The sequence below is a fragment of the Balaenoptera borealis genome (assembly GCF_965194805.1).
Source record: "Balaenoptera borealis genome assembly, chromosome: 3".
Lineage (NCBI taxonomy): Eukaryota > Metazoa > Chordata > Mammalia > Artiodactyla > Balaenopteridae > Balaenoptera > Balaenoptera borealis.
Genome location: NC_138866.1, coordinates 150,464,540 through 150,608,718, shown reverse-complemented (window position 1 = coordinate 150,608,718; position 144,179 = coordinate 150,464,540). Strand labels below are relative to the sequence as shown.

Here is a 144,179-nt window from a genome sequence, read left to right as displayed (position 1 = left end):
GATAAACACTTTCAGCCTCATGTGAGCACTGTTATGAAATATACAATTAACTATTTTCAATAACTTAGCTCCTCTACAAAGAATATATCAACATTTCAAATGGGTCATTCAGCAATTTCAACCCAGATAAATGACATTGCACCCTTTAAAAATGGAGACTTTCATTATGGATAATTTATACTCAAGGCAAAAATCTATATGATTAATAGGAGAAAAAGAAGAAGAAAATAAAAATCTACAATAATTACATCACCTTGTAGCAGCAGTTTTCAAACTTGACACTGAATCTGTAGGGCTTGTTAAAACAGAGCGCTAGGCTCCACCCCCAGAGTTTCTGATTCTATAGATCTGGGCAGGGCCCGAGAATCTGCATATTTGACAAGGTTCATGGTGATGCTGAGGCTTCTGGTTCTGGGACCCTATTTTAAGGACCGTGGACTGAGAGTAATGGCTTTTACCCTAATGATGTCGATCTTTTCCATCTTCTCACTAGCAAAACATAACCATTCTTGTCAAAGTCACTGATAACGTGCACACTGCTAAATACCAGGGTCACGTCTTGGCTCTTCTCATTTAAAAAAAATTTTTATTTATTTATTTATCTATTTATTTATTTTTGGCTACGTTGGGTCTTCGTTGCTGCATGCAGGCTTTCTCTAGTTGCGGCAAGTGGGGCCTACTCTTTGTTGCAGTGCGCAGGCTTCTCATTGTGGTGGCTTCTCTTGTTGTGGAGCACGGGCTCTAGGCGCACGGGCTTCAGTAATTGTGGCACGTGGGCTCAGTAGTTGTGGCTCACGGGATCTAGAGCACAGGCTCAGTAGTTGTGGCGCATGGGCTTAGTTGCTCCGCGGCATGTGGGATCTTCCCAGACCAGGGCTCAAACCCGTGTCCCTGCATTGGCAGGTGGATTCTTAACCACTGCGCCACCAGGGAAGCCCTCGGCTCTTCTCATTTTGACTTAGCAGCAGAATTAGCACAAATTAATCATTTCTTCCTCTTGATACACTTGTCCTCACTTGGCTTCTGAGTTCTTCTCCTTCCTTTCTCCTTATTTCCTCATTACTGAGCACAGATAAGGGAGTGCTCCAGCGCTGAGTCCTTCGACCTCTATTTTACTCTAGCCGCACTCACTGCTTTGATGATCTCTTCCAGTCAGATGCATGACTTTCAAATATCACCTCTATGCAGAAAAGTCTCCTGTTTGCATGCCCAGGCTGGTCGTATTCCCTGGAAACATGCATATAGATAGACTCGTAAGCCAACTTCCCATTCAGTGTCTCCTCTCGATATCCAACAGACATCTCAAACTAAATAAGCCCAACGCTGAACACCTGATGGTCCCTCATCTGATTTCTGCAGGCGTCCCCATCACTGTAAATGGCAGCCCCATCCACCAGTGGACCAAACCAAAAATTTGTAGTCATGTTACATCTTCTAATTTTTTTCAGCAAATGACGTCAATTCTTCCTTCAAAATGTATCCAGTATTCCACCACTTTTTTGGCTACTACCCTAGTCCAAGCCACTAATGTCTCTTAACTAGAAACTGCACTAGGCTTCTAAGCAGTCCCCTTGCTTTCACCTTGATCCTTCCTACAGTGGCAAGAGGGATCCTTCAAAAATGTATATCAGATCATGCCACTTCTTTTTTTAAAATTTTAATATAATTTTGTTTAATTGAAGTATAGTTGATTTACAATGTTGTCTTGGTTTCCGGTATACAGCAAAGTTATTCAGTTATATGTATATATGTGGACATATATATATATATTTTTTTTCATATTCTTTTCTATTATAGGTTATTACAAGATATTGACTCTCATTCCCTGTCCTATACAGTAGGACCTTGTTGTTTATCTATTTTATATATAGTAGTTCGTATCTGCTAATCCCAAACTCCTAATTTATCCCTCCCTACACTACCTTTCCTCTTTGGTAAACATAAGTTTGTTTTCTATGTCTGTGAGTCTGTTTCTGTTTAGTAAATAGGTTCATTTGCATCATACTTTAGATTCCACATATAAGTAATATCATGATATTTGTCTTTCTCTGTCTGACTTACTTAGTATGATAATTTCTAGGTCCATCCATGTTGCTGCAAATGGCATTCATTCTTTTTTATGGCTGAGTAATATTCCATTATATATGTGTACCACATCTTCTTCATCCATTCATCTATCGATGGGCATTTAGATTGTTTCCATGTCTTGGTTATTGTAAATAGTGCTACTATGAACATAGGACTACATGTATCTGTTCATATTAGAGTTTTCTCTGGATATATGCCCAGGAGTGGGATTGCTGGATCATATGGTAACTCTATTTTCAGTTTTTTGAGGAACCTCCATACTGTTTTCCATAATGGCTGCACCAATTTACATTCCCACCAACAGTGTAAGAGGGTTTCCTTTTCTCCACACTCTCTCCAGCATTTATTATGTATAGACTATTTAATGATCGCCATTCTATCTTGTCACTTCTTTGCTCAAAATCTTACCATTGCTCTCAGAGAAAAAAACAGACTTTACAATGGCCCACAAAACCCTAGGTGTTTTAAACATCAGCATCTACCTGACACCTCCCTCTCTCTCTCTTGCTTAAAAAATTGTAGTCACAATGACCCCTTGCTGTGTCAAGCACATCAAACACATTCACACTTGTTCTCTCTTCTTTTAATATCTGCATGATCTGCTCATCAATATTTTCAGATTTTTAAACTTTTTCAAGTGTGGGGCCTTTATAAAATAGAAAGGCTTTCCTCCAACCCCCTTACCCCGCTTTATTTTTTGCCATAGTTTGTTTCTGACAAACTAAATCATCTTGTTTAATTGCTTATGATGGAACTCCTTCCACTACATGCAATTTCTCTGAGGACTGGGATTTTGATTTAGTGCTCTATTCTCAGGGTCTGGAAGAGTGCCTGAAATGTAGTAGGCTCTGTGAATACAAGAATGAGCAACTTTTATTAAATACCACCTACAGTTTGGCCCCCTGAAAATGATGATGATAATGAGAATAATAATAATAAAACAAATAATAATGATGCATAAAGTTTCCCGAGCACTTTCGTATGTTTACATATAGTACTCATTTAATCATCACAATCTTTCAACCCAGATACTGTCATTTTGCTCATTTTGCAGATGAATAAAGGGAAATTTAGAGTGATGGAGAAGCACACCTGAGGTTTCTGAAACCAAAGTCTGCATTCTTAACCATGTCAATGTGTGGCCTCAAGGAGAGCTCTTTGTGTACATTTGCAAATATTTTCACAAAATTTAAGATTATAACTAGTGTATCAAAATTTATGCAAACTTTGAAGATTTTCTTATCAAAATTTGTAATAATTGTTTATCTATAAATCAGAATCTTAATAAAAAAATTAATTAACCTAAACCCACACTAGTTGAATAACAGTCAACTTGATTAGTGAAAAATAATGTCTACTTGCTGTATTAATTTGCATATCTTTGCTATTTAGGTTGAATATTTGCCCAGATGTATCTAGATGGTCCCTAACTCAGGATGGTTCGACTTGCAACTTTTCAACTTTACAATGATGCAAAGCAATATGCATTCAGTAGAAACTGTACTTCAAATTGTGATCTTTTCTCAGGCTAGTGATATGTGGTAGATGCTCTCTCATGATGCTGGGCAAGGGCAGTGAGCCATGGGTAAACAACGGATAAACTTACAACCATTCTGTACCCAGACAGCCATTCTGTTTTTCACTTTCAGTACAGTACTCAATAAATTACCGCTGACCCTTGAACAACACAGGTTTGAACTGAAGGTCTGCTTATATTCGGATTCTTTTCAATAGTAAATGCTACAGAATTTTTTTTCTTTTTAACTCTTTTACATTGGAGTATAGTTGATTAACAACGTTGTATTAGTTTCAGGTGTACAGCAAAGTGATTCAGTTCTACATATACATGTATCTATTCGTTTTCAAATTCTTTTCCCATTTATGTTGTTACATAGTTTTCAGCAGAGTTCCCTGTGCTATACAGTAGGTCTTTGTTGGTTATACATTTAAAAGATACCAGTGTGTACATGTCAATCCCACACTCCCTAACTATCCATTCCCCCCACCCTTTCCCCCTGGTAACCATAAGTTCATTCTCTAAGTCACTATAGTACTTCTTGATCCTCCCTGGTTGGCTGAAATCCCAGGTTGCTGAACCACAGATACGGAGGAGCTTACTGTAAAGTTATACCGGAATTTTCACTGCACGGGGGTCGGTACCCCTAACCCCCGCGTGGTTCAAGGGTCCACTTGAGATATTCAACACTTTATTATAAAATAGGCTTTGTGTTAGATGATTCTGCCCAACCATAGGCTAATGCAAGTGTTCTGAGCGTGTTTAAGGTAGACTAGGCTAAGCTCTGATTTCGGTAGGTTAGGTGAATTAAATGCATTTTTGACTTAACGAGATTTTCAGCTTATGATGTTTTATCAGGACGAAACCCCATCGAAAGTCGAGGATGATCTGTATTTGCTATCACTGATTTTCTCCTGGTCCAAATTTCATATTTATGACTCTTCTCAAAAGGATTTTGATGTTTTCAATGATTTTTACATTTTTTCTTACACTTCTAAGAAACCAATCACTTATTGCATACATTTGTAAACTTTGCCTCAATTTTTGTTTGCCTTTTGACTGTGTCTGTCACATTTTTAAATGTATGCAAGTTTGAGGTTTTTATATAATCAAATCAATCAGTTTTTCTGAAATGTTTCCCAACTTTTTGTCAGAAAGTCTTTCACATATAAACATAGGTTTATCATTTCTTCTCATTCGTTTATGGGTCCATTTAAACCTCTAAGCCATTTGAGATTTGTTTTAGTGACTGAGTTGAGGTCCAGATCTAACTTGTAGGAATATGTAGTTACCCAATTGTCTCCAAACTATTTATTTAAAAATCTAAGAGATCAAGTCCATCCCATGCTGAGAGAGAGAAAGAAAGAGAAAGAGAGAGAAAGAGATTCTCACATAAGCATTATACCAGATGAATTTTATTATCTTTTTCTTTCTGAAACTAATTCAATTTGATTTTTTGTACAATCACTTTTTTTAATTGATCATTTTGGTTTTTTCAGGTACATATTCCCATGATCTGTGTTAATAATAACATGTCTTTACTGTATTTATTTTTATTCATTATCTTGGCTGGCACCTTCAGTAAAATGGTAAGTATTTTTAGTCAGAGCAGAAAGTGTATAAAAAGAAGGGTTTATTGCAGAGATGCAACGTTAATTAGATGTCATAAAGTTTGTTAACACATTCAGTCATGTTAGTAGATCATAGAAAAATAGCAATTGGCAAAAAAGTATTTAATAAAATTCCACCTCTTCCTAAATGTAAAACCAAGATTGAAATATATTCCTATTATACTTAATTTGAAAAAATGTCAGCCCAGAGAGTGATATTCTGTTTAAAGCTACAACAGGGTAAGTCCGGAAGAGGATAAGAATGGTTGCTTTCTAATTTATTTGTTTTCATAACATTTTCTTGATCAACTTTTCTCTTTTCTTTCACATTAGAAATTATGCATGTTTTTTCTATTTTAATTTGGATACCAATTAAATTTTAATTAATTAATTAAATTTAGTTAATTTAAAATTTTTAGAAAAACATTTTTTAAATGAAGGTCAGAAATTAATTAGTATGTATTGATCCTCCCTTAAAAGGGAGGTATTAAGCAGAAGTTGAGTCCCTTCATCCTGACCTGCTCTACAGAGCAGTGTTCGTGGCCATGAGCTGTAACACTAAATCTCTATGATGAAGGCCAATTACATTGACTTCTGAACCTCTCGTTTCATGGCCTTCATGACCTGGCACCCGCCTCTACTTCTGCAGTCCCATCTGCTCTGCTCCCCCTCCCCACTTCCTCTCCAGCCACACCAGCAAAAGGTCAGCTCTGGAGAGGCTCCGCCCCCTTCCCCACCTCAGGGTCACTGCGCAAACAACTCCCCCTACTTGGGATATTCTTCCCTTTTATCCCCTTCTCCGAATTCATTCCCACTCGTCCTCTGTATCTCAAATCAAACATCACTCCTGCATACCCTGATAATATTTTGTCCCTTTTCAGGTATGGTATTTACTAGAATTGGTAATTACGTACTTTTGTGTGCGTAATTACATACTCTCTTTTCTCCACTAGTCTATAAATTCCACATGAGCAGAGACTGTGTTTGGATGACCATATTACCCCCAAAACATTTTTTTTAATTGAATAAATGAAGGATTATATCTTAATATTAATTTGTATACTCATACTAACAGTGATTTGAACCTCCATCTGTATCTTACCAATTTCATTGTTTATTAGCTGGGGGAGCTCCTTTGTTTCAATGGGTGATGGTCAGAATGATGAGGCCAGGATAGGGTCACACCTCATTGTATGTCATCTTTCCTCCCAATCATGCAAACCCTCTCCTGGGGATTCAGATACATTCTGTGGAGCACAAAAGTTTTTGTCTCAATATTAGAGGCAAAGTACTGTATAAGACAAGGAGGGTTGGTGAAATCAATTTACAGATTATGGGACAGATCAGAAAATGTGTTTCAGATTTTCTAAGCCCTGGGTCATTTCTCAGTTCCTGTCAGTGACCTTCAAATTAGTTCCCGCGAGACATTGCCATGGGCTTCCAAGGAAAATTATTTTCTGCATTTTCCAACTGTTTTATAATGAGCATGCCATTTCTTTCATGACTAAAAATAAAACATAAACCAAAATAGAATGGCTCTTCACCAACTTTGGACCTTTTGTGGAAACCAGTTCTACAACAGGCTATTTCAGTTTTGGACCTAAACTCCAGCTGTAAGAGGATGTTTATTTCTTGCTGCATTTGGTAAATTTGTCTGCACTTAGAATATACTGCCATTACTTCGGTGATCATTTGGAAACCCGTCTGCAACGGTGTGCTGGGATTGCCTCATGCCAATTTGCAAGAGTTGAATGTCATACTTTCAGGAATTTTGCAAGTCATTTGTGAAACCCTCAGTAGCTTGAAATCAGTCCTGGTGGAAGTTTTACACCATGGAATTTGGCAAATGCTACAAATCAGGGCATTTTCCCCCCTAGAGAGCTGACTGTTAAACATTTACCAGTACGCCACTGAAGCAGGCTTGAACGATGGACTATTCCCCTGGGCAGTTTACAGGCCTAGCCTTTAACTCTGAGCAGCGTAATCCTTCACATGTTTGGTTAACCAAGAGAGAATTTGGAATGTTGCCCTGCTCTATGAATGATTTATTATATTAGGTGCTTGACCAAATCAGAGGGGACTTCATTCTGTGGACTAGACATATTTGAATATTTTAATGAGCAATGAGGCAAAATTGCAAGATGCCAAGAAGCTTAGAGACCAGTCAAATGGTTATACCACTGCTCATTTATTTTCTACGCACACACACACCCCTTATAGTGCATCTAAGAATAGTCAAATACTCCACCTGAGTGTTCAGCCCACTGCTTTTTGAGATTAATTCTTATTTCTTATATCTGAGCAGAGCTAAAGCCTCCTCTTTCTGTGTGTGGGACAGATATGAGGTCTTAGGTCATTTTAATTCAAACAGGAGAGGGGTTCTTTTCCTCCTAATACCTTTCTGAAGGCAAAAATGATGGGCAGTGATACTATCCAATGAGAACTCCATTATCAAGGATGGGTAGTGATAGCTTCAGTCAGAACATTATCCCCCCAGTTCAAGTGAGATTAATGGGCAGGTCCCTTACTATTCTTTAGCAGCTGTAGTAAAGAGTAAGCTGGTACATATTTTGAACAAGAGTTTCCTTCTGAAACTGTGTCAGCTGTTTCATGTCCATTTGTTCCTAAAATGTAACATTGACCTTTCTGAGAACAATGCACGCAGATCATTATGGGTCTCAAGTTGAGAATAATGGTTAAAAGTCACAATAATAATGGTTAAAGTCTTTTGCCCAAGAAGAAAACACACACACACACACACACGCATGCACGTGCACACACACACACACGGAATACACAATGAATGTCAGCGGGGCTCTAAGTCTATACAGAGGGATTTGACTACGGGTCTCCTGGGCTATTTGCACAGTATAAACATTGGTTCAATTTAGCACTAATAATTTTGTATTAGTCATGAGAGAAACTGGGTGCACTACGTAGTCAGGCTGTTAATTCTGCTTTCATCTACATTGCTGTTCAATTCTCATCTGGGATTTCATTGCATATTCCTCAGAGCCTCTTCAACTATTCTAATGTCCCAAATCTCAATCCCTGTCTCCTATTTTTTTCTAAATAGAGAAGCTATCTAAAGTAAAAGGCAGAAAAATAAAAGAGACACAAGGATATAAACAGTAGCTTTCCTTATGAAAGAGAGAGACCTAGCTGATTCTAAAAGTGCCAATATCAAGATTATTATGTTCAGGACTTCCCTGGTGGTGCAGTGGTTAAGAATCTGCCTACCAGTGCAGCGGACACGGGTTCCATCCCTGGCCCAGGAAGATCCCACATGCCGCGGAGCAACTAAGCCCATGCGCCACAGCTACTGAGCCTGCGCTCTAGATCCCACGAGCCACAACTACTGAGCCCGCGTGCCTAGAGCCTGTGCTCCGCAACACGAGAAGCCACTGCAATGAGAAGCCTGCTCACCTCAACAAAGAGAAAGCCTGCGTGCAGCAACGGAGACCAAAATTAATTAATTAATTTAAAAAAAAGGATATTTGTCCATTTAAAAAAAAGATTATTATGTTCATTTCTTTTTGTTTCTCTAACATTGTGTCCGTATTTCACGTTTTTATATTTTGGAAAAATATTTATTTAATTAATTGGTGAATGGTGATATTTGGAGGAATTGCCTGAAAGGTTTAATCACGTAGCTCCCTTTGCTCAATTGAAATTAGGGCCCGGTATGAACCCTGTTTCAAGACTCTGTTTTAGAATCCTCAGTTTTGACATGTTTGCTGTATGGTTTCTATATGTGGAGCTCCCATTCGTTTATAGCAACATATGCAAGTCTCGAGCAATCTGTCCCTGTGCAAAGGTTGTGTCATTGTTCTATCCTGGACTGGCTCCCCGCCAAAGCACAGTATCTCCAAGGAAACCTGGGGCTGGTTGCCATGGACACTCCCTTTGCTGATAAGTCACATCACACCTCTCCACTTCTAAACACACCCACGAAGCAAGTCTTTTGGGTGATCAGGCAATTCTATTCATTGATATTTCCAAACCTCACAAGTTCACATTCATTTCATGTTCAAGGAATAGATGTACAAAGGAACCTCTCAAATATTTGTACCTGTCGAGACTAGCATGTAGTGAAGGCATCTCTCTGTAGTTTGGTTTCATGCCATGGAGAATAAGTAAGCTTCAGCAAATATCAGGCCTGAACTGGAGTGATTCCACTGAAATGATCAGAGCAGCAGGAGTGGCAACTGCTGTGAAATCTGGTCCTTGTAACCAGATTATACTCGATTCACTTCTACTTGATTGAGGCTTACATCCCTTTGTGTTTCCCATGGGGCTTCACAATGAGACTGGGGTGCCCTGCAGGGGTCATTCATGCCAGCAGCGTAAATGTTCAACAAGTGACAATTTTTTAACAGCGAATATTTTGCTTATGATTTCACAGTGATTAGAGAGCAGATATGTGTCGCTTTAGTAGTATCTCCTGAAAAGCTTTTCTCTTAAATCTGGAGAGCTGTTGGTAGTAGAAAAGTGGGTTTTACTCAAAATCTTCTGACTGGATCTGTTTTCTAGTACAAAACGTTTTGAGCCGCCAGTCTAGCTAATTCTGCTCGCTCACTGGAAATTCTATATTAAAACCAAAGAGGGTGATCTCCTTGGGACATGGTCCCATGGTTCAGTTGGTTATTTGGCCACACATTCTTTTGGGTCTTTACTCACTGCTTGACCACTAAAATTAACTGTGAAACAAAGGGATACCAGACAAGAGCTGTGGTTTCCCATCAATCCACAAAGATGAGGTCATAGATATTTAAATGTTTAATATAAACCAACAGTATATGTGAACAGACAGAGAGGAAAATATGAAAACATATACTTCACATTGTTAACGTTTGTTATCTCAGAGGGCAGGGGAGTGGGTGAAATTAGAGAGTAGGTGGAGGAAGATTACTAACTCTTTCCTCTAAATATCTCTGTAGCGTTGGCGTTTTAAAATGAGGATGTGTTATTTTTGCAGTTCAATAGGCAAATTATTTTTTTAAAGAAAACCGATGGCAATTTTTCATTTTGAACATATAGTTATGTGCTGTGAATATAAAAAAGTGGATGCAGATAAACTGCAGGAAGAGGGATGTTTTGTCTTTCGCAAGAGTGCAGGCTAAAGATTTCTTTATGGAAAGTTAGAAGAACTTAAGAATAAGAAGGTGACTCCACCTGAGGGATGTACTTTCCCTTACCCTTCCCAAACATTGATGGCCGTGACCACTGTAGTGCGTACGTGGAGAGAAATCTGCCCTAGCGCTGAAAACTCGGGAAACTGGGTGAAGGATATGACAATACACTTCACAGAAGGAAACCTTAAATGGCTAACTAGAATGTGAAGAAATGTTCAATATAACCAATAATTGTATTAGTTAATTTTATGGGCATCCTTTATTAAGCAGATATCCTTAATTTTGATTTAGTCATGTATAAAATTATGCCTTTTAGAGTTTTGTGCCTTTGGAAGCTTAGAAAGACCTTTGCCATCTAAAGGTTTAAAAAAAAAAAACAAATCTTTATAGATTTTATTAATCCACCTAGAGTTGAAATTTGCATATATTGTGTGATAGAAACCCAAAATGATATTCCTTCATTAAGTGAGCCATTTTTCCCCCAGCAAAAGTTGTTGAATAATGTAGCTTTTTCTAAATGACAAATATCTTCTCCCAGTTTGTAACATCTTTTAATTTTTGTAAGATTAAGATTTCAAGATAGCCAACTTTAGCCATCTTTTCTTTTCTTTTATGTTTAGCCCTTCTTGTTCCTGTTCAAGAAATCTTTCCCAGTCCCAAGGGCAGAAAGATATTCATTTATATTTTCTACTAAAAAGTACTACCTTCTTTTGACATTTAAGCTCTTAATCCTTTTGGAGTTGATTGGGTTTTCAATGTAGAGTAAGGAGACAACCTAATTTTTCCCCTATATGAATAAATATATTTTCCAGCTTAATTTATTGGATAGTCACTTTTTTTCCCCCAGTGATCTGTTATGTTACCTTTATCATTTATAAAAGTTCTATAATGTGAGGGTTAGTTTCTGAGCTCTCAGTTGTATTCCTTTGGGAATGGAATGTTGTTGTGTGTTTTTCTGTTGCTTCTATCTGCTGCATACTTTAATATTTTACATTTTATTTGATTTCATATTAGATCCTCATATGTTCCAACTCCCCACTTGCACAAACAATGCATTGTGATGAACTACTTCATATGAGCCCCTTTCCACACCTATGTAAGCCTTTCTTTAGGGCGTTTCTCAACCTCAGAACCGTTGACATATGGGAGGGATAGTTCTTAGTTGTTGGGAACTGCCCTGTGTGTTACAGGATGTTTAGCGGCATTCCTGGCCTCTATCCACTAGAAGCCGATACCATCCCCCTAATTGTGACAACCAAAAATATCTCCAGACATTGCTAAATGTCTCCTGGGAAACAAAACTGCTCTGGCTGAGGACCCCTGCTCTAGGGTGGACACTCAGGAAAGTGATTGGTGGGTTATTGTGTCTGCGAAATTCCGCTTAGGCCAAATTGCTTGCCCCAGCAGGGAAAGGTTCTTGTTTTCAGCATTCTTGTCAACAAAAAATGCCATTCAATTTTCTTATTTGACTAATCTGGTGGCTATAAAGTGACATCTGATTGATTAATACAGTTCTATTCCATTGGGTAATTTGTTCATCCTTGTGTTTACAACACACTGTTTTAGATAATACAGCTGCACAGTAAGTCCTGATTTCTAGTCAAATACACATCTTCTCCTTATTCTTCTTTTTCAGACATGTCTGGCTTTTTAGTACCGTCTTGTCAAGTGCCATGAAAAACTCTTTTAATTGGAGTTGTGTTAAATCTAGATTAATTTAGGGAAAATTAACATCATTTTGATATAAAATCTTCCTAACCATGAGCATGGGGTGTTTCTCCATTCATATAGGTCTTCTTTATGTCTTTCAGTGAACTTTTATTATTGATATGTGCAAGTCCTTTACATTTGTTAGACTCATTACTAAGAATTTTATTGTTTTGGTTGCTATTGTAAATATGTTCTGTATAAATTACGTTTTCCATTTGTTATTGTCATTGTACTTAATCAACTACGTTAACTTTTCCCTTATTTTCTGCTGCTCTACTTTTCCTAATGCCTTTGAAACAGGGTCATAACCTGTTCTTCTGCTTATTAATTTGTTCTTCAGCCATACCTATTTTGCTATTCAATTCATTCATTGTGTTTGGTTATCCCAATTCTTGTATTTTTCACATCCTGTATCTGTAATTGGTTTTACCATACAATTGCTTGTTTCTATTTTGTGCTACCCAAGTTCCCTGTTAGTTAAAATTAATTTCTATATTTATTTTATATTCCTGCTTTTTTCTTCTCCATAAAACCTCAGCAATTTATGTTCTTTCTTGTATGCAGATTGTCTTAAACATTTTGACACTTTTCTCACGGATTTGCTATTTTATTTTACTAAGGATAGCAGCTATCTTGGCAAGTCACGTGCACCCAGGGCAAAACACTCAGGGAGCAAAGTCTGGGTGATGTGCCTCAGAGAAGAGAGTCTCTGAGCTTGACCATGGCCTCATTCTCTGCCATCCTCCCTGTCAGATACCTTCCCATCTCTGTCTGCCCTTCCCCAGACTTTGAAATGCTCTCAGATTTGTCTCCTCTGGTTGTGATCACATAGTTTTATGGGGTACTGGGCCTGCACTGCTGTTTTTCTGTCTTCCAACGGCAACAGTTTGCTCAAGGTTAAATCTGAAAGAGAAAAGACTCCCCACATTTTCCTGCAATGTAATCCTCTATCCATCAGCCCTATTCTGCATCTCCAAGCTCTCTTTTGTTCCAGGCTGCCTCTTCCATCCACTTGGGTCTTCCCTGGGATTTTTCATAGATTATCAGTACACATCCACTTTCTTCTTCCTCTTATGGAGTAAATCAACTGACATCATCATAAAATGACCATCTTTGTCTTATACAATATTTTTGTTTGAAATTCTACATTGCTATGGTTTCAAGTCTATTCTTCTTATGTTCATTTGTTTTAAATATCCTTACCTATCCTTGTATTTTACTTCCCTTGCCTCTTTGTTTTAGGAGTCTTCTTGTAAAGTGCATAGTTATTAAAATATGTTTCCATCTTCTTCTAAAAGGACTTTTTTCTTTGCCAGTGTCTTAAAGATTAGACATCCTAGTTTTATATTTACCAATGATTTTAAATTATGAAAACATTTTTAGCTGATTTATCAATATTTTGTGTTTCTCTTATTTGAGTGGTAATTGATCATGCTTCTATTTTCCCACTTGCCTATTTCCTATTTCTCCGTCTTTGCTAATATAAGCTGAAGTTTTAAATTCTAATCATTATTAGTAAATTATAGTTCAAATGCAATAGGTTCTCTATTTCAAGAATTATTTTAAAAAATACACGCATTCAACATTACAATCTGCTTTACTACTATTTTGATTTATACTCTGTTGAACAAGCTTAAATCCTCACCATCAGTTCTAGTGTATCATGACTTCCTCATTCTTGAGCTCTTAATTTTGCTTCTTCCCTGTGGATTTTGGTGTCCTATCTAAGGGTTTTTTAAAACAAAAACACATGGATGCTATGTTTCTGAGCTTTTGCATATTTGAGAATGTTTCTCAGTTTCCATCACCCTTGAAAGATGATCTTCATGGGAAATAATATCTGGATTACATCCTTCTTCCTACAGAATTCAGTAACTATTGCTTTATTGACTTTTAGTGTTCTGCTGGGAAATAAATCTGTAACTGTAACATAATCACAATAAAAATTCACACAATTTGTCTTGACAAAAGAACCCTAACGTTTGTGTGGACAAATAAATGTGGAAGAAAGGTCAAGACATTTTTGAATAAACTTTTTGAATCAAATGTATAATAAGGGGAGAGTTGGCAATTCAAATATGAAAATATGTTATGAAGTTCTAGCAATTAAAAGAGCACTGGCTCAAGAAAAAATATACAGACCATTGAAACAGACTTAGTATAAGATTTAGCATTAAGTAAAATTAACATTACAGAAAATGGGGAGAAAAGATAGAATATTTAACTTACGGTATTTTGAGAATGCAGTTATGGTGCAAGGAAAATTCACTGATATCTTCAAATTGAATAATATATTTTATGTTTGAAAAACTAGTTTAATGTAGAATAACTAGATATAAATATAACTGTGTAATAGATAAATTTGCAATGAAGGTGGCCTCACTATGACAACCCTGTTTATCAACCATATGTGCAAAGTAATATTTCAGGAACAAGGAACATAATGATGAACAAGACAGTTACCATGCCTGCCTGGGCAGAGTTTATATTCTGTTACATATCATTAAAATCTCTAAGAATAATCCAACATGGAAAAATCACACAATATATGAAAAGGCTCAATGGTTAAGAAAAGGGAGGTGGTGATGGCCATTGTGAGTAATCATGTAAATTATTCCTATGAAATAGATACACTATAAGAATAAAAAAATGGGAAGCATTATTCTAGTTTCAATGAGATTCAAAAGTATATCAATGGACAGGAAATATCTGAAATCAGGAAAGCTACCTTTCAAATAAATACTAAAATAAGAACATCTAAGACTAAGTAAGGCAGAAAACAGATCAATTAGAACATCATTTTAAGAAATATTTCCAGAAATCAAAAGAGAAAGATAAAAAGATGAATGTGAAGGAAAAGATGTGCAAAAATGTAGAACAAGACCTGGAGACCCAGCGTGACCTTAGCACCTCAGCACCCAGCAACCTCCTTGGCATCCTCTGTGTGTTCTTGTAATGGCCATGTCTGGCTCATGCAGAGAGGGGATGGGAAGGTTTCGGTCCAGTTCCCAGAGCTGACCTGGGTCTCAAGATCATCCCATCCCTTTCACCATCCTCATTTTTCTTTCTTTTTTTTTTTTTTGGTTGGTTTTTTCATTATTTTACGTTTATTTATTTATTCTTTTTGGATTCGGTTGTTTGTTTTATTGATTTTTTTTTAATTTTTAAATTAGATTTAATTTTTTTATACAGCAGGTTCTTATTAGTCATCCATTTTATGCACATCAGTGTATACATGTCAATCCCAATCTCCCAGTTCACCCCCGCCACTTTCCCCTCTTGGTGTCCATACGTTTGTTCTCTACATCTGTGTCTCAATTTCTGCCCTGCAAACCAGTTCCTCTGTACCAGTTTTCTAGGTTCCACATATATGCGTTAATATACAATATTTGTTTTTCTCTTTCTGACTTACTTCACTCTGTATGACAGTCTCTAGATCCATCCACGTCTCAACAAATGACCCAATTTTATTCCTTTTTATGGCTGAGTAATATTCCATTGTATATATGTACCATTTCTTTTTTATCCATCCATCTGTTGATGGGCATTTAGGTTGCTTCCATGACCTGGCTATTGTAAAGAGTGCTGCAATGAACATTGGGGTGCATGTGTCTTTTTGAATTATGGTTTTCTCTGGGTATACGTCCAGTAGTGGGATTGCTGGATCATATGGTAATTCTGTTTTTAGTTTTTCAAGGAACCTCCATACAGTTCTCCATAGTGGCTGTATCAATTTACATTCCCACCAACAGTGCAAGAGGGTTCCCTTTTCTCCACACCCTCTCCAGCATTTCTTCTTCGTAGATTTTTTGATGATGGCCATTCTGAGTGGTGTGAGGTGATACCTCATTGTAATTTTGATTTGCATTTCTCTAATAATTAGTGATGTTGAGCAGCTTTTCATGTGCTTCTTGGCCATCTGTATGTCTTCTTTGGAGAAATGTCTATTTAGGTCTTCTGCCCATTTTTGGATTGGGTTGTTTGTTTTTTTGATATTGAGCTTCATGAGCTGTTTATATATTTTGGAGATTAATCCTTTGTCCATTGATTCATTTGCAAATATTTTCTCCCATTCTGAGGGTTGTCTTTTCATCTTGTTTTTGGTTTCCTTTGCTGTGCAAAAGCTTTGAAGTTTCATTAGGTCCCATTTGTTTATTTTTGTTTTTATTTCCATTACTCTGGAAGGTGGATCAAAAAAGATCTTGTTGTGATTTATGTCAAAGAGTGTTCTTCCTATGTTTTCCTCTAAGAGTTTTATAATGTCCAGTCGTACATTTAGGTCTCTAATCCATTTTGAGTTTATTTTTGTGTTAGGGAGTGTTCTCCTTTCATCCTTTTACATGTAGCTGTCCAGTTTTCCCAGCACCACTTATTGAAGAGACTGTCTTTTCTCCAATGTATATAGATTAGTTGACCATAGGTGCATGGGTTTATCTCTGGGCTTTCTATCTTGTTCCATTGATCTATGTTTCTGTTTTTGTGTCAGTACCATATTGTCTTGATTACTGTAGCTTTATAGTATAGTCTGAAGTCAGGGAGTCTGATTCTCCAGCTCCGTTTTTTTCCCTCAAGACTGCTTTGGCTATTCGGTGTCTTTTGTGCCGTTGGTGATTTGATAGGGATTGCACTGAATCTGTAGATTGTTTTGGGTAGTATAGTCATTTTCACAGAATTGATTCTTCCAATCCAAGAACAGGGTATATCTCTCCATCCGTTGGTATCATCTTTAATTTCTTTTATCAGTGTCTTATAGTTTTCTGCATACAGGTCTTTTGTCTCTCTAGGTAGGTTTATTCCTAGGTATTTTATTCTTTTGTTGCAATGGTAAATGGGAGTGTTTCCTTAATTTCTCTTTCAGATTTTTCATCATTAGTGTATAGGAATGCAAGAGACTTCTGTGCATTAAGGTTGAATTCTGCAACTTTACCAAATTCATTGATTAGCTCTAGTAGTTTTCTGGTGGTATCTTTAGGATTCTCTATGTATAGTATCATGTCATCTGCAAATAGTGACAGTTTTACTTCTTCTTTTCCAATTTGTATTGCTTTTATTTCTTCTTCTTCTCTGATTGCCATGTCTAGGACTTCCAAAACTATGTTGAATAATAGTGGCGAGAGTGGACATCCTTGTCTTGTTCCTGGTCTTAGAGGAAATGCTTTCAGTTTTTCACCATTGAGAATGATGTTTGCTGTGGGTTTGTCATGCATGGCCTTTATTATGTTGAAGTAGGTTCCCTCTATGCCCACTTTCTGGAGAGTTTTTATCATAAATGGGTGTTGAATTTTGTCAAAAGCTTTTTCATCATCTATTGAGATGATCATATGGTTTTTCTTCTTCCATTTGTTAATATGATGTATCACATTGATTGATTTGCATATATTGAAGAATCCTTGCATCCCTGGGATAAATCCCACTTGATCGTGGTGTATGATCCTTTTAATGTGTTGTTGGATTCTGTTTGCTAGTATTTTGTTGAGGATTTTTGCATCTATATTCATCAGTGATATTGGTCTGTAATTTTCTTTTTTTGCAGTGTCCTTGTCTGGTTTTGGTATCAGGGTGATGGTTGTCTCATAGAATGAGTTTGGGAATGTTCCTTCCTCTGCAATTTTTTGGAAGAGTTTGAGAAGGATGGGTGTTAGCTCTTCTCTAAATGTTTGATAGAATTCACCTGTGAAGCCATCTGGTCCTGGACTTTTGTTTGTTGGAAAATTTTTAATCACAGTTTCAATTTCATTACTTGTGATTGGTCTGTTCATATTTTCTATTTTTTCCTGGTTCAGTCTTGGAAGGTTATACTTTTCTAAGAATTTGTCCATTTCTTCCAGGTTGTCCATTTTATTGGCATAGAGTTGCTTGTGGTAGTCTCTTAGGATGCTTTGTATTTCTGCGGTGTCTGTTGTAACTTCTCCTTTTTCATTTCTAATTTTATTGATCTGAGTCCTCTGCCTCTTTTTTTTGATGAGTCTGGCTAATGGTTTATCAATTTTGTTTATCTTCTCAAAGAAGCAGCTTTTAGTTTTATTGATCTTTGCTATTGTTTTCTTTGTTTCTATTTCATTTATTTCTGCTCTGATCTTTATGATTTCTTTCCTTCTGCTAACTTTGGGTTTTGTTTGTTCTTCTTTCTCTAGTTCCTTTAGGTGTAAGGTTAGATTGTTTATTTGAGATTTTCCTTGTTTCTTGAGGTAGGCTTGTATAGCTATAAACTTCCCTCTTAGAACTGCTTTTGCTGCATCCCATAGGTTTTGGATCATCGTGTTTTCATTGTCATTTGTCTCTACGTATTTTTTGATTTCCTCTTTGATTTCTTCAGTGATTTCTTGGTTATTTAGTAACGTATGGTTTAGCCTCCATGTGTTTGTGTTTTTTCGGTTTATTTCCCTGTAATTGATTTCTAATCTCATAGTGTTGTGGTCAGAAAAGATGTTTGATATGATTTCAATTTTCTTAAATTTACTGAGGCTTGATTTGTGACCCAAGATGTGATCTATCCTAGAGAATGTTCCATGTGCATTTGAGAAGAAAGTGTATTCTGCTGTTTTTGGATGGAATGTCCTATAAATATCAATTAAATCTATCAAGTCTGTTGTGTCATTTAAAACTTCTGTTTCCTTATTTATTTTCATTTTGGATGATCTGTCCATTGGTGTAAGTGAGGTGTTAAAGTCCCCCACTATTATTGTGTTACTGTCAATTTCCTCTTTTATAGTTGTTAGCAGTTGCCTTATGTATTGAGGTGCTCCTATGTTGGGTGCATATATATTCATAATTGTTATATCTTCTTCTTGGATTGATTCCCTGATCGTTATGTAGCGTCCTTCCTTGTCTCTTGTAACATTCTTTATTTTAAAGTCTATTTTATCTGATATGAGTATTGCTACTCCAGCTTTCTTTTGATTTCCATTTACATGGAATATCTTTTTCCATCCCCTCACTTTCAGTCTAAATGTGTCCCTAGGTCTGAAGTGGGTCTCTTGTAGACAGCATATATATGGGTCTTGTTTTTGTATCCATTCAACAAGCCTGTGTCTTTTGGTTGGAGCATTTAATCCACTCACATTTAAGGTAATTATCAATATGTATGTTCCTATGACCATTTTCTTAATTGTTTTGGGTTTGTTTTTGTAGGTCCTTTTCTTCTCTTGTGTTTCCCACTAAGAGAAGTTCCTTTAGCATTTGTTGTAGAGCTGGTTTGGTGGTGCTGAATTCTCTTAGCTTTTGTTTGTCTGTAAAGCTTTTGATTTCTCCATTGAATGTGAATGAGATCCTTGCCGGGTAGAGTAATCTTGGTTGTATGTTCTTCCCTTTCATCACTTTAAGTATATCATGCCACTCCCTTCTGGCTTGTAGAGTTTCTGCTGAGAAATCAGCTGTTAACCTTATGGGAGTTCCCTTATATGTTATTTGTCATTTTTCCCTTGCTGCTTTCAATAATTTTTCTTTGTCTTTAATTTTTGCCAATTTGATTACTATGTGTCTCAGCATGTTTCTCCTTGGGTTTACCCTGTATGGGACTCTCTGCACTTCCTGGACTTGGGTGGCTATTTCCTATCCCATGTTATGGAAGTTTTCGACTATAATCTCTTCAAATATTTTCTCAGGTCCTTTCTCTCTCTCTTCTCCTTCTGGGACCCCTAAAATGCGAATGTTGTTGTGTTTAATGTTGTCCCAGAAGTCTCTTAGGCTGTCTTCATTTTTTTCCATTCTTTTTTCTTTTTTCTGTTCCGCAGCAGTGAATTCCACCATTCTGTCTTCCAGGTCACTTATCCGTTCTTCTGCCTCAGTTATTCTGCTATTGATTCCTTCTAGTGTAGTTTTCATTTCAGTTTTTTTTTTAATTAATTTATTTATGGCTGTGTTTGGGTCTTCGTTTCTGTGCGAGCGCTTTCTCTAGTTGTGGCAAGCGGGGGCCACTCTTCATCGCGGTGCATGGGCCTCCCACTATCGCGACCTCTCTTGTTGTGGAGCACAGGCTCCAGATGCGCAGGCTCAGTAATTGTGGCTCACGGGCCCAGTTGCTCCGCGACATGTGGGATCCTCCCAGACCAGGGCTCGAACCCCTGTCCCCTGCATTGGCAGGCAGATTCTCAACACTGCATCACCAGGGAAGCCCTGTATATCTTCTTTCGTGAGGTGCCTGTTCAAGTCTTTTGTCCATTTTTCAGTTGAGTTGTTTCTTGAGTTGAGTTTTAAGAGTTCTTTGCATATTTTGGGTAAGAGTTCTTTTATCAGATATATCTTTTCCAAATATTCTCATCTAGCCTGTGGTTTATCGTCTCATTCTCTTGACAGTGTCTTTTGCAGAGCAGAAGATTTGCATTCTAATGAAGTCCAATTTATCAATTACTTCTTTCATGGACTGAGCTTTTGGTGTTGTATCTAAAAAAAATCATAGCTATAGCCAAGGACATCTAGATTTCAGTTATTGTATTGTTCATCTCTGTTTGTTTGTTCTTTAATTCTTCTAGGTCTTTGTTAAACATTTCTTGCATCTTCTCGATCTTTGCCTCCATTCTTTTTCCAAGGTCCTGGATCATCTTCACTATCATTATTCTGAATTCTTTTTCTGGAAGGTTGCCTATCTCCACTTCATTTAGTTGTTTTTCTGGGGTTTTATCTTGTTCCTTCATGTGGTACATAGCCCTCTGCCTTTTCATCTTGTCTATCTTTCTGTGAATGTGGTTTTTGTTCCACAGGCTTCAGGATTGTAATTCTTCTTGCTTCTTCTCTCTGCCCTCTGGTGGATGAGGCTATCTAAGAGGCTTATGCAAGTTTTCTGATGGGAGGGACTGGTGGTGTGTAGAGCTGACTGTTGCTCTGGTGGGCAGAGCTAAGTAAAACTTTAATCCGCTTGACTGGGTGGGGCTGGGTTCACTCCCTGTTGGTTGTTTGGCCTGAGGCAACCCAACACTGGAGCCTACCTGAGCTCTTTGGTGGGGCTAATGGCAGACTCTGGGAGGGCTCACGCCAAGGAGTACTTCCCAGAACTTCTCCTGCCAGTGTCCTTGTCCCCACAGTGAGCCACAGCCACCCCCCACCTCTGCAGGAGACCCTCCAACACTAGCAGGTAGGTCTGGTTCAGTCTCCCCTGGGATCACTGCTCCTTCCCCTGGGTCCCGATGTGCACACTACTTTGTGTGTGCCCTCCAAGAGTGGAGTCTCTGTTTCCCCCAGTTCTGTTGAAGTCCTGCAATCAAATCCCAGTAGCCTTCAAAATCTGATTCTCTAGGAATTCCTCTTCCCGTTGCCAGACCCCCAGGTTGGGAAGACTGAGGTGGGGCTCAGAACCTTCACTCCAGTGGGTGGACTTCTGTGGTCTAAGTGTTCTCCAGTCTGTGTGTCACCCACCCAGCAGTTATGGGATTTGATTTTACTGTGATTGCGTCCCTCCTACCGTCTCATTGTGGCTTCTCCTTTGTCTTTGGATGTGGGGTATCTTTTTTGGTGAGTTCCAGTGTCTTCGTGTTGATGATTGTCCAGCAGCTAGTTGTGATTCTGGTGTTCTCACAAGAGGGAGTGAGAGCACGTCCTTCTACTCCACCATCTTGGTTCCAATCCATCCTCACTTTTCTTGTCTCCTTTTCCAAGCTTCAAACCACCAAAAGTCTGCAAATCAACTCACTCCACAAGTTTAATCTCATTTGAACTTATCTGGAACCATCCCACTAAAAATATAATAGGAATCCCTAAAGGAGAAAATGGGGCAGATGGAGAAGAAATGATTAAGGAAGTCATAGAAGAACTTTTCCTTAAATTTAGAAAATCTTCTTCTGTAAAGGGCTATTAGCATTGGAGAGTTATTAGGGTGTGTGTGAGGTCAATCTTAAGCCATCATGTAACCTGTGAGGATTCAGGTATTATCCCCTCAGTGTACTTATTCTTCATGAACCCATCACTCAAGGAAGTACCACAACCTACCGAGCAGTAAATAAAAGTTAAGGCCTCAGATATGGGAAGGATGTGATCTGAGAGCAACGGTACTAAACGATAAAACAGAAAAATATATTTATTTAAATATTTATGTATAGCTGATATGGTATGGGATTTAACACAATTATTCAGATGTTAGAAATAATATTATTGGCACATCAGTCAGATTCTCCAGAAGAAACAGAACCAAAAATGTATGCTTGTGTGTGTGTGTATATATGTGTGTGTATATGTTGAGTGTGTGTGTGTATATGTGAGAGTGTGTGCATGTGAGTGTGTATACGTGAGTGTGTGTGTATGTAAGTGTGTGTGTGTAAGTGTGTGTGCATGTGAGTGTGTATACCTGAGTGTGTGTGTGAAGATGTTCAACGGAACATTAATTGTATTGATGCATTATACAGAGACTTCCATCCACAGAAACTAAGTCATGCACCACATTGAAATCATGTTTCTGAAGATTATTTAACAACATAGAAAAATCTTATATAATTGAAAGAAAATACGAAATCCACACAATTGTATTTGTAGTACACATGTATTTTGTGAAAACCATATGATATATATGATATATATATATATATATATCTCATATATATATGCTTTTACAAAGTACACATGTAGATTTCTATTGCCCAGAAAAAAGTACCAAATGGAAATACATCAAACTGTTAACAGTGGTCAACTATGGATGGTAGGGTTAAGGATTCATCTTTTCTTCTTAGTATTTTGTTTTTTCAAATAGCTTCCTGTGGACATATTCTACTCTAATAATTATTACAAAATGTTATTTTTAAAAGAGAATCATCTGGTTTGACAGCATCTCTGACAGATGGCGTGCCAACCTGAACACTTCCAGTGTGTAGGGGTCTCAACATTCCCCAGGTTATCCATTCCATGGTGTGACAATTGTAATTATTAGAAAATGTCTCTTATATTGAGCCAAAATCTGTCTCTCTGTTAAATCTATTCATTGGTCAGAAGTGCATCTTCTCTTCCGCATGGCAATTTCTTGGATATTTGAAGACAGCTGTCATGTCTGTTTCTCCTGGTTAAATCTCCTTAGCTTCTTTAACCATCCCTAGTATGGACAACATCTAGTTCATTGGCTTCTGAGTTGCAGAATTATTATATGTTAGAGAAGAAAAGCTTAATTATCAGAGCCTGTTCTGCTTTGCTGAAAAGGGAAACACCAAGCCTGCCTGTGGCCATTTCTCCAAGCCCCAACTTGGTCTTCATTGTACCCTTACGTGATAAATAACCTTATCTCAGAGCACTTTCAGAGGCAGCAGGTTCTCACCCACCTCTATCCCTTCCTTCTCCCTTACCCAGCCAGGTCTCAGCCTCCTCTTCACTATCAGAATGAAATGCATTGCCTTTGTCTTGCTCGAGGCTGAGTTGCAAGGCATCTACTCTTGCCCTGCTATTCTCTTTATAGCTCTTCTTTAATTTTCTCTCTCAATTCCCTATTTCTTTAAATTGTTAACCCATATTGTCTGCCTCTCCTCCCACCATATCCCCACCCTCACTCTAATCTTTAGATTTCAAGACATCCTTGAAGAACAAGCTGTTTCTTCCATCTTTATCACACTTAATCTCTGAAAAACATTATTTTTCATTTCTTCTTACTTTAAAACTGCAATCACATTTTAATAATTTATTATTGAAGGAGCAAAGTTGAAACAGAAGACCAAAAGAAATAGAAGATACTGGATTATGAGATCATGTTATATTCTTTTTTTTTTTTTTTTTTTTTTTTCATGTTATATTCTAATAGAAAACTCTTAAGCCACAAAAAGTCACTTCTCTGTGTGCCAGAGAATAGTCACCTTCAGTACCATCCCATGATATTCCTAACCAAGAAAGAGAAAACTTGTTTTCAAATTCTCAAGTACAGCAAACACAATTTTACTCGCTTCCCAAAGAGTCTGCTTCTAGGGGTTCCCTGTGTGTTAGTGAGGACATTCCAGAGGAATAGAACCAATAGAATGTGTGTATATATAGAGAGATTTATTATAAGCAATCTGCTCAAGGACTTCCCTGGCACTCCAGTGGTTAAGACTCCATGCTTCCAATGCAGGGGGTGTGGGTTCGATCCCTGGTCAAGGAACTAAGATCCCACATGCCATGCAGTATGTGGCCAAAAAAGAAAAAAAAAAAAGGATCTGCTCATGTGATTATGGAGGCTGGCATGTTCCCAAATCTGCAAGAGGGCTACAGAGCTGGAGACCCTGGTGTGCCAGAGGCCTTGAGACCCAGGAAGAGCTGATGATTCAGTTTGAGTCTGAAGGCAGGAAACGTTGTGTTCCAGTTCAATTCCGCAGGTCTCTCCTGGAGAATCTCACTCTCTTTTGAATGAGGGTCAGTCTTTTGTTCTAGTCACTTCTTCAACTGATTGGATGAGGTCCACTTGCATTATGGAAAGCAGTCTACTTTACTCAAAACCCACTGGTTTAAATGTTAATTTCATCCAAAGATACCTTCACAGAAACACCCATACTAATGTTTGACCAAGTATCTGGGCATCTCATGTGACCCAGCCAAGTTGACACATAAAATTAACCACCACAGCCTGCTTATTGGAAATAATCTAAATACCCATGAATGAGTACTAGCTGAGCAAATAATAATACCAGGTAGAATATTATGAAGCTACTAAAAATCACAAGTAAATGATACCAAAAACTGCCTAAGTAAGATTCCATGAAGAAAGGCAGAATAAACAGAAATTCATATATCCGCAAAGGTAGTCTATAACCTACCCAAAATAAATCAGCCTGCCAACAATGACTAGAAGAAAATCTAGAAAAAACATGGAGGGTGGTGGGATGAGGGTATGCAGTTTCTGAAATTCACAGTAAAATAATTTTTCTGGAAGTATGATACATCCAAAATGATGTCTCAATCATATGTTCATACTTTCTGTTACACGCTGTAAAATTATCATTAAGTGGTCCCTTGAAAAATATCTAGGGGCTTTTATGCTAAGATTTGGGTTGAAATCAAATTCCTTACCTAAATTAGTGAGGGATGTTTCTTTCCTTCAAACTTTCTTATTTCTTTTAAAAATAAGTGTCAAATCAAAGAGATTAAATGGATTTCTTTGAATATTTTCTTTGTGATAAGGGTCCTAGTGATGCCAGGAAAAAAAAGGAAAGGGAAAAGTCATCAGCACAGCTGGCTACCTGTTTTGGGAGAGCTCCCAAGCCTGATAACCATGTAATACTCAGAAACAATCAGCCTCCTGACGTTCTCTGTTCTCTCTATCTTTCTGGTCTTGGAAAGTGTGGAGCATACACTTTAGAGGTTAAGTAACCCTGATCTGCAAAGAGTAGCATCTCCCTTGCAAGCGACCACGGTGTTCTCAGTCTTTTCCCTGTCACGGGGCTGGGGCAGGTATGAGTCAGGACTACAGCAACACTAGATGGGTCTACTATGGGAAGAGTGGGCAGAGACAACCACCAGGGAAGGCTGGGGCACCTGAAACTAACAGGAGTGAGAAGCTGTTACGCCCCGCCCAGCTCCAAAGGAGCACACGGTTAGGGTAGGGCTGGGTAATATTATCAAAGCCCGCTGAGAGCCGAAGCTGAGTAGGATGGAGCCCAGCAGGAGCTGGAGTCACCGAGGGACCCAGTGACTCTCAGAACCTCTGTGCCTCAGTAGGAAGCAAGCGTGGGAGAAATACCCTGACTCCTCCCCCCCCCCCCCCATAGCTCTTGTCTCTTGACGCTGCCTCCCATTGGTGGACCTCACCAGAAGCCAGCGGACAAGGGGACCTGGAGGAGACGGTCCGTGAGGTTCAATCTTGAGTCACAAAGCAGGATGGAGACTAGCTCTCAGTTTATGTGGGCGTGGGGAGGAGGACAAACAGAAAATAATCAGCACAGTGTGTTCTTTGCCGAGATGCATAGAAGAGGTAATAGGTTTCTCCAGGGCTTCACTTGACTTTTGTTAGAAAATGATAGACTTCTGATGGTTCTCTCTAAAGCGTAATCTAATTGGAGCGCGCATGGAGAGCCCTGCAACCTCACTTGTGTAAAGGGCAGTTGGGGTTTAATGGTGAGCTTGGTCACCATCCTTCCCCACTGAGACACCTTCAGGGCAGGCTGGCTGGGAGGTGATATTATATTTGAGAGCAAGGTTCTTAACACCCATCAGGAGCAGGGCAGGAACACTCAGGAAAAACCAGCTGCCTCTCACCCAGATGGAGAGGAGCAGAAGTGTCTGGGCAGTGTTTCACGAGCCAGTGTTTATAATGAACCACATTTTCCACAAGGGTAAAGTCCTCTAAGTTTTTCTTATGCGTGTGTTGGTGCGTCCCACCTGTCAGCACAGCTTTCGTGTTTCCAATCTTGGCCACCTTAACGAGAAAGGGAGAAACGGTTAGCCCTTGGGTCAAACATATAGTGGGGGCAGGTACCCAAGTTTCAGAAGTTCCATCTGTGTCACAGACAACTCTCAGAACTCAGGGAGGATACTATTTTCATCTAGGATGTGTGCAATCCCAAAGATGACACAGACAATGATATTTAAATGAATTTCTTATCCTTGGTGTCTTTATATATTTTAGTGATAATCCTGGTCTGGCTCAGGACATGCTCTAAAATTTCCATGTTATCTCTGGATAGAGACAGATCTGCAGTGGAACATTATATTTATATTATTCTGGGTTGCTATCCAGCTCTCCCAGAAAGAACCGTGCTTGAGGGTTACCAAATCCTTATCAGATGTGAAATACAAATCCACAAATCCTCTCGCCAGCAACCGTTTGTCAAGAGACGCCCTCAATGTTCACAACCTGGTCCCTCCCCACCGTCAATGCACGCCCCCATCTCCCTTCAGTAGGCATTTCTCATTGTGCATCCTGCTTCTTTTCTCTTGCTTTAGACTAAAATTATTGTGGTTTAATAATTTTCTTTGGAATCTCTGTCATCATTCAAGTCTGGGCCAACTGGACGTCTGTTTGTTCATCAACTTTGTGATCCATTTTGTGTTCAATTCACTTCCAATTGTAGCCAATTTTTTTCCCCCCACTTTGAGCTTTTTCTCAAATATTGGCCAGATATTTCCTTTTATCCTTTACTTTCTCTTCTAAGTGAGTACCTAAACATTCTGTTAAATGGTGTTAGATTTACCACTGGTTCTGACCTAGTTCTACATCACACTCCATTTATTTCCCTGCCCATTCTTAGTTTGTTTTTATTTTTTAAGAAAAGTTTCATCCGAATTTTCAGTCTGATGAGTTATTTGTGTTTTAAGTCTGCATTGCCTCTCTCTGTCTCTCTTCTTTCTAATCTCCCTTAAATTTTACTCAACTCTCTACTATGGATTTGTAGCCTGGCTCGTTATTAAATGTGTCTCATCTGCCATATTATTACACCACTTTGTTAGACTGCGTTCATGAGAGTATCAGCCTGCCACCCCCGCGAATTCCAGCCATCACTCCAGTCGTGTCTTAGTTTTCAGAAGATTTTTTTGTCCATTGCTAAGATTTCCTGCTCTTAGAGGGCATGTGTCAGATAGTAAAATTCTAGAAAGAGGAGATTCCTTTAGCCAAGAGTGCAACCTTGCATTCGACACTGCCTCTACACGACAATTATAGCTCCAAAACTCTGGCCCTGCTCCCGGCACTGCAGCCAGTTTGGATGGGTTTTCTTTGGAAAGAGAAGATTCAGGAAGAGAGAGCCCTTGGAAGTTACAAATGATTTTTCATCCCCTCAAGAGCACTTTCCTGAGTCTTTCTTTTTTTCTTTTTTTTTTACCACCCTCTGTGAGTTTTCCAAATTCCTCCTTCCCTTTTCCAGTCTGCAAACATTAAAGTGAGTTTCCTTATATATTTAAAATTTTGGTTCCTGGAACAACAGCCCAGGCTCCTGTTTTTCAAAGACTTAAGCCCACTTGACTGCCCTCGCTCAGCTAGATCTAATCCAAAGAACTTTTTTGTTGCCCGAAAATCCAACTCCTGAAGCTGTCTTTCTGGAGCATTTGGGACGAGCACAGACATAAAGGCAGGAAGACGATGGTCCTGGTATATATATGACCATCCCGTCTCTGGGGAAATGTGGAAGGAAAGAGGTTTCCACTCACTGTTATCCAGCCTGCCATGTGCAGCCTGCCTCTGCCTGATCCCTCTGAGGAGTGAGGCTGACTATATCTGGCTCCCTCCTGAGTTTTTCTACCTCTGGGTTGACTGGTAATGAGATGCCTGTGTCTCTAGATGCTGAACCTTGTTTGGTGTTTGGGTTCAGGTAGCCTTCCCAGTGAGACTTGTGTACACATGGTACACTAGAATGGCAGTTTCCATGGGAAAAGGAAACTGACAGGCGGGAAAGATGCTATCAGGAGGGTGTGTTGGTGTGTCTCACCTATCAGATGCCAGTTCATAAGTGGTATTTGCTGGCATGGGGCTAAGTCCTGTGCATTTTTGGGGAAAATTCTTTTTTAAGGTCAAAATTTTCCATGTAACCGGTTAAAGCACATGGAGTAGGTTTGAATATACAGAGTGATAAAACCCAGGTGTGGGATTTCTTTATTTTTCTCTGTAATTGAACTCTATCCAATTATATTGGTTCTTAAGCCTTCAATATTGCTGATTCCAGAAAAGGTGATCTCACCAACTCGAGGTAAACTCAGTCACCCCCAGTTTGAGAGTCAGTCTGTTGGGTAACCATTCAGTCATTTGGAAGATCTTCTCAGAATTCAGCTCCTCTTTCCTTCCTTTCTCCCCCGGGATGATCTAAGTTGTGGGGTTGAGGCTGAGGAAGGAGAAAGAATATTGACGCCGGGGTAAATAAGATATTTGGGTCCACAATTCTTCTTTCAGATGGTACTCCCATGAAGTGTTACTCAACCCAGACAGTCTCTGATGATCTGTTAGCATCCACTATTTTTTATTAGACTTCATTTTATAGAGCATTTTTAAGTTCACAGCAAAATGGAGTGGGAAGTACACAGAGGGCACCTACTGCCCTCCTCCCTACATTCACAACCTTGCTCACTATGAACATATCCCATCAGGAGGAACATTTGTTAGAACTGATGAATCTACACTGATACATCATTATCATCCAAACACCACAGTTTCCACTGGGTTCATTCTTGGTTTTGTCCCTTTTATGGGTTTGGACAAATATATAGTGACGTGTATCCACCATTATTGTATTATACAGAGTAGGTTCACTGCCCCCAGTATCCACCTATTCATCCCTCCTCTCCACTTCAACCCCTGGCAGCCACTGATCTTAAACTATCTCCAGAGTTTTGCCATCTCCAGATTGCCATACAGTTGGAATCATACAGTATGTAGCCTTTTCAGATTGGCTACTTTCACTTAGTAATATGCATTTTAAGTTCCTCTATGTCTTTTCATGGCTCGATAGCTCATTTCCTTTTTAGTGTTGAATAATATCCCATTGTCTAGGTGCACTACAGTTTATTAATCCATTCACCTATAGAAGGGTATCTTGGTTGCTTCCAATTTTGGGCAGTTACAAACAAAACGCTATAACCATCCATGTATTTACATGTTGTTGTGTGGAATAAGTTTTTGACTCATTTGGGCAAATACCAAGGAAAGTACTTGCTAGATTTTATGGTAAGAGTGTGTTTAGTTTTGTGAGAAACTGCCAAACTGACTTCTACAGTGGCGATGCCATTTTGCATCCCCTACCAGTATGAGAGTTCCTGTTGCTCCACATCCTCACCAGCATTTGGTGTTGTCAGTCTTCTAGATTTTGGCCATTCTAATAGTGGTATCTTGTTGTTTTAACTTGCAGTTCCCGAATGACATATGATGCAGACCATGTTTTCATGCTTATTGTCATCTGTATATCTTCTTTTTTTTTTTTATAGCTACTTTATTTATTTATTTATTTTATTTATTTTTGGCTGTGTTGGGTCTTCGGTTCGTGTGAGGGCTTTCTCTAGTTGTGGCAAGCGGGGGCCACTCTTCATCGTGGTGCACGGGCCTTTCACTATCGTGACCCCTCCCGTTGTGGGGCACAGGCTCCAGACGCACAGGCTCAGTAGTTGTGGCGCACGGGCTTAGTTGCTCCATGCCATGTGGGATCTTCCCAGACCAGGGCTCGAACCCGTGTCCCCTGCATTAGCAGGCAGATTCTCAACCACTGTGCCACCAGGGAAGCCCTGTATATCTTCTTTCGTGAGGTGCCTGTTCAAGTCTTTTGTCCATTTTTCAGTTGAGTTGTTTCTTGAGTTGAGTTTTAAGAGTTCTTTGCATATTTTGGGTAAGAGTTCTTTTATCAGATATATCTTTTCCAAATATTCTCATCTAGCCTGTGGTTTATCGTCTCATTCTCTTGACAGTGTCTTTTGCAGAGCAGAAGATTTGCATTCTAATGAAGTCCAATTTATCAATTACTTCTTTCATGGACTGAGCTTTTGGTGTTGTATCTAAAAAAAAATCATAGCTGTAGCCAAGGTCATCTAGATTTTGTCCTGTATTATCTTATAGGAGTTTTATAGTTCTGCATTTTCCATTGAGGTCTGTGATCCATTTTGAGTTAATTTTTGTAAGGGTTAATAAGATCTGGGTCTGGATTCATTTTTTGCATGTAGATGCCCAGTTGTTCCAGCACAATCTGTTGAAAAGACTACCTTTTCTTCCTTGTATTGCTTTTGCTCCTTTGTCAAAGATCAGTTGACTATATTGATGTGGGTCTGTTTCTGAGCTCTCCATTCTCTTTCATTAATCTTTTGGACTATAGCATTCACTTTCGATGTGCACCCTCTGCCATGACCTCTAATGAATGGCCAATGGCATACACATTGTCCTCTTGACATAAGCCCTATCTCAGTGGGTTGTTTGGATTCAGTCCTGGGTGTTTAGGACTCTGGAGGTGCTTCTGCCCTTATTCCATGAGCACCTTCCCCAGTCATTACTAATCTACCTCTCCAGTTTTATGAGGAATGCACAGATGTCACCCCAAGAAGCAAGACATAAATCACCTCTGCTCTTGGGTTCTTCCTACAGCCCTCTGAATTCCTTGCCAAACCCATCTGGGAGGCAGCATGTCCTTCTTCTGCCAGAGTGTTGAATTTTTATTTTCTTTTGGGCAGGAACTAGATCTTATAACACTATGCAGTCTCTTTCCAAATTATTATTATTATTTTTAGAAACTTTATGCCTTCCTCCTTTAGAGCTCTTGGTCTTTTTACTCTCAAAAGACCTCCTTTCTCTCTCAAAAACAAATAATCAAACAAAAGACTTATATTCTGCAACTGAAAACCTTGGCTTTAGAGACTATTATTTATGAGTTTAACAAATCCATTCAGCAACTTCACTGATGTCTGTTGTTATTGTTATTCCAGGGCCTGGGCTTTAGACTTCTGCTTTGAGACCAGTCCATGGAACAAGTTATCATGACCTCCTGACGAGCGAGGAAAAGAAAACAGCATAAAACAACATAAGAAAAAAAAAAAGGCAAGTCTAGTTAATATCTCAGAATATCCTGGGTACACACATAGACACACACAGGGGTTTCAAACAGGAAAATAAATAACCTTGCAGGTCAAAAGAAATGGAACACCGTACACACGTTGGTCTAGTTCTCACTAACCTTTAACTGAGAAGCAGTTTTACATAGAGAAGACAACAATAGTGTATAGGTTAAAAGATCTAGCTTCTACATCTGCTTATACCACTAACTAGTGGTATAGCTCTAAGCTAGTTCTTATTTCAGTTACCTCATCTGTTCAATACGATATTTAACAAAATATTTATTTAAATATTTAATAGCTACTGTTAATGATGGAGCTTTGGTTATTGCACTTTTCCTTTCTTATCTGCATTTTCCAAAATGTTTAATGAACATGAAATTTAACCAGGTTTCTTTTCTTAATTTTTTAAAAAAAAATGTAAAATGCAGGGATTGCTATGAGATCTCATTGTCTTCACCTATCATACTGGCAAATAGCCCACTCTTTAAGTGCCCCAAACACTTCATAAAAGCAAACAAAAGTCCTTTCCTGCCTGCTCAACCTTCTTATAGTGATATGCTGCTTCTCCCTCAAATGCAATATTGAAAACTAAACTCACCACGAATCATCCATCTGATACTTATTTGTTTGAACATCTACGACACAGTAGGCTCTTTCACCTGGGTGGTACAAAAATAAGATGGCTCAGTCCCTGCCCTCAAAAAGCTCACAGTCTAGAGGGAAAGGAAGATGTGAATGAATGCTGGACCGTGCCTAAGTTGCTCCAAATAAATGCACGGCTACTCCCTGGACCTTGGTTTCAGGTGTCTCCCTCCTCCCAGCAACTTGGGCATCGTTTAGCTTAGGTTTCTCCCTTTCCTCTCCCCTCATATGCAAGCAAACCAAGGCTTATTAATTGCAGTTTCATGCTCTCTTTCCAGTCTCTCAGCCACTACTGCCCTTGTTTATACCTTTATTATTGCTCCACACCAGTCTTATGGGCTTTTCTGCTGTCAGTCTTTGCCTCCCATCCTTTCATACACACAACCAGAGTTAGCATTCAAAACCATAGCCCCAAGGCTGTCACCTCGGTCCAAAATGATTCATTGGCTCCCAATGTCAAGAGGATCAAAAGAGTCAAATCCCAGTTTTCAGCTTGATAGTGAAAGATGGCACCTTCACACTGGGTTCCCACTGACACCCCCCCCCCCATCCACACACCCTTTCCCATATTCCCACGGGCTCAGGCACACCAGGTCACAGACCGTCCTTGATTGCTATGTGTTCCGACTGGCTCACCCATTGGAGCATGAGTCTGGGTCCCGCAAGGAGCATATCTCATGCTCTTCCACACCACTTCCCTCCTTTCTCCGCCAACACAGCGTACATAGCAGAGCTCGGCATATGTGTGCTGTCCAGTAAATGCGTTTGTGAATCGACAGAAGTGTTTTTGAAGTTTCACTGGCTCAAAGCAGTGAAGGGAACTCAACACACTCATGAAAGAGAGGCAGCACCGGGTAACAGTAAAAGCTGTGTATTCCGCAAAGGCCAGCGCAGCACGCAACGCCAGCCAGCCAATCGGAACCCGAATGCTGAAGCGTCCTCCCTCGAGACGTGAGAAAACTGAGGTCTGGATAGGGAAAGGGAAGGGACGGACTCCATGTGACAGAGTCTACACAGGGCAGGACTGGAGCTCAGGTCTCTGGAGCCCCAGACTCACTGTCTTTCCAACACACCAAGCTGCCCCCAAAATGCTCTATTCCAGTGACAGGCGATTTCATGGTTCTATCATTTCGATTCCGTTTTGGCGTGGTCTATGTCTCCAAGAAGCAAACAAACAAACACTCTTAATCCTCGTTTATAACATTTTCATACAATTCCAGAACCATTATCCAAAGGACATTCATCCATTCTGGAGGAGAATTCAGGTTTGGGGAACTGTAATGCTGGAAGGACCCTCACTAGTGGCCCAGCCCACCTTCCAGGGACAGGAATCCTGATGGGCGGTTGTCTTGCTCCTGATGGAAGGACGTTTGGCAGCTGAGGAGAGCAGGGTCTCAATTTTAGCTCCACAAACTGTGCCACCTAGAGCAAGTGATTTAACTTCACTGAACCTCGGTTTTCTCATCCACAAAACGATGGAGATGCAAGTTGGAACTGAATGTTCTGGAAGCTTCCATACCTTCCTGCCTTTCACTCTGAAGCTCTAGCATTCTAATACATCTGTGACACCTGGGGGTCCATCTCACTGCTGAGTAGTTCTAACTGTGAGATCAGAAAGCGGAAAGCATGTCTGTCCTCTGACAGGAAACAGCCTTCTAAAACTCACAATGAGATGGGACCCTGGGGGCAAGGAGAGGGTGTCCCCTCTCTTCTCCAGTGACCGGCCTGCCCCAGGGCCCTGGGCACAATGCAGAGTCTGTTCACCCTTGGCTGCCCTTGAGGAAATGAGTTTCTTTTCCCCCCTGAGTCTCTCCAGTTTTCCTACAGAGGCTGGCAAGCCCTTTAATTACACCCTGTCACAGACACGGAGAGGAACAATGCCATCAGGCCACTTGGGCCCTGGTGGCAGCAAAGAGGAGACACCCTTCAGATTTTCCCTCTTGCCCCAGAGGGCCTCCCCTCTGCACCAACAATGGTGAATTCCTGGGCCCTGGCTGGGAAGGCCAACACTCCAGGAAGCAGCCCCGGGGCTGGGGTGAGGTACGAGAGGCAAGGGAGCGGGGCCTCTGAACTTTGATGTGTCAGGCAGAGATGGAAAAGGCCTCCTGCCTGATGGAGTTTCTTGATTCCCTTGATGAGAGTCCACAGAAAGGACTGTGGCCCCAGCTCAGGACTGCAAGTTCAGTCAGGTGAACTGCTCTGCCGATCGTGGTGCCTCCAGGTAACTTTAAGCCCTTTAACGAGAACCAGGTAATGGAAGTGCGTGATCTAAATTTAATTCCAAAGTGAAAGGCAGCTTTCAGGCCTTATTAGAAGTTCTGGAATTAGCAGAAGGCTGCCTTTCAGAAAGGACCTTTTCTTTTGGAAATTATCCTGTATGAGCAATGAAAGGGCATCTGGAGATCACCTAGTCTAACCACCTCCACTCCTAATATGGATGAGAATACACGTTAATCATTATAATGGTCACCACCTCCATCATAAAGACTAACATGTATTGGGAACTGTTTCCAAGCCCTCTGCTAAATGCTTTGCATGTACTATTTCATTTCATCTTCATGACAATTTTATGATGGAGGACCTATAATTATTCCTATTTTACAGTTGAGGAAACGTCCTTCTTTCCTTCCTTTTCTTTCTTTCTTTCTTCCCTCCTTTCTTTCTTTCTTTCTTTCTTTTCTTTCTTTCTCTCTCCCTTTCTTTCTTTCTTTCTTTCTTTCTTTCTTTCTTTCTTTCTTTCCTTCCTTTCTTCCTTCCTTCCTTCCTTCTCTCTCTCTCTTTTGTATAGAGGCAGAAAAACATCTCTGAGTGGATTGAAGAGTGATTAAGAGATGAGGCAGTGGATAATTCATCTGTGAAAGGATGAACATAGTAAGGATAGCAACAGAGAAGGAAATGAAGCCTGGGGTGGGAGTGTCTGTTTACTAAAGGAGGGGAGAAACTCGATCCATGATCACGTTTAGGAGCTGATGGAAAGACAAACATTTCCTGGGGAGGTGGGGCAGCGGTGGGAGTCAGAGCACAGGTGAAGAGGTTGGCCTTTTGTAAAAGGAGAAACATTTCCTCAAAAGACATCTTAGTGGAGAGAGACTGTAAACATCCTCTCCCTGGGGAGTGTTCACTGATAAGTGTCTGGAAATGTCACTTAAAGACATCTGTGCTTATATTTCAATTTTAAAGGGGACTGCATCTCCAAGGTAGCATAACAAAACAGTCGTGGACTGCCCTCAGGAACACAGAACCTCTCAACCTAAATATTGAAATATCTTCCAACAGACAGTCAGTAGATGGCGGGTGGCGGGTTGCGGGGGGCAGCGGGGTGTTATGGAAAAATTGGCACTGTGGGAGATGTAGGTTTGGATTCCGCCCCTACCATTCACCAGCCAGGTGACTTTGGGCCGGTGTTCTCAATCTGCCAGAACCTCAGTTTTCTCATTGCAAAATGAGAACAAGAATAACTCCTATTTATTAGGTTCTCTGAGGATCAGATACAACGCATGTCATGCACCTCCCATGTAATGAGCCCTACATGAACGTCAGGGTTCACTTGAGAAAAACGTCTCTCACGGCGTCAGTATTTGATGTTAAGCGTGAAAACCTGGGATGAACACACAACTGATAACGACATGGCATGCCCAGGTGTTGTCATACTGTGGCTGGGAATTCCTGTGTTAAATATTAGTCTAGTGGCTCCAAGTTTACTTTAAAGCTCTTGTCAGCCCCACTACATTTTGATCACTGTGTAAAATGGGTATTTGTTGAAACTGAAGAATGCCTACTCTTGTAGAGAAATCTTTTAGAAGGACCATTAAGCCAAATGGGTTGAACAAAGACTGGTACCCCTGCTGAGAGTAAGAAGTGGTTCCTGGGGTTCAGAGGAATCATTATATTCTTTTTTTCCCCTTCTCTGTAGTTTGGTTACTGTTGAGAAACATGATACAGGAGTCAGAAAGATATAGATTTAAAAAAAAAAAAAATTGAGCAGTTTTATGACTGCAGTGCCAGATCGAAGAACTGGGTCTTGCATCTGCCATGCAATGGAGCCTGAAGACAGCCTCCTAGACCTCCAGGCTTCCTTCCACCCCTGCCACCCCTTCTCAGGGACAGCACCTGCCTTGGTTAGTCAACATCATGGAAAGGCAGAGAATGGCTGTGTCCTGCAGATGGGCTGATCCAAAATGAAAGATATCTGAAGAGCTATGTCTCACACACACACACACACACACACACACGCACACACCAGTTTCTTCTACTTTCACCACTGGAAGGGAATGAAGGAGGCAGAAAAGAACAATGTAAATGTTACTTCAAACTGCTCCATCCTGAGAGGGCAAGTTCTCTCTTGGAAACATGAAGATGGGGAATCAAAGCTCTCACCTCCACCTCAGTCAGGCTCAGAGTGAAACCAAATTCCTTGCTTTGTGGGCCTATCAATGGGTTTGGTCTGGATGGCGAACAATTCTGAACCAACAGTGACAAGGCGTAAAACAGCCATCAGAGGAATTGAAATGTACTGTGCATATTTGTAGAGCTACCTCGACACACAGTTATACAGTGGTGCTTAATAATTCCCAATGCATAGTTTGGTGCTGTTCTGACTTTTCAGCTCTTCCTCAATGCCACCCCAAACTCCTTTGTTTGTTTTGCAATTGAGGAAATTCAAGAAGGACCAGAGAGATGAAAAGTTAAGACTCGGGTCTGAGTCTCCTAATACCCAGACCAGAGTCTTCAGAAAGAGAAGTGAATTGAGTGAGGAAAGTTAAAGGTGTGGAAACCTGACCATGAAGCCCCTGCCTTAAGGAGTTAGCAAGGCTCCTACCTTAGGAAGTACCAACCCCACAAGCCCAGAGGGACCAGTACAGCTGTCAGTCAACAGCAGAGCAAGCTTTGAAGACCAGCCCCTTGGAGAGAGAAGAGCATATTAATGATGTGATTTGCATATCCTTAACAAGGCAGCCTTGGAGAAATGAACCATAAAGGAGTAGTGTGCTACTCAGAGTTAATTTACAAATTATTCAAGGCAAAAGGCACTTAAAGATCATGAGGATGAAAGTTCATATTTCCTAGAAAGTTTTCCCGTGCCAGGAAGTGTGCTATTTGCTTTGCATGGGTTATGCTATTTCATGCTCATAAAGCCTTATGAGTTTCGGGACTCATAGTATCCACATCTTTACAGATGAGGAAACAGAGGCCAGGAGTTTCGAACCATTCCTCAAACACATAGAGCTTGCTGCTACCTCCTGGCCCAGGCGTTGCTTGTTTTCTTTGTCTGAAACACTCCTTCCCAGATCTTCACAGGGACAACCTTTCATACGCTTCGGATGTGTTCTCAAATATCATCTTCTCAGAGAGGTTTTCCCCAGCACTGAAGATAAAAGAGAATCCCCACCACTGCCCAGCCACTAACTCTGTTCGGTTTCTCTTTCGGCAGGTATCACTACTTGAAATGAAACCTACATTTGTTTACTGCCTGTCACTCCAACTAGAATGTAAACTCTGTGAGAGCGAGGAACTGGCCCAATTTACCACTTCGTTCCCTGCCAAAAGCAGAGTCTGGCACATAGTAGGTGCTAAATAAACACTTGCTTGATGACTGGATGCCTGAAGTGTCACTCTCAGTCGGCAGGATGTCCACATGGACCTTAACGCGCTGCCCCCAGCAGCCTCTCTCCTTCCCGATGCTCCACATGGCCCCTTCAGGTTGGTACTTGCTTCCTGGGAAAAGACCCTTCTGCTTCAAGATGGCACTGTCAGTAAACAAAAACAGGGATGCTTTAGGCACCTTGCAAATCAATTTTCCACTGTCGGTCCTTGGCTGATTAATTTAAAGTCAGAGAACTGCGAATCATCAAGTTTTCTCGGAGACTAAATTCTGTCTGTTGCTATTTCTTTGAATATTTCCTTCCTCCACTTTTCTCTGTTCTTTCTTTCAGGAACCCCTATTAAATAGACATACAGACTTTGGAATCTGCCTGCTACATAACATTTTTTGACATACTTTCTATCTCCTCGTCCCTTTGCATTGTGTTCTGGGGGCTTTATTTGACTTCAACGTGCACTTTATTAATTTGATCTTTGCCTGTGTCCCTTCTGCTATTTATCTCAACCACTGAGTTTTCTACTTGAATTTTTATAGATGCACTATTTACTATTATCTCTCGTGAATATTAACATCTCTATTGTGAACCTCTTGACTGTTTCTCTGGATGGCAAACGTTCTTTTTGTCAGGTTTGTTCATCCCTGCACGGTATCCACTTGCCCCAACACTGGGACATGCTTGTGTGTGTGCCTGTCTCTTGGAATCTGAGCATCTTCATTCAGCTGTGAGTCCTGGCTTGGCTGACCCCAGCCTGCTTCCCATGATCCCAGGAGGGACGGGGCAGGCTCCAGCAGGTGTGCCACTAGAAGCCCCTCCTGAGAGCCACCGTGCACGGGGACATTGCTTGCTTCTCTGACCCCAGGACCCCCGCTCACTGCCCCTGATTCAAAGTAACCCCCACTGCTGTCTACAGTTTGGCTCAGGAGAGCTCTCCTGCTTCCACCATGGACCCCCAAACAGCTCCCAATGGTGGTCTGAGGGCTTCCTCCTGCTGGCAGCTTCCCGGGCTCCTCCAGAGCCAACACCACCGGTGGCAGAAGCAGCCCTTTCTGCTCTGCATCTCTCGTACTATGAGAAATCCCTTTAATCTAGTCCCACGGGCTCTTACTCAAAGATTCCTTCTAATAACTGGCCCATGGGGAAAGCAGCTTTTTGTTCCAGGGCAATGAGGACTGAATGGGGGTCTGCTAGGTCTTGCCCCAAGAGCTTTGCACTGTCTAGGCCCCCTTAGCATTCGGTTGTTTCATGGATTTTAAAAGAAGTCTCTAGTGCTGAGCCTACAAAACACACACACACACACACACACACACATACACAAAATAAACACACATACAAAACCCTCACTCATTTGAAAAACAGATAATATTGATGTAGGTGGCTATAATACAGCCTCAGAGAGTTTACTGATAGGTCCTTTGATGAAGGGGTTGCCTGAGATCTCTGGGTTGCCAAATGCCACACCCTGGATTCCACTGTCCCCCAGGTGGGCAGACACTTACTCAGTGAGACAAGTACCATTAGCCCAAGTAGAAAGTGCTATCCTCTCGCTGGCTGACCCTGTTTTTTCAGTCAGAGATGTAAAGCCCCATGCTGTCTGCAGAGCCATCTTACAGATGAACAACCCTCAGAGCGTCTGAGGAGAGAGAGCCTCTGGGAGCAGCCCCGCTGTTGTGTTTTTTTTTTTCCTTTCTGTCTTCTATTAATTAACTCAGCATATATACAACACAGACACACACAAAGACACACACTAGGAATCTGGTATTAACCTGGTACATAGTGTGATATAAGTATTACTATTATCTTCATCATTATTATTAATCAATTTTGTTTTATCCCACTTTCCTCTGACTCGTTTGGTAGTTATTCATCCTATTCTCTTTTTTAGTGATGACTCTTATTTTTAAACAGGTATTTTTGATATAATGAACTCTAAAGTTAAAAATTAACCAATATAATATGTCTTTCTCCAACCAACAATACAAAGGGAAGCTTTAAATACAATTTCCCTCTACTGCTTCCATGTTATTGCTGTTTAGCAGTTAATTTTATATTTGTAAAATAAATTACACAAATTAGCACTTTCTATAACATTTGATAGAACATTTTAAATGAATCAAAGTATTGACCAATTTCTTGAATGGACTCTTTCTTCTCATTCTGTTCGGTTTCTTTCTGTTCTTTCCTGTGGGATTCCATTTCCTTTTTGCTGAAGAACATCCTTTAGCGTTTCTTTAAGTGATGGTCTTTGAGAAGAAACAGTCTCTCAGTCTCATGAGACTGAAATGACTTCCTCATTTACTTTTTAAAAAAATTACAGATTAATCTTCCAAATGTTTGTAAAATACCAGGACACATACTAATGATCAGAGAGATTATGATACGGGTACTAACTGAAATTGGCTGCAAGCTCGGCACTTGTTAACCCACTTTTTAAAAATAAACTTTATCTTTTAGAACAGTTCTACATTTACAGAAAAATTTTGAACATAGTACAGAGAGTTTCCTTAGACCCCCTTCTTTCAATTATATTTATTTTTGGTGGACAATCTGTTTATATCCATTGCCCATTTTTTAATCGAAATTTTGGTTCATTTGTTGTGAATTTGTAGGACCTAGTCATGCATTGGGGAAAATGGCACGTGCGCGTGCGTGCACGTGTGTGTGTGATATAATTTGCAGTAATTAACCCCCTAATTTTATCTATCTTTTAATTTTGCTTCTAGTTTTTTTTTACTCTGCAGAAATTTTGTATTTTTATGTAGTTACTTTTATTAGTACTTTATGGTTTCTATGTTCTATATCGTAGCTGAAAACTATTTTTTATTCTGATTTTATAAAATAACTCACATTTTCTTCCTTACTTAATAGGCAGTCTTTTCCCCTAATGATTTTAGATCCCCCCCCATAGAGAATATTAAAACATGTCCCATTTTTTGGGTCTATTTATAGACTTTCTATTCAGCTTTATTGATCTGTTTCTTCAGGTGTCAATACCACATTGTTTTGTTAATGGATCGATATTACTTATATTTGGTACAGATGAAGGGTGATACATAATGTGTAGTATGTGTGGTTCCAAAAGATAAACATGATAACAACTGATGTTGATGATATTGACATAGCATTGATACATGTCCACTGCTGGTGTTTTACACTGGAATTTTAGAGATCAGTAAAAAATATACAGCCAAATCCATAAAAGTTGTCTTATCCTTTGATTCGGTAATAGCATTCCTATAAGTTATCAAGAGAAATAATTCAAATAAATGAACATTTTATATATATTTGCATTACTTATTATAGAGAAAAACCGGTAAGAGCCTAAAGGGACAGTAATAAGGAAATCAGTAATTCATTTTGGGAAATGATCTACATGAAATAATATTTACTCCTTAAAATAATAGTTATGAAAACTATGTAGCATACCAGAAAAAATTATGGATGTAACTAACTTTAAAAAGCAAAATAAAACACTATAACATATATGTAGGAAGCATATACACCTATGGGTAGTTAGTAATAATTAATTTTTGTTCCTTTTTAAGAGATTACTTTAGTAAGAGATTTTTCAAAGTTTTAAACTGAGTATATAAAATATTTTCATGACCCTAAGTGCCTTTTATTTGGAAGTTCTCTAAGGGTTATTTTGTCACATACTTACCCATTGTATTTTAGTGTGTTTTTATCGTTAAGCCACCAGTCAGTTTGAAACACTTAAAAGGAACACTTTAATAATGTACTAATTACTTTGCTAAGAAATGGTTAATTCAGAGATGGCTATAGCAGAATGACGTTAAAATCAGAGTCATTAAAAATCACCTCTTTAGAGCTGTCACATTGTCAAGCAGACTTATCACAGTTACACAAGTATTATAAGAAGAACGAGGAGGAGGGGAAAGAGAAGAGAAAAGAAAAGGAGAAAAGAGGAGCTTATATAATTCTGGGTTTCAGGTTTTTCTTTTCTCCATATCAGGCATTTGGTATGGTATTTGCCCTACCCACCTCACAGGCTGGTTCTAAGGCTTGAATGAAAGAAAACATGAACTTCAGTGAAAAGTTATTGTTCTAATTGTAAAGGACTTATTAATGTCATTCCCCTTCTAAATGCTAAATGCAGTGCTCTACCTGCTTTGAGGGAATAATGCCACTGGTCTCACTAATGCATGTAGAGGTTGCTAATATCTTACGGAGATTTGGTTTAAAGAGAGGCCAATTATGTCTAGCTCCACACTTTGCAGGGAGCGGACTCTTCTTTTGTCCTTTGTGGGGAGCGTCGCTTCACAAATCTTGACCTCACTAGAGGGTGAATGAGAAAATGCACAGGCCGACATTGACTTTGAAATATCTGACAGGACACAGGGCTGAAAGCATCTATCAATAATTCATTTCAGGTTATGGGGTAAAACAGGATCCCCGCTGGTTTTAAAGCCATTAATTGGTTGTTCGACTCCATTAAGTCACTATGGATGTGAAAAGCATGTCTGAAGTTTTAAAAGACACAGATAATAAAGGCAGCTGTTTTTTCTTCTATTTTTCTCTCTCTCTCTCTCTCTCTCTTTTTTTTTTTTTTTGCACGACTGGTGTGACTTCTTTGCCAGTGGGAGAAAAAAGCCTAGGTCAACAGGGTCTGAAAATTGAAAATTGAGAACTATGTTATCTTTGGGCTTTTTATCTAGGAACCAATAAAAATGGTAAGTCTTTCTCAAACCATTGCCCTTTCTCTCAATAAAACATATTTTTTATCTTGAATGTCAGTTTCCTGATGGTTGCTTCCTAATTTTGTAATGAATACTGTATGCAGATATTTTATTAAAAGTATGGATTTTAAAAGACAAAAAGAAACTCATAGGCTCAAAGTCAATCTGCCCTAAATAAGTAAATTTGCTAAAAATCACCTATTCACCAAAAACAAAGACAGATTCCTTAAACAAAGTCTAGGACAGTTTGTTGTAATCATTTGGACACTAAAAGCCAAAGCAAAGGCAGAGGCTGGGACCGAGAGGGAGAGGGATAGGGATGAATGCAGAATGACAGGAGACAAAGGAAGTGCAGGGGTTGGGTTGAATAATTTGGTAAAATAATGATGAAGTGAATTGGTCATTCTGGAAACTTATTTTTGATCAATTGACTTTTAGAGAACTGATTTTTGGTGCTTTGGCCTGTGTCTGAGTATCAGCCATCAGCAAGTGGCATCTTCTCTCTGGGTTGCAGTGCACTTACATTACCATGAAGGGATCATAGGGAAATCTTTAAAGCCCTCCTTAGTTTTAAGATGTTCTCATTCTATCGCTGGTCTTTTTTTTTTTTTTCTTGATTAATTTTTATTGGAGTATAGTTGCTTTACAATGCTGTGTTAGTTTCTATTGTACAACAAAGTGAATCAGCTATACGTATACATATGTTCCCTCTTTTTTTGGATTTCCTTCCCATTTAGGTCACTACAGAGCATTGAGTAGAGTTCCCTGTGCTATACAGCAGATTCTCATTAGTTATCTATTTTGTACACAGTATCAATAGTGTATATATGTTAATCCCAATTCCCAATTCATCCCACACTCCCCCTTCCCGCCTTGGTGTCCATACATTTATTCTCTACATCTGTGTCTCTATTTCTGCTTTGCAAATAGGATCATCTATATCATTTTTCCAGATTCCCCATTTATGCATCAATGCACGATATTTGTTTTTCTCTTTCTGATTTACTTCACTCTATATGACAGTCTCTATGTCCATCCACGTCTCTACAAATGACCCAATTTCATTCCTTTTTATGGCTGAGTAATATTCCATTGTATATATGTACCACATTTTCTTTATCCATTCCTCTGTTGACAGACATTTAGGTTGCTTCCATGTCCTGACTATTGTAAATAGTGCTGCAATGAACACTGGGGTGCATGTGTCTTTTTGAATTATGGTTTTCTCTGGGTATATGCCCAGTAGTGGGATTGCTGGATCATATGGTAGCTCTATTTTTAGTTTTTTAAGGAATGGTCTTCCTCAATGACCACAAGTACACCAAGAAAACCACAATTTCGTATTTGATTGTGAAACCATATGGAGGGCAATGATGTTTACCTGTCAAGAAGAGCTTTTTTTGCCCTTTGTGCATTTAACATCTTACCTCTTGTTTTGAACACACTGCCTTTTCCCAAGCATTCAACTCTCATGAAAACCCACACAAGAAGGTGGAACAAATATTTGTATCTCCATTTTTCAGATGAGAAAAATCAGACCTGGAAAGCTGAAGTCAATCTAAAGACAAAACACATAGAAACTTACATACATTTTGAGAGAGATTTTTTTTTTTTATCTTGGGAAACTTCTAGGCACCATTCTGTAAAGTCCTCACCTGATCCTTATGACAAGGGGCACCGGGGGGATGATTACAAAGTGTCTGCTGAGTCCATGCAAAATACTTTCTTGGATCAAAATACAGTAATAATAATAAAACATCAGATGATGACCCCCTCTTCTTGATAGGTAGTGAAATAACCATTCTGGTCTTTTCTCTGATTCTTCCATTTAGGAACTCTCTTTCTTTCTTTTTTTCAGGTAAATATTCCATACCCTTTTCCCCCACCCCCCAGCTTTACTGAAGTATGATTGACAAAAATTGTATATATTTAAGGTATACAAAGTGATGTTTTGAAATACATACACAGTGTGAAATGATTACCATGACTAAGCTAATTAACAGAGCTATTGCCTCATATAGTCACCTTTATTGTGTGTGTGTGGTGAGAATGCTTAAGATCTACTCTTAGCAAAATTTCAGTTGCATAATAGAGTATTATCAACTCTAGTCACTATGCTGTTCATTAGATCCCCAGAACTTATCCATTGTATACTTGGAAGTTTGTACCCTTTGACCAATATATCTCTCCATTTCCCTTAATCCCCAGTTCCCAGGAACCACCGTTCTACTCTCTGCTTCTATGAGTTCAACCTTTTTAGATTTCACATATAAATGAGATCATGCAGTATTTGTCTTTCTGTGTCGGCTTTATTTCACTTAGCATAATGTCCTCTAGATTCATCCATGTTTTCACAAACAGCAGGATTTCCTTCTTTTTTTTAAAGGCTGAGTAGTATCTCATTGTATGTATATCATATATATATGTGCATGTGTATATCACATCACATCTTCTTTATTCGTTCATCTGTCAGTGGACACTTAGGTTGTTTTCATATCTTGGCTGCTGTAAGCAATGCTACTCTGAACATGGGGGTAAGGTGCTTCCTTTCTTCTTTCTTTTTGCAATAGTATGTGACTAGGGACACTAGTACACAGGGACCCAAATGTTAATTTTTGGAATAAGCATATAATAAGCGCCTTTCTAAAAAAAGTACATTACAGTTTTCCAGTGTACACGCTGTCATCACTGTTTAAAACTCCAACATTATAAAAGCAGCAGAAGCATGTATCAAAATGACCTATCCATACAATGTAATTATGCAGCTGCGGTTTACAGCCCCTTGAAATACATTCTTGAACAGGATGGGAAAGGTAATACAGGCATAGATATGAATATTGTTGCTGGAATCTTTGGTGCCAAATGATTCTGGCTTCACTGTTGCCATGGTGGAAACTGTGGCTCAGGTGACTCAGGGACTATGAAAATGAACCTTCAAAATCCAAGAAATAAAACACAGATGCCTTCAAGCTTTCTGTAATCACTGTTTGTTTTCTTTTTCCACCACCATGGCTGTTTGTGGCAGGAGGGCTCTCCAAACCAAATTCAAAGAATTGTGTTGAATATACTTAGAACTTACTATATAACTGAGCTCTTGCTCCATTCCTCTGGACACGAAATGTCCCAGAAGGGTGTCTACTTGAATCCAGTGGTTTCCAAAAATCTATTTTGAATTGCCTTATTTTTTCACATGGCTCAATTTCCTAATAACTATTATTATGGCTTCTATCATGAATATCGGAGTATGTGCATGAGCATGCAGTTAAAATAAAGAGATCTCTGATATAAGAGTTCAGTCCTATTTTCAGAGGGCAAAACAGAGGCCCAGAGAACTTTAATGAATTATCCAAGGTCATCACTTGTAGGTAACAAAATCTCAAAGCGTTCTCACTATTGCATTCTTTTCTCTATACAATATGAATTGTCCCTCCAGTCACCTTGAACCCTGCTTATAATACAAAGAGTACTATCTGTCTTCAAAGTAGTTCAGTCGTCTCCATTGGAATATAATATATTTAAATGAGCTTTTGGATGTGTGCATGGGCACGTGTGTGTATATAAATTCAGTCTTGCAAATGATCAACTCTACGAGCCAACTTTGAACTTCACAGAGCTGTAAGTAGACTTATTATTGTCATTTTCTAGGTGTGAAGTAACATAATTGAAACAATTCATCCTTTGTATTTGTGTCCAAAAACGATGTCAAGTACAACGTGATCTCAGATCTGCTCCAGATCTATGATTATCTGTGATTTGAACTTATGATAAAGGTATAGGAGAGAAGGGTGAGCAAGTCATGGAACACGGGGAGATAAGAGGAGGGCACGCGTCTCTCTTTAGAAAAAGCCTCTCTTTGGTAGAACGTTAGGAGGTCTCACCATAACTCAGCTGTGGCTTTGCAGTGGGCACATTCAGCAAAGAGCTCTTTACCCACTGTTCTTTTTCTACGTAAAATACAACTCTTAACAAAAACAACAAGGTATAAATATTAACTAGGCCTAGTATGAAATTATGTTTAACTAGGTACCATCCAAGTAAAGTAAGGTACAAGCATATACACAAACTGTCCTTTAGGTGGATAATATTTTTTAAATAAATTTATTTATTTTATTTATTTATTATTTTTGGTTGCGTTGGGTCTTTGTTGCTGTGCGTGGGCTTTTCTCTAGTTGGGGTGAATGGGGGCTACTCTTCGTTGTGGTGGGCGGGCTTCTCATTGTGGTGGCTTCTCTTGTTGCGGAGCATGAGCTCTAGGCACATGGGCTTCAGTAGTTGTGGCACGCGGGCTCAGTAGCTGTGGCTCACGGGCTTAGTTGCTCCGCGGCATGTGGGATCTTCCCGGACCAGGGCTCGAACCTGTGTCCCCTGCACTGGCAGGTGGATTCCTAACCACTGCGTCACCAGGGAAGCCCTAGGTGGATATTTTTTAAAGTGTTTTGGAGGAAACCCACTGGCTCCTTTAAATGCCTGGTATACAAGAAGCTTCTTAACCTGCTGGAAACCAACCACAGGTCGTGATAATAGAACCAAATCTCTTTTGAGGCCCTTGAACACTGGCTCTGAACTCTGATATGACAGGATTGGGCAAAGGAAACAGGTTAGGCAAAAAGAAAATTTTTCTGATTGGAAAAATAGTCATAATTTTTTTGTAGAGTCAAGAGATTTTATGCATCACAGGTGTTGATAATTTTCTTTTTCCAAGTGAAGAAAACTGAGTGGGAGAGAACTGCCTTGGGGAACAAAAAGTCACTTTTCTCTGTTCTAAAGTGAACAGAGAGGTTAAATAACCCAGTGGTCAATTCTGAGTGCACAGAAATGGTTACTGTATAAACAGGTAACAGGAGTGAAGTGATGGGTCTGGGACTTCTTTTGCACACATTAAGAAACCTCACAAAGAATCAATAAAACCCGAACAACGGTTCTGCAAAATAACTGTGCACTTTTTTGGTTTCCTGCTATCTTGAAAATACAGTTTTACGTTGTGACAGTTCTTAGCATCTATACATGTTTTATCATGCATCCCTCCTTAAATTTTAATATAAACATTTGCTTCTGCTCTGCTGTGAATTTTTAAAAATTACTTCATAAAGGTCTTTGAAGACCAAATTGATCTGGAGCACCTGGAACTGAATAGAACTGAGATGAAGAAAACTTTGTTCTTATCTGACATCTGGTTCGGGGTGACATAAATTTTCTTTTCTGCAGAAGACTGTTCATTGAGTTATTAATTCCAAGTCATATATTTATCAAATCTGATCATTACACAAGCCACAAATTTTGTTTTAAAAAATGCAATGAATTAATACAATGAATTAGCAAATGTATTAATTCCATTAACCTTTTAGTATATCCCCTTCTATTCTTTGGTTCCACGTGTATATTCTGTAAATAAATTATATACACACAATACATAACCACATATGTATGTAACCTGTACTAATTAGATCATTCTGTACATTGCTTTGAAGCTTCTCTTTTTACATACAGAAATATATCATGACATTCTCCTCTGTAATTTTATATTTTTCACTACATCATTAAGTGGATATCTTATTGTTTAGAAAAACATTCGTCCATTGTTAGACATTTGGGTTTTCTCTCAGTTTTACTTTTAAAAATACTTGAGCTGCGATTTCCTTTGTCTATACATGTCTATAAATATCTCTGATTACTTTCTTAGGGTGCATGGCTGGGTCAAAGGATATGTTCATTTCAGGGCTTTGATTAATGTTCCCAAAATGTCTTCTAGGATGGCTTTATAAATTTCTCTATGTGTACTTCTATCAGCAGTATAATGGTACTCTTTTCTTACACCATTGCCAACTTTGGATATTTAATTAAAAATAAAATCTTTGATGATGACAAAAGCAAAGGAAACATTCAGTATTTTAAAACTGTGAATACTCGTGAGATTAACATTTGTATGGTATGCTCACTGGCCCCTTCCTTCCTCCCATACCTCATCTCTTTCACTTCCTACAATGCCTAGATTCTTTTTGGTACTTCCACCCTATTTTAATGATTAATATTTTATAATATAAATATTGTGGGCTGATTGGTGGCCCCCTAAAACAGCGGTCCCCAACCTTTTTGGCACCAGGGACCAGATTCGTGGAAGACAGTTTTTCCACGGCTGGGGGCGGGGCGGGAGCGGTGTGGGTGATGGTCCAAGTGGTAATGCCAGCGATGGGTAGCAGCAGATAAAGCTTTGCTAGCTTGCCCGCAGGCCGCTGACCACCTGCTGTGCGGCCCCGGTTCCTAACAGGCCGCGGACCTGCAGCGGTCTGTGGCCCAGGGGTTGGGGACCTCAGCAAAAAATACGTCCATTTCCTAATCCCTGGAATTTGTGAATATCACCTTACTGATAGGGTAAATGCCACCTTACATGGTAAAAGCTATGATTAACTTAAAGATTTTTGAGAGGAGAAGCTTATCCTGGATCATCCCCATGGGTCATAAATCCAACGACAAGTATCCTTATGGGGTGCAGAGGGAGATTGGAGACATACATAGAAGAAAAGGCAGAAAATGGAGTGATAGGACCACAGCCCAGGAGTGCCAGGGCAGCTACCAGAAACTAGAAGAGGCAAGGAATGGATTCTCCCATTGAGCCCCTACCTGCACCCTGGAGGGAACATAGCCCTGGCGGATTTCAGACTTCTCGCCTCCAGAACTGTGAAAGAATAAATACCTGTCATTCTAAGTCATGAAGTTTGTGGTAATTGGTTAGAGCAGCCTTAAGAAACAAATACAGTGCACTAATATCTAGACATGAAAATACCCATTCATTCTTTACTCTTAATATTTTTCCAATCCAGAGCCATCTTAGATTTGTTTTGTCAAAGTGTAATGAAAAATAAAATTATATTCTGATGTTAATTAGATAATGTTAAATGTGTAAAGTAAACTAGTGACACTAATCCTTACACCAAGCAACATGGTATGGCTTTTAGATATTCTTCTTTTATGCCACTTAATAAAGCTTTGAGTTTTTCTTCATATGGGCTTTGTCATTGAGTTTAAGTTTTTTGGTACGTACACTATACATCATTGCTAATATAACTGAGTGTGATTTTATTTTTGCCATTGTATGTTCTAAGCCAGTGTTGTCTGATAGAACTTTCTGTGATGATGGAAATGTTCTGTATTTGCACTGACCAATAAGGTTGCCACCAGCCATGGGGCTATTGAACATTTGAAATGGAGTTAGTGTCATTGAGGAACTGAATTTTTACATTTTATTTCACTTTCATGAATGTAAATTTAAATAGTCACACCTGGCTAGTGGCTTCAATATGGGAAAAAATATAGTCCTAAGTGATTATCGATGCTTTGTAGCAAGATGATTTAAGGCAGTATAGTAAAAATGGTTAAGAGCCTGGGCTCTGGAGTTATGCAATCTGTGTTTACATCTTCGTGCCACCATTCTTAGCTCAGTGGACTTATGCTGGGCACCAACCCTAAGTACTGGTCTGCAGGTCAGAGGGGGTGATGGAGAAATCCTGAGGAAAGTAAGCATTGTCTTATGGGGGACCTACATCTTCTGAGGCTTCATCAGAGTCTCCATATGGGTCACATTTTCCGGTTTCTTTGTATGTCTAATAATTTTGGATAGCATACTGAACATTGTGAAAGATGTATTTAGGAGACTATATACTCTGTTATATTCCTCTAAAGAGCTTGGGTTTTTGTTTTTGTTTTTTGCTTTGTTTCAGCAGGCATTCAATTTGTCTGGGCTCAAACTCCAAACTCTTTCTCCCCTAGGCGAGAGGCAGTTAAAATCTCTCTTTTGTAATTTTATTCTTAGCTGGGCTATTTCGAGTCAGCCTATACATTTGTAGTTCAAAGGTTTACACACAAAAAATTGTGACTCGTCTTCTCTGGCTCGTTCTATGTTAGGATATTTCTGACCTGCTGTGATCATACTCCGGTTCTTCCAGCCAGTAAAGATGAGAGTTTCTAGTGTAAGCTTGTGGGTTTCTGTCTAAGTTTTAGCAGCTTTGCATGGTGCTGACTGGAGTCTTCCCACAGGCAAAGAACAGTAAAAATAGAAAACACCCTTCCTCCAAGCATCCAGTCTCCTACAGTTTCTCCCTGTTTGGAGTACCTCTCCAGTACCTCCATGAAGTTGTTTCAAAAATTTTGTTCAGAGCTTACAGTTTTCTACAGGAGATTTGGTCTCATAGGAGCCACTCTGCCATTCTTGAAAAAGTAATCTGTTTCTCAAACGTTAAAAATAATTCGTGTAGAAAAACACTTAGTCCCAAAACCTAGGTTGCAAGTGAGTTCGTTAGGGAAGGAAAAGGAGACTCTGGAGAGAAGATTATAATTTTTGAATCAATGTCTGTATCTTTCTCTTTTATGAATATAGGCTTTTCTGTACTTCAATTTTTGATGAATTATATGTTTTCAGTCATGGATTTTTGTCTAGATTGGGCCTGGTAAATATTTCCTTGGGCAAGTAATTTAACATCTCTGAGCTCCTCCTTCATCTTTGTTAACAGGGTTGATCATGCCCCTGTGAGGAAGAGACTGAAATATTAAGCGCTCCCTAAGTGTCCATTTCTGCATATCAACTCATTATCACATGACTTATTCAAGGGCAATGACAGCACTTTATTCGTCTTGGAAGCCACCAATCTGGATCATTTTTGTTGCCACATAAATGTTTGTAAAATAAATAAATAAATAAATAGACTCGTGAATGTAGACAGTATTAAGGTAAAATTCATACATGTATTAAGCTATTGTTTCAATGTAAGGATATTTTATTACTCTGTCCACAGACTGAAATCTACTATATTAATACCCATGTTCATGGAGATGAAGTGACACCCACTTAGTTTTGACAGTAAACTATTTAGAACTGGCACTTCCATTTTTATGGTCTTTGTATACTCCTTATTACTATATAAATAAATAAATATAATTTTATATACCTATTGAATAATAGTTATGTTAAAAAGTTCTGCAGAAATACCTTGGTCTAAAATCAGGTTTCTTTGCTAGGTAATAAAAATATTTTCCCTGGAGCCATTTCTGGGGAAGTATTATAATAGTCTAAAATCCAACCATTGCCTAGTATAATAGTATAACTAATAAAAGATTTTGTAGTTGTAGATCCTTACGAATGAAGTGAATTATATTAAGTATTGTGGAGAACATTTTCCTTGAGTGAAGAAAGCTCTTTATGTAACTAAGTTCTCAATTATGAAAAGGCCATGCAGATCTCAGCTTAAACCTGCAGGTGATGGAAGCAACTGCATTCTTAGCTGTTGGAGGGATGAGTTTGCTCTTGGGTAAAATATTTTGCTGTGGTCGTTTATTTAAGTAATTTAAATCTGGTTCTCAGCCCTCACCAAACTGAATGACAGAATGTTTAATTATTCTTCAAAACTGGGCTTTGTTCCAATTCCATTTCAGTGTGAAACAAATCCAGGCTAGGGTCTCGTCTGTCTTGTCCCAATACACCCATTTATGCAACCATCACTTTTGGCATTCTGACCCAGGAAGACACACAGCAGTGCTGAGAATAAAGCACCTACTATGTGTTGTGGCACGTGCTGTGTACTGTGGGAGATTTTTGGGGAAAAAACAAAACAAAACAGGGCATAACCCTTGCTCTTAGTAAAGTCCAGGAAGAATTCCAGGGTCAAAAATGTACAATTTACAGTCTTTTGGAGGTAAATGTTACTTTGAGAGTAGCTACAACCAGTATCAAATGGAAGGCTGTCTGTAAAAAGCAGAATCGTGGAACGTTTAGAAAAAAGTAATGAAAATGGCAGAAAATTCAGTTCTCAGCAGAATCCTGTCAACAGGAGAAATGCTATTTCCACAAATTCCTGAGTGGAGGAAGGCGTGCGGAGGGCCTCCCGGGCCATCCATAAAACATGAAACCAAGAACAGAGCAGATGAAGAAAGTTTTCTATTTTCTTTCTGATTTAGCCTTAACTTGTGGTTTACGTTAAAAAAAAAAAAAAAAAAAAAAAAAAAAAGACTAAGCTCTTCTTGGGGCCATTACAGGGCTGTGCAGCTATGTGCTTGCACTGACATTGTTTATTTCAGAACATCTGTGCCATAATTTTTGGTCATGCCTGTGGAATAAATGAGGTCATCTCTTTGGATGTTTATATAGCTGAGAAATAATCAAAACCAATGCACCAGAAATGGATTCCCTTTCCCAGATTTTAAAGCACTTTTGCCCTTTTCATATCACCACTCAAGTTTGCTCAACCCAGCAACAAAATGGTTGTTGAATTAATTAATGAGCATCATCTCTCTCCAAACTTTGCCAGTCTTGCCCCTTCTCTCTCAACACGCGCACACACACACACACACACACACACACACACACACACACACAGTGCAAAGCATAGAAGAAAGATAAACAATATGGAATTACAATGAGCTGAGTTCTAGACTTGGTACTGTCATCAGTTACTTCTGGCACCTTAGGCAGATCCATCCCCCCACCTGTCACCAGGGTCAACTGTCTTTGTTCCTCATCTCCTTAAAATCCTTCTTTGACTTCCCATCATGTACAAGGCAAAGTCCATAAGATCCTTCACGTTGTGGCCCCTGCCTACCTTTCCAGAATCATCTCTCACGATTCCACTAAAATGGACCCTATTAGTAACCACTCTTCACTACTTACAACCTTCCATTTAGACGTGCTCTTTCTCTCTTCCCTCCCTGTCTTTTTTGCATGCCCTTTCACCTGACTGAATGTCGTCACCTTGTCTGTCCATCTTCCTTCTCCCTCAGCACCTCAACCACACCCTTATAGCCATTGAGATGTAGCTACAGTTGACACAAAGGCAGCTCAAGGTCGAGAATGGGTACAATACTGCCGATCAGTGATTGTGGTTTTCTTTAAACTGGGAAAGACTGTGCTCTCAGATGGCAGGATCAGTGCATCCCTTTGACATGAGGAATTAGAAGGTTTCTTCTTGGTACCTACAACCTTTGGACATCTTCAACCTCTTTATCTACTTCCAGTTTTTTTTCTTTTCTTTCTCTCTCTTTCTTCCCTTCTTTCCTTCCTCCCTCCCTCACTTCCACATTCCTCTCTTCCTTTCTTGCTTTGGTCCTAGTCATGTTGGCAAGGATTAATACAACCAGGACGCGTCGCAGTGGCGGTGAGATGGTCTATGCCTTGGGTCATGCATTATTTGGATACTCCTAAGACCTAGTGTTCTCAGCCTAATGGTCACTGTACCTCCTCTCCCGAAGGACCAGCTTCTCCACCAGCCTCTTTCTAGAAGCACATGCCTAAAGGCAAATTATTCTGAAAAGCCCCCTCTCAGTGTCTATCCTCCTTTCTACTCTACCCTCCCAGAAAATACACTGATGGAAATAATCCAAGAAAACTTCAAACAGACAAAAAAAAACTATAGCACGGTTGAGGTTTGGGAAGCATGCCCACTGCATGCCCTAAGCTTTGAGGAATTGCTTCTATCTACAGTGTAGGTGGGCTCATGCTGAAGGAAGTTGTTAAGCGGTGCCTTTTCTTCCCCAGAAAGTGATGCAGAGTAGAGGGACCAGAGGGGTATTTTACCAGTGACTCCAAATCAGAAGGAGGAAGAGTTACATGTGACAGTTGTTCCAGTAAAAGACGGGGGCAACCCTATTACCAGTGGGGACCAACGTTTGTTGGTGGCTTCTGAAAGGACCAGTAGACCCTCACGAAGTAGAAAGCCTGTGGATGGCAGGGTTTATTACCTGGCCCAGCTTCTCGATAATAGGAGAACCACTTCTTTAAAAAACAGACATTCTTCTGCGCCCAGGGTGGCAGGAATCTTGACATGGCCAAGCCACATGCTTGGAGCAGAGAACTAGGAAATCAGACCTCATGCCCAGCAGGTTTACCAAACTCTGAGGAGGAGGCCACTTGAAGAGATGACCTTTCCTCCTAGACTGCTCTTGACTTCAACCTCTGGAGACCTTTAGTGCCGGATGGCTGAGCTGACATGGCTGCTTATACTGCCAGGCTTTGATCTTAAGACTGAAGAAGAGAATTCTAACAGTAACCAGGTAAACTGCAAGGGACCTGCCCAGAATCTTTTGAAGGTCATAGCAAGCTAGGACAGGGCCGTGAGTGAGTTCGAATACAGAGGCCCTGTGGGGAGATGCCCACACTGTTCATCACAGCTTAGCAGGCAGATCAGCGGCTGGGTTTCAGCCCCACTCACCACCTCCGCCGGGGGCCTTTGAGCAGGGTGGCCCTGCTAAGAAGACTTGCCCTCTTTCTAACATAACAGGAAACAGACACATAAGATAAGGCCTACCAAAAACTCATTCGCATCAAAGTAGGAGACAAATATCACCCACAAGAAATAGAACATGAGCATATCTTTACAAGAGATTTACCACAGGTGACTTTTTGCATTTTTATTATATAGGCAATGATTCATGGTAAAAAGTAACAAGAATTAGGAAATACTGATAGGCTAAAAGAAAAATAAAAAGCCATCCATGGCCTCATCTGTGAGATAAAGACCTTGTATATTTATTAGGTGACAATCTACTGTAAAAAAGAGTGTTTCCTTCTCTTACATTTATTTCTTCTTATTTGTCTATTTATTCATTTTCTTATATATCATCATAGACCTCTGGTTATTATTTTATCCTATGGATTATAAAATTACTATTTGGGGGGTGCTCATAACATACCAGGTTTGGCCAGTGGGAGCCCCTTCAAACAGGCTCCTGGCCTCACCATCTTTTGTGGACTTCCTTACGTTATGGTCCAGCAAGCTGCTTCAAGCTCATCCTGACCTTTCCCAGCCCCAGCCCGGAATGAACCATTTCTCCAAGGAGCCCTCCAGGGAACTTTCCCATGTATTTTTTTCCCCACCACTTTTTCTAGGGGTATGGGCTCCTGGTTTGAATTTAAGGAAGATCCAGACATTTCTTAGCTTGTCAGGTGAGTGAAGGGAGCAGGTCCACGTGAGAACTCTGTAGGTGAAACACATCCTGAGGGGCAGATGAAGCCGCATGGGCTGTACGGGAGCCAGTGAGGGAGAGGCAACTGGGAGCAAACCGGCCTTTGGCCCTGACCTTGATCTCCTGGCCCAAACCCTTTTAGATTCTGGGGAACAAGAGGTTAATAAAACAAAGAGCCTTTCACCAAAAACATTATAAAAGCGTGAAGCATAATAGTCTAAGCAGCACAGATATTGGACTCCTTCTGACAGGCTGGAATATAAGCATAGAAAGATTCTCGACCCCCTGTCATGTCAAACCTCCATGAAGCTTTGGGATGGTGGGGGCTTCCCTGATTTGTGGTTGTGATACTGACCAGGGTTCTTGGTCTTCCCCAATAAATAGAAATTGACTAGAGGCCAGACAAGAAATTCAGGCAAGGCTTTATTGGGGCCCCTGCTGCAGCAGCGGGGAGTGAGAACAAACAACATGTTCCCTAGCTCACTCCCTGAAGTGGAGCGAGCTGGTTCCTTATATGGGGTGAGGGTAGGGGTGTGTCCAGGGGTCAGGCCAAAGGGGTGGCTTAGGTGTTTTGCCCACCCCTTAGGTGGTGTTGTGTGCAGGGGGCATGCTCAGTACCCTGCTTTTGCTCCCAACACACTGTTTTTGCTCCGGGCTCTTCAGAAGTGGCAGTTGAGTTTTTTGGTCTTTTGTATCTTTTTGTCCATAATTTGCCCCAACTGCGCATGCACACAGTTATTTTTAGTCCCATATGGTTTCTTTGTATTTCGTTGCTTGAAGAGAGGTTTGCCCATGTGCAAGCGTTACAGCAAAGTGTCCCAGGTCCCAGCTTTTCTCAGTTGCAGAGGAACGGTGGCAGGTAGCTGCTGCACGTTAGAAAGGACTGCAAAGATCCATGGAGATGCCTGACAAGAGTTGAAGATGGACCACAAATGTGGAGGCAGGCGTGGCAGCAGCGGAAGGAGACTGAGGGGAAGGTGGGGGGGGGGGAACTTGTGACTCACACTCTGGCACTTCCATGATCTGGAAAGACACTTGAAGAGGATGGACTTCCTCTCTGAACAAGAAGAGGCAAACCCTGATTAAATCTTAGTTATTAAGATTAATGTAGACACATTAGCACCCACAGAATTCTGAGGCTTGGTTAACTTGGAAGACAGACATAAATATTCATTTTATTTATATATTTTTATCTCTCATCTGCTTTTCTTAATGAAAGGTAATGCCACCACCAGAGAAAAATCCTGAAAATTTTCTTCTGGATCCATGGTTCTCAATTAGGATTGATTTTGCCTCCCAGGGGACAGTTGGCAATGTCTGGAGGCATTTTTGGTAGTCACAACTGGGAAGATGCTAATCTAGTGGGTAGAGGCCAGGGATGCTGCTAAACATCCTACAGTGCTCAGGACAGGCCCCCACAATAAGGAATTATCCAAAGTATTAATAGTGCTGAGGTTGAGAAACCATGTTCTAGAAGTATATGTTTTCATTGATTCGGGAAAGCTGTTTATATATTAAGAACATTAACTTACTTTTATCTATCATAGATGTTGCAGAATCTTCCCATTTTTATTTGTCGTTTGCATTTAATTGTATTTTTAGACCTACAGAAATAGAATTTTATATATTCAAATATATTAATTGTCAGGTTATCTCAGAAAACATTACTTCTATTTTTTAATATTATATTTTTCCTAATCTAAAATCATACAAATATTCACTTATTCTTTTGATGCTTTTATAGTTTTGTCTCTTATTTTCAGCCATCTGAAATTTATTTTGGGGTAAGATAGAATCTAGGAATCTCAAATTATTCTTTTCTTCACAAACAGTTATCCTGTTGTTCTAGCCACATGTACTGAATAAATTATTCTGTCTCCAATTTTTGAAATAACAAAATCATTATATTCTACATCACAATATATATTTAGAAATGTTTCTGGGATTTCTTTTTTGTTCTATTGGTTTGCTTATTCTGGTGACAGTTTCATTGTATCTTTATTGTTATAAATAACAATTGTGTCAAGGTTAAAGAAAAATCACGTTGAGATTTTGATTAGGAAGATATTTTCTATGTTAATTTAGGGAGAATTGATGTTTTTGTAATGAGTCTTTTTATCCAGAAACATTGGATGTTTCTCCATTTATTCTTTTATGCTTCTTAGTATGGTTTAGTAGCTTTTTTTTTTCCACATGCATTCTATATGTTTCCTTGAAATTTATTGGTAGGCATTTTATATTTTTGGTGTTATTAAAATATTTCCCTCTTATATTTTAATAGCTTATGCTTTATAAGAAAGTTATTGCTTTTTACAACTTCATTTTGTAACTGGTTTTCTAAATTGCCACTGCAGTTTTTCAATTGATTCTTTGTTTATTTTCCAGGAATCATGTCAAATCACTATCCTTGGGCCTTTTTCTTTCCTGTTACTACTCTGGGGACCACCCTCACTTTTAGGAATTAGAATTGTTTTTGAAGTTTTGACTTAAGTCAGAAAATCCGGAGACTAGACACTTCTGGTAATATCTGAAGGCTAATATCTGGTAATAACTTCTGGTACTGACTTGAGAATGCCTATTGCATTATTTGCTGTATTGCCTGACTATGGAATGTGCTGTATTTCCAGAGTACATTTTAAAATTGAGGAAAAATTTATATCTGTTGAAATGCCCAGAGACCTTAAATGATACAATTCTGTAAGTTATAAATATTCACGCACCCACCACCCAAATCAAGATATAGAACATTTCCAACCCCCTCAGAAACTTCTTTCACTCTCCTTCTCAATCTTCATTCCCCCACTAGCAATCTCTATTCTAATTTTTATCCCTATATATGAGTTTTGCCTGTTGTACAACTTCATGTCGATGAAATCTTATCATGTGTCACCTTTTGTGCTTGGCTTTTTTGTTAAACACACTGTTTTTGAGAGTCAATCACACTGTTCATTCCTCTTTATTACTGAGTAGTGTTCCATTTTGCAAACGTAACAAGTTTGTTTATCCATTCTTCTGTTGGTGGGTACAGTAAGTCCCCTACATACGAACCTTCAAGTTGCAAATTTTCAAAGATGCGAACAACGTGCCCAGAGAAAGGACAAAGAGAGACAAGAGGAAGAAGTAACTGAAGAACTAAAGATATTCATGATGCAGGAAATGGCAAGGGGATTTTCTTTATCTGAGGAGGCACTGTTAGTTTTTGAGGCACAGGACCCGAACGTAGAATGGTACAGGATGTTTGCAGCAGCCGTTCAGAATGCAATCCAGGGCCACCATGTCATCTATGACGAGAAAAAAAGAGCTACTACCCAGACCTCACTGGATTGTTTTTTTAAGAGGGTAGATAGAACTGAATCCAGCAAGGAACCAGAATCTGTGCCATCAACGTCAGGTGTGAGTGAAATTGCAGCTCGCCCTCCGTCTCCTATTGCGGGCGATCCTTCAGCTCTACCATCTCCCACCTCCTCTCCCTCCTCCAGTCAGTAACTCTTCTTGCCTGTTCACTCGATGCCAGCCCCTGGATGCCAGCTGTTGTACTGTACTACTGTACTTTTCAAGGTACTGTACTGTGAGTCAAAATGTTATCTTTATTATTTGTGTGTGTTTGTTTTTTATGTATTTTTTGTGTGAAAAGTATTATAAACCCATCACAGTACAGTACTATATAGTCGATTGTGTTAGTTGGGTACCTGGGCTAACTTTGTTGGACTTATGAACAAATTGGACTTAGGAATGTGCTCTTGGAACGGAACTCGTCTGTATGTAGGGAACTTACTGTATTTGGGTTGTTTTCATTTTCTTATTACTATGGATATAATTGCTACGACTGTTTCTGTAGAAATCTTTCTGTAAACATGTTTTCATGTCTTTTGAGTAAATATCTGAGTGGAATTCCTGGATCATAGGGCAGGTATACATTTAACTTTATTTTTAAAACTCCAGTTTTCCAAAGTCTTTGTACCAATTTTTGTAAGTTTTATTTTGATATCATTTTAAACTTACAGAAAAGTTGCAAAAAATAGTACAAAGACTCCTCGTACACCTTTTACACCAATTATTCACCAATAGTTTACAATTTGCCCTATTTGGCTTTTCCTTTTTTCTATCTACCTATTATTATTATCATATATGTATGTATATGTGTACACATAGCATTCTTTTCTAAATTAGTTAATTGGGATACTGTTGCCCCTTTATCTCTAAATACTTTAGTAATCCACCTAAAAACGGTCTCATCCAATGAGTGTGGTTCATTTATTTCAAGAGTTCCATCTACCCCAGTTTCCACCCACTTTTCCTTATTATCCAGTGTTTTTAAATAATCGTTTCCTAAAAAAATGTTTTGTCATTTTATCATTGTTGTCTCTTGGAAGGGATGTTAGTCCTGAAAGGCTGTTCCACCGTTATAGGAACCCAAAATCTGCCTTTACTATTGCTTTTGACAGTCTTATTAACTGTACAACTAAAAACTTCTCCTGGTGAAGTGCAGTTAATATTCTTTCCCTCCATCATCAGCTTAACATACACCATATGACAAACAACACGGACATTATCAAGTGAACTTAAGAAAAGGTACCCCAAGTTCAGAGAGGTTTGAACCCCAAGAGTACATTTAATAACTTTTACTTCTTCTCTTGGGATCTCAGTGTTTTGTGCCAATAGCATTATCGATAAAATCTTCCCGTTAAGTCTATGATCTCTCAACATCTTAACATCATTGCTACTTCTAGAATAATGTTAAATAATAGTAATTATAGTGGATAGCCTCTGTTGAATAGATTTCATAATTTGGGATCCTCTTTCAAATCAAGGAATAAAACCTAGTTTGTCATCATGTATTATTCTTTTAATTCAGTGTTTGAGTTCAAATAATATTTTATCTATGGTTCATGTGTTTCCATACATAAACTGATCTGCGTTTTTCTTCTTTGTGTTATCTTTGTCAAATTTCTCTATGAGGATACTGTTAGCTTCATAAAATGATGATGCTAGCTTATTTTAGTGTTCTCTGCAGGAGTTCAGACAGCAGAGAAATGGTTTGTTTTATCAGGATTTGAAACACTGCACCTGTAAAACTATCTGCGCCTGGCTTTTTAAAATAGTTACTTGTATGACGAGTTTTTTCAAGTTCAGGGTTATTGGTCTATTCAGGTTTTGTTTCTTCTTCATAAATAAATTTTAGTCCATGATCATTTCCACAAAGATCATGTGCTTCACTAAAATTGTCAAATTTATTAGCACGCATTTCCATATGGTAGTCTCTCATAATTTTATAATTCCATCTTCAGCTCTGGTTATATCCATTTTAGTAATGTTGTGTATTTGTTGTATGTAAATATAAACAATCTTCAATTTTTATTAGAACAAAGAATTTAGAGTAGTTGTATTCCAATTCTTCAATTGGGGGTGGGGAGCTGATTTTTTTTCCCCAAAAATCCAGCTCTTGTACGTTCATGCTCTAAATTAGTTTCCCAATTCATTAAAATATATGTTGCTATTAATTCCTTGCTTCTTTTTCCATATGTCTATTTAATGATGCATTCTCTGACTTCTTATACTAAGTAGTAATTTCAATTATTTTAATTCATTGTTATTTTATAGTGAATATAGTAAATGCTCCAAATTTTCAATGACTTCAGTTTTGGCATATGTTGTTATTTAATTGTGCTGCTATTGTTAGTAGTTCCAAAATGGTTCTATTCATACATTATAAATTCTATTAACTCATTACAAAAATGTTATGGGTGAAAATAATTAACATGAATAGCTGTTAAAAATATTTTAAAGTAACAATACAATTACAATCTAGCATCTACAGAATTATCCTATTTTTATTCATATATGTATTAATTCAAGAAGTATTTACAAGCATCCACCATGCAGGAAACCTGTTGTAAAAACATTTCTCATGGGTAGATATACATATAATATATACCTGAACTATAGATATAGAGCAATTGTAAGAAAAATCTTAAATGTATTTATAGGTAGGTAAATAAATATGCATAAAAAAAGGTCTGGGGGAAAAATCAGTCCAGACATGATTATGTGCATATGATAAAACTATTATTACTGTTTTAAATACTTTTCTTCTTGGTTATTTCTATTTGTTAACTTTCTACAATGAACAGATATTAGATTTTTAAATATTTGTTTTAAATTTTTTAAAATGTGGCTCCTCTTTGACCCAGTATTTGTGTTTCTAGGAATTTTGCCTGAGCAAATCATTCAGGATGTAGCAAAAGTTTAGAAATATGGTTTAATGCAAGATTATAAGTAAATCAAAAATATGCAGTCTCTATGTCCAACAATAGGAAATAGAATGAATCGTGGGGACAAACTTAATCATGGGGTGTCCTTGCAATATGTACCCAAAAACATTGTATGACAAAGTACATTTGTGAGCATTAATGCATTTTCATAGCAGGACATACTCAAATGAAGAAGGCTGTTCACAAAATATGATATATAGAGTGGTCATACTTTAAAATCAAACATGTAATTAGATACTCATAAAACATTTGGAATTTATACAATTTCAAGTGTTTATTTCTAAAGTATAATAATATGGGTTGTTTTTCTTCCTTTATTAAGGCTTACCTTTGTTTTCTACAATAAACTTGCCTTCCTTGTACTATTTTTTAAAGAGTTGCAACGGATAAAGAAATGGGGACAAACATTAAGGGCAAGTGGTAACTGACTTTTGAAAGCGTGTTACTCATTTAACCCCTGTTTTGGGGAGGTTAAAAATTTTCTTTTTTTCTGGAGGCTGTAATAAAATGTAGATAAAATAGCAACAGTTAAAATGGTTAGGGAAAAAAAACCTTCTATGGAATTTTTATTTCAAGTTTCCAAAAATAGAGAGTGTGTATGTGTATGTGTAAGACCTTTCTTACTGATGGATTGAGAAAGTTTTAACAGACCAGAAAACAGTAACTAATATCATCAGTGAAAATGAAAGAAATGTCTCCTTATTTTATTCGGGACAAAATACCTGGGGTCTTGCTACTGACTAAGGTACAGATGCATACCCAATTGATTTCTTGTTAACCATCACACCTTCATACAGAGCCAAAGGTGAGAACCACTGATGGGGAAGCAACAGCAGTGAATTGGTCCAAAGGTACATCTGTCTTGATAAAAATTGTGGTTTTGGTAAAAGTATAAAATTATGGTGAGTGAGTGTATAGTGCCTTGAGCTTCCAAATTATTTCAGAAAGTTCTTTGTACCATATATAGAGAGAGAAAAAAAATTACTCCTTGTGATGTCCAGTCCCTGCATTTTCTCAAAAGCCTGGAGTTGTGTGTCCACCACCACAGTCATGACAGAGAAGAGTCTCATTTCCCCCCAGATTTCATCATGCTATACCCTAACTTGGAGTGAACTGTTCTCCATCCCGACAGTTTGCCTTTTCTAGACTGTCATGGAATTAGAATCCTACAATACATAGACTTCTGAATTTGGCTTCTTTCCCTTAGCAAAATACGCTTGGGATCCATTCATGTTCTTGGGACGATCAACACTTCATTCCTTTTAATTGCTGAGTAGTCATCAACTTTACGAATGTAACAGAGTTTATATATCCGTTCACTGGTTGAAGGATCTGGACTATCTGTTTTTGATAATTATGAATAAAGCTGCAAAAACAGCTTTGTACACAGGTTCTTGTGTGAGCATAAGTGTTCATTCTGTTACATCCTTACCTACGAGTGGGATTGCTGGGTCATATTGGATGTATATGTTTAACTTTATATACTTAATTTCTCAGCTATGACAATCCTCTTCATGATATAAATATTACCTTAAGCATATACTTAACCTCCCTCAGTTTCGTTTTATTAAAATGAAAAGATAATATCTACCTACCATAATAATGAAAGGATTCCATTACACAATGTATTTTAACTTTCTGACAAAGATATCAAGCTCACTGTCGGTGCTTAGTAAATGCTACTTCTTTTTCCTTCTCTCTGAGATGCGTTTCCATCTTGGATACTGAGATAGAGTCTTTGTCTTAGCCACTGGCCTATTAAGCACGGCCTTCACATTATGTGATGGTGTAGATCATTACAACCTTGGGATTAATAAAAGATCTACAGGACATTTTTGGATTCTGGAGACCAAGATACCTATAGGACATTTTTGGATTCTGGAGACCAAGATAATAACAACAGATTACATTTGTTGAATAATACTTTGAACCAGGTTTGTCTGACTCAAGTGCCTTCACTCTTAACCATTGCTTCTCTTAGCTCATTTTTGTTTTTTAAAAAAAGCATCTTTTCTAAACTTTTGCAATCAGATCATTTAAAGGAGAGGCTTTCTTCATGGTTAGGCTCTACCCCATAACGATAGTCCAGTCCACAACAGATAGAAAGAAGAGCCATAAATTTTCATCTTGAAAGGAAAAATTTGGTATCCAACATCAGAAAGAAAAATGTAGATGTGGATGGTTTTTAAATGCCCTTCTAGAGTTGATCAGTAGTTTGTGGCTGGGACAGGACACCTTAACAGTCAAAAACTACATTTGGAGGAAAAGAAAATTCCTCCAATAAGCAAAGCTGATGCAGCAGGGTAAGCTTGCAGCATCTGGGTAAAAATGAGAAGTGATTGACTTCCTTTTGTGGATATAAGCTTACCAACTTCATAATGCTGTTATGAGGATCAAATAAGATAATGTCAGCTATCGTTAGTACTATAAAAATAAAGATACTCTTTCCATGTAGATTGGCTATGGTGGGGCTTGCTTCTATATTGAAGTGTATTTGATATCGTCTGGTTTTTAAAGCATTATGAACAAGTAGGGACATGGTGGAATTAAAGAGAGATTTGCATATGGGCTTTTCCCTCCGTGTTACATAATGAAACGTGAATTCCACACTTTCAGCCACGGAGTGATGACTTTAGCATAAAGAGTTCACCAGGCAGGAGGTGGCCTCTTGGGTTGAGAGACTGCATTCTCATGGAAAATTAAAAACAAGTGCTTATTTTTAGCTCCGAAAATGCAACCATTCTTGTGCTCAAATATGCTTTACATTACCTAGAAGTGAGTTTATTGGCACTGGGTCTGTTGTGTAACTGAGGAAACCATTGTGTGCTATAAAAACATGCTAATGTGAAAACCAGTTCAGTCAGCAACAGGCTAATGGAAGAAACAGGTAGCAGAGCAGAGGAGTACTCTTCCGGAGGGTGTATAGGAAACTGGAGGGGGAAAAGCTGCTTAGGGCTGCAAGGTTAGCATAAAGGCATCATGCATCATTGCAACACTTGAGAAAAGGAATTCAAAGTCAGAGGAATAATTACATTAACAGTGAGTGGAATTGCTTGTCCTGTTTGGATGCAAAATTTTCTCTCCTATTTGTAATAGTCAAAAATCTTGGAGATCTCACATTTTTGTTCTCTATAATACCTTTCTGGGGGCAGATTTTCAATTTCCTAAACTGCAGTGTGGAGAAATTCTCCCAGTGATTCTTGGAGGGTGGGTAGAAACAAGCATTTTAAAAGTAGGCTAACTACGGCTAAACCTTAATCAGAGACTCAAAGGCAAACAGATTGGACTTGACTGAGGATAGACCTCTTGATATACAGAATTGCTAACTTGATCTCCTGTGCCTCTGGGTCTCATATCTGCAGCTCTTAGAAAGTTTAATTTACTCTTAATATAAAGGCAATATCAGTAAACATAATAATTAAAATAATCTATATTAAGATTTCTCTGGATAGTTTGGGGGCAGGAAAGTCTCAGCAGATAAGCCACAAATATTTTCCTCCTCCTGATCTAATGGTTGACTGCATGATCTAGCTCAGTTCCCTTGTGAACACTGCTCCTCAGATCTGGGATCTCACGGCAAGCCCTGCCCCACATTCAGACAGCTCTCTCCAAGATTAGACGTTGCCTGGGTCTCTCTGACATCCTCCTCTTCCTCTTCCTTGTTTCTATGAAAAGTCCTTCTCCGTGTTTCCAGGGACCAGGCCCTTTTCTCATTCATTGTCATTATTTTTTATTAACCATATGCTTTGCCGCCTCTGGGCGACACCCAGGCAAGACAGTAAAGAGGAAATCCAAAATCTCATTAGTGGGCGGGAAAATGCAGGAAAATCAACCCATAGAGATTCGAAAGAAGGGAATACTAAGATAAAAGCTGAAATTTATGAAAAAGATTTCTCCTGCCTCAGAAATGATTTGATCAGCAAAACCGAAAGCTTTGAAATGACTCATAAAACAGACAAATCTTAGGCAAATAGGATCAAGAAACATGAGGCACAAATACCCTGAAAAATGAACACAGAGATACACAAAATGTTTGAAAATTAAAAGAGGACACTATGAAAACCTCTATGACAAATATGAAAACAGAGTTGAAATAGACAATATTTCTGGGACATAGAAAATCAGAATTGGCCCAAGTTCCCACACATGCAGGGTCTAGAGTTACTAGATTTAACCCTTGTATTTCCAGTTCCAGTTCTCCCTCTTTAGAGCTCGTCTTGTCTGAGACACAAACTCTGCCGAACACCTGTCGAGGTGTTATAATTGGTTGCTCCAGTTATGTCTGCTTCTTCTCCTTATAACTTCATTATTATAAACGGCATCGAGGAGGAGAACAGAGGATGCGTGAGCGCTTCGGGGTGCCCAGCATCTCTGCACCGTTCCCTCCAACTCCCCGGGTCCCAGCCTCACCCACTCTCCAAGTTCCCCGTAATGGGAACATTTCACAATTGTCTGCCTATTTTTTCCTGTTTCTCCACAAGGTGTCAGCGATCCATACGTATTCCCCTGAATTCTCAGGGTTCACGCGTTTCAATTTCCTCTACCTCTGCTCATTGACGCTAAAGTATTTTTCACCTCCAAAATAAGAGATTCCCCGGCCGAGTAACATTTCCAATTCAACCTATACCTGCATAGAAAACTGACTGAAAGAATATACAGCAAAATGCTCAATGTGATTATCTCCGTGGGATAAGATTAGAGGTGTTTTTTTTTTTTTTCTTCGTGTTTTTCAGTTTTCTATCTTGAGGCTCAATTACACTATTAAAACTATTTATTTTTTAATTTATTTTTTTATGGAAGTATAGTTGAATTACAATGTAGCGTTAAGTAGTGCTGTACAGCAAAGTGACTCAGTTATACATATATATACAGGCTTTTGCATATTCTTTTCCATTATGGTGTAACACAGGATATTGGATATAGTTCCCTGTGCTCTACAGGAGGACCTTGTTGTTTATCCATCCCATATATAACAGGTTGCCTCTGCTAACCCCAAACTCCCACTCCATCCCTCCCCCAACCTCCTCCCTCTTGGCAACCACCAGTCTGTTCTCTATGTCCCTGATTTTGTTTCTGTTTCATAGATAGGTTCATTCGTGTCATAGTTTAGATTCCACATATAAATGATATCATATGGCATTTGTCTTTGTCTTTCTGACTTACTTCACTTAAAAACTATTTATTTTTGAATTTAAATCAATCCTTCCTCTCCCCTCCCCTCCCCACTCCTCCGGTCTCTGTCTCTCCCTCACTCTCTGTCTCTCTCTAAATCTCTATTTCTCTTTGTATTTTGTATGAAGGAGAGTTCGATCTTATATCTAAGTCTTGTTATACTATACTTCTTGTTCCATGAATTGTATTTTTCTCACTTGATACTATGTTTAAAGACCTTCCCACCTTCATACACATAGATCTGCCTCCATTTCTTTACAAGCACTGCATGGTCTGGATGTACCATTGTGCATTTATTCCAATGTTTATGTTTGTCTCCAGTTTTGTCTGCTCCAGCACTGCTGCAATGAACATGCTTGAACTTTCATATTGGGCACCTGCAAGTGCATCTCTAAGGTAGAAACTGAGGCAGAGAGTTGCTGAGTCACAGAGGATATTCATTTTTTCATTCTAAGAAGACATAGCCAAAATGGTGGAGTAGCTATGAAAATTTACACTCACAGAAGCGGTGAATAAGGGTATTCATTTCTTTACAGCATCATCAGTATTTGATATGTGTGTGTTACTCTGATGAGTAAAAGATTACATTTCTTTGTTCTAATTGGTGTTGCCTCGTTACTGGTGAAGCTGAGCATCTTGCCACATGTTCGTTTGTCATGCGTATTTCATCTTTTAGAATCAGGACTATCTGTTCATGACTTTTGCCCATTTTTCCATTAAGATTTTTTTTTTTTTGAAACAAACATCTTTATATATTCCAAATATTAATTTTGCTTTCTTGAAGAATACCTTTTTGCAATGCACTTAGAGAGGAACCGCAGATGGTTTACTTTCTATGTTCAAATAAAGTGGTCTTTACTTGGATCTCGTATGTGTGGGATGTTTTTCCAGCAGTGATGCCTTTGTGTAAAGGAGCTCCCCATTCCTCCTAAGGCTGCCAGTGGGGCAATATATTGTCTTGTCTCTCAGATGCCAGCACCCTGTCATGTGATGCTTGGCCCAAGGCAATGAAACAGAGGGGACAACTCATTCTGCCCTTCTGTGTTATCCCAGACAAGCATCCCCATGATCACCCTAGACCACCTGCCTCCCTGCCCCTCTGCTGACTGCTCCCTGGGCTAGCAGCACCTCCAGAGCAGTTCCGTCTTTTCAACCATTCTCCCAGCATGCACTTGAGCCTATGGTTTCCATCTCCTATGGGATCCCATATTCCTTTCCCCTTTCAGGAAACTTTAGAGTCTCTCTTTCTCTCTTTTTTATATTACTTCATTTTTTATTTGTTGACATTTAAACCAGGAACCATATACATGGATTTGAAAGACAGAATAGCAAGCTCAAAGCCCTTGAGGTGAGATCACGATGTCCTTATTTTTTTTAGCTTTGTGAGGACTGACTGACAGCTTTGTCTTATTTTCCAGTGTATGCACAGATGGTTGTGTTTGTTAGCATGTATTTCTTCTGCAATTACTAGGAATACTGGATGTTCAATTTGTGTTTATTCTGACAGCCATCTTGAATTGGAAGTCTTTTGTGATTTGAAAATGTCGCTAAGAGAAAGAGAGCACGAGCAAGCCCACAAATATGAAATATTCATATTATGTCTTAAAAATAAAACTATTTCATTTAAAAATATTTTTATCCAGCTATAGTGCTGCACTTGGTCCTTTTCTTGGTGCTGAGTCGAGAGGAATGACTAAGACCAAGCTTTCATTCTACAAAAATGCAGAGCTCTTGAGAAAGAAAAACGGAGCTGGAGGAATCAGGCTCCTGGACTTCAGACTATATTACAAAGCTACGGTAATCAAGACAGTATGGTACTGGCACAAAAACAGAAATATAGATCAATGGAACAGGATAGAAAGCCCAGAGATAAACCCACACATATGGTCACCTTATCTTTGATAAAGGAGGCAAGAATATACAATGGAGAAAAGACAGCCTCTTCAATAAGTGGTGCTGGGAAAACTGGACAGCTACAGGTAAAAGAATGCAATTAGAACACTCCCTAACACCATACACAAAAATAAACTCAAAATGGATTAAAGACCTAAATGTAAGGCCAGACACTATGAAACTCTTAGAGGAAAACATAGGCAGAACACTCTATGACATAAATCACAGCAAGACCCTTTTTGACCCACCTCCTAGAGAAATGGAAATAAAAACAAAAATAAACAAATGGGACCTAATGAAACTCAAAAGCTTATGCACAACAAAGGAAACCATAAACAAGATGAAAAGACAACCTTCGGAATGTGAGAAAATATTTGCAAATGAAGCAACTGACAAAGGATTAATCTCCAAAATATACAAGTAGCTCATGCAGCTCAATATCAAAAAACCAAACAACCCAATCCAAAAATGGGCAGAAGACCTAAATAGATATTTCTCCAAAGAAGATATACAGATTGCCAACAAACACATGAAAGGATGCTCAACATCACTAATCATTAGAGAAATGCAAATCAAAACTACAGTGAAGTATCACTTCACACCACTCAGAATGGCCATCATAAAAAAATCTACAAACAACAAATGCTGGAGAGGGTGTGGAGAAAAGGAAACCCTCTTGCACTGTTGGTGGGAATGTAAATTGATACAGCCACTGTGGAGAACAGTATGGAGGCTCCTTAAAAAACTAAAAATAGAACTACCATACAACCCAGCAATCCCACTGCTTGGCATATACCCTGAGAAAACCATAATTTAAAAAGAGTCATGGGCTTCCCTGGTGGCACAGTGGTTGAGAATCTGCCTGGCAATGCAGGGGACATGGGTTCGAGCCCTGGTCTGGGAAGATCCCACATGCCGCGGAGCAACTAGGTCCATGAGCCACAACTACTGAGCTTGCGCGACTGGAGCCTGTGCTCCACGACAAGAGAGGCCGCGACAGTGAGAGGCCCGCGCACCGCGATGAAGAGTGGCCCCCACTTGCCACAACTAGAGAAAGCCCTCGCACAGAAACAAAGACCCAACACAGCCAAAAATAAATAAATAAATAAATAAATAATTTAAAAAAAAAAAGAGTCATGTACCACAATCTTCATTGCAGCTCTATTTACAATAGCCAGGACATGGATGCAACCTAAGCGTCCATCGACAGATGAATGGATAAAGAAGATGTGGCACATATATACAATGGGATATTACTCAGCCATAAAAAGAAACAAAGTTGAGTTATTTGTAGTGAGGTGGATGGACCTAGAGACTGTCACGCAGAGTGAAGTAACTCAGAAAGAGAAAAACAAATACTGTATACTAACACATATATATGGAATCTAAAAAAAAAAAAAAAAAATGGTTCTGAAGAACCTAGGGGTAGGACAGTAATAAAGATGCAGATGTAGAGAATGGACTTGAGGACAAGGGTAGGGGGAAGGGTAAGCTGGGATGAAGTGAGAGAGTGGCATGGATATATATACACTACCAAATGTAAAATAGATAGCTAGTGGGAAGCAGCCACATAGCACAGGGAGATCAGCTCAGTGCTTTGTGACCACCTAGAGGGGTGGGATAGGGAGGGTGGGAGGGAGGGAGACGCAAGAGGGAGGAGATATGGGGATATATGTATACATATAGCTGATTCATGTTGTTATACAGCAGAAACTAACACACCATTGTAAAGCAATTATACTCCAATAAAGATGTTAAAAAAAAAAAAAAAGCAGAGCCTAGGGAAGAAGAGGAAGAAGCATGTATCAACTATACATGCTTCAACTATATTACATCAGGGGTATCACCCAGAGAAAGGTTCTGCCCAAAACTCTTGTCTAATTAGTAATTATAATCAGGTCTCTTCCACAATAATAACTAGAGCTATACATTATAATGAGCAAATTCATATTCATCAGCCCATTTATTCTGCAAAACAACCCTGTAAGGTAAGAGCTATTTTTGTCCCACTCTGCATATGGGAACTATTTTAATACTCTAAGCAGACAGTATTTATCCTCCCCGTGCATGATATGCCACAAGAAAAGAACAGTTGGTTGACAGGTTGCCATGGCTTCCACAGGGGGGTTAGCGGCCCTGAATAACTGGGAAAACCAACCAGGCTCAGACCCGCCTCCCAAACCTATTAATAAAAGCTAAGGCCTACACTTTGTCAATTACATCATTGCTCTCCTAAGTATTTCTTATGCATTTAAATCATTAAAACCCCACCACATCCTATGAGGGAAGTGCTATTATGACTGCTCATTTTCCTGAGGCACAGAATAGTTAAGTAACTCACCAGAGGTAACACAGCTAGAAGTGGAAGTGTCAGGCTGTTTTTTCAATTTATTTTACTGCAGTATAGTTGATTTACAATGTTGTGTTAATTTCTGCTGTATGGCAAAGTGATTCAGTTGTACATATATACATTCTTTTTCATATTCTTTTCCATTATGGTTTATCACAGGGTATTGAATATAGTTCCCTGTGCTATACAGTAGGACCTTGTGGCTTATGCAGTCTATATATTATATAATAGTTTGCATCTGCTAATCCCAAACTCCCAGTCCATCTCTCCCCTACTCCCCTCCCCGTGGCAACCACAAGTCTGTTTTCTATGTCTGTGAGTCTGTTTCTGTTTCGTAGATAAGTTCATTTGTGTCATATTTTAGATTCCACATATAAGTGATATCATATGGTATTTGTCTTTCTCTTTCTGACTTAGGAAGTGTCAGGCTTTGAACCCAGGCAGTCTTCCAGAGTTTACACTCCAAACCACAGGTAGGCAAACTATAGCTGTTTTTGTTCAGCTGAAGTAAAGTAACTTTACTTAACTTGTAAAGTTAACTTGTAAAGTAAGTAAAGTAACTTTACTTACTTTACTTAACTTTGTTCAGTCTTCAAGCTAAGAGTGGCTCGTGTCATTTTTAAGGCTTGTAAAAACAAACAAAAGGCAAGGAATAACATGTGATAGAGACCATATATCGCCCACAAAGACTAAAGTATTTACTCTCGGGCGCTTTACAGAAAAAAGTTACCGATCTCTGCTGTGAACCATGGTACTACAACAGAGACTGTCGAATTAGTGCTGAGCCAACTTCTGATAGCTCTCTATCCAAAGCTTATCCCAGAATCATGTTTGATTGTGATAATAGTAGCAGAGGATGATGAACATTTTTTGCACAAGAACACCAAGAAGCGATGAGACTTGAGTATAGATCACTGGTTTGGCTCTCCAAGTTCTTCTATGTCTCTGAATCTTGGGTTCAAAGAACTGCTTTTTATTTGCTTGGGACTTCTATGAATACTTAGACCCATTTGATTTTCAGGTAGCATCTCCATGCCCGGAATTATCTGGAAGTTTTGTTCTAAAGAGAAGGCAGAGCAGGGGTGGTTTAATATTCATCACTCCTTGTCACAAAAAGATACTGTGACCCCTGAGTTTATTGCAGAGGAACTGTTGTAGCAGGAAGAGTTAATATCTTGGTGAACATCTTGGTGCTGTGATCCTTGACAAGGCCCTTAAATTCGCTAAGCTGGTCTCCTCATCTGAGAAATGGGTGAGAAACTCTTTGTCTATGAGTTTGTCTGTTTGTTTTTGAAGTATAATTGACCTACAGCATAATGTTAGTTCTTGTTACACAACATAGTGATTTGATATTTCTACACATTTCAAAATGATCACCATGATAAGTCTAGTTATGACCTGTCAATATATGAAGATATTACATAATTATTAAGTATATTTACCACACAGATTTCATGCCTACGAATCATTTACTTTGCAACTGGAAGTTTGTACCTCAATCTCTCTTGTCTATTTCTTTCCTCTCACTTCCCCCATTCCCTCTGGCAATCACTTGTTTGCTCTCTGTATCTATAACTCTGTTTCTGTTTTATGTTCGCTTGTTTTGTTTTTGAGATTCCGCACGTTAATGAAATCACATGGTATTTGTCTTTCTCTGTCTGACTTATTTCACTTAGCATAATACCCTCTAGGTCCATCCATGTTGTCACAAATGACAAGATTTCATCCTTTTTATGGCTGAGTAATATTCCACTGTATATACATATACCACATCTTCTTTATCCATTCATCTATTGATGGACATGAAGTTTATTTCCATATCTTGGCTATTGTAAACAATGCTGCAGTGCACGGAGGGGTGCATATATCTTTTCGAAATACTGTTTTCTTTTTCTTCAAATACCCAGGAGTGGAATTATTGGATCATGTGGTAGTTCTTTTTTTAATTTTTTGAGGAACCTCCATACTGCTTTCCATAGTGGCTGCACCAATTTACATTCCAACCAGCAGTGCAGGAAGTTTCCCTTTTTTCCACATCCTTACCCACACTTGTTATTTGTTATCTTTTTGATAATAACCATTCTGACAGGTGCGAGGTGTTATCTCACTGTGGTTTTGATTTGTACTTCTCTGATAATTAGTGATGTTGAGCATCTTTTCATGCGTGTGCCTGCTAGCCATCTGTGTATCTTCTTTGGAAAAATGTCTATTCAGATCCTCTGCCCATTTTTAATCAGTCTGTTTATGTTTTTGATGTTGAGTTGTATGAGTTCTTCGTATATTTTGGATATTAACCACTTACCAGATATGGTAGGGCACAAAGTGTGTGCTTTGGAACCAGGGACTTAGATGTGAAGGTTAACTTTGCTACTTGATGGGTATGTGGTCTTTAGAAATGATTTTTTTTTTTACCTTGCCCCATGCCTCAGTTTTCTTACCAATGAAATTTGGAATATGATGCCTGCTTGGCAGGGTAGTTGTGAAAATTATAAAATACGTAAGTGGGCACTCAGTAAGGATAGGTATCACAATTTCAGTAAACTTTCCAATTACCATCATTTGATTGGTCATTCACCTCTGCTCTGATTTGAATCATCTGATCGTATCCACACCCCTCCCCTCCCCCTGACTGTAGATTATTTGTGCTGAATTTATTGATTTCTTATTTAAAATGTTGGGAACATTGCCTCTGAAGGCCATTTTTGCTGGATCAGCTTAGGGAGGTGAGGAGGTGAGAATGCTGAGTTCCCTGGCAGCTGTTTCTAGAAGACATGTGGCTATGAGGAGCTGAGTCAGAAGTCAGGCCATGCCAGTGTATGTATGTTAATCCCATCCTCCTAATTTATCCCTTCCCTCCCCTTCCCTTTGGTAACCGTAAGTTTGTTTTCTATGTCTGTGGGTCGATTTCTGTTTTGTAAATAAGTTCGTTTGTATCTTTTTTTTTCCAGATTCCACATATAAGTGATATCATATGATATTTGTCTTTCTCTGTCTGGCTTACTTTACTTAGTATGATAATCTCTAGGTCCATTCATGTTGCTGCAAATGGCATTATTTCATTCTTTTTTATGGCTGAGTAATATCCCATTGTATATATGTACCACACCTTCTTTAGTCATTTCTCTGTCGATGGACGTTTAAGTTGCTTCCATGTCCTGGCTATTGTAAATAGTGCTGCAATGAACATAGGGGTGCATGTATCTTTTCGAATTATGGTTTTCTCCAGATATATGCCCAGGAGTGGGATTGCTGGGTCATATGGTAACTTTATTTTTCATTTCTAAAGGAACCTCCATACTGTTCTCCATAGTGACAGTACAAATTTACATTCCCATCAGTAGTGTAGGAGGGCTCCTTTTTCTCCACACCCTCTCCAGCATTTATTATTTGTAGACTTTTTGATGATGGCCATTCTAACTGGTGTGTGGTGATACCTCATTATAGTTTTTATTTGCATTTCTCTAATAATTAGCGATGTTGAGCATTTTTTTTCATGTGCCTGTTGGCCATCTGTAAGTCTTCTTTGGAGAAATGTTTGTTTAGATCTTCTGCCTATTTTTTGATTGGGAAGTTTGGTTTTTTCTTTTTTTGATATAGCACAGGGAACTATACTCAATATTTTGTAATAACCTATAAGGGAAGTGAATCTGAAAAAGAATATATATATATATATATATATATATATGTATATATATATATATATATATATATATCTGAATCACTGCATTGTACACCTGAAACTAACACGACATTGTAAATCAATTACACTTCAATTTTAAAAAAAGAATCATTTATATTGATTTTTTTAAAAAAAGGAGTCATGTCATCCCAGAGAGGCCGGGGCAGTGTGACTCACAGCAAAGAGACCCCACTCTCCACAAAGTTCAATTTAGGCTTATGTTCAAAATTCTGGGGCTTCCCTGGTGGTGCAGTGGTTGAGAATCTGCCTGCTAATGCAGGCGACATGGGTTCGAGCCCTGGTCTGGGAAGATCCCACATGCCGCGGAGCAACTGGGCCCATGAGCCACAACTACTGAGCCTGCGCGTCTGGAGCCTGTGCTCCGCAACAAGAGAGGCCGCGATAGTGAGAGGCCCGCGCACCGCAATGAAGAGTGGCCCCCGCTTGTGACAACTAGAGAAAGCCCTCGCACAGAAACGAAGACCCAACACAGCCATAAATAAATAAATAAATTACTTTAAAAAAAAAATTAAAAAAAAAAATTCTGTATGTGATGGGATTACATATATAATTCTGGTGATAGGATTATAAATATTTAATGAGGTATGTTTAGTGTGTGAATATATATAATCTTGAAAGTATGTGTGTATATAGGGTGCACATAAAATATGTGTCCTTATAAAGTATTATGTGTGCATATGCATACATATATACTATTTTGCATATGCACACATTTCTCAAAGTTGAACTCTGGAGCATTGTCAGAAAGGTAAACGATGAAATGCATGAGTTGTGAGTAAGAAACTAGGAAAATGTAAACAGTGAATCATCTAGCAAAGGCACACCACGTCCAGTGCCTCCTGCAATTAAGGCTTCTAGCACATTTTATTTTTCCTGATTTCTCTAATCATATGCAGTTCTTCTATAATTAACTGCATAAGGTTTTTGAATGAGTAGAAAAACTATTTGCTGAAGGCAAAGACTCGATAATTTTCACACAAATATGTGTGCCTCTTTGACATATGCTCTTCTTAAAATCACCTGATATTTTTGTATACACCCCATATACCAAGCCTCTGCAGGAACAGTCTGAAGACTCGCCTACTCACTGTCTGTCGATTACCTTATAGAAAGTGTATTATTAATGGCAGCAGTTGCTTTCTGACCTCCTTGCTATGATCCATTTCCATCCATTAAGGCATTACATTATTCACTTTTGCAAAACATGAATCATGAATGAAATATTGATTTAAAAAATCACAAACTGCTTTACATTAAAAAAAAACACAATTCCTCTAAAGCAAAACTTGTGCTAAATTGAAATAAGAATTCATACCATTTAAAAGGCACAATGCAGCTCAAGGACTTCCTAGTGATCAAAAAATATGTTCATGCATAGTTTCTTTTTATGATAACTTTATTTTTAAGATCTTAAAATTATTTGTTCTTCAAAGTTATTATCACTTTGTTGTATACATTTGGAGAGATTTGTATCTTTTATTAAAGTAAAGAAGTATATAGTTTAAAAACCACAAATCTGTTTTCTGGATGCTCAGTGAAGAAATTAGGTCTAAGTTTCAGGAGCAAAAGTGAAGACAATTCATCAGGAGGGTGATTCTAGTGTAAGGTGCTGTTACCAAATATGATGTAGCGTCTTTCAATATTGTTAATGTCCTTTGCAGAAGAATGAAAGAACTCTGGTCTTCTGCGACAAGTGAGACACTCGATATTTATAGAAGTATAAACTTGTCTCTCTAATTGGGATAATGTGAGACAAGTGGTTAAATCCATCATGAAAAATGACCAGCTCTTTTGAATAAGACCTTCACCCCCGTCATTTACGGGGAATTATGGGTGGTGCAGGGAGCAGTTAGTTCTGTCTTCATAAGAATAACGTGTAGTGCTGAGAAGCTGCATGTCTGAATTGAACATTAGACGGAAAGGACGCTAATGAAAAGGATGGGATGATGAATTCTACCATGTTCTGACTTCACTTTCAAAGCCTGGAGAGATCCTCAAACACATAAGGTAAAGGTGGTTCCCTCAAGCTGAGACTCTCTTACGGGAAAAACAGATCTATAGCAGTATCTACATCTGTGTCTATGTCTATACACCAACACACACAAAAGACGCACATCAGACAACACATGAGCTCGCTCACGTGCTGAGACATCCAGGTGAGTGGATCATGAGTATAGACGCTCATGCACTTACTACCAAAGTCTCAGTAAACATGAAGGAAATGAATATTTTGATTCATGGGTCACATGCCCAGTGAGGACTTCCCCTTTGGGGTCCATCACTGGCATTCATTTTCTAAGCATCTGACTTCCCAGAGAAGAGGCAAACTTGAGATTTGAGTATCTAGCACTGCATGGGAAATGCTCTGGGTCAGTTGTGCAAGGCACACTGTTTGGAAAAAAGGAGGAGGTGATACTGGATACTTTTTAAGATCTTCTCTAGCTTAAAATTCTGACAGTTCTCATCTTTTCTTGGTCAAGTATATCCTATTAGGAAATATCTCTCTGGCTAAATAATGACAAGGAAGATGACCTCGTGATAAAGATATAGAGACAAAAGGATGGGAAGAAAAAAAGAAGAGAGGAGGGAGGGAGGGAGGGAAGAAGAGAGAGAGTGAGAGAGCGAGCAAGCGAGAGAGAGAGAGAGAGAGAGAGAGAGAGAGAGAGAGAGAGAGCCCTCAGGGGGATGAGGGCAGAGAGTTCAAAGAAAGGACGTGAGCAGCACCACTCATGTGTGGAATTGACTGCTTGACCAAGATGTGGAGAAATACTCGTGGGTTTGAGGTTCAGTGGACTGAAGGCAGGATTTAGCTAATCCACGACCATATGGAGGGCGTTGTAAAACAGAGTGTAATCTGCCACTTCTGTCCCTAGAATCTTCACTCTGCAGAAGGACCAAGGGCTGGGCCAAGGATTGAAATTTTCCTGAAGGCAGAGAAGAATTTAGCCACAGTCACAAGAGGATGTGGTCTCTGAATTTGACGAACATCTTCTAAGCTCACAGCCTGACCCCTTCTAGGCTTGTCCTAACTTTGTCCCATCTAACCAGGAATGGGTTCCAGGCTTTACTAGCCTTGGTGTGCACATGGCCCATGCCCCAGATTGCCAGTTATTGGTTCACTCTCATAGTGATCACCAGGGGCTGAGGGTTGAGGGAAGAATGAATAAGTTAAACACAGAGGAATTTTAGGGCAGTGAAACTACTCTGTATGATATTATAAAGACGGATGCATATCATTACACATTTGTCCAAACCCACAGAATATACAACACCAAGAGTGAACCCTAATGTAAACAACACGCTCTGAGTGATAATGACGTGTCAGTGTAGGTTCATCAGTTGTAACGAACGTACCTCTCTAACAGGGGATGTTGAAATGGGGAGGCTGTGCATGTGTAGGGGCAGGAGGTATATGGGAATCTCTGTACCTTCCACTCAATTTTGCTATAAACCTAAAACTTCTCTAAAAAATAAAGTCTATTAAAAGTGCAAAAAATGCCCCGGGTAATAGGAATCCCAATATAATGCTGTCCCTAAAAGGTGAGGGTGTCTATTATGATAAATACTTCTAGTGCTCGCTAATATTTCTGATTATTCTTTCCTTCTGTTCTTACAAGGGGATTGTGCCTCCCCCACCCACCTTGAAATTGAATATGGTCATATGACTTCCTTTGGCCAATGAAATGTGAATGAAAGTGGGACAGATTATGTGTGCTTGCCTTGAGAAAAAGGACATAAAAGGATTTAAAACCCAGTAAGTGGCTTTCTCATTCTTTTCCTGGGCACCTAGCATAGTAAGAACTTGGGCTGAAACTCAGTAGGAGAGTCTGAGGGCTGACAGTCCTCTTGCAGGAGGCTGGGAAGGCTTAGGTGTGGTTGTTGTTTTCCTGTTAAAGGAGCCCTTAGGGAATTTGTTAGCGCAAATATATTTAAAAGTGGTGAATCAATGGTCAGGACCCAAGTGTTCCTGTGAACCTCTCTAGGAACCAAAGTTCAATTGCAAGAACAATGTATTTCAGAATATGGGTGGTGGTTTCTAGAAGCAATCAAGCAAAAATGGGAATTAGAAACTTCTAGATGTAAAACCATCTAGATTAAATGTCTTTTAACGCAAACTTTTATTAGGGCTTGGATTTACTCCTTAAAATACCCGAGGCCAGGAATTTCATTATATCTCACAAGTAGCCCATCCTATCTCTCCATAGTTCTAAGAGATGAATTGATTTCCTTCTCGCCATTCTCCTGCTCAATCAAATATTGAGATTCCTCAGTAGTTGAGGACCATGAGCATCTCCTCATTCCATTTCTTTCTTTCCCACCTCAGGCTTCTCATTGCCTTTAAATGTTCATCATGCTACTTAGTTACACATTATAATATTTATCCAATGAGTAAGTTACGTAAGTAACACCATCATGTTTTTATAAAAGTTGAAACAATAGAGGCAAAATCTAGAATAAAATGCTTAAACCCCCTTTCATTACCCTCCACCCTCACCCCAACTTCCTATGTTTCTCTTCAGAGGTAAACGTGTTTAACAGTTTGGTGCAGAGCTTTCCAGTTTTTATGTAATAGGTTTACATTCTATATCTGCATATACACAGAATGTTGTGGTTTGTACTTGTTTTTACTTGATGGAATTATATTACAGGTTTCATAGTTTTCCATTGATTTATATATTTCCATTGAACACTAGATTTAGAGATGTTACTATAGCCGAACTTATAGACATATCTCACTCTATTTAATGGCTGCAAAAGTATTCCATAGTATGACTGCATCATAATTTATTTAACATTCCTTTATGGTTAGCCCTTTACGTGCTTTTCGGTTTTTCAATACTGTAACCAATGCTGAAATCAATATCTTTGTCTATGCATCTTTGTACATATGTTCAGGTATTTCTTATGATAGATTCTTAGCAGTAGAATTGCTTATTAGAATGATAGAGAAACTTAACTTTTTATAGAGTCTCTCTTAGCATCCTCCTATTATTTCTACAGTATTCATGCTGTGCTAATTTGCAAACTCATAAAGAGAACAAACAATCATCTATTTTCACATGACAGCATTTCTTAGCCTAAGATGACTGATACAGATAACGGTAGTAGGAGTGAGTTGCTACCAGTAAAACAGAACATGGGATATATGGCATTGGCTTCAGGCCAGCCAGTGGTGAGTTCTGTGCTGAGCCTGAAGAGATGGTAACCCGTATTATGCAGTGATGAAACATGTGGTCAAACTATTTCCCTGATAACTTGGAAAGCAGATAATATATCAAATGAGCTGATGGCTTTAGGCAAGGGTATTGGGAAACAGCATGCTAGTAGCAAGTTTTGGTGATTATTGTCTCCACTTGACAAGGTACTAGAATAAAGAGATGAACTCATAAAACAATTGCCAACTTAAGGAGATTAAAGAGACTAGAGTCTAGAAATTCCAGGATTGCAATCTGAAAGATACAGCTATTCTTTATCTTCAATCCTTTGAGCAACAAAGACCATTAACATTTAGTTTGTCCAAAAGAAATGCACACACTTAACACCCTGAGGCGAGGCTTTAAGAAGAACCCAACATCCTACGTGCAACATCCCTATAAAAATGCACGAACTGAATGTACTATGACTAAATAATCAGACAAACCCAAACTGATAAATATTCAACAAAACAACTGACCTATACTCTTCAAAAATAATAATGTCATTAAAGACAAAGAAAGGACACAAAAGACACATGACAATTAAATGCAGTCTGTGATCCTGGATTAGAAAAATCAATAACGTTATTGGAATAATTGGATAAATTTGAATATGGAGTATATCTAAGATAAGAATATTACAATTATCTGAATTTGATAATTATACCATGGTTATGTAAAAGTACGTCCTTATTACATGCTGAAATATTTGAGTACAATATCATCACTGCAACCTACTTTCAAATGGTTTAGCAATAATGATGTGTGTGTGTGTCTAAAGCTAGCAAGCAAGAAAAATCTAAAAAGAGACAGAGAATGTAAACGTGACAAAAATGTGACAAAATATTAATAATTGGTGAATCTAGGAAAAGGATATATGGGGATTTCTTATACTATTCTTACCTTACTACCTTGGTGTAAATTTGAAAATTTTGAAAAGAAATGTTTAAAAAAATACTAAACCTTGGAACAAGGTCACAATATCTTAGATCTGCTACCTTTTATTAAAAATCTCTGAATAAGGTAGCACTCAGTAATCATTAAGTTGGACGTGAATTAATGAAGTGAGAATAAGGGTGTGGTTCTTCCACAAAAGTTTAATGCACTTAAGATATTCACATATAAAAATAATTTGGGTTGTCACTATTGGCATGTGGAGCTGACTGAAATCAAATAGATAAAAGTCAACTGAGTTTTTACTGAGTACTACTGTCATGAAAATGCCAGCCTTGACTAAAAGAATCTGATGGATCAAAACTCACTACAATCCTTGCTCCCAACCCTCCACGAGTAGGAAACAGGCAGAGAAAGTTGCTCAGCCTCCCAAGAGGGCTTATTCTTCAATGGTCTCTTCAGATGTGGTCAAGAAGAATAATGGCAAAGCATGGACTTCCTGGAGCACAGAGCTAAAAGGCTTAGAAAACAATGAACCTGGACGCAAACAAGGAATGCTCCCCACCCCCATCAGAGGGAACAGCTGCAATATTTGCACAATATGACTTCAGAATGGCTATGGAAGCTTAGTTGCTATGAGCCTCATTCTTTCTGAACGTGGATGTTTATGGTGGTTATTCAATTCTGGTCTCACTATTGTTTGCTGAGTTTGGGATGTATAATGTGTCCTTTTGCTTCATAGAACTCTTGGCCAAGAGAAAGCACAGGAAAAATAAATAGCATGAGATTCTGAACTGTGAGCCTAATATAGTGATTTCAAGGCATTTGGGAGTTGTTTCTCTTGGGAAAAGGGTGATGAGTAGATTTTGTCTAAGAAGGAGAGGGCCAATGAGTCTGTTGGATTACATTATCTTAAAAATATTTGCAGAGCCTTCCTCTAATAAAATTACATATCTAGCCTCTTGATGCCAGGCTTGGCCATTTGCTTTCCTTTGGTAAGTGAAATAGGAGCAAAAAGTGATACGTGCTGTTTCTGAATGGAAATCTTAACAGCCATCATCCACTTTTGTCAATCTCTCTTTTCCCTCTTGTAGGAGGCCAGAATTTCCCAGGTGGAATTTGCTCCATCAGCCTGAGTTGAAATATGTAAAGAAGACATGGGCTGGTCTTCAGCCAAATCATGACAGATATGTAATTTGAGAAAGAAATAAACTTTGAAGATTATAAAACAAAGATTTTGAGGTTGTTTGTTATCACAAAATAACTGAGCCTAAGCTGATTGATACAGGAATGATAACAATTAAAGTGTTCGAATATCCTCAAATTATGAATTGTATATATAAATTTTAGACTTCATCATTCACAATATATTCTTAAGGATAACCATTAAAAATAGAAGTAAAATACACAGCATCTATACCAGTGAGAAGAATAGGAAATAAAATTTCAATGAATGTTGATACTGATTGTCACTAGGTGATGGGTCCGGGGGGTTCATTATACTATGCTACTTTCATACATATTTGGAAATTCCCATGATAAAGAGTTTTTAAAAATTAAGTATAATTAATCAGAGAAACAGATTAAATAAGGGGAAAATATGATTACCTTGACGGACATCAAAAACATATACTAAAAGTCAATATCCAAGCATGATTTTTTAAAATCCTTAGCACACTAGGAATAGCTTTTTTTTTTTTTACATCCGTTAAGAAATACTCAACTATATCAAAATATCATACTTAATGCTAAAATGTTAGTAATCTTCTTAAAACAAGAACAAGAAAAGGATGCCCACTCTCACTTCTATTCAAGGGTTTATAAAGCATCTGAGTTAAGACAAAAAGACATACCGATACACACACATACCCATATGCATATCCAAAGAAACAGATAGATAAATCAGTAAATAAATAAATAGTTTTTAAATTAAGGCAAAGTTAAGGAGTTGGAAAGTAAGAAACAAAACTGTCATTATGTAGAAATTATGACTGTCAACATATAAAATCCCAACTAATCAGCAGATAAATTGTTAAAAATGAGAAAAGAAAGTTTATCAAAATGGCCAATAAAAGCAGTATTCAAAAACTTCATTGCAGAGTCTATAGACCACAACAATTTTCAAATGTGATTTTAAAATATCATTGTAACAGCAATATATACATTTATATCACCTAGGAATAAATTTAGCAAGGTATGTATAAGACTTGTGTGAAAATATCTATTAAATTCATTGAAAGATATTAAAGATGACAAACTTTGTATCTCATCTTCATGGATACAAAGTTTCAATATCACAGAGATGTCAGTTCTCCCCAAATTAATCCATAGATTTAGTGCAACTATCGATATTTGGGTTGGCCAAAAAGTTTGTTTGGGTTTTTCCATAATATGGAGAAACTTAAATGAACTTTTTGGCCAATACAATGTAATTATCAATAGTGTTCTTTCAAAGAATCTGTCAAGCTGATTTTAAAAGTATTCAGTCCCAGGCATAGATCCAGAATAAAGAAAATAAAGAGTGGGAAATTACCATATCAAATAAAAGATCTATAAAGCTATGTTCTGGTAATCTGGACACAGGAATAGACCATCAAACATAATAATGAAATCAGAAACAAACCTACACAAACAGGGTAATTCAATACATATCTGAGGTTCATTGCAGATAATCAAGGAAATGATAGAATATTCAATCAATGGTTCTGGAACAATTGGTTATCCATGTGAAAAAAAATGAAATTGGATTTCAATGTTATCTCATGCACAAAAATCAGTTTCCATTGGATTTAAGTCTAAAATGTAACCAGCAAAACTTTAACACTCTTTAGATAGAAGCAAATATTTTTATGATCTTAGGATAGGAAATAGCTATTTAAACATGAAACTAAAGCATTAACCTTTAAAATAGTTCATAAATTCCACTGCATTAAGAGTAAGAACGTCTATTTATCAAAATATGCCATAAGTAGAGCCAAAAATAAGTAACAAAAGGGAAAACTGTATTTGTCACATTTAAACCTTGAATGCCTAAACAGAACAGAGAATCCTATAAATAAATAAAAAAGTACACCAGCAAAGTAGTCCTTCTCCAACTTCAATGAACACACAAATCCCCTGGGAATCTTGTTTAACTGAAGCTAATTCTGGGATGCGGGCTGAGATTTCTAACAAGCTCTCAGATGATGGTGATGCAGCTTGTCTACAGTCAACACTTTAAATGAAAACGCATGACAACATTTTGGCAGAAGATCTGAATAGGAATTTCATAGAAAAAGAATTACAAGTGGTCAATTTTTTTAAAAAAAGAAAGAAATGGTGCTCAATTTCATAAGTAATGAGAATGATGCTACAAAAATTGAAAATTCTGATAATTCCAAGTGCTGTGAATGAACAGAAACTCATATGCTTTGTTTTTGTTTAATTAGTATAGGCACTTCGTCTATAGAACGATTACATTACTACATGCTCATCAAGTGGAAAATAAGACAGCAGTAAAATGAATCACAGATGCACATAACAACATGGGTAAATTTTAAAATATAATTTTTAGTGAAAAAAAATCACAGAAGAGAACAAAATCAGGTTACTTAAAAAAAGAAAAATAAACAATACATTGCTTGGAGATGTGTATATATGAGATAATACTATTTTAGAAAGGAAAGACATTATTTTTAAAGATTTAGAATTATGGTTAGCTCTGGGGGAGCAGCACAGCAAAGATGTACAGAAGGAGCATGTGGTTCTAGTGATACTCTCAATTTGTATGTTGTGTCATATTTCACAGATAATCTTGTAATTACTACATGTCATAACATATGTATGTTATGTATATATGTTTATATGTATCACATATTCACAAAAAATATTTAAATAAATTTATAAATATAAAAATTTGCTTATGTTTATATATAGGTACAGACATATTCTCACTGAAGTGTGTTGGTGTGTGTACGCATCTTGAACAACTATCTAAAATTAACGTGAGCTTCAAGATAGTGGAAGAGTAAGACGTGGAGATCACCTTCCTCCCGACAAATACATCAGAAATACATCTACATGTGGAACAACTCCTACAGAACACCAAATGAATGCTGGCAGAAGACATCAGACTTCCCAAAAGGCAAGAAACTCCACACGTACCTGGGTAGGGCAAAAGAAAAAAGAAAAAACAGAGACAAAAGAATAGGGACAGGACCAGCAGCTCTGGGAGGGAGCTGTGAAAGAGGAAAAGTTTCCACACCTTACGAAGCCCCTTCACTGGCAGGTATGGGGGGTGGTTGGGGGGGGGAAGCTTCGGAGCCATGGAGGAGAACGCAGCAACAGGGGTGCAGAGGGCAAAGTGGAGAGATTCCTGCACAGGGGATCAGTGCCAACCAGCACTCACCAGCCCGAGAGGCTTGTCTGCTCACCCGCTGGGGCAGGTGGGGGCTGGGAGCTGAGGCTCGGGCTTCGGAGTTCAGATCCCAGGGAGAGGGCTGGGGTTGGCTGCGTGAACACAGCCTGAAGGGGGCTAGTGCGCCACAGCTAGCTGGGAGGGAGTCTGGGAAAAAGTCTGGAGCTGCCAAAGAGGCAAGAGACCATTGTTTCGGGGTGCGCCAGGAGAGGGGATTCAGAGCACTGCCTAAACGAACTCCAGAGATGGGCATGAGCTGCGGCTATCAGCATGGACCCCAGAGACGGGCATGAGATGCTAAGGCTGCTGCTGCAGCCACCAAGAAGCCTGTGTGCAAGCACAGGTCACTATCCACACCGCCCCTCCCAGGAGCCTGTGCAGCCCACCACTGCCAGGGTCCCGTGATCCAGGGACAACTTCCCTGGGAGAACACACGGTGCACCTCAGGCTGTTGCAACATCACACTGGCCTCTGCTGCTGCAGGCTTGCCCCACATTCCATACCCCTCTCTCCCTGAGTGCCGCCTGAGTGAGCCAGAGCCCCCGAATCAGCTGCTCCTTTAACCCCGTCCTGTCAGAGCAAAGAACAGATGCTCTCAGGCAACCTACATGCAGAGGCGGGGCCAAATCCAAAGCTCAACCCCAGGAGCTGTGCGAACAAAGAAGAGAAAGGGAAATCTCTCCCAGCAGCCTCAGGAGCAGAGGACTGAATCTCCACAGTCAACTTGATGTACCCTGAATCTGTGGAATACCTGAATAGACAACGAATCATCCCAAAATTGAGGCGATGAACTTTGGGAGCAAGGATATACATTTTTTTCCCATTTTCTCTTTTTGTGAGTGTGTATGTATATGCTTCTTTGTGTGATTTTGTCTGTATAGCTTTGCTTTAACCATTTGTCCTAGGGTTCTGTCTGTCTGGTTTTGTTTTGTTTTGTTTTGTTTTTTAGTACAGTTTTTAGCACTTGTTATCATTGGTGGATTTGTTTTTTGGTTTGGTTGCTCTCTTCTTTCTTTCTTTCTTTTTTTTATTACTTTAAAAAAATTTTTATTTTTGTTAAATATTTTTTATTTTAATAACTTTATTTTATTTTTTCTTTCTTTCTCTTTTTCTCCCTTTTCTTCTGAGCCATGTGGCTGACAGGGTCTTGGTGCTCTGGCTGGGTGTCAGGCCTGAACATCTGAGGTGGGAGAGCCAAGTTCCAGACATTGGTCCACCAGAGACCTCCTGGCTCCACATAATATCAAATGACGAAAGATCTCCCAAGACCTCCATCTCAATGCTAAGACCCAGCTCCACTTAACGACCAGCAAGCTACAGTGCTGGACACCCTATGCCAAACAACTAACCAGACAGGAACATAACCCCACCCATTAGACGACAGGCTGCCTAAAATCATAATACGGTTACAGACACCCCAAAAACACACCACCGGATGTGGTCTTGCCCACCAGAAAGACAATATCCAGTCTCATCCACCAAAACACAGGCACCAGTCCCCTCCACCAGAAAGCCTACACAACCCACTGAACCAACCTTACCCACTAGGGGCAGACATCAAAAAAAATGGGAACTACAAACCTGCGGCCTGGGAAAATGAGACCCTAAACACAGTAAGTTAAGCAAAATGAGAAGACAGAGAAACACACAGCAGATGAAGGAGCAAGGTAAAAACCCACCAGACCAAACAAATGAAGAGGAAATAGTCTACCTGAAAAAGAATTCAGAGTCATGATAGTAAAGATGATCCAAAATCTTGGAAATAGAATAGAGAAAATACAAGAAACGTTTAACAAGGACTTAGAAGAACTAAAGAGCAAACAGACAATGATGAACAACACAATAAATAAAATTAAAAATTCTCTAGAAGGAATCAAGAGCAGAATAACTGAGGCAGAAGAACGGATAAGTGACCTGGAAGATAAAATAGTGGAAATAACTACCGCAGAGCAGAATAAAGAAAAAAGAATGAAAAGACTTGAGGACAGTCTCAGGGACTTCTGGGACAACATTAAATGCACAAACATTTGAATTATAGGGGTCCCAGAAGAAGAAGAGAGAAAGAAAAGGACTGAGAAAATATTTGAAGAGATTATAGTTGAAAACTTCCCTAATATGGGAAAGGAAATAGTTAATCAAGTCCAGGAAGCAGAGAGAGTCCCATACAGGATAAATCCAAGGAGAAACACACTATGACAGATATTAAACTATCAAAAATTAAATACAAAGAAAAAATATTAAAAGCAGCAAGGGAAAAATGACAAATAACATACAAAGGAATCTCCATAAGGTTAACAGCTGATCTTTCAGCAGAAACTCTGAAAGCCAGAAGGGAGTGGAAGGAGATATTTAAAGTGTTGAAAGGGAAAAACCTACAACCAAGATCACTCTTCCCAGCAGGATCTCATTCAGATTCGACAGAAAAATTAAAACCTTTACAAACAAGCAAAAGCTAAGAGAATTCAGCACCAGCAAACCAGCTTTACAACAATTGCTAAATGAACTTCTCTAGGTAGGAAACACAAGAGAAGGAAAAGGCCTACAATAACAAACCCAAAACAATTAAGAAAATGGTAATAGGACATACATATCAATAACTACCTTAAATGTAAATGGATTAAATGCTCCAACCAAAAGGCACAGACTGGCTGAATGGATACAAAAACAAGACCCATATATATACTCTCTACAAGAGACCCCCTTCAGACCTAGGGACACATACACACTGAAAGTGAGGGGATGGAAAAAGATATTCCATGCAAATGGAAATCAAAAGAAAGCTGGAGTAGCAATTCTCATATCAGACAGAATAGACTTTAAAATAAAGACTATTACAAGAGACAAAGAAGGACACTACATAATGATCAAGGAATCAATCCAAGAAGAAGACATAACAGTTGTAAATGTTTATGTACCCAACACAGGAACACCTCAATACATAAGGCAAATGCTAACTGCATAAAAGGGCAAATCGATAATAACACAATCATGGCAGGGGATTTTAACACCTCACTTTCACCACTGGACAGATCATCCAAAATGAAAATAAATAAGGAAACACAAGCTTTAAATGATACATTAAACAAGATAGACTTAATTGATATTTATAGGATATTCCATCCAAAAACAACAGAATACACATCCTTCTCAAGTGCTCATGGAATATTCTGCAGGATAGATCATATCTTGGGTCACAAATCAAGCCTTGGTAAATATAAGAAAACTGAAATTATATCAAGTATTTTTTCCAACCACAACGCTATGAGGCTAGATATCAATTACAGGAAAAAATCTGTAAGAAATACAAACACATGGAGGCTAAACAATACACTACTAAATAACAAAGAGATCACTGGAGAAATCAAAGAGGAAATAAAAAAATACCTAGAAACAAATGACAATGAAAACATGACGACACAAGACCTATGGTATGCAGCAAAAGCAGTTCTAAGAGGAAAGTTTATAGCAATACAATCCTACCTCAAGAAACAATAAACATCTCAAATAAACAACCTAACCTTACACCTAAAGCAATTAGAGAAAGAAGAACAAAAAAACCCCAGAGTTAGCAGAAGGAAAGAAATCACAAAGACTATATCAGAAATAAATGAAAAAGAAATGAAGGAAACAATAGCAAAGATCGATAAAACTAAAAGCTGATTCTTTGAGAAGATAAACAAAATTGATAAACCATTAGCCAGACTCATCGAGAAAAAAAGGGAGACGACTCAAATCAATAGAATTAGAAAAGAAAAAGTAAAAGTAACAACTGACACTGGAGAAATACAAAGGATCGTGAGAGATTACTACCGGTAACTATATGCCAATAAAATGGACAACTTGGAAGAAATGGACAAATCCTTAAAAAAGCACAACCTTCCGAGACTGAACCAGGAAGAAATAGAAAATATAAACAGACCAATCATAAGCACTGAAATTGAGACTGTGATTAAATATCTTCCAACAAACAAAAGCCCAGGACCAGACGGTTTCACAGGTGAATTCTATGAAACATTAGGGAAGAGCTAACACCTATCCTTCTCAAACTCTTCCAAAATATAGCAGAGGGGGGAACATTCCCAAACTCATTCTACGAGGCCACCATCACCCTGATACCAAAACCAGACAAAGATGTCACGAAGAAAGAAAACTAAAGGCCAATATCACTGATGAACAGAGATGCAAAAATCCTCAAAAAAATACTACCAAACAGAATCGAACAGCAAATTAAAAGGATCATACACCATGATCAAGTGGGATTTTTCCCAGGAATGCAAGGATTCTTCAATATACACAAATCAATCAATGGGATACACCATATTAACAAATTGAAGGATAAAAACAATATGATCATCTCAATAGATGCAGAAAAACTTTTGACAAAATTCAACACCAATTTATGATAAAAACCCTCCAGAAAGTAGGCATAGAGGGAACTTACCTCAACATAATAAAGGCCATTGTAAATAGAGCTGCAATGAACATTTTGGTACATGACTCTTTTTGAATTATGGTTTTCTCAGAGTATATGCCCAGTAGTGGGATTGCTGGGTCGTATGGTAGTTCTATTTTTAGTTTTTTAAGGAACCTCCATACTGTTCTCCATAGTGGCTGTATCAATTTACATTCCCACCAACAGTGCAAGAGTGTTCCCTTTTCTCCACACCCTCTCCAGCATTTATTGTTTCTAGATTTTTTGATGATGGCCATTCTGACCGGTGTGAGATGATTGCAGCTCTATTTACAATAGCCAGGACATGGAAGCAACCTAAGTGTCCATCATCGGATGAATGGATAAAGAAGATGTGGCACATATATACAATGGAATATTACTCAGCCATAAAAAGAAATGAAATGGAGGTATTTGTAATGAGGTGGATGGAGTTAGAGTCTGTCATACAGAGTGAAGTAAGTCAGAAAGAGAAAAACAAATACAGTATGCTAACACATATATATGGAATCTAAGGGAAAAAAAAAAGGTCATGAAGAACCTAGTGGCAAGATGGGAATAAAGACACAGACCTACTAGAGAATGGACTTGAGGATATGGGGAGGGGGAGGGGTGAGATGTGACAGGGTGAGAGAGTGTCATGGACATATATACACTACCAAATGTAAAATAGATAGCTAGTGGGAAGCAGCCGCATAGCACAGGGAGATCAGCTCAGTGCTTTGTGACCACCTAGAGGGGTGGGATAGGGAGGGTGGGAGGGAGGGAGATGCAAGAGGGAAGAGATATGGGAACATATGTATATGTATAACTGATTCACTTTGTTATAAAGCAGAAACTAACACACCATTGTAAAGCAATTATACTTCAATAAAGATGTTTAAAAAAAAAAGGCCATATATGACAAACCCACAGCCAACATCTTTCTCAGTGGTGAAAAACTGAAACTATTTCCACTAAAATCAGGGACAAGACAAGGTTGCCTACTCTCACCACTATTATTCAACATATTTTTGGAAGTTTTAGCCACAGCAGTCAGAGAAGAAAAAGAAATAAAAGGAATCCAAATAGGAAAAGAAGAAGTAAAGCTGTCACTGTTTGCAGATGACATGATACTATACATAGAGATTCCGAAAGTCTCTACCAGAAAACTACTAGCGCTAATCAATGAATTTGGTAAAGTTGCAGGATACAAAATTAATGCACAGAAATCTCTTGCATTCCTATACACTAATGATGAAAAATCTGAAAGAGAAATTAAGAAACACTCCCATTTACCATTGCAAAAAAAGAATAAAATACCTAGGAATAAACCTACCTAAGGAGACAAAAGACCTGTATGCAGAAAACTATAAGACACTGGTGAAAGAAATTAAAGATGATACAAACAGATGGAGAGATATACTATGTTCTTGGATTGGAAGAATCAACATTGTGAAAATGACTATACTACTCAAAGCAATCTGCAGGTTCAATGCAATCCCTATCAAATTACCAATGGCATTTTCCACAGAACTATAACAAGAAATTTTACAATCTGTATGGAAAAACAAAAGACCCCGAGTAGCCAAAGCAATCTTAAGAAAGAAAAATGGAGCTGGAGGAATCAGGCTCCCTGACGTCAGACTATACCAGAAAGTCATAGTAATCAAGACAGTATGGTACTGGCACAAAAACAGAAATATAGATCGATGGAACAGGATAGAAAGCCCAGAGATAAAGCCATGCACATATGGTCAACTTACCTTTGATAAAGGAGGCAAGAATATTCAATGGAGAAAAGACAGCCTCTTCAATAAGTGGTGCTGGGAAAACTGGACAGCTACAGGAAAAAGAATGAAATTAGAACACTCCCTAACACCATACACAAAAATAAACTCAAAATGGGTTAACGATCTAAATGTAAGACTAGACACTATAAAACTCTTAGAGGAAAACATAGGCAGAACACTCTATGACATAAACCACAGCAAGATCCTTTTTGACCCACCTCCTAGAGAAATGGAAATAAAAACAAAAATAAACAAATGGGACCTAATGAAACTTAAAAGCTTTTGCACAGCAAAGGAAACCATAAACAAGACGAAAAGACAACCTTCAGAATGTGAGAAAATATTTGCAAACGAAGCAACTGACAAAGGATTAATCTCCAAAATTTACAAGCAGCTCATGCAGCTCAATATCAAAAAAACAAACAACCCAATCCAAAAATGGGCAGAAGACCTAAATAGACATTTCTCCAAAGAAGATATACAGATTGCCAACAAACACATGAAAGAATGCTCAATATCACTAATCATTAGAGAAATGCAAATCAAAACTACAATGAGTTATCACCTCACACCAGTCAGAATGGCCATCATCAAAAAATCTACAAACAGTAAATGCTGGAGAAAAGGGAACCCTCTTGCACTGTTGGTGGGAATGTAAATTGATACAGCCACCACGGAGAACAGTATGGAGGTTCCTTAAAAACTAAAAATAGAACTACCATACGACCCAGCAATCCCACTACTGGGCATATACCCTGAGAAAACCATAATTCAAAAAGAGTCATGTACCACAATGTTCATTGCAGCACTGTTTACAATAGCCAGGTCATGGAAGCAACCTAAGTGTCCATCGACAGAAGATAGGATAAAGAAGATGTGGCACATAGATACAATGGAATATTACTCAGCCATAAAAAGAAACAAAATTGAGTTATTTGTAGTGAGGTGGGTGGACCTAGAGTCTGTCATATAGAGTGAAGTAAGTCAGAAAGAGAAAAACAAATACCGTATGCTAGCACATATTTATGGAATCTAAAAAAGAAAAAAAAAAGGTTATGAAGAACATAGTTGCAGGACAGGAACAAAGATGTAGATGCAGAGAATGGACTTGAAGACACGGGGAGGGGGAAGGGTAAGCTGGGACGAAGTGAGAGAGTGGCATGGACTTATATATACTACCAAATATAAAATATATAGCTAGTGGGAAGCAGCTGCATAGCACAGGGAGGTCAGCTCAGTGCTTTGTGACCACCTAGAGGGGTGGGATAGGCAGGGTGGGAGGGAGACGCAAGAGGGAAGAGATATGGGGATATATGTATATGTATAACTGATTCACTTTGTTATAAAGCAGAAACTAACACACCATTGTAAAGCAATTATACTCCAATAAAGATGTTAAAATAAAATAAAATAAAATAAAATAAACGTGAAAAGACTTCAAGAAACACAATTACCTAATCTTATAGAGATTTAGATTAATAAAACACTTTTACATATTCCTAGGAAGATATATTTACACATTACTACATAGGTAAAATTATGGATTTATTTTCATAAACGTTTAGTGCATAGATCTATATCTTATCCTCAAAGAGGCAGAAATAGAGAAATTGGCATGTGACACTTCTGTAATCACATACAGATACTGACATGCTTGCACACTCTTAGTGATGACATTCTATGCATATACAAATACAGATGTATTTACAATTATAGACCTAGTACAAATAAATTTACATAATCCTGCATGACTATATATACAGATACATTTTACTAATATTAAGCAAGCTCCAGATCCAGACACACACAAAAATATATATATCTTACATAGTGTCAAATATATGTATTTACACATAATCCCATACAGATATATAAGGGAGCTCTACTTACATAATCCTATATCGATAGTGACACACAGAAATTTTCATGGTTCCATGTAGGAACAGAAGCTAGTACCCTAAATAACACCATACAGAGATAGATTATTCTAAACATATAAAGTTATAGATACTAACTGATATACATAATCTTTAAAGATATATTTATGTATTCTAAACAGATGAAATTACTGATACAGCAATATTTTGTAATACTAAGCAGATACCCATACATTTATGGAACACTATATAGAGACTATTTATGTATTAGCATTCTATAGGTGAAGCTACATAATTTGGGGTAGCTATCAATGCATAATCTGATATGGAATCAGAGAAAGAAATATTTGGATCATCCTCTACAAACATGGGTATATTTACATAATCTTAACAAAATGTCCTTTTGCATAATTCATTTTGTAAATAATCCATTTGCATAATCCCTTATGAAGATACAGATATATTTGCATAATCCATTACAGGAGTAGACTCATGTATAAATGTCTATATATTCCTGTATAGATAGATGTATATTTGTTTACACAAGCCCATAGAAGAATTTCTACACAGATATATTTATAAACTACTAGATATTAAAACTATAGAGAGATGCATTTTCATAATTGTATAATGTAAAGCACAGATACATTAATATGTGTATTTACATATATGTATTCATACACACATTGGATTTATATAGTTATATAATTAAGCATGATCTTAAACAGATGTGGAATAAAAATCCTATTCTGGTACAGCTAAAAAATCCAATGAATAATCCTATACAGTCAGACAATCTATATTCATAATCCTATGGAGCTATAGATATATAAAATCCTGTATATAATTATGTAGAAAATAGATTGTAATCTCCTCCAGATCCAGATTTGAATCCAGATTTATGCCCTTAATTCTATCCATATACATGTCCACAACCTCATACAGATGTCCATCTTTAACTTCATTCCCATCTACAACCATGACCACTACAAACCTAACCTTAGCTCCTCCCCAACTTTATATGCCATCCCAATCTCAAGTCCATCCACACACTTGTGTACATATACACCCAATTATACCCATAATCTGATCATTCAACATTACTCCTGTTTAAATCGACATCTCATAATCTTACATACATAGACATCCATATAACTAGTCCCCTATGTACATAAATATATGTATATTCTATCATATGTGTATGTTTTTCCTGTCCTTACACACACACACACTTTATTCTGGATACAAACACATACAGATACTTAGTCTTATATATACTTGATTTACTATAACAATACTTCAGCTTATTTATTTGCTTAATCATGTATATATTTCTATACATAAATATAATTCCATTCCCATACACAAACACACATACAGTTTTTTGTTTGGAAGGGGTTATTGTATGTTTTGCAATAATGGAATCATATTATATATTTTCCTGCTTCCTTTCTCTACCTAAAAATACTTTGTGGATAGCTTTTCAAATCAACTGGTATGCAGCTCATTCATTCATTTGATGGTCAGTACGTTTCTTTCTCATTTCTGCCACAACTAACAATGGCGTAATAAATAGCTATGTGTATGGATTCGTATGTACTGTGGCTTTTGTTTCTAAAAGAAAATTTTCCCAGGAGTGCATTTCTAGGTCAAAAGCTATACATTATTTTAATAGGTGTTGTCAGATTGCTTTCCAAAAAAAGATTAACAATTTACCTTGCCACCAGCAATGCATATGAGTACCTTTTCCCTAGATTTCTACCTGTAACAGTTATAGATCTTTGAATTCATTTTCGCTAGTCTGTGAGTATTAAGTGCTATTTCATTGTTAATTCAATTTTATTTCCCTGACTATTTGTGAATTTGAGCAACTTTTCTTATTTTTTGAGTCATTTGGAGTTGTTGTACTATGAATTATCATTGTATATACTTTGCTCACTTTCCCTTTGGATTATTCCACACTTTCTTCTCGATTTGCAGGAGTACTTTTTACATTTTAAGTAGTAACTTTACATCTATCATATGGATTTCAATTACTTTAGCCAGATCTATTATTTATTTGTTGACTGATACACGGTATCTTTTGAGTCTGAAATCACAATCCATATGTATTTTTAATGAAAGGATTCAATCTGCTCATATTTATTGCAATTATTGAGCTGTTTGATCTTATTCCTTCCATTTTCTTTTATGTTTGTTACTCATTTTACCTAAGTATATTTCTTTTCTTTTACTTGTATTTGTGGGTTTGATCAAATAAACTATGGATTCTGTAATTTTTACCTTTTTAATTGCAATGTGTACTGTATTTTCCATTACATTTTTGTTTACTTTTTCTTTCCCAGCCTTTCATAATCATATGTACATGACTCTACTATTAAAACTGAAGTTTTAAACTTTTTAGAAATGATGGCACTGTATTTGTGGGTATGGACAAAATGATATCCATAGATTGTGACATGCTTAATATTTATTGAGCATCTACTATATGCCAGAGATTTGTGAGGTACTGGGGAGACTTCAGTGTACAAGGGAGATAAAAGTCCTGCCCATGCTACTGTTCCCAACTGAACGAATGGTGGTGCCACTCACTGAGAGGTAGAATACCAGGGAAGCTCATCAGCTTATAAATGATATTGAAGCATGGAGATGAATATTGGTAATAGCTAATATTTATAGTGACTGAACTATATTCCATTGTTCTAGATTTCTTAAAATGTATTAACTGAATTCTTCACAACTGTTCTCTGAAATAGATACCATTACTATTTCTTCAGAAACTCAAGGCACAGAAAAATTTGTTTCCCTCACTATATACAAATACTATATCACAAAGCTATTAAGTGACAGAATTGGGATTAGGTTCTAAGCACATTAGATCCAGCTCCCACACCCAGAACCATTGTTCACTCAGACCCTCGGATGAGATCACCTAGAGAGTTCAGGAAGATAAAGAAAATAGGTCTGCATTAGAACCCTGAGACACAGCAACATTCAGAGTTGGAAAGGGGTGGAGAAACCAGCTACGGAGATTGAAATAAAAAGTGTTGAGTTGAAAAAATCAGGAGACTAGTATCTGGGAAAGTAAGTGAAGTTAATGTTTCAAGAAGGAGTTGAGACATGGTCAGACATTAATATAATATAAACAGACAAAAACTCTAGTAAACTTGATCAAAAAACCCCAAAGTTTTAAAAAGAAACAAAATAGGCAAATTCTGGTAAATACGATATTTTAAAGCTAGAGGAAGCACACGAATGCAGCATTAAGAATAAAGATGACCATGTATCTACAGATACAAAGGATATTTAAATATTACATGAGAATATTATGCTCAAACTTATGAAATACATTTGAAAATATAGATAAATAAAATTACTTCCCAGGAGTAGATTAATTACCAAAATCATCTCAGGAAGAAGTGGAAAACTTAAACCCAAAATCATACCAAAAAATTAAGAAGCTATTAAAATATCTACTTTTGAAAAGTTACTAAAAGATCTACTCAGATCATTTTATACAAGAATTTACCAGGTCTTCAGGGAACGGAAAATTCTATTAAAATTTTCTTTTTTTACTTTCTGGTCTCACCGGGTGGCACGTGGCATCTTAACTCCCCAACCAGGGATCGAACCCGCACCCTCTGCGTTGGAAGCTCAGAGTCTTAACCACCGGACCACCAGGGAAATCCAAAAACTCTATTTTTAAGAAGCTGTTCCAGAGCCCAGAGAAACACAAAACTTCCCAATTCACCATAAGAAATCAGCCTGACCAGATATGCAAAACACAAGAAGACAGAACCAAAAAGTAAAAATAAAAAATAAATGTATAAACATGCATCACTTTTGAAAATAAACGCAAGTATCTCAACTAAAGTATAAGTTAGTATTTGAACCCAGTCAATTATTAAAACGAATACTACTTCACAGTCAAGCTTGGTTGATCCCCAAAAGGCAAAGGTGTTTCAGCCTCGGGAAATATATTGACTATTGACGGTATTCACTACACTAACAGATTAAAGGAAGAAAATCATACCTCCATCTCAAAAGATGAAGAAAAACATTTGAACCAGTTCCTGATGAGAGAAAAAAATACTTACCAAAAAAATCACCTTAGTAAACTAGACATAGAGGAAAACTTCAACAGCCTAATATTGCAGGTTGCAATATTGCAGAAAAGTTGTTTTAGCTATAAGCATTAGAAATCTCCAGACCGACAACCTTAAAAAAAGGAAGAAGTCTTAGGTAAAGTGCCTCCAGGGATAGTTAATTAAGTAGCTCAAAATCATCATCAAAGACACAGTGTGCCGGAGTGCGGCCACCGAGCCTGGGCCGGGACCCGGCAGGCAGGGCGTAGGGCGCGCGGGGAGTGAGTGGGGCTGGCCCGGAGGAGCGCCCCGGAGCGTGAGGGCCAGAGCGGCGCCGCCCGCCGCCGTGCGCCCGGGGGCGGGGCTGCGCGGCCCCTCCGCCCCGCCCCGCTCGGGCGTCTGGTCCGCCGCCCTCCTCGGAGCTGCGCCTGGGCTGGCCGGGCGGACCCCAAGGACTGGCTTTTTTTTTTTTATTATCTGTGCAAACTTCCTGTAATTCATTTTTCCTCACTCCAGTATTAAGAAATATACCAAATTAAAAAGATATGGATGAGTATCCTAAGAAAAGAAAAAGGAAGACTTCACACCCTTCTGGTTATTCAGATTCCTCTGGAATAAGCAGAATTGCAGATGGATTCCATGGAATTTCTTCTGATCATTGTTACAGTGTTTGTTCTATGAGACAACCAGACAAAATATTTTGACAACAAAGTCTAATCATGAAAAAAACAACAAAGTTCATTAGTGGGACATCCTGCAAAATACCCTACCAGTCCCCTCGAAATTGTCATGGTCGTCGAAAACAAGGGAAGTCTGAGAAACCGCCACAGCTGACAGTAGCCTAGAGACATGACAACTAAATGATGATGATTCTGATACAGAGCCATCAAATGACTTGCCAAAATTTACAGATGGAATCAAGGCCACACACAGAAATCAAAACTACCTGGTTCCAGGTCCTGTACTTAGAATTCTAGACCACACTGCCTTTTCTACAGAAAAATTTGCTGATAACTGACATTTGTGATGAAGAGTGCGACTCCCCTGAATCAATCAACCAGCAAACTCAAGAGGAGAGCCCTATAGAAGCTCACACTGGGCTTCCCTGGTGGCGCAGTGGTTGAGAGTCTGCCTGCCAATGCAGGGGACGCGGGTTCAAGCCCTGGTCTGAAAGAATCCCACATGCCGCGGAGCAACTGGGCCCGTGAGCCACAACTACTGAGCCTGCGCGTCTGGAGCCTGTGCTCTGCAACAAGAGAGGCCACGACAGTGAGAGGCCCGCGCACCGCGATGAAGAGTGGCCCCTGCATGCCGCAACTAGAGAAAGCCCTCTCACAGAAACGAAGACCAACAGCTAAAAATAAATAAAAAATAAATAAATAATAAAAATAAAGGAATTCCTTTCAAAAAAAAAAAAAAGAAGTTCACATTGCTGAAGATGTTCCAGTTGCTGCAGAAGTGCATGCAATTTCTGAAGATTATGATATAGAGACCGAAAACAATTCCTCTGAGAGTCTCCAAGACCAAACTGATGAAGAGCCACCAGCTAAATTTTGCAAAATTCTTGACAAGAGCGAAGCTTTGAATGTGACTGCCCAGAAGAAATGGCCTTTACTGAGAGCTAATAGCAGTGGCGTCTATCAGTGTGAACTTTGTGAGTTCAACAGCGAATATTTTTCTGATTTAAAGCAGCATATGTGATCTTGAAGCATAAGCGTAGTGATTCAAATGTGTGTCGAGTATGCAAAGAAAGTTTCTCTACCAATGTGCTTCCGATCGAACATCCAAACTGCATGAAGAGGATCCCTACATTTGTAAATACTGTGACTATAAAACAGTAATTTTTGAGAACCTCAGCCAGCACATTGCAGACACCCATTTTAGTGATCACCTTTATTGGTGTGAGCAGTGTGACGTACAGTTCTCCTCAAGCAGTGAACTCTACCTACATTTCCAGGAGCACAGCTGTGATGAGCAGTACTTGTGTCAGTTCTGTGAACATGAAATGAATGATCCAGAAGACTTGCACGGCCATGGGGTAAATGAGCATGCATGTGAATTAATAGAGTTAAGTGATAAGTATAACAATGGAGAACATGGACAGTACAGCCTCTTAAGCAAAATTACATTTGACAAATGTAAAAACTTCTTTGTATGTCAAGTATGTGGGTTTCAGAGTAGACGTCATACAAATGTTAACAGGCCTGTTGCTATTGAACAGACTAAAATTTTTGCTCATGTCTGTGATGACTGTGGGAAAGGCTTTTCAAGCATGCTAGAATATTGCAAGCATTTAAATTCACACTTATCTGAAGGGATTTATTTATGTCAATATCGTGAATATTCAAGAGGACAGATTGCAGATCTTAAAATTCAGCTAGATTTCAAGCATTCAGCTGATTTACCTCATAAATGTAGTGAGTGCTTAATGAGGTTTGGAAATGAAAGGGAATTAATAAGTCACCTTCCGGTCCATGAGACAACTTGATTGTTCTCTTTAACTTCCATAATGATGTAAAATAATAAATTTGATGTAAAATAATAAATTTGACTCTTTTGCAGATGTTAAAATGGAGGATTTTAAACACAACTGAGAATTGTCTTTAACAAGATTTTTTTTAATTGCCAATTTTCTTGGCATTGCTACCTTTTTCAGTATACAATTGTATCCTAAATGTGGTATTTTCAATGTATTGTAGTTCGTAGTTTTAACCACTTTTGGTGACTATCGTGTTTCTTGCATGTGGTCTGATTTCATAAATTCATAAGAAACAGATGTACTAAAAAAAAAAAAAGATATAATGTCCCTCCATATTTCTCTCTGTTCATGGCATTGGCATTCTCCTTGCTACCTTGCCTCACAGACATTATTCTGCAAAAATAGCAATGTGCCCTGGAAGAAGGACTATTTTCTCCCACTGTCTATAAAATGGAGAATCTTTCTTAGAAGGTTCCCAAAAGACTTTTGTCTCATTAGCTGGAATTTCATCACAACCTCATTCTTAGACCAACCCCTGGTAATGGGAGTGAGATGATGAAGAAAACACGGCCATGTGAAGGAGTGTGGATTACCCAAACAAAGTCAGAGCTTTATTAGAAGGAAATAAATATGTTACTTAGGGTACCCAAAGTGTCTGTTAGAGATTTCTATCCGAAACCTGAAATAACAGCATATTTAAGACGTAATTAAACGGTGAAAAATTAGAGGCATCCCTCTTGAAGTCAGGAACAAAATGAGGCTGCCAATATCATTAGGATACAACGCTGTATTAGGGATCCTAACAATTCACTCAATAATATTTGAGTGCCTACTAGGCACCTGGTACTATATTAGGTATTATAAACACAATAATAAGCGAATCTCAGAATCTGCTCTCTACTAGAAAAGAAAGACAAAAACCAAGCAAACACGAAATAACTACAATTTATTCTAAAGGTTGTGACAAAAACAAACGGAAGGCTGAGAGAGAGAAGAAGGGGGACTTTCTTTAGGAGATGAGAAAACTCTTTATTGAGAGAGATTTAAGCTGGGATCTAAGAATTAGAAGGCCCTGGCTACAGAAGAATGGAGCAAATGTTCCAAGTAGAGGAAAATGCCCAGAGACCAGAAAGAGATGTGGTATTAGGACTGAAAGATGAATATGGCTAAAGCACAACAAGCAAGGAACTATTAGGGAGATTGATAAAGATTGGAAGGAACCAGATCCTACCTGGCCTGTATGTCTTTTATGCTTTACAGTGTATTAGACCACGATTGGAAGACTAAGTTGAGGAATGACATGATACAATTCCTAAGTTAGGAAAATCACTTCTACTACTCTTTGGAGATGGGATTGAAGAACGCAAAGCGGACCTGAGGGTACCGGTTTAGAGGTCATTTCAATTCATTCAGATGAGAGATGATGGCGGCTGTTATGGACTGGATTGTGCCTGCCTTCCCCACAGCTTCAGAGATGGAAGTCCTAGCCTCCAGCGCCTCAGAATGTGACTGTATTTGGAGAGAGGGTCTTTGAAGAGGTAATTAAATCAAAATGACGTTATTAAGGTTGACCTTAGTTCAGTAGGCCTGGTGTCTTTATAAGAAAGCAAAATGTGGACATATACACATACAGAGGGAAGGTGCAGATACAGGGAGAACACAAGCCAAGGACAGAGGCCTGGAATAGATCCTTCCCTCATAGTCTCGGAGAGAACAAACCCCGCTGACCCCTTGATCTCAGACTTCTAGCCTCCAGAATGGTGAGAAAATAAATGTCTGTTGTTTAAGCCGCCCAGCCTGTGGTGCTTTGTTGTGAAAGCCTCAGGGAACCAATACAGTGGCCTAGACCAAGTTGGCGGTAATAGAAATGGGGGGAAAAATTCACATGCCTTTTGGGTACAGAATCACAGATGTACTGATGAATTATCCAATGTAATCATACGATGAAGTAAGAGGTATAAAGATCAGAAAAGAAGACACAAACAGTCACTAGTTGCTGGTGACACAATTGTTGCCATAGAGTCTAGCCAACAGCTGTGACTAAGCTGGACATGAGATCACCATTAGTATGACCACTGATGTTTGGACTTTCTATAGCCATTTCACTTAATGTTTTTTATTTACCAATTGAAAGACCCAGGACCAGCAAGAGACCTGCTTTTAAAGAACTAAGGGCGGTCACGAGGATTTGGAAAGTCTTCAAAAAGTGAACAAGGGAAGTGGTAGAAATTCAGAGAGTCTCAAAAAAAAAAAAGTCATAACAAGGATAACTATCCAACAAAAAGAGCTTCTTTGTAATGAGCTTCCTGCCCTGAAAAGACTTAATCACAGGCTGAGAGACGAAAGTGATGCCATTTTTTAAAGGGAGAAGGACTCTGCCCTGAAAGGGAATTGAGACTGGATGACATCTCAGGCCCCTTCCAGTTATGATTCAGTGATTCCAAGAAGTGCAGTGATTTGTTATTGTTACTTGGTGGTGGCTTATGTAATACCTTGTGGATTTTAAATGCTGATACAGGAAAACATCTCCTGGGCCTGGCTATCCGCTAAGGAGATAGCGTATTAGTGAATGCAGTGTAAATACAACTTACTGAAGACACTCGCTAATGACTGAGGCTACCAAATCCAGTTTCTTGCTATGGTCATTCTCGTGTATTTGGTTGTACGCCAAACACACGGTCATCTCACCTTATTCTAGGCCAACCAATAGAGAAGTGAAATGTCCTTTGAATCACTATTAACATGTATCCAACGTTCACTGTTTTTTCAGCTATATTTCCCACATATGTTTCCATTTTCTATTTAGACTCATATTACTCTATGGCCGTTTTGTTCCCAGGTTTGATTACAGAACAAAGCAGTCCCAAAGAGTATGTGAAATTGCTCTGCACCTCGCATGCTGTAAAAGTTGGGTACGGGCTGTGGTTCATGAGTTACTCAACATTCATAAAACCCTTCCAGACTTGTCTTGCAGTATTTCTTGCCAGGAAATTGCTCGATCGCCAGATACCTGATGTTTGTGATTAGCAAAAATAAGCTTTCTTAGAGTTGGGATGTGTGTGTGTGTGTGTGTGTGTGTGTGTGTGTGTTTTCAGTTGGGGTTGCTTTTTTCTTTCAGTTTTAAGATATTTACAAAACATTCTTCACGTTGCAAATGTAAAAATGCAAACTAAAGTTTCCCTCCTGACATTCTGTACAAGCTTGTAAAAAAAGTGTTGCAGCCACACAAACTCCAGCCTGCAACTCCATTCTGCAATTATGGTTTGCAATAACTCTGGAAGTCATATGCCAAGAAAGGATTATGAGCTGATCTTCAATGCTCTGACACTTCAGCAGGGAAAAGCAGTTGCCCAAGTGCCAATCTGCAGAATCCCAACCCAGCTCAAGCCAGACCATGAGCACTTTGAAAGGGAAACAGATTTCAGTGACCATATGTGCAATTATTATTCATCCCCGTGATGACTGATTAAAGAAGTGGGTTGGCCTGTCTGGAATACCATGTGCTGAAGCCAGGACAGGCTGATTTCACTCAACCCCCATGCAGGTCCCACCTGCCCCAGAATCCAGATCCAGAACTACCCCCAAGAAGGTGGGGGTGGGGTGGACTCTCTTAGGAGACCTTAGGCCAGGATCACCAGGTAAAGATTGCATCACCCAAACATGTGTCACCCAAATGGAGACACATGGCCGCTTCCTTAGACAATGTGGTCTTAGTTCACTTCTTCATTGCCCTTCCACCTGAAACCCCTGGCTTTCAACTGAGATTAATCCTGCCTTTATCTCCTAGTTCTTCTTTTTTTTAAGGCAAGAACCAGATGGAAAAGTCTCATTAGTATCATACCAGGTATTTATAACAGCAACACAAACCAATGAACCAAATTAAGGGAGTTTTGGTTCCTCCTGCTTACCAAATCTGTCTGAAAGTCAGGTCTCCCCTGCTTTTGTCTTCATCTGATCTTGGGTTAAAAGATAAATAAGGCACCACAACTCCTCAGTTATCTTAGATCTTCATCCCTGATGACCTTACCACATCTCCAAATTGTCCTGGACCTCCACAAGCATCCTCAGTCAGGTCATATAACCCGTATAATTGCTAAAACATCTCTGAGTCTGGTCCTGTCCATTCCCGTTTCAGAGTGGACACTTCACAAAGCAAATCCTGGGCAAGAACTTGCTGCAGTAATAATCCCAGCTGTGTAGTCACATGCAAATGATATGCTATCCAAATTGAAAAACTTCAGAATCCCTGATTTGAAGAAGAAAAAATAAAACCAAGACACACTAATCAGGTAATTCATTCTCTAACAACTTTCCACACCATGTAGTTTTTTCTAATTCTAGAAGCGTAGATACCTGTAGCACAGTTGCCATAAACATTTTCTCTCCTGCATTATCTATTTATTTCCCACTGACAGACACGACTTACCCCCTCATTTGTTCATGCCTTAACTCAAGTCGGCAAACATTTACTGAGCCCGTACTACATCCCAAGCACTGTTCTAAGGAAATGCAGATAAAAAGGAGGCTGGAGTTGCCTTGAGGCGCTGTCTGTCTTCAAGGAAGCTCCCAAATTAGTTAATCAGCAATTGGAATCATTTTCAATCAAATTCAATTATCTTAGTACCTCATCTGAATACGAAGACGTATAAATTCCCATGGAGGGAAATTGTAAAAGATGCTCTTAAGGGCAGCTGTGGCAGATTGCTGTAGGGAAGCCTACAATTTAACGCAGGTTGGTTCTAAAGCAAAGAATAAAGATTCCAAATAATGTCACTCTCCTCAGAGATCTAATGTCCCTTAATGAAGGTGTGGATCTCAGATATCCTAAAACTTTACAAAAATTCTTCTAAGGAACAATGCTACTAAGACAGCAACCCAGGGAGCGCCAGTACCACCAGGGATGGCATCACCTGATAGCTGTCATTTTCCAGATATGGAAAAACTAAGAGAGTAAAGAACGACAACCAAAAAAAAAAAAAAAAAAAAAGAACGACAACCAAAAACACATGCATTTTTGTTTAATATAATTCCTTCTTTTAACATAGAAATAAAGTACTTGCACGTTACTCTATGCTTATAAAATTGAGAAAGATACTTCTGTTCAACGACAAAGATGCTATGAATATTCCAGCCACTAAGATTCATTGCTACCTGACTCTGATGTCTTTACCTGACACATTTCTTTCTGCCCTTTGCACAGCCCTCCACTCCCTTCACTGCCCCCTCGACCCCCGACACCCCCCCCCCCGCGGGGTCTTTATCTGTTTAGCACAGTAATTGGCAAAACATGATCCCAGCCCACCACTTGGTTTTGCACAGCCTGTGAGCCAAGAAGACTTTTTACACTTTTAATCACTGGGGGTATGGGATTGTGTGAAATTTCAATGGGCGTGCCATAGACGAAAATCAGCAAATGAGGGTAGCTGTGTTCTAATAAACTTTCTTTATTGGCTGCTTTTGCACCGCAGTGGCTGAGGTGAGTGGTTGGTGATAGGGGCCTCATGGCTCTCAAAGCCCAACATGTGGACGTCTAGCTCTTGACAGTAAAAGCTGGGCGACTCATGATGTAATCTCACCCTATTCTTTTCCTTGTACTTGGTCTCACATGGTGGCTCTGTTTGTGTCTCTAGCAGGTCTGTTTCACTTCTCTGGCCACAAAAGGGGCGCATTCAGCACTTCTTCTGCCACCTTGAGCATTGAGCTTGCACACCCAGCTACATTCTCCCAAAGGTTAAGCCGCCAGTTGGCTGAGCCTTGACATTGCTGGCCCAGCCCTTCCTGCTCGCTCCACCTACCCAACCTGTAGGCTTTTTCTTGTCTTGGTGACTCGCACAGAGGCCATGCTCTGTCATTTTATCTCTTGCACAATCTTTCTCCTTTCTAGAGCTCTGCTGTGTAGTCTTTCTACAACCTTGTCTGCCAAAAGCTTAGTGGGCTTGACCCCAGTGGTCCTGGGCTCCCATGTCTCTTTCCTCATCTTCCAAGGCTCACCCAAATGAAGACACATGTCCATTTCCAATGTGACCTTAACTCACTTCCTCCTTGGCCTTCCACCTGAAACTCTTGGCTTCAGTCAAAATTTCTGTGGGCTCCAAACATCTTTTACTTTCTCTAAATATTTTAACACAACGAATCAAAACAAAACTGCTTTTAGTGGGTGCAGGTTTCTTTTCCTATGGTAAACTATTTGGAAGTGTTTGTCACAGTAGTTCTGTTAAAGCCACATGGTTAAGACACAGCTATGACTAATGTTGTCAACATTCCTCCTGTCCCTCAAAGTTGTTTTCCTCAACAATTTTTAATTTTCCATGGAAATGGATGAGCTGGGAGGGTGCAGAGGACCATGAATCAGAGCTATCTGCTGATAATGCTTTCTGCAATTCCTTACCCAACTCCAGGACTGAGCAGTTTGACTTCATGGACTACTTCCTTTCCTCTTTGTCCCTACAAACTCTGTTTAAATAGAGGAAGTAACAATTGAGGAAGGACCCAAGAGCAATTATAGAAGTAGGAAGAATAGGAGTGAGAGACCCTGATCATCTCCCAGGAAATAAGCTGTGTTTTTGGTATTTGAGGTGGGGGGATTAGAAGAAAAGGTGTACTATGTTCACAAGAAGGTTGGCTGAGCTGCAATGCTCTTTATTACTTTTGCAATTTAAAAAACAAGAAACAATTTGTTATTTTAACCTTCTTCCACATGAGTATGAGCAGAAATGTGGCCCTAAATTATCAAGACCTAATCTGCTCATTAGATGGTCATTAATTCTAGTCCCAATTATATCAATAAAAGATTAACTTGTTTGGATCTCAGTGTGTTAGAACCAATACTCCTCAATGAGAGCAGGATACTCCCCCCTCACAAGGGAGCAATAGGAAACTGAAACCTCAGCAAAGTCAGGGGTGCAGCGTGGACAACCAGACTCCGGGAACTTCTCATCTGGACATGTTCTACATGCAAATTCTACTGGAATCGTGCTCTATTGAATGGTTTGCTGTATTGGCAATCCTGAGAACACCAAGGATACCATCAGTAATTCCTAGCCATTCCTGAACCTGTGGGATCCTCTTCTGGGACATGGAAGCCATTGGATCATGAGAAGTGATGCTCTAATGTCCTGGGAACCCCCGGACCCTTCAGACACATGCATCTGTGCAATCAGTATAACTTTCATACAAAAATCTACAACTGGGGACCTGGGAAGCCACCTAGATCTTGTCTTTCCTATGGGTTATATAAACCTATATCGTTTCCTTTTCCAAATGACCACACATACACTGATGGGGATCACTAGCTCTAAAAGCAACAATAAGTTCCATATAAGGAAAATTCAAATGTCAAAGCTTTCTCTCTACATTCTTCAAATGAATCCAACTCTTCCATGCCAAAGAGTTAAAATAGAGAGATGATCATTAAAATTTAAGAGAGAGAAATTTTAGAAAGTCTATGTAATGCCAATCTAGATTATGTACAACTGTAAATAATCTCTAGCAGCTTAAGCAAATAAGGGGTTATTTTTCTCACATAATAAGTAGTCCTATATAGGCAGTCAGTGTACCAGGAACCATCTCTCTGTCCACTCCACCATCTTTAGCATGTGTGTTGCCTCATGGTCAAAAGAGGGCTGCTCCAACTCCAGCCTCAATACTGTGTTCCAGGCAGAAAAATAAAATGCAGCAGAGGGAAGGGAAACAGAAACAAAATGAAAAGAAAAAGAAGAAAACTAAAACACTTATCATACATAAATCCTTAGCTGACTTCTGTTCTTATCTCATTGTCCATAATTCTATCCCATAGCCATCCCTAGCTTCAATGCAAATTGGAAAAATGAGTATTTTATCTGGATGTATTCCAGAGTTGCCATTCTGCTAGTGAGGAAGAAAGGGAGAGTGGAAATTTGGTGGACAACTAGAGGTGCCTGCCACATATATATAATTTCCAATGGAGAGGTCACAGACAACATGTTTATCTGTAGCTATCTATAGCTTTAGGCAGGAATTCTGATCACAGTGTTTCCATGTGATCTCAAATATCTAGCTATATTAAAACCATCTGAAATATGTTCACATTCAACAGATGTTTGGCATGTTGGAACCCCAGTCTCCATGTGCTGATTTTAACCTAGCCATCCTTAAAACAATTGTTCTCCGGGTTATGGAATTAAAATGAAGTACAAAGTTCTCCCTATATTGGCCAGTGATCATGTCAAAACATGGAAAGAATGTATGGAATGATCCGTAAAAATAAAGCAAATAATTTTGTTTTATGTGTGATATAGTAAGAAATGTTCTGAACAAAAAGCCAAAGCTGAAATTTTTGCAAGTGAAAGATGAATTCATTAATTATTTTTGAAACCCTAGGGTTAGTCATGCTTGCCCAGCTCTACACATCTTGGGATTCTAAACTGCCAGATCTCAAGGGAGGACGTTTCAGATTCATATAGAAGCTGACTGAAAATCCAACCTTTTCCAAGGATGAGGTTTGGCTGACTGGATTTGCTGTGCCTTTACAAAATTATTTTATTTTTTTACGTCCGGATTTAGTTGAGACTCTGGAATTCTGATTGCATCTGAAGTTCATGCAGCTGGCATTAATTTCCAGCTACTAATTTAAATAACACCACTACCTTCTACTTTTCCCTCTATGAGAACAGAAGTGAATACATTTAGATGAAATGAAATTTTTTTATGAGTCTGGGAGAATACCTACCGTGAACCAGATCCTGTGCTAAACTCTTTGCATATTTGCAAAGTAAAATGATACCTTAGTGTGTGAGTCCTTTGGGAACAGAACTTTTTAATGACAAGGTCAGCCATGCTTAAAAAGTCTAAATCAACCTGAGAAGTTGAGTTGTACTACAACGCACCTGAACAGAAGTTCTGTATTATTTTTGTGATTAAAAGAGGTCAATGTCGTCCAAAAAGCTTTGTGGTGAGCTCAGTTCAGCTATTTCTCTTCAGGCCTTTCTGTTTTTTCCCTCTTGCTGAATTTTATGAAGTTTCTTCTCCAATTTCTTCTAACTGATCCAAACTGGAAAGATATTATATGCTGTTTTCTTGACAAATTACAGTTCCATGTATGAGTGTGTTGGGGTGGATACCAATTTAATTTGATATTTCTAGATGCTTTTATCCACAATTGTGGGATAAAGGCTTTGTCCCCATTTTAAATGCTCAACCCTAAAGGCACATAGGTCAGAAAGTTTGACCAGCAAGTTCTATAAAACATTCTAGCTACAGAAAATTTCTATGTAATGTAAGGTATTTCAGAGCACAGAAAAGAATGGAAAACTCCCCCAATTGATTTTACTGACCTAGCAAAACCCTTATAAAAAAAACCAGGCAAGGATAACTAAAAAAGGAAGACTGTAAATCACTTCCCTTACAATTATAAATAGTCTAAACAAAATGTTACCACCTCAAATGCAGTAGCAAATTAAAAGACTATGGCAACCAAAATGCAGTCCCCAGAATACAAGAAAGATTCAGAATTAGGAAATCTAGCAAATATAATTTAAATATAAATGTATACATGAGAATTATATAAGACCAATTCTCTTTGGAGCAGAAGAGGAGAGGAAAGGAAAGTTCATCATCCGGTTGGGAAACTTGAGAAGGAGAGGCCGAGGATGAAGAAGCCAAGTTGATGATTTCATTTTTCACCCATGTTGGCAAAATTTTAAAAGGTTGATAATATCCAGTGTAGTCAAGCAGGTGGGGCAACAGGTATCTTCACACTCTAATAAGTGAGTGTATGTTGGTACAATCTTCACAAAGGTCAATTTAGCAGCTATCTATCAAAATGTAAAATATATGTACCCTATTGACTCCACAATTCAACAAAGTAATCCATCCTAAGGAAATATTTGCATATGTGTATAAAGATTAATAAAGATTCTTATTTCTGTATTGAGAAAAATAGGGAAAACTCTAAATGATCATCAATAAAGAAATTGTGATATAAATATTGATGCATTCTTAAAATAGAATAATCCACAGATGTTAAATAGAATGAGGTAGGCTTTTACAAACTGGCAATGGGACATCTGAGACATTTCGTTGAGTGATTAAGAATTTGCAGAGCAATAAATATAAATAATGGTCCCAATTCTATATATAAAACCTCTTCTCGAGTGTGTGTACTTGTACGTGCACACATAGCAGTGGGATTCATGGGGAGTACAGGGTATAAATGGGAACTTTCACATTTTATATCTGTATTGATTGAATTGTATTGCTCTAAGTATGTGTTACTGTTGCATTGGAAAATAAAACAATACAAATGAAAGTAACAAGAATTTCAGGTCGATGAGAAGGAACTGTTCTTGGAAACTCTGCCCATTAGTCTTCACCTCAATCTGGACAGGCTAAGAGAAGGGGTTGTTGGAAGTAAATGATTCAGTGTTACTTGGGGAAAGAGACTCTTTGCCTCAGGAAAACCAATCAGCTTCAGTATCTTTCATTTTCTGTAGGCAACGAAAAACAATATAACTCCTAAACAGATACCCCAGTAGAAAAAGTTAGTGTATAGGGAAAGCCCCCTACTCGAGAAATAGCACAAGGTAGGAGGTTCCCAGAGACCTAATCTTGGAATAGACTGCGAGGCTGTTCTTTGGAGATATAAGCTTTCCTCCACCTACCCCAGTCCACTGGAAAATGGGACCTCAACATGAACTGGGGGGCGGGGGGGGCTCTCCTGAGTTCTTGGTGGCCAAGTTCAGGTGTGTCTTTGAGTGTACCTTGCGACCTTAACAATACCTATAAAACCAGATCAAAACATGTGGGTGTCCCAGGGAAACTAATCATTGTCACCCTTCAGAAATAATGTTCTTTAAATATTTGTTTTACATCCATTTATTTACAGTCTGAGCACTGCAGGAGAAAGGGAGAGAAGTCTGTGGATGGTGGGCAACAAGCAAGGTCTTCTCCACTGTTCTGAGTAATTTAGTTCTGACTTTGAAATTGCACAGATCACTCAGCAAAACAAAGCCCCTTCAGTAACTAGGCCTACCCTTCTTATAAGACAATAAACAAACTTGCTTCTGAAGATTCTAATCCCAAACCTAAGTGGCTCATGACATTAGTTCTTCCAACCATATTTGTTACTCCCCTTGAATGAACTCTGGCAAATACAGTTTTCTCCATCTTTGTCACATTTTCCATGGTTGCATTAGTTTTCCATTGCTGCATCACAAATGACCACACACTCAGAAGCTTAAACAGCGTTCATTTACTATCTCACAGTTTTCCGTAGGCTAGAATCCAGGCACAGCTTAATGGGATTCTCTACTTCATGGTCTCTCCAGGTAGAAAGCCAGGTGTCAGCCAGGACTGGGATCTCACCAGAGGCTCAACTGGGGTAAGATCCACTTCACGGTAAGATCCACTTCCCCAGTTTGTTGCAATATTCATCGCACGGCTGTAGGACTGAGCTCCCTGCCTTCTTGCTAGCTGCTGGCCATCGGTCTCTCTCAGGTCCTAGAGGCTGCTCCCAGTTCCGTGTCACGTGGTACCTCTAGTAAGTAATAAGCTTACTTATTCAAAAATGGCAATGGAGGCCACTGCCCTTGGTCACGGGGTTGTTGCTGCGTCCGAAGCTGCAACACTCATGATGAACTTACTTCCGATTGTGGGTGACCACTGGGTACATATTCTTGTCCCTATTGGATTTGTCTTTGAATGTTCTCTAGACAGAAAGAATGATGAAAAGCTAACTGCCTTCTGGAACAAGAATCTGTCACATAAAAGAGAACTGAGACCCAATGAAGAAATCACCTGGAAGTTAAAGCTGTGGCTGAATTACAGACTGTTCACATTTTTTAAATCATAAGAGAAATAAAAACACATTCATTTTTAAAAAAAAATAGCAATGGAGAATCACTATTGAATATATTTATACATACACACACACGCACTGTAGCATGATGGTAGGTGTAACATCTTGTCACTTTTACCGTAGTCTATTATTTTATATTAGTTTGAAGCAAGTCACAGGTTTCACCCACATTCAAGGGGAGATGATTATAGACTTGAACATAAGCTCTTCAATAACTAGAGCCACCCTAGGGTCTATCTGCCACAGTGGTGTGGTTTTGGTACCACTGATGGATCAGTGCCCTAGGAACCGATTGACTGGTCTACTCCTACATCTAGTTCTGGAGGGATGATGAAAGTCAGGACTAAATTATTCCCTCTCCCTAAGTTCATGACAACTTCTTCTTTCATTCCTTAGTAGATTAATGTGTTCACTTAAAAATGAGAATGGATTTTCAAGTTTTACACAATTTAAATGTTTTAGTAAAGACAAGTATTTGAGCTTTATTTCTTGACCTTTGCTTCTGAGCAATTGCTGTTAATATTTACCCATAAGTCAACTCGGCTCTGCTTTTTCCAGTTTCCATTGAAGGGTGAAACTCATTCATCTCAGTGCATTTGATACTATTGTAAATGAAATCTCTGGAAATGCAGCGTGATGTGGTAAGCCATCCATTAGGCCTCAATTTTACTTACAATCACAGGCTGCAAAGTATCATGCTTCAATTTAAAGAAATAATGGCTAAAAAAACCAACCCTGATAGTGATCCCTAGAGAAATGAATGAGTGTGTACCCATGATACTGGCACCTTCTCAAGAGAAGACAGTTTTTAAATGAAGAGGCAGGATGACTAATGTTTCCATGGGTAAAAGATCATTTCTTTCCATAGAAAGAAAAAGCCACTTGGCTCTCAACAAAGATCAGGAGATTGAAATTGAAGAAAACAAAGTGAATAAACATGGAAAGGATATCTGGAGTCATAAAGGATAAATTTGTTCCCCAAATCACAAATACCCTCAAAAACAGAAACAGGACACCACCTTAAGGGAAAAATTTTATTTATCCAAAGGAGACAAAGGCTCAGTAGGGGAAGCTAACAGGGGACTTATTAGCATAGCATAGCAGAGACCTCATTGCAGTGCCCTTTTTTTATGTCTTTGGAGTGGTAGCCTAAAATGGGTGGTGGCATTGCTCCCTTCTCTCACTGTGGCATTGTTCTCCCCTTTATTTTATACACCATACCCTCCCCTTGGATTCCAGGAGGGAAAGCCATGGCAATAGCTCTATTTGCCCACATCCATCTACTTCCTAAGGTCATTCATGGCATTGACCTTGCCTTTATTGGTTGCCAAATGGCTATGACCTCAAGCCCTTGCCTCTCCCAGTTACAAAGAGATTTTTTGGGTAGTTCTGATGGGGACGTTGGCCACTTCACATTGGTTGAACCACAGTCTGGTTTGGATTTCTCGAAGGATTGGGAGAAGTGCCAATCAAGAAGGTCCTCAATGTGTCTGTACACTTGTGGTACTCTCTCTTATTTTCCAACTTTCAAATAGATTTTTCATTCTTTTAGTTCAAATTAGTTCAAATCACCATCTTCAACTGGATGTTGCAGATTCTTTTTATATCAACACCCTATTTTTAACTATTTATTTATTCTTAAATGAGGAAAGGGAAGGTCCATCCTTGACATCTATTTGCCTAGAATCGTGGAGAAGACACTTACTGTGTGACCCCGTACTTCACTGCCTTCCTGTGAGCATGTCCAGTGCTGCATTCTGAAGAGTGTGGGTGGGCCCTGGCTGAGGAAGGACCTTAGTCTCCAAGCCACCTCACTTCAGTGTGTGTTGAGGGACAGTTTTCTATATTAGGATGTCAGAAGTTCTGCTTACCCTCACATTCACACCAGGTGTGTGGTATGGTGATATCAAGTCTCCTTCCCAGTGTTATGGCTGCTAAGTTGAGTGAGTGTCCCATTACCCTAGGGAGCTCAGGTGCCCGCTTACATTGGCTGGTGGCTCTCCAGTCCACAGCACTTACTGTTCTACACAGTGATCCAAAAGATCCCCTAGTCCTGGTCCCATCTCTGCCAACCTACAAAGAGGGTCACGTTGGTAAAGACATGATTCATACTGAAGAAGTAAGAGTGTTGAACTTTTTGCAACAATTATATTAGCTTCAAAACGGAAAAACTGTTAGGAGAAGAGGAAAACATAGGAAAGGAATTATAGTGAATTACTTAAATGCACCAATTTCAGTTCATGTGAACAAGTAGGCAAAAATAAATAAACAAACAAACAAAAAGAGGTAGGAATAATTATTATTTAAATAATACAATGACTACGGTAGACTTAATAGACATAAATGAAAAACTACATTTTTGGGCTTCCCTGGTGGCGCAGTGGTTGAGAATCTGCCTGCCAATGCAGGGGACACGGGTTCGAGCCCTGGTCTGGGAAGATCCCACATGCCGCGGAGCGACTAAGCCCGTGAGCCACAATTGCTGAGCCTGCGCGTCTGGAGCCTGTGCTCCGCAACGGGAGAGGCCACGATAATGAGAGGCCTGCGCACCGCGATGAAGAGTGGCCCCCACTTGCCACAACTAGAGAAAGCCCTCGCACAGAAACGAAGACCCAACACAGCCATAAATAAATAAATAAATAAATAAATAAATAAATAAAATTTTTTTAAAAATTTCCAAAAAAAAAAAAAAAAAACTACATTTTTAAAGCAGACAGTGCCTTCTATCACAGGATCTAGGTGGTGATTAAAGATTTTGTTTTGATCATGAAATAAATGTAATATATTTGATAAGCAGAAATAATAGATAGCACATTCTTTGACAAAAGTAGAACAGATACTGTAAGTAAGAAAAATTAGACAAAAAAAAACTCTGCTATTTTCCATTTGTAAATTGAAAAATTGAAAAATTGAAAAATTCTATTAAAAAGGCATTACCATTTTTTTCCCCCTGATTTCTGGGAAACCATCAGATGTAAGACAAACCATGATTTTAAACCGCAGATTTTTTAGGATTTTTAAGACAAGCTAATTGTATTTATTCTTGCATTTTATGCAGATTTGGGTTAGAAATTGATGTTAAATACTTTTTAAAAGTTTACATATAAACTGACATTCTGATTTATTCCCCTGCTTTTTTAATATAGTAAAATGCACATAACATAAAATTTACCATCTTAACTATTTTAAAATGTAAATTCGATAATGTTAAATACATTCACATCATTATACAACCAATCTACAACCAATCTCCAGTTAAAAAATAACTCTCCATTTCCCCCAGCCCCTGGCAACCACCCTTCTACTTTCTGTCTCTATGAGTATCACTCCTCTAAGGACCTCATACATGTGGAATCATACAGTACTTCTCCTCTTCTGATTGGCTTATTTCACTTAGCATACTGTCCTCCAAATTATTTTTCTTATATTACCTATAATTATATATTTAGTAATATATTTCCTAACACCTTAAATTTCATTTGTGGATTAAGCCCTTCTTGGTCACAATATTCTTTTAATACATTCTTGAATTCAATAAGGTTAGAGTGAATATATACAAATGTTACAAATTGTCTTAGGCTTCTTTTGGATGTCACTTTTGGAAGGCAGCTATGCTCACCACTATACCACCAGCCTTTTGGTTATTTCTTAGGTATTGTTATTGAAGTTTGGTTTGCTTCATAACTGGGCAGATGTCAATATTTTTTAATACATACTCTGGAGAAGTTAATTCATTTTATATAATGTCTTACTAGTACACTTGTCCTTCTCCTGATTTGTTTATTTCTAATTTTATTTCTATTAATTACTTTATTGCCTTTCCTAATAACTGTTTCATTATTCTTTTGCTTTTCTAGAGTTTATTTTCTTTGTGTTACAGTAAACGATGAAAACATTTCAGGTTATTTTCTTCTGATCATAGATTTGGCAATCTTCCATCAGTTTTCGTATGTAATGTTCTCATTTTCATAATTGTTTATTAATGTATATGTGATTTCTTCTTAACTTACCGTAACTTTTTGACTTTAAAAGGATTATTTCTCATACTTTAACATTTTCAAAATTGGATTGCGACTTAAATACAAAAGACAGAGAGCAAATACGAAGAAATAAATTAACAACTTTTCAATATAACTGGTGGATACATAGGCTCTGTTAAATAATTCTTTGTGCATATTTATATATTCAGAATGTCTTATAATTAAAATAATTTACATGCTTAAAAAAAGAATAGGCTATAAAGTGAGGTATGGAAGGAAGTAGGGTAGGAAGATTTAAAAAAAAAAAAATCTAATCCAATCTGTTCCTTTCACTGATGAGGAAGCTGATGTCATTTTAGAGGAAATTACTGGTCACAGACCTTGAGTATTTTTAGGCCAAAATTTTAGGGGCAAACTGTCTGTGGAGCGTGTCCTCTGAAATGAATGACCTTGCAAGGACAAAGGGAAAAGAAAGAGGGCAGGATCTGGGGCTGATATAATCCACCAGGACAAGTGCTCTTCACTGAAATTCTTTAAATTGATGCAAAAATCTAAAAATAGCTCCTTAGCAGACTTCCCAGGGTGTCTGGAACACCTACCATTATTCATTTCTTTAGACTAAAACATTGGAAAGTTCTAAGAGACCAGTCTCCTGGGAAAGTTAGCATCATAACCTGGCATCACCTTTAAAACTTGGCCTCATTGTAGTTACTAGATCTGATTGCAGGTTCTCTTTCAGGACCCAGATTATATAGGACACAGAAAGGTTAACTTTGCGGGGGAGAATAATGGGTAAGAAAGGTCCACTGCATATGAGTCCACCCATGCACAACGTCTGCTGATGGAACTGACTGTGAGAGTGGGAGGGAAAGATGAACAGGCCATGGATGCCAGGATTTAGCCATATCACATGGTTGCTGAGTCTGGGGCCAGGCCAGGGCTGAGGGCTTGCCCCCTTCAGGGTCAGATTTCACGGCACACTGTGCATGTGACCAGCCCTGAGATGTCTCTAAGTCCTTGTTCTGTTTTCCAAATCTCTAGAAAACCCCTTCTTGACCAAATGACAATTTGTTGACCTTTAAAATATCAGAGCTGGAAGAAATATTTAAAATGAAATCTGTCATGAACTTCCTAGCTGCAATGATAACTAAATGGCTTTGCCAATTTAATGTCTGGAAATTAATAACAAAAATAAAAACATAAACATTAGAGATAGTTTTTATTTAAAATTTTAACTTGCTAGAGTCTTGATTTTATATTATTGCTTATTTTGCAGCAGGAGAAATGAAAAATAAACATGATCAGAAACGTATATTTTAAAAATAACAAAATATTAAAATCACAAGTTGAGGAACACTTTTTAAAAAGTAATCAAATGCAGCTGGTGTTTTGTTTTGCATGTTTAGCAGCAGAATTCTTTTATTCAGATGAAGTCTTTTGGGGAAGCTGGTATATAAAACAGTAATGAGTAGAGCTTTACCAGTGCAGGTAGAGTTGGGGACCAAGAGGCAGCTCATTTGGGCCGTGTATCAGTCAACTTTTGCTGCAGTAGAGCTGTATAACAAATAACCCCAAATTCTTAGTGGCTTACAACCACAAATATTTCTTTCTTGCTCACGAGGCTGTGCAATGGCTGTCATGGCTCTCTTCCAAATTGGGGAATAGGTTAAAAATTTTGCTGCATATGTATTCTCATTGTAGGACCAGACTGAAAGACCATCTCCTATCTAGGATTTGATGTTCTCATGGGAGAACAGAGATGCAAGAGGTTAAAATGGAAACATGAGATACCATTTAAAGTCTGCTCAGAATTGTCACATTGCCACTTCCACACAAATTCCACTGGACAAAGCAAGTCATCTGGCCATAACCAACATCAATAAAGTGGGGAAGTAAACTCCTCCTATGGAAATGTGGGAAGAACATTTGCTAAACTAAAATATTATCTACTTGCTATAGCCTGAGTGTTTGCATCCCCCTGAAATTCACATGTTGAAACCTATCCCCAAAAGTGATGGTATTAGGAGGTCAGGCCTTTGGGAGACAATTAGGTCATGAGGGTGGAGCCCTCGTGAATGAGATTAGTGCCCTTTTAAGAGACCCCTGAGAGCTCCCTTGCCTCTTGCACCATGTGAGGATACAAGTAGAAGTCTGTGACCCAGAAGAGGGCCCTCACACAACCATGCTGCACCTTAATCTCAGACTCTTCCAGCCTCCAGAACTGTGAGAAATAAATTTCTATTATTTATGTCATCTAGTCTGTAGTATCTTGTTATAACGACTCAAATGGACTAAGATACCACCATCCCTGGGATCCTTCAATCATCTCCATACAACCCTAAGACACTAAGGAGTAGAGTTTGAAAATCAATGAATGATCCAATCCAACTCCTTTCCTTTTACAGATGTGGGAATGAGGTCAGGAATTGATCAGGGTGATGCCTGCAGCATCACAGCAAGTTAGAGGTGTACCTAGAACCAGAACACAATGTTGCTAACTCGTTCAGTGCTCAATCAGTTGGAAGACAGTTCGTCTCTGCTAAATGATAATGCTCCAAGCTGCTGAAATATATCTTTTAAATACTTAAATATTCAAGACGTTAGGCAAAATTTATAATTATAGAGTACACAGTGAGACTATTAATTAACTTGTACCTGGAGTGAATTCAGCCCACTAATACATATCCTCTGATTTTGTCAATGTCAAAAACATCTTGGCAAAGATTTGCTGTCAACCCCAATCATTGGGCTTGGTCTTAAGGCCCCTCAGGGTGGAAGATGTGATGAGATTTGGGAGGAAACAGAGGGTTTTGTTTTTGTACTTGTCATTGATTTTTGTTTCATGTTTTCAAATTTGTTTGTTTGTTTTAATCTGGGACATTCTCTTGATGAAGATAAAGAACCCATCATGGAGCTGTCCTATAAAAATGACAAAAAGAGGGGATATATTTATACATATAGCTGATTCACTTTGCTGTACAGTAGAAAGTAACACAGCACTGTAAAGCAACTATACTCTAATTAAAATTAATTTTAAAAAAAGATATACAGTCAGCCCTATGTATCCATGGGTTCTGCATCTGTGGATTCAACCAACTGCATATCAAAAATATTTGAGAAAAAAAATTCCAGAAAGTTTCAAAAATCGAAACTTGAATTTGCCGCACTGGCAACTATTTACATAGCATTTACATTATATTAGTTATTATAAGTAATCTAGAGATGATTTAAAGAATACAGGAGGATTTTAGGTTATATGCAAATACTATGCCATTTTATATAAGGGACTTGAGCATCTGCAGATTTTGGTATCTGCAAGGGGTCCTGGTACCAGTACTCTGCAGATACCAAGGGATGACTGTATTGTTAGATGAAAAAGCAAAATGCCAATCATTGTGTATAGTGTGCTATCATTTTTTTAAGAGAAGAAAAATAAAAGAATATACCTAAAAAAATAAAATGAAATACATTTTTTAAATAAAAATTATAATGACATGTAAGTCCCAACAAGCTCAGGAGGAGCCATAGACAAATACAATGGGAGGAAAGAACAGCCAGTGTGTATTTTTAAAGACTCTCCCAGACTTTTTTCCTTATGCAGTTAGCAAACACTTCTAGAAGATTCCTAAACTTTTCTTTCTGCCACTAAAGGTTTTCACACCAGCCTGCGGATTTTAGAGCAATGGGTTTTCCTGAATCCTTAGCCCCTTCTATAGAAGCAGGAGTATTTACAGATCAGTATTGCTTACCAACTGGCAAAAGACTTAAACAAGGCTTTCACCTCTCGTTATTAAACAGCAGAGAGCAGCAGTCCAGACTTGCTTAATTCTTAAGAAGTGAGCTTCTGTGTTTTGGGTAGAGAAATTTGGTTGCTGACAGATGGATTGTTCTTTGGTGCATGTGATCTCATGGTCCTAGGAGGACATTTTTCTGAGGATGTTGGCATTTGTGTGTTCTCTCTTCTCTAGAGGCAGATGGCACCACCTTCACACTCATGACCTGATGTTCCTGTGATCTGAAGATCTTGAAAACATTCAAGAAAGAAACCTTAACCCAGAGTGGAAGAATGTATCTCCCTTTGAATGGCTGGAGAGAGGGGAGGGGCAGGGGAGAAAACTGACAACAAACAGCACAGCCAGAACACGTGACTCTCTTGGTGCCTTCTTCCTGGAGTGTGAGATGCACAAGGAAAGAACCTCAACTTTTGGAAAAATAACCTAACATTCTCCTGAGTAGCTTTCACTGCCAATAAACCAACACTGACCCAAGTTTATGATCTAGCTGAATCTGTGTTCATCAAAAACCAAATCTTAATAATCTAGATCAATGCAACCAAGGAGAATGCTCTAATGTCTAGGTATTTGTGACCTTTTATGTCCCTTAAATTTCATCTGAACAAAACATAAATTATTGAGTGAAACATCAACTTTATTTCAGAATTAACTTGGGAACCCCCTTTCATTTCTGTGCCTCTTTCAATGGAAAATATAACAGTTATTATAATCCAATGTACCCTTTGAGATCAAACTGTAGCACTTTAGATATAAAAAGCTGATGTAAGAAATCATCTAGCATAGCCTTAATTTAATAGATAATTAAAAATCAGAGAGAAAAGGAGTCTTTCTTAGTATGGTAGGCAGAATTCTGACATGTTCTCTAAGATTCCCACCCCCCTGATGTAGATGCACAATATAATCCTCTCCCTTGAGTGTGGGTGGAGCTGTGAATATGATGGTTTTCACTTTTGTGGTCAGGCTATGTTGTATGGGAAAAGGTGACAGAATTTTTCAGATGTACAGTAAGTCCCCTGTATATGAATGAGTTCCATCCCGAGAGTGTGTTCGTAATCCAATTTGTTCGTAAGTCCAACAGAGTTAGCCTAGGTACCCAACTAACACAATAGGCTATATTGTACTGTACGGTCATAGCTTTATGATACTTTTCTCACAAATAATACATAAAAAACAAACACAAAAAATAAAGAAAACATTTTTAATCTTACAGTACAGTACCTTGAAAAGTACAGTAGTACAGTACAACAGCTGGCATACAGGGGCTGGCATCGAGTGAACAGGCAAGAAGAGTTACTGACTGGAGGAGAGAGAGGAGGTGGGAGGTGGTACAGCTGTACTACTGTACTCTATACAGTACTGTACAGTAAAGTACACAAAAGCACAACCACTTGCAGAGGATGCACGCACGTGACAATGTACACCAGACACGTGAACTAACTTACATGACTGGACATGGGAACACATGTTCACATGTTTGAAAGTTCACAGATTGGAAGTTCATATGTAGGGGACTTACTGTAATTAAGGTCCCTAATCAGTTGACTTTAAGTTAATCAAAAGGGAGATTATCCTGGGTGGGCCTGACTTATTCAGGTGAGTCCATAAAAGAAATGGGAGATTCTCAGCAAGAGAGATTCTCTGATTGGCCTTGATGAAGGACACTACCATGTTGCAGACAGGACCACGTGGTAGAGGACAATGGGCTTGCTCTCAAGGAGCTGTAGACCTCAGACCTTCAACTGAAAGAAAATGAATTCTGCCAATAATCCGAATGAGCTCAGAAGATGAGATTGCAGTCCTGGCCAAGATCTGTTGAGACCTTGAGCAGAAGACCCAACTAACCCATGCCATAGACCCACAGACTGTGCAATAATAAATTTGTGTTATTTTTAGCCAAATTTATGGTAATTCATTACAGAGCATAGAAAAAAAACTAATACACTTAGATCAAACACTGAACCCGGGCAAGGCTGGACCTAGAAAAGCCTCTTTACTGACAATTTAGTTTCTTTCTGGCTATTGCCAGAAAGATCTCAGCTACCCCCCAAGAGCACAAAGCAACATGTAACCCCCAAAAGAGCTCAGAAGCCTTGAGAAGAAGTCCACTGAGCAGAGTTCCTACACTCAGCTAGGATGAGCACAGCCAGACCCAAACAGAGTTTATAGCTTTATCCTCACAAGTTGAGGGCAGAAATCACACACCAACATCCCACAGAGGTGGTTTGCTTAAATCTTAAGAAAACTTGGGATTGGTTGCCAATATGTAAAAATTCAACAGATTTTATACAAAAATTAGAATATCTGGCTTTTCTTGAAAAACTTGGAGGACATGACAACATCAGGCCCATGGGGCCTGAGCAGCAGTGTCCTTTTCAAATGGGACAGTCATGGCAGACCCCATGGCTCCAAACTGTCTTGCACCTGGACTGTTTCACTCATTAGCTTTAAATGTCAGGTCCGGGGAGACTGTCGGTTTGGCACATGCTTAGGGCCATGTCCCTGCAGGGAACAAGTTGGCAGCTCAGCCTGGAGAAAGAAGCGAGGGTCCCCAGTATACAGGCAGGGCTGTCAGCCTTTCTTCCAGCCATGCTGGGGTGTCGTGGTCTCAGCCCCTTCCTGCTCTGGCAGGGGGAGCAGGAGAGGGAGGGGAGGAGAAGATGGGGCATTGGCCGCCGGCCAGGCAATTCCTGCTTCTCAGAGCAGATATTAAGGCACAGAGAAATGAGCGGCTGCAGCCGAGCTTGACTGGAGGGCTGAACAAAGAACAAACTGCTGGTGACTCCCGCCTGGGGCTCTCAGCTTGCCAGCAGCCGGGGGCCAGGGAGGGCAGGTTGCGCCCCCCACACCTGATTGCCATTCCTTTCCAGCCAGGCAGCTCTTAGCAACGGCTACCGGAGCTGTGCGTCAGCTAGAAACGCAAGGTCCCCGTCGGCCTGGCGAGGCAGAGAGGGAAGGCAGAGCAGAGAGGAAGGCTTCCCTGGCGGGGCGCAGGCAGCATCTCCGGCACCAGGCAGGAGCTATGCTTTTCAGAGCTGAGCATCCCCGAGCCCAGGCAGCCTCTCAGCAACCTGCTCCAACACTGCAGGGCAAGGCGCCCAGGAGGGCAGCTGTCTGGCATCAAGGGTGCATTGATAGAAACGCAACCCTTGTTCTTGGCTCCAAATGGCCTTTGTCTGGGTCCTCACAGCCTGCGCCAGTGCTGAGAGAGAGGTGGGCATGCCACCAGCTGCCGGGCACCGCGGAAATGAGGGCAGAGGCGAAAGCAGAGGCGCCAGTTGGTGGCGGCAGCAGACACCGCACTGCACAGCTTCCCAGGAGGGAAAGGTAAGGGGACACACAGGCCTGGATGCTGCATTGCCTGCTGTCCTGAAAGCCCTTTCTCAAATTTCACAAGGGCTGGAGAGAGGAGGCTCCCTGGTCCCGGTTCCTCACCCAGCCAGCGTCTGCGCACTCAGTCAGCAGCAAATATGTCCTCTTAACATTTCACCACTGAACTGGGAGCAATGGCTACTTGGGAGGCAGATTAAAAGGGTGTGACTGGGGGGACGTGCCTTCTTGCAAAGATGCCCATCCCTGCTCTGCAGAAAGAGCCCCCTCAGTGCTGCTGGTGCAATTAGGGCCAGTGATGGCCTTGTGTTCATTCCCAGTGGCCTCGCCCTCAGGCATGTCCTCGAGGCCCTGATCTGGGTTTATACAAGGGCAAAGTTGTCCTGTCGCCCTTTTGGCCCAGAACCCAAGTCCTCATCTGTCAAGTAAAGAGGTGCCTGCAGCTGTGACGTGAGCCATCTCTGACTCTGCAGGTCACCTCTCAGGACCTCGCCTCCCCCAGATCACAGGCACTGGCCATACTTTTGTGTCTCCCGTTGGTCTCACTCACATTCAGCAGCTAGCACGATCTTAGGTCTCAATGTAGGAGGGCACAGAACCAAACCGTTGTCCTAACTTGAAGTCAGTGCCAGAATGGACAGTCTAGCCTGGACATCGGCAAGGAAGAAAGCCTTCCGCTGGGTAAGAAAATGCGTATGAAAGCAACGTTTAAACTGTAAAGCACAATACAAATGCCCAAAGTGGTAATTAGTAGTCCTACCACTTGAGCGCTAGAACCATAAATTTAATGATGCTTTCTCCAGTTCGTTTGGGTCTTACAATCATATGTGCTTTGCACTCCTTTGCATCAGGCTTCTATTGTCATATATGCTTGAGACTGGCCCTTTAGAAGACAGTGGCGCTTGTCTTAGGGCAACAGACGGGGCGCCAGACAAGAACACAGCCTGCAGGGTTTTGTTGCTTGCCTCTAGACATCCAGGAGTGCTGTGAGGCTTCTCGTGCCTCCCAGGGGCCAACTTATAGTATTTTTATTTTTTGAATTTTTGAATTTTATTTTATTTATTTTTTTATACAGCAGGTTCTTATTAGTTATCTATTTTATACATATTAGTGTATATATGTCAATCCCAAAGTTTCTTGAACGGCCTGGGACAGGCTCAGTCCCCTGTGCTGGGTGAGAGGTCTTCTTCTGGGTCTCTTCATTGGTGGCTTCTTTGATTCCCATTCAGGAGTTTCACCTTTTTGATGTGCACAGCGGCACAGAGTAATCAACAGAGAAACACCTTCAACGTGCTCCTCCCTGGCTCAGGGAGCCGCAGGTGACCCACCAGGGCCACCTGTCTTCCCCCCACCTGCCAGGTGAATGATTCCCTTTCCTCGGTGCAAGTGTGGTGTAAATCCCTCTGCACTAGTTTTCTCTCCTAATCCAAGACTCCCTTTATTATGGCTGAAAGAACAAACACAGAACCTGCACCAATCAGTGGCTGAGAACCTTACACTTAAGGGGAAGAAAAAAAATCCTTCGACAAAACTGCTTTTATAAGATGCTCCCAATTGGTATGCGATGTCTGTCTTGGAACGGCTGATCGGGACGTGTGTACAAAGCTCCATAGCGAAGCTGCAATTTGTTTCTTTCAAAGTAGTCCTTTCTACTTTAAAAGGAAAGGTACGGCCAGAAAATTTTCTTCTATCAAGGACATACAAATTACCTCTTCCATACCTCACCCATTATTCTGGATCCATTCAGCAAACACTCTGATTGATTTCCACTGACTGGGGCTAAGAACATACGAGGAGTGAGGTATTATGTGTGAAAAAAATCCTCCCAACTCTGTTGCTTTTGTATGACAATACAATTAAAAAAACATCTTCCAAGGACAGGGGGACCCTACGGGGAATGAATTGTAGCCAATACTCAAGTCCACAGAACCTGGGTAACTTGTGACTGGGCCAAAAGCATTGAACAAATGCTTGCATGGTCTGGAATGATTTTTTTTTTTTTCGGTTTTGCACAATAAGCTGATTATTTCACATTTTGAAAAGTCAGTTTCAAGTGCTTTTTTTTTTTTTTTTTTTTATTCTGCAAAAGGAGAACCTGGAAAGGAATACAAATTCTTTCCTGGAAGACATGTATCCTGCCCTCCCTCCACCCCTGATAAATAACACGAGCGTGCAGCGATTTGCCAACAGCAGCTCCAGCATGAGGCACCACATCTGTTACTGAGACACTGGAGAGACAGTGGAAAGCAAGCTGGCTGCCTGCCAACCCTCAGACTCCAGATTTTTGCTGACAAGGCTGTCAATAAATGGGCAGATGGCATCAGCTCTGCTGGCAGGAGCGTTCCGTTAACCCAATACGGGACATTATCTCAAATTCATGGTGCACTGGGCTGAGCCCTTTGTTGGGTCATTAAAACCATTCCTTGATGGAGAAGGGGGAGCAGGAAGACGAAGAAAGTAGGAGGCACTGGCTTTGCTTAATGAGATTACCTAAGCCGCACATGATTGGCAGGCCAAATAAGATTAGCCCTTGTGACCATGGAAGAGATGGGGGGAAGGGTACCACATTCACACATTGCACGTTATGACATTTAAACACAGGGATCCAATCCTCAGGAGCTGTGCACGCCCCTGCAAAGAGAACTTGACCTGAAATAAACACTCGCCAGGAAAGGTCTGCATGTCTGCTTTGTAAACATATGCACTTGCCGGCTTTTCTTATAAGAACTGTGTGCCAGCAGCTCTAGATGAAAAGCCAAAGTGGGCTCCCTGTCCTATCAAGCCCCAGAATAAATAGCAGGAGGAACCCTCAGAGACGTCCCCTAGTGGTGACTTGGGGACTACACCCTTTCCTGTAGTAGAGAACTGTTAAAACCATGTAGAATAGGGATGAATTGGGAGATTGGGAATGACATACATACACTACTATGTATAAAATAGATAACTAGTGAGAACCTACTGTATAGCACAGGGAACTCTACTCAATGCTCTGTGGTGACCTAAATGGGAGGGAAATCCAAAAACAGAAGGGATATATGTATACGTAGAGCTGATTCACTTCGCTGTACAGTAGAAACGAACACAACATTGTAAAGCAACTATACTCGAATAAAAATTTTAAAAAAAGAAGCTTGCATTGATTGCATGTAATCTAAAGAGCCCCGGGTATGACAGATTGGCAGTGTGACCTGAAACAAGTCATTGAAACGACTCACCCTCTTTCCCCATCTAGAAATTGGGAATAATAACAAACCACTCAGCTGTTTAAAGTCATGAATGAGATAATTCCATGCTTCTGCAGAGCATAATTCCATGGGCGTTTGCGTACTTTAAGACAGTGGTTCTCAACTGGGGATGGTTTTGCCCTCCAGGAGATATTTGGTGTTGTCTACAGACGCTACCGGCATCTAGTGGGTAGAGGTCAGGGCTGCTGCTAAACATCCTGCAGTACACAGGACAGTCCTCCACAACAAAAATGATGCAGCCCAGAATGTCCACACTGCCCAAGATGAGAAACCCTGCATTAGGACTGTGTAGATAAAAGCTCTTCCTGTACCTTCAAAATAAGAGAAAAGAAAGACAGGCTGGCCAGGCGTGGAAAGAGAAGGCTGTATACAGTAAGACCCCTACATACCAATGAGTTCCATTCTGAGAGCACATTCGTAAGTCCAGTTTGTTCCTAAGTCCAACAAAGTCAGCCTAGGTACTCAACTAACACAATCGGCTGCTTTTACGCTTGCTTCCGGACATCCTGGGCTTGAAATAAAGATACTGTACTACTGTACTCTATACAGTACTGTACAGTAAAGGACACAAAAGCACCACCACTTGCAGAGGATGCACGCACGTGACAGTGTACGCCAGACACGTACATGATCGGACACGTGAACACACATTCACATCTTTGAAATTTCGCAACTTGCAGGTTCGTATGTAGGGAACTGACTGTATTTGTTCTTAGTGTCTCTGGGCGACTCCCTTTCTGTGACACTCTTCCAAGTGTTATTTGCTATTTTTAACCCTTCACTGCATTGCCGGTTCCCCCACTTTCCTCCAGCTATTCTTACACATCAGATTTAAATAGTGAAGTATCACCTCCATAAAAGGCTTTTTAGTTTAAGTTCTCATTATCTGATGAGAATATACATCTGCCCAATAACTGGGCCCGGAAAAATTTGAATAGGAGCGAGGTTTAAAAGTGGCAATTAGAATCTAAGATGTAAACAGGATTTAGGGGGTTAATAGGAAATTAAGTTGATTTCAGAATTGTTGGGCTTGGGGGTGTTTGAGATCTAGCTACGATGATCTCGTTCTCATTTCTCATTTTGGTTTTGAATTGCTTTGGACAGATAGGAAAAGAGAGAGGACCCACACCCAGTGTTAAAGGTGTAGCAGCCCCTTTGCAGGCATCATTCAGGTAAACCTCTGACCTGCCCGTCTCTCCATCAGGGAGATAGGCTGAATTGTGCCCCCCATCCATATGATGAAGCCCTAACCACACCCACCCCCGTACCTCAGAATGTGACCTTCTTTGGATATAGGTCATTATAGATTCAATTAGTCAAGATAAGTTCACACGGGAGTTGGTTGGGCTTCTCATCCAATATGACTGGTATCCTTATAAAAAGAGGAAATTTGGACACACACATGCACCCAGGGAGACTACCATGTGAAGATGAAAGCAGAGCTCAGGGTGATATGTCTACTAGCTAAGGAACACCAGCAAAACTGCCAGAAAAAAATTGCCAAAGATTGCCAGCAAGCCACTGGAAGCTGGGAGAAAGGCGGATTCTCCCTCACGGCCCTCAGAAGGAGCCAACCCTGCCAACACCTGGATCTCAGGCTTCTAGTCTCCAGAACTGTGAGGCAGTAGGTTTCTACTGAAGCCACCCAGGTTGCGATATTTTGTTACGCGGCCCTAGCAAACTAGAACAGTTGGGTAGATAGGAATTGGAGTCCTGGCAAGGAAGGTATCACTCTTGCTGGAGTCATCCTCCAACCCTTCCCAACCCCACCCACTTATTCCTAAAGAGCATGCAACTCTCTGCTCCACTTGGGCAGCCGAAGCTGCCACCCAATCCCCTCTCTAACAGGAGAAAAGAAGGAGCTTCATCAAGAGTCTCATTTTGTTATGCCCCCGGTGAGGTTTCCAGGAATATCTGCTACCCAGCTGGGTGGCAAACTCTTAAAACCACCATGACAGGGTAGGGGATGAAGGGGCATGGCTGCTTACCTTGATTCCTTCTACCCCGTATCTTGGGAACTGGGAGATTTTACACTCCTTATAAGTAGGGCTGGTTCAGCTGTGCTCACCTCTGGCTATGCACCAGCAGCATCTGGGAACTTAAACAAACAAACAAAACAAAACACCAGGGTCTGGGGCCCCATCCCAGAAGCTCTGGTCAGGGATGCTCAAGCAGCATCCCCAGGTGATGCTGATACACAGCCAGGGTTGAGCCCCACTGGACCAGAAGGAAGGGCAGCGAGGACGGTAAGGAGAGACTTGCTGGAGAGAGTGAGGATGAAATCAGGTGATTTCTGGAGGATTTTGTGTTCATGCTCCAGAGTAGGCAACGCAGAGACCCTGAAGAATTTGAAGCTGGGAAGTAATGTCGTCAGATGGCCATTTTAGTGGCAATAAAGGGTGTTTTGGAAAGAGGAGGTAAGGAAGGCAGCAAGACCAGTCAGAGGCTATTGTGTGGTCCAGGTGAGTGGTGGCAGGGACCTTAATGGAAGCAGTGGAGGTGGGTTGTCATGCTGTGGGTGTAAACAATACATAAGTGATCACTTGATTGGCAATTTAGACAAATTAGATTTGGGCATCGAGAGGGAGGGAGGAGTCAAAAGTGAAACCCAGGGGGTGTATAGTGGTGACATTTACTGGGACAGGAAGCCCAGAAAGAGACCCTGTGAGTTCTGGTCCAGACATGCTGGGATGGAGGGGTCCAGGAGGAGACTGGAACTCTTCAGGTCTGGAACTTGGACAGGCACATTAGGGTAAGTGGTAATTTTAGAAGTTGTCGCTGTTTCTTAAGAACAGATTGAGAAAGAAGGGGCCACAGACAAACCTTGGGGACCACCAAGGCTTAAAGGGAATAGGAAAAGGAGTCTAACAGAGCAAAGGGCATCACACCGAGGACACATGATCATGCACAGCCCTGCTTTGATGGGTCTCTGTTCTTATAAAGTAAAACCTCACTCCTTGACTTGACCTGCAAGAGCTTCAGGATCCACGTCCTCCTCCCCTTTCTAATTCTGTAAACTCATCAGCTGCCTCTCCACATCCCTCACCTCACCCCTGCCACACGCAAGCATTCTCTGCTCCCCCAAATGACACACTTCCTCAGACCTCTTGCCTTATGCTCTCTCTGCCACTCATGAGCCCCTCCTCCATGAACTTGATCTTAGATCTTGTCCTTCAAGATACAGCTTCTCTGATCTTCAAATCAGAATTAGTGTTCCCCTTGAACCGATGATGAAGCATCTGTAAAGCTGCATTGTAATTTTTTTTATTAATTTATTTTTATTATTTATTTTTAAACTTTTTTTGGCTGCATTGGGTCTTCGTTGCTGCACACGGGCTTCCTCTGGTTGCGGTGAGCGGGGGCTACTCTTCATTGCGGTGCACGGGCTTCTCATTGCGGTGGCTTCTCTTGCGGAGCACAGGCTCTAGCCACGCGGGCTTCAGTAGTTGTGGCTCGCGGGCTCTAGAGCTCAGGTTCAGTAGTTGTGGCACACGGGCTTAGTTGCTCCGCGGCATGTGGGATCTTCCCCGACCAGGGATCGAACCCATGTCCCCTGCACTGGCAGGCAGATTCTTAACCACTGCGCCATCAGGGAAGTCCCATGCCACATTGTAATTAATGGGCTACCTTTTCGTCCCCAAGACTGTGAATTCTTCGAGGGCTGGGACTGAATCTGATTCATCTCTACTTGTTCTGTGCCAGACGCAGCTCCTGGAACAAGGTAGCTCTTTAATCAATGTTTATAGTCCACACAATTAAATCAATGAAAGCCTATCATGAAAGCAAAGCCTCTTTTTTTAGTGGGTAGAATCACACCACTGCTTACCTGAACGTGTTGGTGGAAGCCAGCGTACTTAAGCTTGTAAAGAGAGAAGGGTGGCAGGATTTAATGTAATCAAGGGTTAGATGATCTACCAACATCTTCCCAGTTTCCTCCCCAGAAATCATCACCCTCCAAATGGCTGTTGAGAATATGGGAACAAAGGAAGTATTTTTCTTCAATCACTCATGACACATTTAAAGATAAAAAAGAGCAAGTTCCCCTAATACCTCTTTAATTCCTACCTGAAGTAGCCTGAGGGAATGAATATCTGATTCTGAGTCTTCCTGCCTGAAAAGAACAATGATTAAAACTTGCAAATGTCAGAAGAAGCTAAGGCCGGTGGTGCTGTTTGATCTATGAAGAGGAACTGTAAACTGGGATACCTTCTATTAACTCTACATCAAAGCAAATCGCAGTTCCTCCTTTTCAACAGCAATTAACGATTTTATGATTTGTTTAGGTTAAATCAGCCCAACTTTCTCCATTAAAAAAAAAAAAGCAGAAATTTGATCTTACAGAGAATTCTGGCAGAAATATTAAACTCTTCTCTCCACTTCCTTTCCATAACTAGAATCAAAAATACCTTTCATGCCTCTGGTATGAGGCGTCTAGAGCCTCCTGTGTGGGGTGAAGTCGGCACAGCGATGAACATGGTGCTGGCTCAAGGCTGGGTGTATTTGGACAAGGGTGAATGTGTGAGTCTGGGACGAAGCGGCCCATAAGTCAGCTCCATCCTCGCCTTGCTGAGAGGAAGTAAGCAATCAGAGTGGGACAACTTTCCTTAAAGATCTTACTCTGAGCTACAAATGTGCGGAGGGTGAGCAGCGCAGAGAGGGCGGACCTACAGGTCAGAAAAACAAGGAACCGGGAGGAGGAAGCCGAGACCTAACTCAGCTTCAGACGCCCTGCCCAGTGCATCCACCCTCTTTGCCTTTCAGCCGTGGTCCTTTTTCAGGAGTCACAGAAGAGTAGGCTGGGCAAACAGAAAGACCCAGGCTGGAGCACTTCCCACACCTCTGTGACTGGAAAAGCAGAAGCTTCCCCTGGGTCACTTCTCAGGAAAGCCACAGGAAGCCTCTTGAGGATGGCTTGTGGGCTCCAGGGTGCTTCAAACCTCCTTCCCCCTCCTCCCCCTCCCCCTCCTTCTCCTCCCCCCTCCTCCTCCCCTCCTCCTCCCCCTCCACCTCCCCCTCCTCCTCCCCCTCCACCTCCCCTCCTCCTCCCCCTCCACCTCCCCTCCTCCTCCCCCTCCTCCTCCTCCTCCTCCCCCTCCTCCCCCTCCTCCCCCTCCTCCTCCTCCTCCTCCCCCTCCTCCCCCTCCTCCGAGGCTGGGATGAGCCCCCACCCACACGCTTCACTTCTTCCCCTTTAAACAAAACATATTCAATTTGTCCCTGGGAGCTGCTTCAGTCCAAGGCAGGCACAGTGCTAAACTGTGAGGCCAGGAAAAGCCCCATGATGACCCTCTGAGGGGTCTCAGCTTCCTCATAAGATGAAACACAGGGACCCCAAGGTTGGAGCACTTGAAAGTGAATCTTTACCTGGGAAGCCTTGCCACAAAGCCCGAATGCTGTTCCTGCATCCATCGCCACCTCGTAGGGCTCTATCCCTACTCCTGCCACCACCTTCAAGCATGGTTTCCCCTATTGGAGCCTGGACACAGCCCTCTTTCTCGTTCCTCTTTAGCACAGATGCCTGCAGTTTTCGAAGGGACTATTCAAACACCAAGAGAGAATAAAATGAGAACAAACACCGATGATGCCTTGGCTGCCAGGGACTCTGCCCTTCTTGAGCATTTTCTCATTTCATCTGTGCTGCGGCCACAGGAAGCAGATGCCACCCCTATTTTACGAATGACGAGTCGGAGAGATGGTAAGTCCCGGACTGACCGCCATTCCCTCCTCTCTCCTCCGAACAACATCTCTACCTTCTTTAGGGCAGCCTCTCTCCCTCTACCCTCCAACAGGCATGGTATGGAGTAGTGGTTAAAAGCACGGATCAGAATTGCCTAGACTCTAACCCCAACTCTGCAATTTACTAGCTGTGTGACCTTTGAAAAGTCACTTAACCTCTCTGTGCCTTAGTTTTCTCATCCCTAGAATAGGGATGATCTTCAGTGTACCTACTTCATGGATTATCTCCCAGTGCTGTGAGGAGGACTAAAGGAGATAATATGAGCAAGTGTTTGGAACACTAACTGCCACAGAGTAAGTGCTGTGAGTTTGGTTATTGTTTTTCTGGAGAGAGGGGGCAGGTTATCATAGCACCCAGCTCCATGGCCACAGCTGACCACCATCAGGGTGGACACATGACTCATGCAGCTAGTTAGGGTCTACCCATTGGATTTTTCTGCTTGGACCTGGGTTAGGAGAATCAGTCCCTCTGGGGTGGCTCCATTCTGAGATGTGAGGTGCAGGAGCTTCTTGCTGGATGGGCTGAGTGATTCTGACAGAACATAGCCAAGCAGAGGGGAGAAACTTCGAATAGTGTTCCCAGCAGCCTTTTTGTCTCTTCTTCAAGGTATTCCTGGCATTCAGAGCTTCATCCCATCCCAGACCCCACCCCTGTATCCTATGGAAGTCTAGTACCTACTAGTGGTAATAAAAAGTAGCATTTAATGTCTTCAGGGTGATAATGGTCTTATTAAAATAGCTGTTACTCATAGCATGACCAAACCCTGATTCAGGACACTGCAACTCAGATATATAGTTTGCAAATATTTTCTCCCATTCTGTATGTGGCCTTTTCATTTTGTTGATTGTTTCTTTTGACGTGCAGGAATATTTTAGTTTGGTGTAGCCCCACTTGTTTATTTTTGCCTTTGCTCCTTGTACTTAAGGAGCTAATATCTAAAACATATAAAGAATTCATACAACTCTATAACAAAAATGCAAACAATCCAACTAACAAATGCACAGAGACACTGAATAGACATTCCTCCAAAGAAGACATACAAATGGCCAACAGGCACATGAAAAGATGTTACACATCACTAATCATCAGGGAAACACAAATCAAAGCCACAATGAGACATCACCTCACACCTGTTAGGATGACTGTCGTGAAGAAGACAAGAGATAACAAGTGTGAGCAAGAATGCGGAGCTAACACTACAGTGGTAATCATATTGCAACATAGAAATGTATCGTACCAACACGGACACCTTAAACTTACATAAGATGTCAATCATATCTCAATTAAAAAAAAAAAAAGATACTATGACAAAATGCTCAGAGGGGTGTTACACACCCAGGGTACCACAATTCACCTCTCACCAGGATCACTGAGCCAAACCCTCCCTGGTTCCCACCACCCATTTCTCACTCACATCCCTCCACACTATAGCATACCTCTAAGATGCTGGATGGTTTAACTTGGCCATTGGGGCCAGCTATTTGGATGTCATTCTTGATGATTTTATCACTGCCAATTTCACAATGCCAACTTTATATTCCAGCCAGTTATTCATCAGTTGAGTTTCCAACCTTTGTCAGTGACGCTGTTCGAGGAAGGGGGTGAGAAGGATTTGTGACATCATCCTTGCCGTTTTCCAGGAAAAACATGATTGGGGATGTGAGGCTTCATGAAAAGTAATGGACATCGATGCCATGCTACATGCCTGGGATACAATCAAGTCTTTTTTTGGCAAATAAAGAAAATACCAAACAAGTTCATACTTAACTCATGCTTATCCCTGGGGGAACAAGTCTATAAAACTTTCAGCTATCAATAATTCCTGTGGAACATCTACCACTAAGAAAAAAAGAAGTGAATGGATGTTGCTCTTTGCATATGGTTTTCTAATTAGTCTGAGACACACAGAATTAGATAAGCAGCTAAATCTTCAACTCCACAATCGCCTCAGCACCGTGTAAACCGTCAGTCTCAGTAAGTTTCTGTGTCTCTTGTAGGTGTGTGTGTTGATCTTAGTCTGGGAATGAGGAATCCTAGCCCCACCGCTAATGTGTAAGCCCAAGACAAATTCAGGGTTTGGGAACATCATTTAGCCTTTTCCTCCTTTTCTCTTCACAGAGTTCACCCAGTACAGTGGGGAAAGGGGTGAGACACCAATGCCTCTAAACCAGCTCTGCCTTATGCTCTTTGTGTGACCTTGGATAAATCACTGCCCTCTCTCAACCTTGATTTTCTTACCTCCAAAATAGGAATAATAAGCCCTGCACATCCTGTTAGAAGGATTTGGCGAATTTAGGTGTGCACAAGTACATATGCATTGTAAGTATGGGACACCATCATCATCGTCATCATTATCTTCATCATCTTCGTCATCATCTTCTTCATCATCATCGTCCTTATTTATTCTTGGTCATGGTGTAGAGCATCCCATTAAATGGGATGGGTCTAAAGCAAGGTTTCTCAGCCTGGGCACTATTGACTCTTTGGCTGCTGAGGTAAGCCAATGCCAGTCCTGTGCATTGTAGGATATTTAGCAACTTCTTTGGCCAAGATGCCAGTAGCACCCCCTTCCAATTGTGACAACCCAAAATGTCTCCAGACATTTCCAAATGTCTCCTGGGGGTAAAACCACCCCTGTTTAAGAACCACTGGTCTAAAGGGTAAGCACTGTCTTTCCATGAGATGAAAGGAGAGAGGAAAGAGTCAAGCTCTTTGGGCAGTAAAGCAACTACTCCCTTCTGAACATTTGAACAGGAACCGGAAGAGACATCTGTGCCTGCATCCCATTGCTTCTGGAGTATCCTTTTGCTCCTTTATCCAAACACTCTTGCTTTGTCTTAGATGGCATTAGTCTAGTAACCTGGGAATCCAGTGTCTCTCCCAGCAAGTCCACTTTGTTTTACATCAGCCCCTCTGCCCTTTACATGGAGACTTCACCATCTGTTTTAACCTCTAGATTGTCTAGCAACCTGGAACCAGGAATCTGAGTATATACCTCCTGGCTCTTGGCCATGCCAGGGGCAACTCTAGTATCCATTCAGCTGGGAAGGAGACAATCCAGAGGATAACCAGGGGAACCTGTCCTCCACTTTCATAACGCTACCAAGCGGGTCACCTCCCTCCCTCAAAGCCACCTGCGGGAAACCCAGACCTGACCACCATGGAGTCCTCTCTGCTTTTGTGTCCTGCTTGGTTCTCTCCCAATAGATGGGTCCTCTCTAAAAGACCCCAACGATCTCTTTGCCGCTGAGAATCTTATCAGTTGTGTTCCATCTTGTCTGGATTCCTCAACTTGATGCTGCAAACTTGCCCTTCTCTTGCAACCACCCTGGCCCAGCTGCAGACACCAGGTGCCTCTTATTCCACCCCAGGAATTTTTGCCAATCTCACTCCTGGCCCTGGCTCCTGGAGCCCCATCAGGGGCTGAGCCCCTTACCCTGCCCTGTCCCCTGGCTGAGGAGGGGAGATAGGAGCTCTACAACCCTTTAACAAGAATAAAGGATTTGAAAAGTTCAAGCACCCAGACACACAATTTTACCCGTCAACACATCAGCTAGCTTGATTTTTCTGTATTCCCATCTAATCCTTATCTATGTGCAAACACAGCTTGCATGCTTAATAAGGTATAAATATAATTTTGTGCCCTGCTTTTTCATAGTTAATATCATATCATAAGCATTTTCCATCTTGCTTTCAAAATTACCATTTTACTGGTTACAAAATTCTTCACTTAACCATTTGTCTAAGATCTGGTCACCTTTTTTTCCCATTAGAGTTCATTCTGCAATCGATTTACAACATCATCCAGAGCTCAGAATTTTTTTCTTCTAAATTATTTCCATGGGATAAATTCCCAGAAATATGATTAGAGTTCAATCAAGGATATACATGTTTCTATGACCTTGATATAGATTGCTAATTGATTACCCAAAGGGTGGTCCCCAATGACCCTGGAATGAGCAATGTTGTTGTCATTATTTTATCCCAACCACATCACTCTTTTTTTTTTTTCTTTACATTTTAAATGGTATGATATTGCTTATCAATGTCTTCACCTGCATCTGTTGGACCACTATTAAAGACAAACGTTTTCCCTATGTGAATTTTGCAGTTCTATCAAAGAATGCATGGAAGGGACAGAGGAAGGGATTTATGTCTCCAGTTCTACCACAAACCACATTAAATATTTAAGAGTTCCGTCAAAAACCTTCCTAGGCCTCCTCGCCACTCTCTGTATGTTTCGCGGTTACTGTTTTGCTCTCCTCTCAGCCTCCCAGGCAACATCAACTTTCTGACACATCTTCCCTCTTTTCCACAGAACCTCAGATTCCTCAAGCTTTTATTATCACAGAACAACTCAGCTCTGCCCAAACTCATAAAGGCTCAAATGCCTCCAAAAGCCCTACAGGTAAAAACCCCAGCAAACACAGAAGGCAGTCAGCCACGGCGTTCTGCGACTTCAGCTCATTGACATCCCCGCCAAGTCACCCCTTTCATAACTAGAAGGTATCACTGGTACTTCCGCACAGATACAGGGCTGTCCAAAGAATTCTGGGGAAGAAAATTTTCTCTATCCCCTGGTAAACTTCCATCACCAAAGAGAATCCATGTGTATCTCTTCATCACACACCTAAAGAACTTCATGGAGAATCTGTACCCTGATTCTGATAGATTTGACAATGTTTTCCTTCTTCCAGATGTAACAACAACAACGATAATAGCTAACACTTCCATAGCTTGCATTACAAGCCAGGGACTGCTCCCAGAGGTTCACGTTTATTTTTTTTTTTTAATAAATTTATTTTTTTGGCCACGAGGCATGTGGGATCTTAGTTCCCCAACCAGGGATCGAACCTGTGCCCCCTGCAGTGGAAACACGGAGTCTTAACCACTAGACCACCAGGGAGGTCCTGGGGTTTACCTTTATTAACTCACTTAATCCCCACAAGAAGTGGGTGAGTGAAGTGTAATAATTATACCTAGTTTGCAGGTGAGGAGACTGAGGCACAAAGCCTCTGGAGCCTTAGTCTCTTAGCAGCATGCTGCTGTGTGTCCCCTGATGCCACAGTAGCTGGCAGAGCCCAGGGAGCAGAGGGGAGGAGTGTGTGGGGACCAAGCAGCCCCTCCAGGTCCTTGCTCTGTCCGCCCACAAGGCCAGCTCTTCACGCCAGACCGTTCAGAAGGGACGCACGTTCCTCACCGCAGTGGGCTCAGGCCTTCTCCCGTCCTTGGATACAGCTTTGTAGAAACGCTCTAATGTCTTACTTCTCTTTGTCGGCCAATGGTAAGGTCAGAGCGAATGTGGTTGGATAATGGATCTTAGTCAATACTGCACAGCACTCACGTTCTGCTGCCCCTAATGCTGCCTTAAAAATCAACCCCATTGGCATTAATAGAATGTCTCATTAAAAATATATGAGACATGCCGAGTGGTGTATGAATGGAAAATAAACATTGTGAAATGAAGTCAGTCACTGTGCTGAGTCTATTCTTCACCGACTTCTCCTTTTCTCCAAACTTGCAGGCCACCACTCTGATTATTGCTAACTCATTACCAGCTATTCGTGCAGAACAGGCAGCATGACCGCCTGAATGACAGCACCACATACCAGGATGGACACCAGGCTTGGAGTGGAGTCTCAGCTGGGCCACCTGGGGCAGGTGTCTTAACATCTCTGAGCCTCACGCTGCTTCTCTATGAAGTGCACGCTATTAAAAATCTCCTGACTGCCATCTGGGTCTCTATGAGAAGAGACCCAGTTGAAGAAGAGACTCAGTTTTTTGGTTTTTGTTTTTTTTTTTATCTGTAGAAGTAAATTTTTAATGGCTGGTTAATTATATCACTACATTTTTATTGCAGTATAGTACTCATTTAAGCACTTAAAAATGGAAGGTGTACAAAGATTAAATTAAGACACGGTAAATTGACTAAATATTTGGTTTTTATATAAATAAAGGTCATGACCACACTGTTGACATGTAATACTGTTATAATACAACAGTTAAACTTGTGAGTCTACACAGAAGTCATCTGCAATTAAACAGGAAACAAAGTTGAAAAAGACCCTCGCTAATTATCAGATTTTTGCAAGTGACATACCTGTGCGAACCTCAGTTTCCTTGTCAGTCATATGTGGATGACAATCGTGGGGTTGAGGAGGGGAAGCAGGAAGGAATCGATGCAGACCTAGTTTGCAAACTAGAATGTGTTGTGCATGTATAATCAATGCCTCCTGCCTCTCAGTCACTTTACAAGTTAAACATAACAACTAGAGAAAGGATGGAGATCCTTTCTGTTCTCATGCTGTATCTCTTTTTTTCATCCCAAAGGTGGTCTGCTGGCACCCCCAAACACCCTTTCCTCCCCCCCTGAGAGATTCTGGAGAGCCCTCAGAGGTGACAAAGAGAGGAGGCACCTCATGAATGTCCAACCGCAATGGTAACCTGTAGAGTGAGTGGACTCTAGGGGCTTCTGTTGGCTCGTGCAGAAACCGGGGCCATCCAGGTTAGTGCAAGAGGTGACATTTTGGGTCCACACGCTTCGAGCATCCTTCGTACTCGGTGCCAACTTCTTCACTCAGTTCTGAGTTCTTTTAAAAACACTGATGAACCACTATAGGATAGTGATACTTTGGGGGAAGTTAATGCCTGGGAGGTGACTTGAGGGAGGGGGAACTTTTAGGTAGCTGGTAATGTTCTTTTTCATTACAGGAACACACTAAGTGCTACAGAGATATCACCGAGAGGGATTAATTGGCTGTTAAAATCTGATTGCTTGAAGCTCCCTTGTTTTTTTTTTTAAAGTTTGTACCCTTAACATCTCTCCTATTCCCCATACCTCATTCCCTGGTAACCAGCATTCTACTCTTAAATTTTTAATTTTTTCTTTTTTTGGCTGCATCGGGTCTGAGTTGCGGCATGCGGGACCTTCAGTGAGGCGCAGGCTTCTCTCTAGTTGTGGCGTGTGTGTTTTCTCTCTCTAGTTGTGGTGCGTGGGCTCCAGAGTGCGTGGGCTCTGTACTTGAGGCACACGAGCTCAGTAGTTGTGGTGCACAGGCCTAGCTGCCTCGCAGCATGTGGGATTGTAGTTCCCCGACCAGGGATCAAACCCGTATCCCCTGTATTGGAGGCAGATTCTTTACCACTGGACCACCAGGGAAGTCCCAAAGCTCCCCTGCTGAGAGTCCGAAAAAGCTAACGTGATCGGTCAGGTGCTCCGCTGGAAGCTTTTGTGGAAGACCAGACTGAGGACAGGGGCACTCACAAGTGACCCAACTGCCCAGAAATGGTCACTAGCTGCATCAATTATGGACCGTGTTTTTCCGAAGCGTACCTTGGCTCTAAGTTTCTCCAAGTTCTAATCAATCCAAATTAAACTGCATGAGACATTCGCTAAAACAACTAGTTGTAAACTATTTGCTCTTTGGTAACTTCCAAAGTTTATTCCCCTGGATGCCTAAGGTAAATTTTGACATTAATGTGTGTGAATTTTCCATCACGTTATAGGTTCAGGTTGCAAGTTGAGCCTTCAAAATGCTGTTTTTTTCATTTACTCATCCATTCATTCATTCAATTCAGTAATCAATTCAACAATTAAGGTCTACTGTGTGTCAGGTAATAAAACTAGTGAAAGAAACACAACATTAAACATGGCCCCAGAGAGCGTGCAGTCTAAAGAAATGGACAGATGCGTAAGCTGAGTGTAATGCAGTGAGATTTGTGTTATAACAGAGGTGTGTACAAAGTGACTTTATCCTGCAGGCAGTGGAGAACTTGCAGTGGGACACTTAGTGGTGATCAAGTTGTCATGAAAACCACCAAGACAGATACAATGAAAACAATATATGATAACTTGAAAATTAAAATTTTCTTTACAGTTAAAAACCCCAAAGTTACAAGACAAAATTATGGGAAGATATTTGTAATTTATTTTATAAAGTGTTGATATACTTAATATATATGATATGTTGATGTAATAATTATTAAGCAAAGAGACAATCACTCCAAGGGGATAAGGAAATAATGGATTAGTCCACAAAATAAGTTATTCAAAGGCCTAATAAACACATGAAAAAAATTTTCTCTCACTAGAGACAAATAAACAGAATATTTAAAATAAAATACCATTTTCTATTCATTGTGTTAAAAGAGAATTTTAATATCTAGTCCTTGGAACAATGTGGGGAAACAAGCATTTTGACCACTGTTCTCAGGATTCAATTGGTTCATCTTTTCTGTAGAACTTTTGCTTAATACATAACAAATTATTTTTAAATGTCCATCTTCTTTGACCAGGAAATTTCATGTTGAAGAATTCGAACTAGGAAAATAGTTTGGCAACTGCACAAGGACCATGTATAAGAATATTCTTCACACCATTGTTTTTATTAGAGAAAAATGAAACAAACCTAATACTCAACCATTAATAAAGGATTATGCCATTCAAATATGGTGCAACCTTATGGTAATATACTGTGTGGCCACTAAAAATGATAATGACACACAGAAAGATGCCCATGACAAATCGTTGGCTGAAAACAGTAGATTAGAAAGTAATATGTAAAAAAAAAAAAAAAAAAGTAATATGTATACTATGAACCCATGTGTGGGAGACATTACTAGATTACCAACTTGTGGTCTTCTTCCTCTTCTGGGCATACACGGAAAGTCTTATTTTTCAGTTTCATTGAAGTTGGGTTGGATCATCCGACTAGTTCTGGCCAGTGAAGTGTGCGCAGAAGTGACTTGTGTCATTTCTGGGCTGAGGAAGTAAAAAGCCAAAGCCTGATTCTCCAGTCTCTCTTCCCTCTTGCAGCAACCAAGACAACCCCGTGTTCCAGACGATGTGGTCTGTCTCCGTTAGCTTGGCTCGCTGAACGGCTGAGTAGAGCAGAGCCCCTGCCAACCTGTGTTGCAAAAGTATGAACGAGGAATAATCTTTGTTTTATCAAGCCGCTGAGAATCCAGAGTTAACTTATTGCTGCAGTAAAACTTAGCTAACGTGAGTAACATGCTATTTTTTTTAAATAAAATCACAACAAAAGGGGGGTGTGAATGTGTATGCATGTGCTTAGTGAAATATTTGGACTTTTAGTTTCCAGAGTTTAAATGGTGACTTTCTCTGGGTGATGTATTTTCATCATGTAATTGTATTGTAATTCAATCCGTATTTTTTCCCCCGAACTTTCTACAATAAACATGTATTACTTTCACAATCAGAAACACTGAAGCTGTTTCCATTTTGAAAAATACAAAACACATTGATAATATCTCAGGGGGGATTATCCTGGTCATTTGAGAGCTTATGTCTACTCACATTCAGCTGTTATTAGGGGAAGACAATAATCCTCTAAGGATGCCTTTCTCAATAAACAAGCATATCATGTTTGGGTAAGAGTATGTTTTCCTTCTGTGCTAGTACTGAGAAGGGTTAGCATGAAAATGAAAGATAAGATTGCCAGAGTGAGTGGATGTCAGCTGGGTGGACCCCTGAACATCAGGCTACAGAGAAGCACCTAGAAGGGGAGAAAGGAGTAGGGGATTGAATGAATCCATGGAGCCACAGGACCCAACACATTGTCCTGACTTTATTCCAACAGGGTCCCCGGGGGAACTTGCGTAGCTGTTGGAAAAGCCAGAAACCTGTCAAAATCTGTGAAATCAGCTGCATAAGTTAGGGTCCTGTTTGTTCATCTTTGTTCCCAGAATGTTATTCATCCTGTGACCAAGTTTTTAAAAACATCATCGTTTTTTCAGGATAAAAAGTAAAAGCAGAGACTTTGATGTCATCTCATGAACGCACTACACTTCCTCACATGCATCTGTGCTCCCCTTGCTCCTCTGCGTCCTCCACCACTGTCTTTCGCCCACATATATTCAAGGGCAAGGGGGGAAGAGATGAGGAAGCAAAGTCATGGTAGAACAAGGGTCCTACCACGCTCCAAGGTGTAGGAGATGCCTCCGGGAGACGCTCCAAGGTGCGAAGACTGAGTCTGAGAGGGGGGTTCTGAGAGATGATGCAGTGTGCCATTTTTCCTTGACTCTCCCCCATGGACTGCTAGTTTCAGATTTCTGGAATCTTTAGAATTTCCCAAAATGTTAACTGTGGGTATAAGCAATCCAGTAAGTACCTAAGGGACTTTGTAGGAGGAAGGGGTTGGTGTGACAATAACTCACTGGGCCAGTTATTAAGTTACCACATCTCAACTGCAAACCCACTCCTTCTCCTCGTCCACATGGTGCTGGGGTAAGGACCCTGCAAACCACATTGCTGCTGTGCCAACAGTTTCCTGGTAGGTCTGGAAACTGGGGTTCTGGAGGGAGACTGGGAGGCTGGAGGAGACAGTAGAGTTGACAGATAAAATACAGGGCACCCAAACGAATTTGAATTCCAGATGAACAACAGCTACTGTTTTAGTGTAAGTTGTCTCAAATATTGCATGAGATATACATACAATTATTATCTCTTGTTGGTCTGTAATTTAAATTTTACTGGGCATCCTGTATTTTTATTTGCTAAATTTGACAACCCTCAGAGAGAGAAAGAATGTGTTAATTTCTGTTCCTGACAATGGGACCCCAGACTCTTCTTCACCCCAGCAGTCACAGTTTGTTCCAGGAGAAGCAATTCAATCCATTGGACAGTTTGTCCTACACTCACTTGCAGAACCAGCCTCAATTTCACACCCTCCGCGATGCCAGCACCACCTGGCCAGTTCACCACCACCCCCAGAAGCCTGGATCCCAGCGGTACATGCCCGCCTCCAAGTTCAGAGACATTGGCTCCTGGCAGCCAGTGCCCCGTTCACAGAAGCCTGAGCTTCAACTCAGAGATCATTTCAATTTCTTCTTTCTATTCCCTCACCCTTAAGGATGGTGATTGCTACTTCTTAATACACGAGTATTTTCTTTTGGCTTATTCAGTTCTTTCACAACTAACGAGCAATTCTTTATAATGAATTTTCTCTGTTAAAATGACTGACGTGGTTTTTCTTTGGACTGGGCTTGCCTGATCCACCATTAATCCTGGGGCGGGCATAGAAAGCAGCAGAGGAAAGGCAAATGGTGGCAGAGCTGTAAAGTAGAGGAAAAAAAGGAGGCAGGTTGTCTGGACTCTACAGGAGATGGGGAACTAGGATGCAAGGGAACTAGACTTGGAAGAAACGGGCTTCAGGGGTTAGCATGCAGAAAGTCCACAGAAGTGCCTGGCAAGAGAGCGAGAAGGGATGTGTTTCAGGAGCTGGTATCGAAGGAAAGAGAAGCTGATACTAGAAAGCGGAAAGGGATTAAACAAAGATGCAGATGTGAAAGTGAAGGACAAGAACTAGGGATACAAAGTGATGGGGCATCAAATCAGTGGCCTACATGTGGCACTGGCCAGTACACGAGAGTAAGCTCCTACCCTTTCCTACAGAAGCGGGGAAGCTAGTAGGAACAAGGTCTCCATCCCAGTCACCCAGAGAGAGCCCAAGTTCAACGGAAATGAGCAGGGAGTAGACACAACTAAGGAAAGCATTCAAAACACATAGAAGTTTCCCCGCAGTGGATCAGGGCCCAGGGAGCCGAGCTAGTACTAGAGCCTGCAGCACACTAGGTGTGCAGAGTGGAAACTGTGCGAAGTCAGAGTTGGAAGCGAGAGGAAGCAGAGGATGAAGGGAGCGTCTGGGAGGTGATGGGAGGGAACCAGCAGAGGAACACTGACTTCCGGGTTAGAATATCTATGGAGAATTGGGCAACAGAGTGTTGCTTCAAGTTCCTTCCTAGTCGTGGAGCTTTCAAAGTCCAATGGCTCCCTCCTCAGAAAGTGCAGTGGCAACAGGAAAACCAGTTCTGCTCCCAATTTCTCCCTTATTCTTCAGCCCCTGAGTCAGTAAAAATGTCTGCCTCTAGCCTTTGGCAAGCGATCATTAGCTCGCCTGCTGACAGAAGGTAGCAACCTTCCAAGAAGGCCCTACAGATTCCCATCACTGCTGTAACTGATAACCACAAACTCAGTGGCTTAAGACAAATAAATTTATCACCACGTCGTCCCGGACATCAGAAATCCAGAATGGGTCTCACTGTTCCAAAATTGAAGGACTACGTTCCTTCTGGAAGACCTAGGGGACAATCTGTCTTCTTGCCTTTTCCAGCTTGCAGAGGGTGCCCTGATTCCGGGGCTCACGACTCACATCGCTCCGACCTCTGCTTCGTCCTCACATCTTCTCAGACTCCCCTACTTCCTTGATTCACTTATAAGTCCCCTTGTGATTTGAGCTCTCCCAGGTAATCCAGGTTAATCTCCGCTTCTCAAGATTCGATACCCTAACCACATACGCAAAGTCCTTTGTGTGATATGAGATAACATGTTCACAGGTTCCAGTAATTAGGATGTGGACAACTTTGGGGGCCATTATT

At 39.8% G+C, this 144,179-nt stretch overlaps 2 long non-coding RNA genes and 1 pseudogene across 3 annotated transcripts; 1 reads left to right on the top strand and 2 right to left on the bottom strand.

Moving 5' to 3' along the window:
- Positions 1–23,753: 23,753 nt before the first annotated feature.
- On the bottom strand, positions 23,754–97,480 carry LOC309627042. Its single transcript, XR_014243507.1, has 3 exons — positions 97,401–97,480; positions 91,400–91,476; positions 23,754–37,837 (listed from the first exon to the last, which is right to left on the bottom strand). It is a non-coding gene; the product is annotated as an uncharacterized lncRNA (long non-coding RNA).
- LOC309627048 lies at positions 55,743–57,863 on the bottom strand. Its single transcript, XR_014243514.1, has 2 exons — positions 56,865–57,863; positions 55,743–56,389 (listed from the first exon to the last, which is right to left on the bottom strand). It is a non-coding gene; the product is annotated as an uncharacterized lncRNA (long non-coding RNA).
- Positions 91,484–104,835, top strand: LOC309627032 (zinc finger protein 639-like; annotated as a pseudogene). The gene is made up of 3 exons: positions 91,484–98,099; positions 98,251–98,504; positions 98,812–104,835. The product of its transcript is annotated as a zinc finger protein 639-like (transcript).
- The last annotated feature ends 39,344 nt before the right edge of the window (positions 104,836–144,179 follow it).